This window comes from Cervus canadensis, chromosome 18, assembly GCF_019320065.1.
Source record: "Cervus canadensis isolate Bull #8, Minnesota chromosome 18, ASM1932006v1, whole genome shotgun sequence".
Taxonomy (NCBI): domain Eukaryota; kingdom Metazoa; phylum Chordata; class Mammalia; order Artiodactyla; family Cervidae; genus Cervus; species Cervus canadensis.
The window spans coordinates 46343369-46485574 of record NC_057403.1 but is presented as its reverse complement, the minus strand read 5'-3'; the positions used below and the strand labels follow the sequence as shown (position 1 = coordinate 46485574).

The 142206-nt window shown below is 51.0% G+C and overlaps 1 protein-coding gene across 1 annotated transcript; it reads left to right on the top strand.

Moving 5' to 3' along the window:
- Positions 1-33309: 33309 nt before the first annotated feature.
- On the top strand, positions 33310-122868 carry NKD1 (NKD inhibitor of WNT signaling pathway 1). The gene is made up of 10 exons (XM_043435404.1): positions 33310-33523; positions 33652-33684; positions 34335-34468; positions 91298-91364; positions 106719-106825; positions 110621-110716; positions 116203-116350; positions 116853-116937; positions 118209-118336; positions 119120-122868. The coding sequence occupies exons 1-10, from the start codon at positions 33499-33501 to the stop codon at positions 119710-119712; spliced, it is 1416 nt and encodes a 471-aa protein (XP_043291339.1). The 5' UTR covers positions 33310-33498; the 3' UTR covers positions 119713-122868.
- Positions 122869-142206: the final 19338 nt, after the last annotated feature.

Sequence of the window (142206 nt, the reverse complement as noted above, 5' to 3'; positions counted from 1 at the left end):
GATCTCCTAGAGGAGGGCATGGCAACCCACTCCAGTATTCTTGCCTGGATAATCCCATGGACAGAAGAGCCTGGTGGGCTACAGTCTTTGGGTTCACAAACAGTCTGACACAACTGAAGCCATTCAGCACAGCATATGTAGCATATATGTATATATATATATTTTTTTCAGATACACAAGCATACACACACAGTTGTTCATTTAATTTTTTAATTTTTATTTTTTTAACTTTTCATTTTATATTGGAGTATTGTTTAACAATGCTGTGATAGTTTCAGGTAGGCAGCAGAGACTCAGCCATACATATCCATGTATACGTTCTCCCCCAAACTCCCCTCCAATCCAGGCTGCCACATAGCATTGAGCAGATGTTTCATTTTTAAAGTACCAATTTAAAATTTGATATATGTTCCTATTGGCATTTTCTTAACTGTTTTGGGTTTGTTTTTGTAGGTCTTTCCCTTCTCTTGTGTTTCCTTCCTATAGAAATCCCATTAACATTTGTGGTAAAGATGCTTGCTATGTTGTGCTATGCTGAGTTGCTCAGTAGTGGCCAACTTTTTGCAACCCCATGGATGGTAGCCTGCAGGCTCCTCTGTCCATGGGGATTCTCCAGGCAAGAATACTGGAGCGGGTTGCCATGTCCTCCTCCAGGGGATCTCCCCAACCCAGGGATCAAACCCAGGTCTCCTGCATTGTAGGCAGATTCTTTACCATCTGAGCCACCAGGGAAGTGGTGCTAAATTAACTATTGCTTGTCTGTAAGGATTTTGATTTCTACATCAATTTTGAATGAGTTCCTTGTTAGGTGGAGTAATCTTGGCTCTAGATTTTTCCCTTTCAGTACCTTAAATATATCCCGCTTTTCCCTTCTGGCCTACAGAGTTTCTGCTGAAAGATCAGCTGTTAATTGTATGGGGGTTCCCTTGTACATTGCTTGTTGCTTTTCCCTTGCTAAAGAACCAGTTTAAAAATTATTTAAAAAATTCTGATTATGATGTTGCCTGTTGTTGTTCAGTCACTCAGTTGTATCTGATTCTTTGCGACCCCATGGACTGCAGCATGCCAGGCTTCCCTGTCCTTCACCATCTCCCAGAGTTTGCTCAAACTCACGTCCATTGAGTCAGTAATGCCATCCAAACATCTCATCCTCTGTCACCCCTTTTCCTGAGATTTTCCTTAATTGGTTGGGTCTCACCTGGGCTTCCCTGGTGACTCAGTCAATAAAAGAATCCTCCCGCAATGAGGGAGACCTGGGTTTGATCCCTGGGTCATGAAGATCCCCTGGAGGAGGGCATGGCAACCCATTCCAGTATTCTTGCCTGGAGAATCCCAGGGACAGAGGAGCCTGGCAGGCTGCAGTCCATGGGGTTGCAAAGAGTCAGACATGACTGAGTGACTAAGCATACACCTGGGCTCCAGGTTGATTGGCAGCTGCCCAGGAGATGCCAATGTGTGGCTGAGTTGAGGACAGAACCTAAGGCCCCTGGGCTCCTTCACATCCCCACTGCTACCACAACCAACACTCAGTATTATTTTCATCTTTGCCAATCCTATGGATGAAAAACAGTACCTCCCTGCTGTTTTAATGGGCATTTGTCTGGTTACTTCTGAGTGTCCCCCACTGCCCATGATTTTCTCCCCACCCTCTTGCCCAGCTCATCCCTCCCACAGCAAGAGCCCTTTCATATCCCTGTCTCACGGGGTCTCCTAGGGGATCTGGGGGACAGGCAGCAAGGGGTGGGGTCTATTTCCCATTTTAGGGAAGTGGACGTGAAGACCCGGGAAGGACCCAAGGTCACACAGAGGAGAAATGGTAAAGGTGGGTTCTCATCACTCTTCACACACTGGTCCCTCTCTGCTTCTAAGACGCTGATAGTTCCAAACTATTTTAGGTGAGGAAGGAAGTCTTTTTGGACATCTTCCATGTAACCCTAAGTGAAAACCAGAGAGAAGGGCTGTCACTGGGGAGTAGGGTTTAAAGTCATGCCTCTCTGTCCCTCTGCTCCTTGAGGGCAGGGGCTGGGGCTTCCATGGTCCCCCTTTTGTTCTCCGTGACACCCAGGACAAGCCATGGGCTGGATTCGACTCATGGCACCACTTTGTTTGGCCCACAGAGTGATTTTTATTTAATTTTCCATGTTTTATTAAGGTATATTGTTTAATAAGGTATAATGATTTTATTGTATTAATATAACTTACAGAGAGTAAAATTCACCCTTTTTAGTATGCAGTTCTGTGAATTTTGACAAATTGCTGCCGTAAGCAACGTATAGTTCATCTCTATCACTTCCCCAAATCCCCTGCGTGCTTTTTTTAGTCTATTCCTGCCCCCACCCCCTACCTTGGCAACCACTGATCTGTTTTCTGTCCCTACAGTTTTGTCTTTTCCAAAATGTCATGGAAATGGAATCCTACACTAGCAATCTGTTGAGTCAGAGCTCTTTCACTTGACAGTACGCCTATGAGATTTAGCAATTTTGTTGTGTGTTGGTGAGTCATTCCTTTTCTTGCTGATCAGTATTCCATTACGTAGATATACCATAATTTGCTTATCTATTGCCCAGCTGAAGGAACATTTGGATTGTTTCCAGTTTTGGTGATTACAAATAGGAAAACTGTCATAAATACACACAGAGTCTTGTGTGAACATGAATTTTTATTTCTCTTGGGCAGTGCCTAAGAGTGGGATGACAGGGTTGCATGGTAAGAATATGTTTAACTTTATAAGAAACGGCCAAATTGTTTCCAATGTAGTGGTGCTCTTTTGCATTCCCATTAGCAATGTTAATATTTCTAGTTGTTCTACATATTTGTCAGCACTTGGTATTGTCAGTTTCTTTTTATTTTATTTTAAATTAACTTATTTTAATTGGAGGCTAATTACTTTACAATATTATGCTGGTTTTTGCCATACATCAACATGAATCAGCCACAGTTGTACATGTGTCCCACCATCCTGAACCCTTCTCCCACCTTCCTCCCCACCCCATCCCTCTGGGTTGTCCCAGAGCACTGGGGCCCTGATCTGAGGGCCCTGATTCATGCATCGAGCTTGTTCTGGTCATCTATTTTACATATGGTAATATACATGTTTCAGTGCTATTCTCTCAAATCGTCCCACCCTCGCCTTCTCCCACATAGTTCAAAAGACTGTTTTTTACATCTGTGTCTGTTTTGCTGTCTTGCATATAGGGTCATTGTTACCGTCTTTCATATGTATGTGTTAATATACTGTATTGGTGTTTCTCTTTCTGACTTACTTCACTCTGTATAATAGGCTCCAGTTTCATCCACCTCATTAGAACTGACTCAAATGCATTCTTTTTTATAGCTGAGTAATATTCCATTATGCATATGTACCACAGCTTCCTTATCCATTCATCTGCTGATGCACATCTAAGTTGCTTCCATGTCCTAGCTATTGTAAACAGTGCTGCAATGAACATTGGGGTACATGTGTCTCTTTCAGTTCTGGTGGGTACATAGTGTTATCTTCTTGTGGTTTTAATTTGCATTTCTCCAATGACTAATGATGTGGAACATCTTTTCCCATGCTTCTTTGCCATCCATATATCTTCTTTGGTGAAGTGTTCAAATCTTTTGTTAAATTTGTTTTTAATTAGATTTTGAGAGTAATTTTTATGTTTGGATATGCTATAAAGTGTTTTTAAAAATCAAAATCTGTTCATAATATGTCAAGAGATTTCATGTGAAAGTTGAATCTGGCGAGGTTGAGCCCAGCGTCCCACGCGGCAACAGTGGCTGAGGCTGGGTGGAGCCTGCATCTTTACATGGGCTGCATCCTCCAGCCTCCTGCCTCTTTATTGCCAGCCTGGTTCCTCTAGGTATTTGAGTTTGAGACCTTCTGAATGCTTGCTTCTCTTTGACCGGTAATGTGTGTTGGTCACCTAGACAGCGCCCCCTAGGGCTGAGTTCAGGTTTCGCACTGTTTTTCTTTCCACCTTCCCACTCACCCCTTGCATGGGATGGAATCCCCCAAACCCACTTATTCAAATAATCCCGAGCCCCCTCCTTATGCCCTCTGGTTCCTTGATGTTTCCCACTTGGCCACCATCTTTTGCCATTCAGGTGGCACTTTACATGAATGGCGCCCTCTGGAGTTGTGCAGTTCACAACATACACTGCCATGAGCACTAGCCAAGTCCTCTGTCTCTCCTTAGCTCAGGACTCAGGTGTTTATTGTTCGCTCACCAGGTGAGAGGATGCTGTGTAGCTGAGACCAGAGCCTGAAGTTGTCTCAAGACAACCCCACCTTCTTGGCTTTGATTTTAAATTGATAAATTCATTGTGATGATGATACTGGACCAGTGGTCCTCAAGCTTTAGCATCACTTGGAAGGCTTGTTGAAACACAGATTGCTGAGCTTCACCCCCAGAGCATCTGATTCAGCAGGTCTTGGAGGGGCCTGACAATTTACACTTCTCCAGAGCTCCCAGGTGATACAGATGTTGCTGGCCTAGGACCATGCTTTGAGAACCGCAGTCTTGGGTCTTTCCAGAGTGAAGGAAAGTGATTCTGAATGGGGGAGGTTGATTTGGGGAGAGGAGGTGATGAGAGGAAAATTAAATTCCCTGAGGGAGGAAAGCTTTGAGTTGAATTCTCAAATCCTGAAAATAACAGGATGGGACATGGAGACAGGGTTATGGCAGCCCCTTTGAGAGAAAAGTTCATATCTACGGTGGCTGGATTGAGACCCCAGGCCTAAGCAAGGATCCTATGCCGAGACGTGGCTGGAGGCATCTGAGCTGCAACTTCTGAGCAACGCTGTGTCCAGCTCTGCCTTGGTTTGAGGACTGATCAACAGTGGCCAGGGACAAATTTCTAGTTAGGCTACTGGATGGGTCCTTGGAATCAAGTTTAATTTGATTTTAGAAAAATAAAATAAGAAGTTTTTTTCATATCTAGGATCATTGAGTAAAATTCACACATGCTCTAGAAGATTTAGTTGTAAACTATGATAAACCTAGACAGCATATTAAAAGACAGAGACATCACTTTGCCGACAAAGGTCCCTTAGTCAAAACTATGGTTTTTCCAGTAGGCATGTATGGGTGTGAGAGTTGCACTGTAAAGAAGGCTGAGCACTGAAGAACTGGTGCTTTCAAACTGTGGCCCTGGAGAAGACTCTTGAGAGTCCCTTGAACAGCAAGGAGATCAAACTAGTTAATCCTAAAGGAAATCAACCCTGAATACTCACTGGAAGGACTGATACTGAAGCTGAAGCTCCAAAACTTTGGCTACTTGATGCAAAGAGCCGACTCATTGGAAAAGACCCTGATGCTAGAGAACATTGAGGGCAGGAGGAGAAGAGGGCAGCAGAGGATGAGATGGTTGGATGGCATCACTGACTCAATGGACATGAGTTTGAGCAAACTCCAGGAGATAGTGAAGGACAATGAAGCCTGGCATGCTGCAGTTCATGGGATCTCAAAGAGTTGGACATGACTTAGTGACTGAACAACCTCTGTCTCCACAATTACAGAGTTTGCCACTGATAAATAATTCTGTCTTTCCTAAGCGTGTGCAGAAACTGATGGTGGAAGGACATTAACACATGATAAAAAGTAATTTGTGGATACCCTGCAAAGTAGAATAGTCAAGAGTTGGTTGAAATTACTGCTTGTTCTCCCTGTCACAAAAGTTTTTTAATGTAATATAACAATGATGGTAAAAGCTCTACCCAGGTGCCAGGGCTCTGCTACATTGGGTCCTATCTGCAGGGATCTCCAATTACATTATTTATTTTGAATCTCCCCCAAGCCCCATGAGGTAGGAATTTATTTCTTTCACTTTATGAATAGGAGAAACTATAGTTAATAACTTGTCAAAAAGCACATGGCCAGGGGTAGGGGCAGGATTAACACCCAGCTTTGTCTTACTCTGTTACCTGGGGGATTATATGGCTGTAAGGATAGATAATCTCTCAAATCACCTTGAGTATAAAATGGTGCTCTACAGGAAGGACACAGGGTCATGGTAAAGGCCAAGGGCTGGGATGAGGCTGCAAGACCTGGACCCGGAGGCCTGTGGGGCCACTGGGCCTCAGCATCAGTTTCTCTCTGCTCCATCTTTCTTTCCTTTCAGACACTTCATTATCCTATTTGTCTGGACTGGAGTCCACAACTGAACTTCAATTTCTACTCCCCAGCAGGAAGGATCTGATTGGCCCAGCTTGGGTCAGGTGTCCACTTCTGGTCCAGTTGGCTCTTTCAAGGGAGGGCTTAGTGGGGGCAGGTAAGCAAGGCTGCAGATGCCTTGCAGGTAGGGAGGTCCTCTGAGTAGGTGGCCCCCATGTTGTGTAAGAGAACCAGAAGCTCTAAGATGTAACCGCCCAGCTCATGATGAACCCAGAACAGAACCAACCAGCTAGGCAGACCTGGGTCTAACCTTTGACATCTCTGGGTAGCTTGGGCAAAGTCCTTGAGTTTCAAAGCCTTGGTTTTCTCAGTTGTAAAGTGTAGAAACCATAACCCAGAGCTAGGGATTGTTATAAAGAGTAGATGATGTTTACTCAGCTTCTTACACAGTAATAGATTCCAAGTGTTAACCTCAAGGGTGTCTGTATTAACGAAAGGCACTTTTATTGTGTTTTTCTCTTCCACAGTAGTCATATTGATCATAACATCAAAATAAGAGAGGATAAATAATTGTCAGTTCCCTTTGTCTTGTAATTTCTACCTCCCAAGTCTATCATTAGCCTTTGTGTGACTTCAGGCCACTTATTTGAATGTCATGGGATCTCAGTTTTCCTGTCTGTAAAATGGGCACAACCTTTCCTCCACTGCTTCTTACCATCTCCAGTGACAGGGCTCAGGTTCTGGCCCAGGGAACTTGAGGGGGAAATAATAGTTTAAAAGCAAGTGTTAAAAAGGTACCTGAAATGCCCCATGGATGCCCCTTGGATGAGACAATAAGCTTCAGAAAGCTGGTTAGCTCACTCTCTCTGCAGAGGCCCAGTATTGACAGGTGTTCAAATTTTTAAAGAAAAACTATAAAGGAAATACTTTATTTCTTTAAGAAATATTTAAGCATCTGCTATACTAAAATTTTAAAAAGTATTTAAATAAAACATTTAAATAAAAAGTCACCATAGAGGTCAAATAAGGTGTCTCTCTGGGGAGGGGTGGGGCTTCCCTGGTGGCTCAGTCAGTAAAGAATCTGCCCACAATGCAGGAGACCCTGGTTCAATCCCTGGGTCAAGAAGATCCCCTGGAGAAGGGAATGGTAACCCACTCCAGTATTCTTGCCTGGAGAATTCCGTGGACAGAGGAGCCTGGCAGACTACAGTCCATGGGGTTACAAGAGTCAGTTGCAATTTAGTGACTAAACCATCGTGGGGCCGGTGAGTGGGGGGGCTGCTGACAGTTTGCAAGCCCTCCTCAGAGGCAGGCAGGGAGGTCTGGGGTCTTATTCTGAAGGCTCAGACCAGAGCTCGAGTGGTCCGAGCCTCTGGCCAGGCTACAGCAAGTCCCCCCTTCACAATCTCCTCCCCGCCGGGTGCCAGGGATGACTTCAGCTGGAAGACAAAGGGGCCTTCATGTTCAAAGGCCGGCAAGATGGTTCATCCTCCGTCCTCCACAAACAAACAGGGAGGCTTTGATCTGGGCGGGGGTGGAAGTGGCAGCTCCAATTAGGAGATCAGCCCGTGACTGGGCTAAAGAATGTTTGTAATAAAGTAAAAAGATCTAAGTGGCGGTAATGAAGGGCAATAGAACAATGGTGTCACTCGGGATTCTCCGCGAGCTGTCCCATTTGAAGTGGATTAACCGACTGGTACGGGATAGGACCAGGGGCCAGTCCCCAGAGGCTCTCCCGGGACTCTGCCTCACCCCAACTTGGCACAGGGTGGGCACTCCTAGGTGCACACAGAAGGGCCCCCAGAGGAGCCTATTCTCTGAAGCATGTCCCCGTCCTCATCTCTGTAGACACTGCCCCTTCCACCGGAGTGACCACCCTCCTCAGTCAAAGCCTGGGAGTCCAGGCCTTCCCCAGTGACCCTCCTGTGGGGAAGACACCTCTGCACTCCCAGCCTCATCCCTTTCACCGGCTGTGGGTTGCTTCACTCTCTGGACCCTGACCTATGGAGTTGGGTTCTGCTTTATAGCAGGACTCAGGCTCTTTCCTGCTAGAAGTATTTGTAGGAACCCTCGCAAATGGAAGATGGCCCATCTTCCTCAGCCCTGGCGTCGATTGTACTCATTACAGGGGAAAGTGCACAGGAAAGACTTTGTATTCCAGTCGATGGTTTGGTAGGTAAGCTCACACGGGGGTGGTATGTCCAACGTGCCAACTGCTTGACGTTCATCATCAGGGCTGCTGCAGACGGTTGCTCAGACTGTGCACTGCACAAGCCCAGGGTTGCCATTTACAGTCTAGGGATTGCCTGTTTCCATCATTCCATGTTACTTCATGATAATGCTTCAGAGAACTCGTTTTGGTTCTCAAATGAGGGAACTGAGGGGTTCCTTCAGTTCAGTTCTGAGCTGAAGCTCAGACGGGTTGAATGATATCCTCCAAGCAAGATCACCAAGCTGGGAATGTGGGTCCTCCTGGCCTCTGATGTCCTTATGTTACCACAAAAGGATATGACACTGAGGGTGACAGCCTGGAATTGATATTTATTTAGTAGACACTATGCTAGGGATTGGGGCTTTCCTGGTGGTGTGATGGTAAAGAATCTGCCTGACACTGCAGGAAATGTGGGTATGATTCCTGGGTCAGGAAGATCCCCTGGAGAAAGAAATGGTAACCCACTCCAGTGTTCTTGCCTGGAAAATCCCATGGACAGAAGAGTCTGGTGGGCTACAGTCGATGGGTTTGCAAAATTGCTGGACATGACATAGCAACTGAGCAACAACAATAACAGATTCTAGGGCTCTGTGTACATGAAGCCATTGGATCCTTACCTAGCCTGACGAGGTGGTTACAGTGATTATCATCTTCATTTTACAAAAGAGGAAGCTGAGGAAGGGTGTGGATTTGAAGCCATTTGGACATTTAGCAAACAGAGTTGCAGATATTCGAATGAAAAGACCTGGACCTTTGAGGCCTGTGGTGTTACCCACTCCAGCATCTTGTCATCATGACTACCTCATGTCTGGCTACCTGGTCTGACTTTTTGGTCTTGGTTTTTTTCCCCCTTTAAATTGTTGATTCCATTCATCTGAGAAGGCCTGGGGTGGGGAGAATGTTTCTTCTGGTCCAGACTACATTTATCTCTTCCATGCGCGCAGGGACCCCAGAGCAGGAGTTACCTGGGCACGATGGGGTTTTGCTCCTTCTTGGCACCCAAGCCATGCAGTATACCTCTCCCTGCTCCACATGTCTCCCCCTCGCTCCCTCGGAGGGGTCCTACTTGTGGGGGAAAAGCCCAAGGGTAGTCTGGACTTATGTACAGTATATAAAGTAGAAGGCAATCCTTTCCTGGGCATGGAATCCCTTTTGATTTATTTTTTCTGTTTCTAATTATTAGCTTCAGCTTATTTAGTATGACTTGACATCCATTGCACCTGCATTATCAGTGAGTGGAGGTAATGGGAATGTTAGCTTTGTTCCTGTTTCCTCCATGATATGAAAAGCAGAGCTTTAAGAGTTCAATTCCCCAAGAAGACGGCCGTCTCCCATCTTCCTGGTGGGGGAGCAAGGTGAGGGAGCAAGGTTTCTGGGGTTGTGACTCTCATTTAGCTCTTGAAACAGAGGAGATTTCTGAGCCCACAAGGTCAAGCTAATTCCTCTCTGGGCAAACACAAGCCAATCCAGGAGACCACCCTGAAAGCAGCTTCAGAGACACACAGTTGTGCGTCTCTTATTGCACTCAGAGGCTAGGTCGTGTCTAACTCCTTGCGACCCCATGGACTATAGCCCGCCAGGCACCTTTGTCCATGGACTTCTCCAGGCAAGCATACTGGAGTGGGTTGCCATTTCCTTCTCCGGGGGATCTTCCTCAGCCAGGGATGGAACCCACACCTCCTGCATTGGTAGGTGGATTCTTTATCACTGAGCCACGAGGGAAGCCCATCTCTTCTCACTGGTCACAGATTAAAATCCATCACACTTTTGAGCTAGGTTCACAAAGTCATATCTCTGCCTACCCACAAGCCAACCACATTGCCGAGTGTAAATCCAAGCGGACTCAAAGCACAGTGAAGAGGGTCCCTGCCCTTTCCAGGATTCTGGGTGCTGAAGGCTCCCTTGTCAGCAAATTCCATCTGGCATTCCCACCCACACTGGGGAGGGAAATCTGCATTACTCAGACCCCTGATTCAAATGTTAATCTCATCCAGAAAGTTCCAAACAGACACACCCAGGCTGTGTTTGACCCAGGGTCTTCGCACCCTGGGAGCTTCCCTGGTGGTTCAGATAGTAAAGAATCTACCTGCAATGCAGGAGACCTGGGTTAAACCCCTGGGTCAGAAAGATCCCCTGGAGGAGGAAAGGATAACCCACTCCAGTACTCTTGCCTAGGAAATTTCATGGACAGAGGAGCCTGGCGGGCTACAGTCCATGAGGTTGCAAAGAGTCAGATAGGACTCCAAACACTTTCACTGCGCACCCTGGAGCCCAGTCGAGTGGACACATAAAATTCACCATCACCACCTCCCATAGAATCTGACTATTTGAATAAAGGGATGGATATCTGTCTCTGTGCTTGCTAGCTTGGTGTTGCTGGGGGAAAGTTTTGTGCATAAAGAAAGGCATAAGCCACTCTATGCACCACTGTGCGGACTCTTGAGGGTCAATCTGACTGTCCTGCAATTTCATCATCCACTGAGGAGCCCTTGGCACCCCCTAAACTGCACCCCGAGGCCCCTATTGTGACTCTCCCCACCCCACTCCTCAGACCCATCAACCGCAACCTGTCCCCCTTACCCTCACATCAGTCCTGGGTGCTCCCAGCTGCCTATACTTCCTGCTGACACCCCCTTCCCTCCTGCCTCCCAAGTCCCCTCTCTCCCTATCCCCCTGGGCGGCTGGGGTAGCCTTCCACATGCTCTTCTACCATCGTAGACCCGTGGGGTGTTGAAACTGGCCAGGGTCTTTAGAGATGGACCATCTTCTCCAGTCCTCCTTTCCTTCCTTAGAGCCGGGCAGCTGAGGCCTGGGATGGGGAAGCCACTTGCCTGTTGGCTGCCCTGACCCTCGGGCCTGGGTCTTCTTGTGTGTGCCCAGGGCACGGTGGGAGGGGTGGGCAGTGAGGGGAGGGCCGTGGGCCTGATGGGGAGAGAGGATGTAAAGAATGCAACTGGGGATGGAGGCGGGGCAGGAAGTGTGGGTGTGAGCTGGGGCTAGGTGACAGATATATATGTGCTGTGCTCATGAGTAGGTGTGTGAATCTGTATGGCTCCTATGAAGTGACCCAAGACAGTGGATGGGGGAATGGGGTGGGTGGGTGGGAGGAAGTCGGGCAGAGGCCAAGCAGTGTTGGCCAGTTAATAGCTCAGACTATTTCTCCAGCGTGCTCGCGATGGCTGTGAGCTCTTCACCCACTTCAGACACCACCCACTTCCACACATGCCTCACTGGGGGCTTCCCGGGGGCTGTTCTACTCCTAGATCTTCTGGAAGGGGTAGGGTGGGTGTAAAAGCTTACCTGGGGCCCTCTTGCGAGGGGTGCCTGTCTGGAGGCGAACCCAGGCTCCAGCCATGTCCAACCATGTTCAGCTGTGCCCCAGCTAGCGCTCAGCCCTTCAGGGCTTCATTTCTCTCATCTGTTCAAGCAGGGGTGTGCCAGCCTGGAGGCGGTTTCCAAACACCAGTCTTCTATGCCAACATCTGCCCCCCTGGCCTTGGCAAAACCAGAAAAATAAGGACAATGCAGTGGGTTGTTCGTAAATCTAAACGCATGCAGTTTAATGGGCTGTGCTTTCTTCTGAAATGACGTCCTTCCTCTTTTTGATATTCAAATGCCCTTTTAAAAATCAAATGATAGAAGCTGTGTGTGTGTTGTGTGTGTGTGTGGGAGCATGCACATGCTTGTTTGTATGCTTATAGAAAAAGACAAAGTAGTGAAAGGCAGGGCATATCACAGTGTGGTCTGAGGATGCCTGGGTCGCCGTGAGGGGCTCTACAAGGTCAGAACTATTTTCATAATAGCATGAAATGTTATTTGCCCTTTTCGCTGTGTGGACTGATTTGCACTGATGGGGTGAGAGCAGTATTGGGTAAGTCTGATTGTGCTAGCACGTGAGTCAGGCTGTGATACACTCGTGGTGAAACAAAAAACAGAAAAAGAGATGGCTATCACTCCTGAATGTCCTTGAAGCAGAAGAAATGGATTAATTTGTTAATTTCTTCACCTTTGAGTACCAGCCATTTTCAGGTTCTATGTGGCCAATGCATAAAGCATTTGTCCTGCCCACTGAAGAGTAGTTATCTTGAAGAGAAGAACTCGGGCAATTGTCTGAGTTTCGAGCCGACCTAACTGAGCATCATGTTCACTTGGGGAAAAAGGCTAGGAGAGAAATTATGGTTATTCAGACTTGAGACCTTTTCCCCTAAAGGAGTGAAGCGCGCCTGTTACTTCAGGAGAAAAAATGGACCCTATTTGCCAATGATAAAATTCAAGCTTTCAAGATAATGGATGTCTAGACCAGAGTGGGTGTCTGAAAAAGCTATTCTTCCCTCTCTCCTGCCCTCAGTTCTCTCCATCTTTCCTCTCTTCTTGGTGGATATTAGCTTCTCGCCCCAGCTGGCAAAGTCTCTGAAGATTTGGTGTGAACTGGGGGAGGAGATGTTTGTTAGGGCACATGGTAAGTGGCTTTAAGAACAGTCCTCCCTAGTGGTCCAGTGGCTAAGACTCTGTGCTCCCAATGCAGGGGGCCTGGGTTCAATCCCTGGTCAGGGAACTAGATCCCACATGCAGCAACTAAGACTCAAATACATAAGTATATAAATAAATATTAAAGAAAGAACAGTCCCCCCGGGTATGGCAACTTGAACTAGGTAGAAGGTTTTTTTTTCTCTCAGGTGAAGCTCAAGTTGGGAGATGGTCTGGGAGTGGAGGGCAGTTGGGGCAGGGGTCCAAGCTACTTCCATCTTGTCTTCTGCCCATCCCCATGGTTAAAGCTGGATCTCTACCCCGTGTCAATGCTCCAACCTGCAAAATGAGGGAAGAACAAGGTGAAGGACAAGTAGACAGACCCTCTGCTCATGTGCTGCTCACACAGGGCCCTGCTTAGCTGCAAGGGAGGCGGGAAAATGGAGTCTGTAGCTGGGAGGCCATTCTCTTACTAAAGTCAGGAAGGCAGAGTGGATAGTGGGGCAAAGATAACTCTTTCTGCTACAATGGGAGTGGTGTAGGATTAGGAGAGGAAGATGTGGGAATAGTAAGAATGTGGCATGTATAGGCTTTCAGGTGCAGAGATTCTCAGGGGAGAGCCCAGAGAGGTCTACATAGACATGGCACCCCAGGATTACTACCCGTCTTCACCTTGTCAGGCTCTTCATGTGATCTAGGACAGGTGCCTTCATGTTTACCCCAAACTTATTAGGTTTAGAGGAGACCTCATGCTATCAAAGGGGAGGCTGACCCCAGAAAGGGAAGACCCACAATGACACACAGCAAGTCAGAGGTGTCACTAGAACCAACTGTCCTCCCCCAGCTCACTGCCTTTCTTGCTGAGCCACTCAGCTCTCTCTGCTCCCTCCTGGGCTCATCAGGGGACTCCCCACCTGAGCTGGCCGCCTGATTCCTCATCCGTGGTCACCTTGCAAAGCACTGACTTAGTTAAAATAGGAAAGGAGTGAAGCAAGTCTGAAACCCACAGTCAAAAAGAAGAACAAGCAGAGAGATGTAGCTTAAGGAAGATCATCTACAGAAGGGTTTTCCCAACCTGTTCCCTACATCACTCAGGATCTGTTTGGCTGCACGTGCAAACATTCCACACACACTTGCTTACATAATGAGATAACATATACTCGCCAATTCCATACTTTAAGGTAGGTCACTTTCAACACCCCACTCCTGGTATCAACTGCTATGTCACTTGAGATGTCTTGTTGACAAACTGGAGCAACGAGTTCTGCCTAACCTGAGCCTTTTGGGGGTTTTATCGGAATAACCCTGGGGTAGTATGGAGGACTGAAGATGGCGTTGAACAGCTGGATCTGGAAGTTCTATTTCAGAGGATGTCAGCGAGAGGGGGTCTGTTATCTGATGTTTTTGTGGCAGTCAGCTTCCACCCCTGAGTTCAAGGCCTAGATCTGGGGAAAGGAATCCTGTTGGTGCACCCACCTGGAGCTTCCCAGGTGGCACTAGTGGAAAAGAACCCGCCTGCCAGTGCAGGAGACATAAGAGACACAGGTTCGATCCCTGGGTCAGGAAGATCCCCTGGAGGAGGGTATGGTAATCCACTCCAGTATTCTTGCCTGGAGAATCCCATGGACAGAGGAGCCTGGTGGCTACAGTCCATGGGGTCACAAAGAGTCAGACGTGACTGAAGCGACTTAGCATGCACACAGGCATGCACATGTCTACCCCTACCTTATATCAGAAAAAGATGGGGTGAAGAGAGGGAGCTATGTCTGACAGACAAAAGCAATCACTATCACACTTTCCATCTCTCATGAATGTGCTCTGTCATCCATGTTTATTTCATGGATTGGTTATGGCTTTTCTCTCAAGTTTAACTTATAGACATGTGTCTAAACTCAACTGGCATCTTTCTAATGGAAGGCAGTAAGTACATATCGCAGTTAGAAAACCTTGCTCAACACTTATTAACTGTATAACCTTGGGCAAGTTACTTAACTTCTCTGGGTCTCAATTTCTTCATCTTCATTTTTATTTTCAAAAAATTTATTTTATTGACTGCACTGTGTCTTAATTGCAACACATGGGATCTTTTTGAGCCATGGCATGCAGCATCTTTTTTTGTGGCATGTGGGATCTCGTTCCCAGGTCAGTTCAGTTCAGTCGCTCAGTCGTGTCTGACTGTTTGTGACCCATGGACTGCAGCACGCCAGGCCTCCCTGTTCATCACCAACTCTGGGAGTTTACCCAAACTCATGTGAGTCAGTGATGCCATCCAACCATCTCATCCTCTGCCGTCCCCTTCCCCTCCTGCCCTCAATCTTTCCCAGCATCAGGGTCTTTTCAAATGAGTCAGCTCTTCGCATCAGGTGGCCAAAGTATTGGAGTTTCAGCTTCAGCATCAGTCCTTCCAATGAACACTCAGGACTGATCTTTAGGATGGACTGGTTGGAGACCAGGTATCAAACCCAGGCCCCCTGCATTGGGAGTGCAGAGTCTTAGCCACTGAACTACCAGGGAAGTCCCAAGTTTTTCATCTTGAAAATGGGAATAAATATTCCTTGCAGGACATTTGAGGTAGTTGAAAAGAGATAATTCATGAGAAGATCTTGAAGTAGAGTGAGCATTCAAGGAAAGTCCTCCAGAGGATAATTTCCCAGTTCAGTCCCTTCAGATCCTTTCAAGGCCAGCTCAAAAACCACCCTTCCCTGCGGCCAGTCCCTAAGCTCCAGGTGGGAAGTGGCATCTCTTTCCTCAGCACCCTGACCCACTTGATCTGTCTTTCTCTTCTGATGCTGGGCAGAACCTGCAGTCATCTGTGAACGTGTGAGGCCTGAGGTCTTCCAAGGCACTGAGGCCAGTGCCTGGTGCCTGGTGGGTGCTGAGGAAGTGCTGGGAGAATGCCTGAGCAAGGAGTATTTTGCCAATTGTGAAAGCCCAGCCTGCATCTGAACCCTCAAAATATGAGTAGCAGACACACCACTTGAGCTTGGGCGAATGTATGTGTGCAGCCCAGCCCAGCCCAGGGCTTGCTGGTGAAATGCCACAGGGCAATAGATGTCTGGGTCAAAATCCCTAATCCCACAGACTGGGATGTCAAACCAGTACTCCAGCTGGGCACATGGAGTCTCCTATTTGGAAGTGCTTTGCCACTTGACAGCTCCACGAGGAGAGTCTTGGAACTAGAATGGGCGAGCTCTGACCCAGAGGCAACCAGAGACCTCAGCAACCAACATCCATCAGTGTGGGAGTATCACTACCCCAGCTCACGGAGCTCCTGTGACTCCAGAGCTCCTCTGTGGGAGTGACCCCAAGCTACTCTCTGGAGGACTTTGCTTGACAATACATCCTTGTTTGATAACACATCCTCCCTTGAATATCTGTGCCCTAACTGATACCTTCTCTTTCTGGCCCCCCTACCCAACCCTCTACACATTTTCTTCTTTTGAAATCTGCTTCTGGGAACCCAACCTAAGAGAATAGAGAGGAAGGGAAATTAAAATAAAAAAGACTGAGACCTCCCTTGTGGTCCAGAGGCTAAGACTCCAGGTTCCCAATGCAGTGTGCACGGGTTCAATCCCTGGTCAGGGAACTAGATCCCACATGCTGAAACTAAAATCTGGAGCAATCAAATAAATAAATATTAACAAAAAAATAAAAAAGGCCTTATTTAGTCCATGGCATTGCAATATTTATTTGAGAAATATTCTTATGGCTTCCCTGGTGGCTCAGATGGTGAAGAATATGCTGGCAATGCAGGAGACCTAGGTTTGATCCCTGCGTCAGGAAGATCCCTTGGAGAAGGGAATGGCTACCCACTCCAGTATTCTTGCCTGGAGACTCCCATGGACAGAGGAGCCTGGAGGGCTACAGTCCATGGGGTGGCAAAGAGTCGGACACAACTGAGCAACTAACACTTTTCCCATGGCACTTCCTATTTGCTGGAAACATTCAACAGTTTCACAAATGTGAACTCATTTCTTCGTAGGAAGTATGGAGGTTGCGGGGAGGTTTGTGGGGATTCTGGCTGCCTAGAGTCTGACCCTGTCCTCTTTAGGAGTCCCACCTGTTCTTTCTCTAGTGGTGATTAGAGTGTGACTGTGCCAGTGGGGTGCGTCCGTCTCCAAAGGAGCAGGCGAACACAAGATCCCCTCTCTGCAAGCAGTGGCTTAAAGATCCAGTGCCCAGAGTCCAGGTGACCAACAGTGCTCTCTTTTTCTGACTGTCTCTTCTGACCCTGGTCTCACCTGCCTGACTTTTCTTGCTTTCTGCCCATTTTCTCCGTCTGATTTTACAGTTACTTCCGGGTGCCTTTTATGTTAGGGTTCATCAGGGTTGGATTCTGTTTTAGCACCCAGACTCCTGACTGGTTCAGAAGAGAAAGTTGAAAAAAAATTTAAAAAGGAAGCAAAAAAAAAAAAAAAAAAAAAAAAAAAACAGAAGAGAAAGCTGGGAGATGAGGCCAGAAAGATACCTGGGAGTCAGACTGAAGAAGATCTTGAATGCCAGTCTAAGCATCTGTGACTTTATCCTTTGGGTTCTTTATCAGAGATGTGCTTTGGAATCACTGGATGTACTAGTTGAGATATGGTAGCTCAGATGATTAAGAATCTGCCTGCAATGCTGGAGACCAGGGTTCGATTCCTGGGTCAGGAAGATCCCCTGGAGAAGGGCATGGCAACCCACTCCAGTATTCTTGCCTGGAAAATCCCATGGACAGAGGAGCCTGGTGGGCTACAGTCCATAGGATCTTACTGCAATGATGCTGTGTCATAAATGATCACTAAGGGATAGAACAACAAATTTTTCTCACTACAGTTCTGTAGATCAGTCAGGTCCAGGCTGGGGGTTGGGTTCATTTCTCTCATCTTGGGACCCAGGCTGAAAGGGCAGTGGTCATCTTGGGCACACTCTTTCACAGTGAATGGCAGGCAACAGTGCAAGAAGGAGGAGCAGAAACATGCAATTCCTCTCAAGGTCTTGTCTGGAACTGACAGTGTCGCTTTTGCCCATATTCAACTGGGTGAAATAAATTACACAGCCAAGCCCACTGGTGTGAGAGACTTCCCTCTGCTCATCAGGGCTCGTGGTAGAGGCAGGCAAGGAAGAATCATGGACAAATAATTTAATCTGCCACACCAGCCGTGCCTTTTCTTCATCTGATCCCCTGATTCCAAGTCTTTGCCTGACACATCTGTATTTAATAAAGCTGCCCTGGTAATACACAAGCTAAGTACTATCATCATGGCCAATGAGAAGCCGTTCAAGGTTTCAGAAGAATGATACACTCAGTCCTGGGCTTGGAAAAGAACCCTTGAGAACAGACGAGTGTGGAGGCGTGGAGATAGTTCGTAAATGGCTGCAACAAGGGAGATGAAAGTTTGATTCTGGTGTTCAGGTGTTTATCGCTGTGAAACAAACCACCAGAAAACTCAGTGACTTAACCGTTTCATTACCTCTTGTGATTTTGAGGGTTACACGGACCCAGTGGGGTAGCTCTTCTCCTCCGAGTGATGTTGACTGGGATTGCTGTCAGCTGGGGACTCCTTCCTGCTAGACATCCAAGATGGCGCCCTCCCATGGCTGGCGGTTGTGGCTGGCTGTCCTCTGGAAGCTGAGCTGGGGCTGTTGACTGACACAGATGTATGACCTCTTCATGTGGCTTGGGCTCCCAGCATTGCAGCTGGGCTCTGGGAGTGAATGTTCCAGAAGAGAGCATTCCAAGCGGGAGAAAACCAAGCTGCCCTTCCTCTGAAAGCCTAGGCCAGCACTTGCACAGGCTCGCTTCTCCCTCCCTCTGCTGGTTCAGCAGTCACAGGGCCAGCCGGGACTCAAGGGGGGAAACAAATACCTCTGCTCCATACGGCGATGGACAAACCATGTATGGCCATATTTAACCAATCACACCTGGACAGTGGCAGTGTGGAGGGAGAGAATGCAGATCTAAGGGAGATTTCAGAAGACTGGATGGGACCTGGCACCTTATTGGTTGTGAAAGGACGAATTGGGATGCCCTGAAAGCCTGGAAATGATTTGTTGGCATGCCCTTTTCAAACCCTAGGGTCAGCCTAGGGCAAAAGCCCTCCGTCATGTGTTAAGTGTGTTCTTTGGGAAGGAAAGATGATTGGCACCTTCACCCGGGACACCTACAGTCACCCCAGTGACATTGGGCAGATTAGCTGGGCGTCTTGTACAGTACTGAATGAAGAGACCACAGGACAGGTAGGTTTGGATAGTAAGGAGGTAGGAAACGAAAATTACTGGATGTTCTTGGAAGAAGGGGGTTGCAGAAGCCAGACTAGGATATACTGTGAGCAGGTCAGGAAGAAGGAGAGAGACTGGCCTCTGATTATTCTGAAAAGTAAATTTCTTGCCATCTCATCAGAGAATGAATTATTTGCTCTCAAGGGTGGCACCTGGCCTCCTTCCAGGGGTTTCAGTTGACCCAGGGGATCCATCTTGATGCTGACACCCCCTTCATGGTTTCCCTTCATCCCTGGAGGCCCACAACCATCTGGAGAGGGAGGTGTTATGGTTCTACTCAACAGGAGAGAATCTTAGAATCATTTTCCTCAACATCGAGACCAGGCTTCAGAGAGTAGCCCTGGGCCCGGTATGATATATATTTTTCTATTCTTTTTTCAACTAAAGTATTTTTTCCCCCTCTGGTTCACTCACCAAGCCAGCTTTTCTTTCCTTTTTAGACCAGCTTTCCTTTCTGGTCTCCAAGTCACCTGTGTTTCAAGGTCAAGGATGACTGTTAACCTGCTTCTTAAATTGTTCAGTCCCTCATTCCTGTGTCTCTACTGTCTTCCCTTTTGCTTTCCCAGGGGTCAATTTCAAGAGGTCGAGTTCACCCATTCAAAGACATTTCCAAAGATCAAGCCTGGCTCTGGACGAGCTGGGCTAACCCAAGAAGGTAGCCGAGTTGGGGAAATGTGAGTGCCTGTGTTCAGTCAATCCCTCTCTTCTTTCTGGAGAAAGAAAGGAATTAGATGTGAGAAAAATTATGGAGGCAGATGCTCCGAGACTGAGTCCCAGGGCCCCCACTTATAGATCATGTGACCTTGGGCAAGTCATTTCATAGATTTGAGACTCACCTTCCCCATCCATAAAGGGAAACTAAATACCTCTTTGACAGGCCCTCAGTTCATGTATTGGAACGGTGGAGTTATGAGGACATTCTGCCTTCCTTAGGTAAGAAAATGTTTCCTTTCCCCCCTTACTTTGGGGGACTTGCTCCTTCTTATCGAATATTGTCATTGAGATGGGGCTGCCAATCAACTCTCTCTGGCCATGAGGTTGGGCATCTGACTCAAGCTGGATCCACCAAACTCCTCTAGTCCAGGAATGTGTGCATGACACAAGCTAGACCAATCAGAGTCCTTCCCCAGGATTTTTCTCATCTGGGATGGGGGTGTGAATAATTATTTTTTTCACTGTCAGCACAAGATTGTCAGGTTATAACTTGAAGCTGCCCATGATCTGTCCTCCCAGCATCTGGGTTATGTGAGCCCATAACCTGCCTTTTTGCTTGGATTAGTTTTAGTGGGTTTTTGTCACTGTCACAGCCAGAAAGTCCTAAAGAAAACATTATTTTGGGGTGCTCTTTTAATAATAATGGTAAGCTCCCTTTTACTGTATGTCTGCTATTAGCCAGGCTCTGTGTGAAGCCCTTCCACACCTTAGCTCATGCCTCACCTTCATCAGTGCTGTTGTGAGCTCATCTCCCACAGTTGGGTTTGTCTCAGCACTGACTAGAGCCGTTTGGTGACCGGCCCGCACCGGGTGGAGGGCAGCCTGAAGACAGCCCCTCAATGAATCACCTTGAACTTAACATCCAGTGTGGGGGGGATGGGGTGGTCAGGGTCAACAGCCTCTCACCACGTGGGTTCCACAAGCTGCATGGAGTTGGTCCTCTGGCTGGAGATTGGCTGGGGACTGATTTTCAGAGGGCTGCTGCATAGAAGTGGGGTGGATCCCCACTCCTGCTCATCCTGCAAACCCCAGCCTTGGCTCTGCCTGTTAACAGCTGGTCCAGAATTCCATCTGATGATTGTGAGAGTTAGGGGGATGAGGGACCGTGTTACTAAGCCTCTTGGGTTGAAGGTGAGAACTCTCCAGGGCTCCAGCTGGGGGCTAAAACAGGAAGAGAACAGCTGGCTTGTGGAGGAGGAGGTGACACCCGTGCCGGGGCTGAAGGATGAGCAGGAGGCTGGACTGGGGAGAGCGGGCCGTGGGGCCAAAGCAAGAGGACAGACTCAGGAGGCCCCTCGGGTGTCCGATGAGCTGGCCAGACGCTGGAGCTCGAGGAGGAATAGCATATGAGATAAGAGGGCTCCCCAACACTGCCCTTTGACATGCTGACACCTATTCCTATTTTTGTGTGTGTGGCTGCATCACATAGCTAGAGGGATCTTAGTTGCCAACCAGGGATCGAACCCATGCCCCTACAGTGGAAATGTGGATTCCTAACCACTGGACAACCAGGGAAGACCCCACATATTGTTGTTTTTAAGAACAGAAAAACTGGCAGCTTGATTGGCATTTAAGTCTCTTTGAAATTTGAATGATCTTCATCTGAAGTAAGTAAGTAAGTAAGTAAGTAAGTGAAGTCGCTCAGTCATGTCCAACTCCCTGCGACCCCATGGACTGCAGTCTGCCAGGCTCCTCTGTCCATGGGATTCTCCAGGGAAGAGTACTGGAGTGGGTTGCATTCTAAAGTAAGAGTATCTAGAATGTTACATGTGCATTAAAACATTGCCTTGTATGAAGGGGACATTGGGCTTGAGAGTGACTACAGCTTTCCTCTGATTAAAGCCCTTTAAAGATGTCTCATTGCTGTTTAGTTCCCGTTCTCCGGGATTTTAGTGAGGCCGAGGAGCTTTGTAAAGGTTATTACTAGCCTTCTGTATTTTCCCTTGAACCACCTGGTCCCCCAAGAGCATCCTCCTACAAAGAAGGAGGTTAAGGGTCTAGGGGAGGAGTCGGGAGCAGAGCAGGTGGGGCTCCTAGACCTGTCAGTTCATCCCTCCTCTACCCTTTTTTTTCCCATTCTCTTAAGGCCTGACCTGCCAACCTTGGATAATGAGTTGTGACAAGCCCTCCTCCCCAGTGCCCTCTCTGAAGCGATCCAGGGCAATGGATAGAGGAGCCCTGGCCCCCCTGCTCGGGGGAAGAGCAGCCCAGATGGAAGGCGGCAGGCTGGGCGGGCCCCATTCCACTTCACACTGTCTGGGAGCTCCGTCCCGTTGCTCTTATGTTGCAAACACGAAAGGTCAGCTGGCCTGCGCAGCCCAGTGAGTTCTTGGAAAGGGTTGGCCTGATGCCTGATGGCAGCGGGAACCATGGGAGGCTTTATGCAGGAGGAGGGCACGGCCCTCCGCAGCATAGTTCCAACCATGGAAGGTCACGGAGATGATGAAGATGATGAGAGTTAGGCAACATTAACGACGGCTGAAGCTTACCAAGAGCCCAGGCGGAGCTGGGGGCTGTCTACTGTTTACAGATGGGGGTGAAAGTGAAAGTTGCTCAGTCATGTCCAACTCTTTGGGACCCCATGGACTATACAGTCCATGGAATTCTCCAGGCCAGAATTCTGGAGTGGATAACCTTTCTGTTCTCCAGGGGATCTTCCCAACCCAGGGATTGAACCCAGGTCTCCCGCATTGCAGGCAGATTCTTCACCAGCTGAGCCACAAGGGAAGCCTGAGAAAACTGGAGTGGGTAGATTATCCCTTCTCCAGAGGATCTTCCTGACCCAGGAATCAAACCGGGGTCTCCTGCATTGCAGGCAGATTCTTTATTAGCTGATAGATGGAGGAAGTGAGGGTAAATAGGGGCTCAAGTTTACTCTCCTGGCAGGTGAGGAAGGCAGACCTACCTTGTTTAGCCCAGAATCCCTCTTCACTTGTTTCAGGGATGTTAGAATTACGTCTTAACTACAATCCTCATTTATAGACAAGAAAACTGAGGGCAAATATTGGAGCCAGGAAGTGCTATGTTCAACTCTGCCTCCCTCAGGTACCCATGGGAGGCAGATGGTCTGGTCAAAGAGGAATTTTTTTCTTCTCCAGATGCAAGATTTGTGCTGGGAAGAAGGCACTCAGGAGAGGCCCTGGCCACAACATTCTTGGGCTTTATATGTACCTTGATGAACACTTAATTTATTGTAATTTGTCCTACCACAGGGTTGGCATGTACAGTTGCACAAGTTACACACTGCACAATACCAAGTGTTATGTGGCACAAACCTGGGAGACCTATCTTGCAGCCCATGAAACAGTGAAGAGTAGTGGCGGCATGCAAGAGCTCAGCTAGCAGGCAGTGGGGAATCTAGCCTCTGCCACTGTGTTGGTAAGTTCCATTATTCTCCTTGAGAATCCCTGTGAGGTAACAAAATAGCATACAACCCTTCACACAGAGCCTGGCAATAGTGAGCCCACAGCATAGCCTAGCTCACCACATTTCTGTCTGCTTGTCTGGACTTGAGGGAGTCCCCTTCTGATTTATTCCTGCATCTCCTGCTTCCAGCCTAGTCCTGGCACACTGGAGGGACTTAGTACCCATTTGCTGAGAGACTGGAGGGGTAATGTAATGGCAGGGAGGGCATTTGGGGGACACTGGGGCAGGAGGCATGAGTCTGCTATCATCACCCTGTTTTTCCCTTTTGAAGAGAGCCTGGGTCTGGTCTGAATCATTGCCTTTCCCCCGCCTCGCCTGTCTCCAGTGTACACTTTCTCTGGATGCGTTTACCTAAGCAGAGGGTGAAGCGGGTGCCCAGGGGCAGGATCCCAGCAGGAGTGCATGTTTCATTTGGCCTACATCATAATTTATATGTTTTTTTGAACTAACTGCCAATATTTGAAGATTTGGAGATATCACCTAGAAACATGGATTTGCAGCTACTCCTGAAAAATGGAAAGATCAAGCAACTCAGGGTCCTTGAGTGGAAACTGGCGCTGAGCTGCAGCTGCCCCTTTAGGCTGGGCAGATGCCACCAACGCTGTGGCTCAGATGGTAAAGAATCTGCCTTTAATACAGGAGATGCAGGTTTGACCCCTCCGTAGGGAAGATCCCCTGGAGAAGGAAATGGCAACCCACTCCAGTATTCTGGCCTGGAGAATCCCATGGGCAGAGGAGCCTGGTGGGCTACAGTTCATGGGATTGCAAAGAGTTGGACACGACGGAGTGACTGACACTTTCACTTCTCTCTTCTACCTGTCCAAACCCCTCCTTTGTCTTTTCCCCTGTTCCCCTGGTGAACCCGTGATCACCGGCTCTGTGGGGCTCAGGGGCATCTGGCAAAGCACAGCCGTGCCAGGGTCTTGGTCTGTGTAACCTCACCAGCCAGACTCAGCCGAGGTGCTCTCCAAAGGTGCCAACCAGCAAGCTGATGCTCACTGCCCAGCCTCCACTGTAAGCGTCCTGCCGACTTTCTGGTCCTCCCCCGCCTCCATCCATCCAGCGAGGCGGCTGCATTGTTTTGGAACGCAAACATACACACGTTATTAGAACCCCAGATCAAAGGCGGCGTCCCACGGCCTGCCTCTCAATGGTCCCTTTGTGCAGACGGAAGCCTGTGAGAAAGAGTCAGAACCCAGGGAGGGAGGGAGGGGTTGGGGAGGGGGGCTGAGTACAAAGATACTTGTCACCCAGAGAGGTCCGCAGACGAGGATGTCAAAAGAGGCTCCAGGTGGAGGATGCACCCCAGCTCTCTGCTGGAAGATGCAAATGAAGAATTATCCGTTCTGTGGAGGAGAAAACACTCTGCCCTGTGCTTTCAGAGGGAAGGGACCACAGTAGTAGCTGGGTGTATGAACACCTCCATCTGCCTTCCCGCCCTGGCTGGGGGTAGGTGTGATATGGCCAAAAGCCTCTGGGAGCCATAGGCTGGCAGTGACCTCTCTTGGGCACAGAGTCAGAAGAAACACAAATGACGTGGGAGGGGGGTTTGAAGAACTCTGGGAGATGTCTGAGGAGAGACAACATCATCTCTTCTCAGATGGGCCCCTTTGTCATTCCTGTCCACAACAAACATGTCTAAAGCCCCTACTGTGTGCCAGGCATGGGGTGCTGCGACACGGGCCCAGACACGGCTAACTTGGGGAGGGTGCGAAGCTCTGCCATATCCACTTTGTCAGAGAGAGCTGGCCTCCATGGGTCCCCAGCCGGCCGCCCGGAGCGCTTCACACACATTGTCTCGTTTATCTCCAGGGCTGGTTTGAACAAAGAACTGCTTTGAGACTTCAGATGCTGAGCCAGGAATCCTGCCTGCTGTGGAGTGGGGGCGGGTCGCAGGGGCGGGGTGAGCAGGTAAGAGAAGGATTTACTGAGCAGGGCTTCTCTAGGAGGGGAGCCGCGTAAACGGGATGGAGGTCAAGAGGTTGCGGAGCTGCGGAGATTCCCAGGAGATGGGCAGATACTCGCCATCCCCCAAACTTGCTCTGTCCTTGGCCCTCTTCTGTTCTCTGTCTGCACTCACACCCCAGGGAAGCTCATCCAATGTCGGGCTTTAAATTCCCTCTCGAGGTTTATGACACCCAGGTGTAGCTTTCGGCCTGCAGCTTCTGAACCCTAGGTGAATGGGTCCAACTGCCTACTTGATCTGACTGCTCAGATACTAACAGGCCTCTCCAAAGTACACGTTCAGTCTGAGTCCTGAGCTTCCCTGTTCTGCAGACAGAGCCCACCACAGGTTTCATCATCTCGGTTAGTGGCAGCTTCCTCCTCCCAGCCACTCAGGCCATTTTAGCATTTTCCTTAACTGGACTCGTTCTCTTCCACCCCATGTCCAGTCTATTAGCTAGTCTAGTCGCCGCTAACTTCCAAGTACATTCAGCCCCCGACCACGTACCTCCTTCACTGCCATCACCTTGGTCTAAACCACTCTAGTGTCTCGCCGAGGCTGCTGCCTGCCATCTCCTCTTGGCTGGTCTCCTTGCCCCTGCCCGGTCTCCTCCACCACCCCTGTCTTCCCACTCTGCTCTCAGCTCAGCAGCCTTGTCACTCCGGTTCACAATCCCCTATCAGCAGCCATCTCTCTCCAGTAAAGTTAACGTCCTTGCCAATGCCCACAAGGTTATTATGGTCGAGCCTCGTCACCTTCCAACCTCATCTTCCCCTCCTCCCCACTTTCTCTGCTTCACAGCCACTGGCTTCCTTGTTTGCAAAACATACCTGGCATGTCCCTGCCTCAGGACCTTTGCACCTCCTGTTCCCTCTGCCTGGACCTCCTTTCCCCTGGCATCCTTATGGCTCCCTTCCTAATTTTCACATCTTTGCATAAAGACTTCCTTCTGGTCCCTTTACCTAAAATTGCAACCATCTCCCTCTTTCCTCCTTGATTTTCCCCATAGACATACCATATATTGCACTATGTTTGTCTGCTTTGTTAACATACAGCCTGGTATAAATTAGACCCTCAAAAATCTTTACTGAATGACGTGGTGAAATAGATGATCTTTATTTCTCAGGTGCCTCCCTCCTGATGTCTTTTCCTCCTTCTTCTGCCCAGTACTGCAACTTACTCAGCGAAGAGGCAAGTTCTATAACACTAATGGCTGCTGAGAAGACTTCACTTTCTAGAGTCTTGAATGCAGTCTACCAACTAGCAGCATCAGTCTCATCCTGGAGCTTGTTAGAAATGCAGATTCTCAGGTCCCGTACCAGACTGCATTTTAACATGATCCCAGGGGATTCATGCTGCTGCTGCTGCTCCTGCTAAGTCGCCTTAGTCGTGTCTGACTCTGTGCGACCCCAGAGACGGCAGCCCACCAGGCTCCTCTGTCCCTGGGATTCTCCAGACAAGAATACTGGAGTGGGTTGCCATTTCCTTCTCCAATGCATGCATGCATGCTAAGTCACTTCAGTCATGTCTGACTCTGTTCGACCCTATGGACAGCAGCCTACCAGGCTCCTCTGTCCACAGGATTCTCCAGGCAAGAATACTGGAGTGGGTTGCCATTTCCTCCTCCACCAGGGGATTCATATGCACATTAAATTCCAGGGAACCCTCATCTAGGCTCTTTTACACCAGCCCAAGACAGGGGGACCAAGGGTCTCTCAGTTCTGAATAGAGTACATAGGCAGAACTAACAAGGTTAGGAGTTGGGTACAGGCAGCATCAGGGACCAAGACATTCTGTCTGTCTGTCTGCACATCTTTCTTCACCTGGCTTACTATCTCTCTCTCCAACGGCTCCTACCCCTGCTTCTTTCTGCTTATTCGTCAGCCCACGTGGATGCCTAAACAGCTGCTCCAGTCCCTGGAGCTATGGAAACTACAGAGCCCTTCAGCTTCAGAGATCACAAGCAAGCAGACCCCAGACCCCAGACCCTGGGCCTTGCTAGTCAAATTCTGGAAAGAGATCTTGATTGGTCAAGCTCATGGGTTAGGCATCCAATCAGCTGTGGCCGAGGAGTAAAGCGGCCATGTGTACCAACATGGCAGCATGGCTGCCCTGAAGCTGTGCTCTGTGGGATGGAAGGAAAAGAAGGTGATGGTGGTGGAGGAACAGAACGGGGCGAGGCTAAACTAGAAGAGAAGGTAGGTGAGGCAGGCAAACACTACAAGCTTTGCAACAGTGATGCTTTTCCGTCTTGCCTCGAGCTTTGGCCTTAAGAAGCCCCACATGAAGCCTCATGCATCATAGGTGTCTGATAGTTCAGAGTCCTGGAGGTGGACACATATGTTCTGAAACACATTAAGTGCACACCATTGAACACACGTGACTATACTCTTTCAGGGAACCTCCCCACGCTCGCTCTGCCCCCACTGAACTTTCCTTCCTGCCACTCTTCTCGGCTAGGTCCCTGGACTTAGCACTTGGAATTTCAGATTGGAAGGAACCTTGGAAGACACCAAGTCCAGCATTTTCCAAAGACTGTTCCATGAGTGTTCATTTTCACTTGCATCTCCCAGAGAGGGCTCCCCAGTCCAGTGAGTTTGAAAAACACTGCTTAGGATGCCCTCCTTTTAGAGACTCACAAAGCTGGGGCACTCCCTGAAGGTTCTGACAAGTTCTGCAGAAGACGAACTTCTGTCCTTTTGCTAGGCCAGGGCCCACAGAGCTCTTTCTTTCATGTAAGAAGAGCATCTGACAATTCTGGTGTTCAATGGATATCCTTTTGGGAAAGACTGATCTCTTGGGCCCTCCTGTTTTCTGGATGAGCAGACTGAGTATGGGGATTAGGCCCAGATTGTTACAGAAAAACAAAGTCTTCATAAGATGGGAGTTTTTTCCTCCCTTTTGTGAAAGATGTCTGGAAGTAGACAGAGTGGTGCTGAGGCTGGAAGGGCTTCTCAGAGGGGCCTGGAGAGGAGCAGAGAGGCAGGGCCTGGAGGAGAGCCAGCAATGCTGAGGCTGGGCTGCCCCTCTCCCTCCTCCTAGGTCACCTGGGATGCCTGCATTCTGAGCTTGCTGAAACACCCTTGACCCGGGAGGTGTCGGCAGCACAAAAATTCAATATTTTATCAACATTTAGGCTCCAGTAGCTGTCTTTGGGGTCTCTTTCCTCTAACACCTGGAGAGAGTGGCTTGAGGACTTCACCCCTGGTCCAGACTCCCCTCCGCTCACCTCCAAGGACTGATGCTGGGGCTGGCGTTCCTCCTGGCTCCCTCTTGCTCCCATCTTTCCCTCCTGATGAACATCTCCACTCTGAAGACTGTCTGTGGCCTGTTGCCCCATGGATGCGTGATCTACGTTTGGGCCATCTTTCTACTCCCTTCCTTCTGTCCTGGGCCGTTACCCTGGAGACGTGGTCAGGGTTTTGCCGAGGTGTGGAGGGATGAAGGGCAATTCCAGCACCGAGCAGAGCAGGTGACAACTGCCAATCACATTTCAGCCTTCACTGCCCTGAAAATGGATTGACTGTCCCTACCTCACTGGACTGCCCCTTCGTGGGCCCTTTTATTTGTCATTTTCTTCTTATACTGTTTTCTTTGTCACTCTTTCCTTCTCTTTCCTGGTTGCCGTATTGAAAATTCCTGTGACTTTTTCATGCAGGACAGTTTTTAAAAAATTTTTATTTATTTATTTATTTTTGGCTGTGCTGGGTCTTTGCTGCCGCGTGGGCTTTTCTCTAGCTGTGTGAGCGCGGGCTGCTCTTCGTTGCGGTGTGCAGGCTTCTCAGTGCAGTGGCTTCTCTTGCTGTGAAGCGTGGGCTCTAGGGCTTGTGGGCTTCAGCACGCGGGCTCAGCAGCGGTGGCTCCTGGGCTCTAGAGCACCGGCTCAGCAGTTGTGGCACATGGGCTTAGCTGCCCTGTTGCATGTAGGATCTTCCTGGATCAGGGACTGAACTTGTGTCTTCTGCACTGACAGGCGAATTCTTTACCATTGAGCCACCAGGGAAGCCCCATGCAGGACAGTTTAACTCTCCTATTCTCACCCAAACCAGGCTTTCCTGGTGGCTCAGATGGTAAAGAATCTGCCTACCAATGCAGGAGACCTGGGTTCGATCCCTGGCTTGGGAAGATCCCCTGGAAAAGGAAAGATCCCCTGGAAAAGGAAAGGACAACCCACTCCAGTATTCTTGCCTGGAGAATCCATGGGCAAGAGAAGCCTGGTAGGCTACAGTCCACGGGGTTGCAAAAGAGTTGGACACGACTGAATGACTCTCACACACACACACACACACACACACACACACACACAGTGCCAAAACTTACCAGGCAGCTGTGGCATGAAGCAACTCCAGGGATCTAGGGGGAGCCAGCAAAATTTGGACTTTCATTTTTTTCTGTAGTATATCCCAGCTCATATTCTTGGAAGCCCTCCCACGCTCTTATTGACCACAACATGTCACAGAGTAGAGATGGGACTGGGTGGGCTCCTCTAGTTTCATATAGAGCACCTCCTATAGGCAACGTTGGGTACTGCATAAAGACATGCAAGTCAGGCAAGAACCCAACTTAAGGAGCTCTAACTCCAGAAGGGAAATTTAGCCCCATCCTTAAAAAATAAGCAGTGCTAAGTGGAGAGAGAGAGGGGGGAGGGGAACTTGACTCTTCAGAGTGGTCAGAGTTCTTCAGGCAGGAAGGCCAAGGAGGGCTTCTTCTAGGAAGTGGCATTTGAAGGGGACTAGAGCAGATAATTTAACTTGGGGACAAGCATGGGACAGCCAACCAGGGTGATGAGTGTGTGTGTGTGTGTTTAAACCTCCCAGCTCCATGTCTAACAGATTTCACCTAAACCAGCCTTGCTAAATCTCAAGCCCCAGGAAACCCGTTTCTGTTATAATCTCTCTCTCTTATCTCTTCCTTGCCTTCCTTCCCCATTCTCCTCCCTCAAAGGATGGGAAATCTTCAAAGAAAAAGATGTGTCACTGTAAGTATACAGCCCAAGAAGTGGGCCAGATAAATTATTAAAACACATAAAAAGACAGCGAGTCGCGGGACCAGCAGCTAACAAAGGGCAAATAGCCATCCCAGGTGGATGATGGGCTGGTGGCCTCCAGGGCAGCCCTTCTCGGAGCTCTGGACAGCCTGAGGTTTCAGCATCAGGCCCACCTCTCCTGTGTCTTCCCCTAGGACCAGGCTGGTGGGGGTGGGGATGTCATGGTTCCCATAGCAGTGAAGCCCCAGGCGCCTGCCGGGCTGGGAAGGGCCAGGCTGAAGGTGGAGGGGGAGCTTTGTGTCTGGGCTGGACATTTGGGATTTACTTCCCTCAAGACTCAAAGCTGGTAACTGCAGAGTTTTAGTTCTTGCTTTTATCTCTTTTTGAACTGTAAAAAGGAATTCCCAAGGGGATGAGGGGATACTTTTTTCTCATGCAGGAAGAAAGCCATGACTGGTTTAAGGAAGTAACCAACTTTTCTGAGCATTGTGAGAAAGACTGCTCCTGAGTTTTGCTTTGATTTAGATGCACCCTGGCACCAGTGGGGGGTGGGGGTGAGAGAGACATCCAGCATCCCTCCCCCCCAACCAAATTCCATTTCCTTCGGAGGGGTCTGCAGGAAAGCTCCTTCTGGAATTCAGACACGCAGAGCCCCCGCCTCCCTCCTACTTCTGATCCCTGTCATCCTGCTTTGCTCATTCATTTTCCTGCTGCCCAGAGGGTCTCACCTTGGCAGGATCAACACTGGGGGCTGGATTAGTCTTTCAGGTGGCTGTCCTGTGCATTCTAGGATGTTTAGGAGCAACCCTAGCCTCTACTTCCCAGATGCCTTCAAACAATCCCAAATGCCCCCCAAAGCGCAAAACTGCCCTCAGTTGAGAACCACTGCTATAGCTGGTGATGCCTGCTAACTTAGCATCCTATTTGCCCATTCATTATGTTTATTCTCTGTCTTCCTTCCAGTAGAGCGCAAGTTCCGTGAGAGTGGGGATTTTTTGTTCTGTTCACTGATGTATCTTAAATGCCTGAAACAGTGCTTGGCAGACAGCTGGCACTGAATCAGTGTTTGTTTCCAGGTGGGCGAGTCTGTCTCTAACAGTGGAATGTTAAGTTTGGACAGTGTTGGGACAGCCTGATGTAGTAAAAACAACTTGGGCAATGGAATCAACAGGATTGGGCTCAGTTCCTAACCAGGCCACTGACTAGCTGTGTGACCTTGGGCAAGTGACTTCACCTCTCTGAGCTTAGTAGGTTTCCTCTTTTATAGAACAAGTACGAGCCTGCACCAGACAGTGGTTGTAAGAGTTTTACATGACTTAAGACAATGGCTGACATACAGTAGGTACTGTATTCATGCGTGCTTAGTCGTTTCAGTCATTTCCACTCTCTGTGACCCTGTGGACTGTAGCCCGCCAGGCTCCTCTGTCCATGGGATTCTCCAGCCAAGAATACTGGAGTTGGTTGCCATGCCTTCCTCCAGGAGATCTTCCCGATCCAGGGATTGAACCTGTGTCTCTTATGACTCCTGCACTGGCAGGTGGGTTTTTTACCACTTGTGCCACCTGCGAAGCCCCAGGTACTGTATAGAGAAATGCAATATAAAATGAACAATAGTAACTATTTTTTTGGGGGGGGAGGGCGAGTGGTCCCAGCACTCCTCAAATGGAACCAGCTTGCAGTGAGCATTAATGTACCTGCTTATAAGAGTAGCCTTCATTTCTCTGCAAAAGGGGATGTAAAAAGCAAATTTGAAGGATGGAAGTAAGATACTGTTGGGTGAAGGGATTTATGACTCAAGAGGGCCACGCAGTCCCCAATATCCTTCAGAGACACGTAGATGCTGCAGAGTTGTGATGCCCAAACACCCGTGGCCATTGAGCACTTGCAGTGTGGCTCATCTGGGTTGAGTTATGCTCTAAGTGTAAAATATACCAGATTTTAAACAGTGCAAAACAAAGAATGTATATCTCATTATAAGTTGAAATTGAAATATTTTTGATCTATTGGGTTAAATAAAATACATTAAAATTAGTTAACATTTCTTTTTACTTAAAAAAAATGTGGCTACTAGAAAACTTGAAATTACATATGTCGCTCACATTATCTTTCTATTGGGCAGTGTCCCTCTAAGAAGTTGGCAAGAAGGACAGAACTGAGCCTCCGTTTTACAGACTGTAAAACGGAGGCTCACACAGAGAACTCAGTCCAAGGGACAGCGCTTTTCTTCTCTCCTAGCACACGGTTTTCTTTTCCCACGCCCAGACTGCCCAGTACCAGGCCGAACTTAACAGGCCCCCAGTGTCCCCAGCAGAGCAGGCGTGCTCTCTGAGAACCACAAAGGTGGATTGGAACCCCTTGATGTCGCCCTCCCCTCCGCAGAGACCTCCCCAGACAAAACAAACAAGCCCTTGGGTCTGGCGAACTGCAGCGGGGAGCGGAAACCCAGGAAGATCAAAGACCCAGCGGTTACCCCCTTCCGGGCCGCACAGCTGGCAGCGCGCCCCGACCCCCCGGCGGGCACCCACGGGCCCGGGAGGAGAGAACAGAGCGACTGGCTGGCAATTCGCGGCTTTCGGACACTTGTAGCCGCCGCGAGCTGGCTGGGCCCACAACTGGCCGGAGGCGCAATGGGGGCTTCTCCTAAGCCTAGACAGAGGTTCGGAGGAGAAGCGGGGCGGGCACTGGGCGGGGAATAGCGAACATTTTCTGCCGAAGTCCGACCGTGCCAGACTTGGGAAAGGGTAACGTTGCGGGCGCTCCGAGCAGCCTCTCGTCTCCGACCTCAGTTTCATCACCTGTAAATTGGAGCCGCTGAGTCCAGTCCGCTTCCAGGAAGAATCGAGCGTAGGAAGCACACAGCGCCGTGAGCAGCGTTGTGAGAGGAGCAGTTGTTCTAAAGCGGGCAGGACCCAAGAGGGTGTCTGTCCCGATATTCCTACTGACCAGAGCTCCTCCGCCTCCCCCCACCACCCAGCCTCACCTCTAGTCCCCAGTCCCGGGTCCCCAGCCCCGGGCCCGGGTCAAAGACCGAATCCTGGAGGGGGGCGCTGTGTCCAGCCCTAAGCGCTTCTCCACGCCCCGCCCCCAGCCCGCCGGCCCCGCCCCCAGCCCGGCCCCTCCGCTGCCCGCCTCGCCTTTGATGCGCCGCGCCCGGCCAATGGGCGCGCGGGGAGGCGCGGGCCGCGGCGGCGGGCTGGGGGCTCGGCGCGCCCGGGCGTCAGTCCGGCCGCGGCACCAGCGGCAGGAGCGAGTCCCGGCGCCGCCTCGGGCTCCGCTCAGCTCCGGGGCTGCTCCGGGAGGAGGAGAGCGAGACAAGGCGCGGCGAGCCTTCAGGGCCCGCCGGCCGGGCGCATGGCTTAGGGACGCCCCCTCCCGCCGCGCCCCCAGCATGGGGAAACTTCACTCCAAGCCGGGTCAGTGTCCCCGCCCGCGCGCCGGCCCCCTGGCCCCCGCCGCCCTCGTCCCTGCGATTGCTAACTCTCTGCCTCTCCTTTCTTTCCGGCTCCCGCCGCCGCCGCCGCCGCGCGCGTTGTGCCTGCAGCCGCCGTGTGCAAGCGTAGGGAGAGCCCGGAAGGTAGGGGTGCGCGGGGCACGGACCGGGGTGGGGGTGGTGGGGGCTAGACGGGGAAGCACCGCGGACTGCAGCGGAATGGCCTAACCCGCGGATCTTATTACCAGGGCCGCCCCCACCCGTTACTCCAGCCGCCAGTCCCACAAACCCTCTCCTTGGAGCTCACTTTGTGTCCCCCTCTCTGCCCCAACTACCCCCTCCCCGCTATCCCGTACTTTCTCTTCTGACCTTCAACCCCTCCCCTACGGTACCCGAATTCCGCGCTCACTGCAGCCCCTTCACCAAGAGCCTGCCTCCTCTCTTTTTGGTCCTCGGCCCCCCTCCGAGATCTTGGCTCCTGCGCCCCTTCTCCTGACCCTCAGTTCCCCTCTTCCCCTCAGCCGGTGTCCGTCCCTCCCCTCCGCAGCCCTGGCCTCTGGCGCTCGCTCTCCTGATGCCCAGACGTGTCCCCCTTGGCTCGCCTCGAGATCCCTGCTCTCGGGGCTTCGAGAACCCCCTTCTGATTACCTGCGTCCCTCTCTCAGGATCGTGCGCAGCTCTCAGCACCCTCCTGGTCCCTTGCTGCCTCTGCCTCGCCCACTCTTTCTCTCCTCTCTCGGGTAACTTTCAGCCTAGGGGCCAGACTCAGGGGCTTCATGTCGTCCCCGCCCCAGGTGACAGCTTCGCTGTGAGCGCCGCCTGGGCTCGGAAAGGCATCGAGGAGTGGATTGGGAGGCAGCGCTGCCCGGGTGGCAGCTCGGGACCCCGACAACTGCGGGCGGCGGGCACCGTTGGCAGAGGAACTCGGGTACGATCCCCACTTACCTCCCTTTCAACCTCAGAGATGGGTCTCCATACACCGCCCCCCCCACCACCCCAGACAACTTATAGCACCTCTTGGCACAGCTTGTAAGTCCAGAAATCCCTTAGCCGCTCCTACCCCACCAACATGACCCTGCACACCCCCTGCCTTGGGCAACCTTACTGGTGACACAGATGGAAGGGGCCAGTTGGGGGGTGGAGGGCTGCCTCGGGGAAAGGTCCTAGGTGAGGTGGGCCAGTTGATGGGGAACTTGTCTGTGCTGGAGGGATTCGGGGACTTGCTCTGATTTCTTCCTGGTTTCTGTGGCCAGTATTCAAAGGTGGATTTGGAGTTGGGCTAGGGAAGAGGGAAGGCGGTTGGGGGTGTCTGGGTGAAAGGCAGGACTGTGCTGCCTCCGAATGTGTTCCAATGTCTGTGGCATTCATCAGTGCCAACTGCCTTGGCGTCCCAGTAGAGCAGGCAGTGATCTGGGTGGGGGCAGAACTTGGGGGGTACTGAGATCAGGGAGACCCCTTAACTTGGCACACAAGGAAAGAGGGCCTCTTTGTGCTCCAGCCTGGCCCACCCCCAGCCTTCACCCAGTGAGCCCCTGAGGCTGGAGTTGTTCCTAGGGGAGCAGTAGATGTGACAGGGGAGTGAGTGAGTCCAGCCGCAGCTCCTGGCCTGGGACTGGTGTTCACAGATGTCCTATGGGCTCTGGAACTCTGCACAGGGCTTTCAGATGGTCTGCGTGGAACTCGAGCAAGCCAAGGATCAAAGGATGAATCAACTTTTTGATGTGACATTTAATTTTTTTTCTTAAACTTAGAGGGGAACAGACTGAGTTTCAGGTCTGGTTAGTCCTTTGGTCTTGTTCATAGGCTGGGGAGGGGCCAGTGGAGTTTTCAGATGTGTGTGTGTGTGTGTCTGTGTGTGTGTGTGTGTGTGTGTCTGTGTGTCAGGGTGGTGGGACCTGGACTGAGTGTAGTCCATTACAGGAGGTGAGCCTGTGGGTAGTTGACTCTTGTGCATGTATGAAATAACCTCTGCATCTTGAGGAAGCTCCCATCTCCTCCTACACTGTCATTGCTGAGCAGGGGGCCTTCTCCTCTCCATTTCTCTTCATCTGTTGGCTAGGCTAGAATTGAAGCTACTGTCCCCTAGGAAGGGCCAACGCTGGGTGGGGGGAGGGGCACTGTAGTTAGGGCCCTTTAAAAACAGAAGTACAAACTTCCCTTTCTTCCCCCCACCATTTCTAGTTTTTGATCTCCTTATTTATTTAAAGCCCAATGAAAATGATCCGATTTAGCCATATGAACAAATGCATTTTGCAGCTCAAGACAGAGGCCAACTGAGTGGATTTCCATTAATCAAGTTTTGGGTTTTTTCAGCCTGTTTATTTTTACAAAGTATTCCTGCAGAATGACATTTATTTGCAGTCCCCCCCCCCCCTTTTTTTTTCTTTCCTAAACTGCCAGGCAGCTTGCTCCATGCTTTAGGGGAAACTTGAAATACAGCGAGGGCTTACTTCAATTGACTTTTATCTTCAAAGCCATAACAAATGTTACCCGCATGTTTTTGGTGGGTCTCCTTGGCATCCAATCCTGGAGGATGGGAGGGAGGAGGAAGGAAGGAGAGGAAAACAAAAGTCTGTCGTTTTTAATTAAATAGTAGTGTTCCCAGCAAGAGGGATGTGAGCCAGTAAAAGTTGCCATTGGGGAAAATGGGGGAGGGGGGGAGGGGGCCCCAGCTTAAGTCTGTGGCTTTGGTGAAGTCACGGGAATTTTGTTGCCTGGTTTCTTCCCCCAGCTGAGGACAGCATGGGATGGGGCCTGCCCCCTCCTTTCCCAGCCCCTTCTCGCAAAGAAATGCTGAGGGGTCATTAGTGTTTGTTCAAAGCACTTTTGAAGATGTGAGACCGAGAGCCATCAGTGTGACATATGTTGGGTGGTGAAGGGTGGGCCCTGCCATCCAGGATATTCAGAAGAGAGAAACTGCCTCCTTGGGAGTCGTGCTTGGTGACTGGGACCCGGACGCCTGGCTTCCCCCTACTGCTAGCCTCATTCCTGAGCCTGCAGAGGTGGAGTTGGCCTAGGGAGAAGCCAGGGTGAACCCAAGGTGAGGGGCTGTCCTGTGGGTGCCTGTGAGGTGATTTCAAGTAGCACTTAGAGGAATATTTTCTATCTTAACAGTTACATTTTTTTTTTTAACCAGAAAAAATAAAATAGCTGGGACATCAAACCCTCGATTTCATGGATATTATTGCTTAGAATGAAGCTAAGTTGAAACAGATAGTCTAAAGTTGATTCTGAAAAAACTGTTAAGTACAACTGGTCAAAGTTGTGAATGAGAAAGAATGCCCCCAGTTTAACATTGAGATACTAAACGGGATTGCAGTAGGCAACCCCCGGTCTGTTTAGTTTCCGTGAGTTATAGGGGCACGGAAAGGGTGGCTCTAGGTTCTTCCATTATCTCATCAGGATGTAGGAGGGTGTGGGCTCCAAAGTGTGCCTCGTTCAAGAGCTGGCAGAGCTTCCCCCCACCCCCCTCCCCAGACCTGTCCCTGTCCTGGGATTGGCTTCTGTCTCTACTCCATCACCCAGCCTTTCACCAAGGCAGCTGGGGACACATTCCTGGCTTGTCCAACCAGCAGTATTATTATTGCAAAGATAACTACTATTTATTAAGCACCCATGTGTGTCAAGCATTTTGCTTACATTATCTTAATCCTCCTCATAACCCTGTAAAATTGCCAGCCAGCTGGTGTGGACTCTGGTTTTCTCCCTTTCTGGAGTACTTACTAGTACTTTCCGGCACCAGAGCATCTGCCTGGAGGGGGTCGCACTTACTCATTCCTAAGAGGTGGCACGCTGGCCAGCTGCCGAGCACTTTGGGGTGAGGCAGGCAGAAGCGTGAGGGGCCCCTGCTTGCCCTCTTCCTCCCTGAGGGGGTCTGAGTAGCTTAGTAAATGTTTAAGGTGGGTCTTAGTTTCATGCAAGATCTTGGGAAGTGAGAGGGTGACCTCATCGGCAATTAACCCATGCCTACCCTTCCGAAAAAGAAATGAATAAATGAGGTCAGTCTCGGCCACAATAGTTTGTCACCTTGTATAAACCATTTTTACCTTTGTCTACCTTAATGAGCTCATCTGCAAAATGGGTGTAATAACCTGCTCATCCCTGGGAGAGTTTTGTCAGGTAACTCTTCATAAAGTGTAGAACCTGGGGAAAGCCTGGCAGGTTCCTGAGGCCCTGGGAAGGTGGAGATGGGGGCCCAGATTATGAAACCAGAGGCTTCCTTCCCCCATACTTTATAGCCTCATTTGGAGGGACACAGGTTAAGACATCTGCCCTTTCAGTGGTACATGATGAGCTTCAAGGGAATATGAGCTCAGAGGAGAAAAATAAGGAGACATGCAAGCTGTCCGAGTTGTACAGAAGATGAATGATACGTGAACAATTTGTATGCCAGACAACTGTGTGCTAGATAATTAGACATTAAAGTAAGCATAATAATCTCAGAGATAAAGGATGATATTAGAAGCGTGAAGCAGCCACAGGCATTAACAAAAGAAAAGCAATTGGAAATGTTGGATCTGGAAGATATAATGGGTAAAATTAACAAGTTTAGTAGATGGATGGAGTAAATGGACACAGATATTGATAGGAGAACACTTGGAGAAGCAGAATCTGCATGTCTGTGAACACTCCTGGAGCGTGCACATGCATGTGCATATATGCACGTTGACCTCCGGATTTAAGACCATCCCCTCCCCCAACCCCCCAGTTTGGCCCTTTTGTTCTTTTATGGCAAAGTCGCCTGAAGAAAACAGGCTGAGCACTTTGGTGCAGGCAAGCCGGCCTCTGGATCAAAGGTGGCTGCCAGGCGGTTTGGTAATTTGATTAGGGGCACCTCGTGCATTTTGATATTTGGGGGAGATTGGGAGGGTGCAGGCATGGTGGGAGCCCGCGGGGACGTATGGGGCTGGGTGATGAGATTGGAGGCCGGCCCAGCTGCTGCCTGAGTGCTGGATTCCAGGGGAATTACCCTTGAATGATACCAGTTGGCACAATTAAAAGGCCCCATGTCTTCACCATATGGAAAGTGTTAGGCCTCCTTACGTGGTTTCAAAGCTATGTGCCGGGAGGTGGACTTGACATTTGAGGTAGAGCATAAATTAAATATTTGGTGTTTCACAATTAAAAGATGATTTGCTTTGAGGCTAGAGGAGGCGTTTGGGCTTCCACTCACTGGCTTCTTTGAGTTCTCCACGGAGGGTGCCCTCTGCCTGTGGCACCCAGGCCAGCTTCCTAGCCCCACCTGGCAGCTTTCTGGACCTGTGGGGGATGGGGAGGGGAGCAGGGGTAAGCTGGAGCTGGGCAGGGTGCCAGGGGGGCTTCTGGTTTCCGGTAGGTCTGGGTCCCTCAGGATGGTGGAAAGTGGGCAAGGGTGTCATTCTGGATACGTTAAAGCGTCTCTGTGACGGGGTCTCTGATAGAGGCTTTTAGGAGTGTCTTATCCTCCCTACAAAACTTTTCGTCTTTGAGAAGGACTCTGGTTCCCCGAGTCAGGATGTCATGTGTGTGCTTTCCCTCAAACTCAGGAATAGACACTCTACATTCACACCTTGTGCAGACTGTCGTAAACTCAGTGGGAAGCTAAACCAGGAGACAACCGCAGTATGTCCCACAAACTTCTAGACTTGGGGAATGTTTAATCCCCTCGCCCTGTGGGGGTGTCAGAGTGAGGCGATAATGCGGGTGATGACCAGACAGAGCGTATTTCTCCTCATACCAGGAAGCTTGGGCAACGGGCTCAGGGGCCAGACTGTTCCTCTGAGGCCTTAAAGCAACAAGCCTGAGTGGTCAGCAAAGGAAGAACCACCTCCTGAGCAATCCATCTTCCTTGTGGCAGTCCCAGGGCGTGTGGTGGGCTCTCGTGATAAATTTGCTCAGTGAATGAATGAAGAATGAATGAAGATGGATTAGGTCACCATCCCTGCCTCTTCCTCCCCCGGCCAGGTAAAGCTGGAAGCAGGAATAAATGACAGACTGTGAGTTGGTCTTTTCTTCCAGACTCTTAGCTGTTCATTCACTATGATCAATAACGAATTGCTATTAACTATGAATTCCCTAGCCAAGACAGGCATTGAGGCTACAGTGGCAGATCACAGAGCGGTGATGCCTGTCCTCCTGTGGCTTCCAGTCTAATAAAGGAGATGAAGAATAAGGATGTGCACAGGTGCGTTGGCAGACAGTGACACTCGTGGGAGGCTGGGCCAGTGAGGAAGGAAGTGTGGACAGAGGCGATGGGTTTGTGCAGCGGGAGCTGGGGGAGGCCCCGGTGCATTAGTGTCTGTGGTTGGGTTGAGCCCTCGAGAAGGGACTGTGGGCTTCAAGTGGCTGTGCATCCTTTGGGGCCTGAAACTCTCTGGTGCTCCTTCTTTCTACAAAGCCGTCCCCCCACATTTTAGTGGGTCTTGGTACAGGTGAGCTCCCTGTCCCTCTGGACAGGTGGGTGGGGTGGAGCCCGCCTGGCAGCCAGCCTGCTGTCCAGACGCCAGCACGCTCTGTAGAGTGGATTAGCAGGCGGTGTCATGCCCAGGGACGGGGGGGCATTGCCCCAGCTGTTTGGGTGAGGGCCGGCCCCTGCTGCCCTTTGTGGGAGGAAGGTCAGAGGCCTAGCCGTGGGTGGGATGTGGCGCCTGAGCCATGGGATTGGCAGAGGGAGGCACCCCAAGGGCCAGGGGGTGTAGTGGCATGCCAATCCCAGGGAGAGCCTGTCCTGCCCCAGAATTGCTGTGAGCCTGTGCTGGAGGGAAGAGGGTCTCCTGCCTCAGTTTACCAGATGTGTCTGAGGAAGAGGAGTGCAGTGTGACCCTCTGGGCAAGGGGCAGGGGCCCACAAGGAGATCTGTGGGCCCCCAGGGAGTCAGGGACTCCTCAATCCTCCTTATGGGCTTCCTAGGTGGCGCTAGTGGTAAAGAACACCCGCCTGCCAGTGCAGGAGATATAAAAGACACAGGTTTGATCCCTGGGTCGGGAAGATCCCCTGGAGGAGGGCATGGCAACCCACTCCAGTATGCTTGCCTGGAGAATCCCATGGACAGAGGAGCCTGGCGGGCTACAGTCCATGGAGTCACAAAGAGTCAGACACGACTGAAGCGACTTAGCACACACGCATACACAATCCTTTTTGCTCGAGGTTTCTTGCAACCTCACTCACTGTGACTGTAGGTTCACAACTTTGGAATATTTAGGTCACTTGTTGGATTCCAAAGCAGGCACTTCAGGCTGCCTCCCTGACTTCCTGCTCTCTTTTCTACTCACACATGTTCTTTTTGTGGCTCTTGTCTCTCACAGACATTCTTTCTCTTCCTCTCGCTCTCTCTCCCCCTCCTTTCCCCTCGCCTCCTCCCTCCCCCACTCCCCGAGGAAGGAAAAAATTCAGACTCTCACAAACAAAATATCTGCCATTCCATCCAAGGGAGAACTGAGGCAGGAGCCCAGAATATCCTGGAAGAAACGCCAGCGAGAGCTGAAGGCCTCGGTTGTTTAATCTGGAAGGCAGTCTTTGATGTCACCGTGCTCCGTTTATCCTGGGAAGCTGCCTGCTTCTTTATGGCTTGCTTCAGACTCTGCACATGAAGAATGGCCGAGTTCCTTCAGGAGCTGGAGGAAAAGGCTGATCACTCCCGAAAGGGCAGGCTTGGTGATGCTGCCACTCCTGCCAAGCCCAGGTGGGGTGGAGAACCTTCTCCAAACAAGCATTTGCAGAGACATAAGTAATTCTTTGATAACTTCCCAGGAAAGCAGAGGGGGCTGTTTATCCACGCGGTACCTGTCACAGGGCTTTGCGAGGGAAGCCTCAGGTCCCTCTGCTGAAGTCATCCTTTGCCCCAGAAAGGCAGCACGCAGGAGGTCTTACCAGGTGACTCTGCCCCCCGGGGTGTGTCCCGGATGTGTGTTTGTTTCGAGGGCTCCAAGGAATTGCTCTGGGCTTCACTTTCCTTACCTATTGAGCCGTGTGGGCCTATGTGTGGCTGACACCTTTCAGAGGAGCCCAGGGTAATGGGTGGGCTTCACAGTGAGTGGTGTGTGGCATCAGCTGAAGGATCCTTCCCTTCTCTGGGCCTGTAATCTTCTAGCTGAAAAGTAAGATAAAATGTATTACATTTATTGCAATTTAGAAACTGTGTATTGAATGCATTCTATTCAAGTCATTTATGCATCTGTGCAATAGAAATTCAGTACTTACTTTATGCCAGGTATACATCTGCTCTGTCAGTAGAGCATGGTCCTTGTTTTCATGGACCTTACCTCTAGTCAGAAAAGATAAGTGCTTTTAAAAACAAATTACACAATCTAAGTTGTGATTTATGCCTCAAAGGAGAGGTTCTGGGTGCTTTGAGAACACTTAATAGGAATCAGACCTAATCTGGGTGGCTGTTCATTCCACAGATTTTAGAGTGTGGTTAGGATGTTCTGGAAATTATGGGAATAGAACATACTTCCTACCTCTTAGAACTTAGAGTTTAGTGACTCTAAACTTTCATCTTTGCCTCTCATCTATTTTTCTTATCTTATTGCTTTGGTTAGAATATCCTTGACTGATTAATAACTATTAAGTATGATGTTCATTGTTTAACTAGTTAAGAAAGCTTTCTTTATCTCCTGACTTGCTAAGATTTTTTAAACTAGGAATAATTATTGAATTTTATCAAATGCTGTTGGGGTATTGATGGAGCTGATGGTTCTTTGCTAACATAATGTGTGATTTATATGAATGATTTACATTGCCAGATTTCCTAGAGTTTAAGTTTCTTTGCATTCCTAAACTAAATCCTTCTTTGCCGTGCTAGACTGATACTTCAAAAGATTACTATATTTTATTTACTAGGCTTCCCAGGTGGCGCTAGTGGTAAAGAACCCACCTGCCAATGCAGGGGACATAAGAGACGTGGGTTCGATCCCTAGGTCAGGAAGATCCCCTAGAGGAGGTCACGGCAACCCACTCCAGTATTCTTGCCTAGAGAATCCCATGGACAGAGAGGAGCCTGGCAGTCCAGAAGGTCACAAAGAGTCGGACATGACTGAAGCGACTTAGCACATATTTGACTTGCTAAAACTTTACTTTGGATTGATATTCATGTTTGATTGGCCCATGTTTGAAAAGTTATCTCCTGAATAATGACAATATTTAGGGAATGTTAGAGAATGCTCCGGGCACTCTGAAAGTCTAGAGCAGGGAGTGCCAACTGGTCCAGGGTCACAGGTGGTCTCAGAGGAGCTGTGATTTGAGCCCAAAGTTGCATAGGGAGAGGCGTAGTGGTGAGCGAGGCAACGAGAGACAACATGTAACAGCCATATGGGTGTTTGCTGGACAGACCCACCGCATGTGAGAAAGCCCTGCAGTGAAGAGGGCAGTTTGTTTGCGATGCCGACTGAAGTTCAGTTGGCTGAAGAGGGGTCACGGCCTGGGCCTGGGGGCCTTCTCAGCCATGCCAAGGAGCTTAGTCTTTGTCCAGAGGAGAGACAAGTGTGTGAGGGGCCCTGTGTGAGGGGCCAGCAGGACAGAGGTGAGCCCTTTGATCTAGGGGAAGAAGGAATGTGGGGAAGGATGGGCTCTGCCTTGTAAAAATACTTTGGAGGATAAAGAGGAATCAAGTGACTGATTCTGTGGGCTGAGGGAGAGATTCCGGAAGGTCTGCCTCGATCCAGGCACAGTGCTTAGTTCTCGAGGGCCACCCAGGGGACTCTTGAGGGGGCTACAGGTGGGTGAAGGACCAGGAGAAGTAGAATAGACCTCCAGGCGGTGTAAGGGGGTGGTTAAAGAGCGAGGGCTCTGCGGCCCAATGTCCTGGGTTCAGATCCTGCTGCACCGTTTTCTGCCTGTGGGACCTTGGGCACAGTGTTGAACCTCTGTCAGCCAGGGACCTAGCGGGAAACAGCCACTCCAGAGAGTCTAAATGAAATTAGCTTCCAGAGGTATGGGCAGCGTTCAGGGAGCCTTCATGGGGTCTTGAGGTACCCAGGGTCTGGTGGGCCCCTGGCAATAGGAGGGAGCTGTTACCACCGCCCGTGGCCCCCGGGCAGAAAGGGCCAGGAAGGATGTGTTGGATATTTTGGATTGGATCCATGTAGGAATCACAGCTGAGGATGGGTGGAGACCAGGCAGAAGCTATAAAGATGGAGGATTAACTGCAGTCAGAGATATGGTACAGAAGTAGGGAGGAGGTGCAGAAGAAACACACCACCCCCATCTCCTGGCATCCTCCAGTTTCTTGCCGGGGCCTCCCATTGGCAGCTGAATTCAGAAGCCAGAGCCTGGGAAGCCCTGGTGAATGGGTCCACGGGGTAATCTTCCTGAGGGCACAGAGCAACACCGGATGGGAGGTGGGGGGTGGGGATGGGGAGGGCGGGTAATGGGTGAGGGTGGGGATGAAATAGACTAATCAGCTCTGTGCTTGAGTTTCCTCATCTGTAGAGTGAGGATGATAATAGTGTCTGCTTCACAGGGCGGCTGTGAGGACTCTAACTGTAAAATGGTTGTAATATGGGACGGGTCGTAAGTGTAAGTTCACTCTTACCGTTACAAAACCAGGAAGAGACACAGGGTTACAGAGATTGGAGGAGGTGTTTTTGAAAGACGTGGCTTGTCAATACAGCTCCAAGGATGGTAAGACTGAAACCAGGGGTCAGGATCTAAAGGACCTGCAGGGACCAGAGAAGTCATATTCACCAGTGCATCAGGCTGGCTGGGAGACGCCCGGGAGGTGGGGAGGACTCGGATGCCCTGGGGAGCACATGTGCTGTGTCTGGGGAGCAGCGCCCCTCAGCCCCAGCCAGCTGTTGCCATGTGGGAATGTGGCCTGGTGTTGCCACATCTTTTGATCGTTAAGAGAATCCAGCCGTCTGGATTTTTATGTGAAATTTTTCTAATTTAAAAAATTATCGTCAACTACATAAAAATTTTCAAAAACACTCTTTTGGGTGGACCCAGACAGCTGGATATGGCCTGGCTTGTGACTGTCGATTTAAACCTACAAGATTTTGGTGGGGTATGACTGTGTGAGGGATAATAGCACATACAAGTGAATATTAAAGTGCCTAATACTGTACATGCATTCTTCACATGTATTATTCCCCTGTGTACAGCTGAGAAGACGGGCTCAGCAAGTTAAACTCCTGAGCCCAGCTGGGGAGGGTGGGCTGCCTCCAAGGCAGAGGGTACAGCCCAAGCCAAGGCTGGGAGCTTGGGAGTCATGGATAGTATGTTTCAGTTGGTAGAGAGAAGGACGGGAGGGCAGGTGGGGTCAGTACAGTGTAGATGTGGTTTGTGGCCCCTTTTATATCAAAGCCCAGAGTGTGCCCGTAGTAGGTGTCAGGGGTGTGTTTAGAGCTTTCCGAATCAGACTTCCCAACTCTCCCAGCCAGGTGGCCCTGGGTTACCTGATAGCTTACCGCAGATCCTCAGCTTTCCCATCTGTGGAATGGGCGGTCATAGTTTCCTGCCTTGTGGAGTCATTCAGAGAGTGAAATGCACTCACTCTGGCAAATCAGAGCGAACACAGCGGACATCGCCCCTCCTCTTGCAGCTGTCTGGTGTGGTTAGTGGATGCTCACCCAGATGTGCACTGCATGTGATGAAGGGAAAGAACAGGGCGTGGTAAGAGGGAACGAGGAGGGGTTCTCCTTTGGTTTAGGGAACTAAGTTGTTGAGTCCCAAAAGGATAAATAGCCAGGTGATGAAAGGTTTGCTAAAAACAGCTCAGACAAAGGGTTTGGGAAGTGCAAAGGCCACAAGGCTTGACTGCTGAGTAGGGACTCTAACCCACTTCTGGTGTCCGACTTAGGACAGTCCAGTCCCTGAGATGTTCAAGTAGAAATGCAAGGTCCAGTGCCAGGGGTGGGTAGCGCTTGGGGGTTGCGGGGCGGGATGCTATATGTTCCAACTTGTTTTGAGCCCTTGTCCACCTGCTGCAAATCTTCTTCCACAGTTTTATTTATTTTTTTATTGATGTCTGATCCCTCCAGATTGTCTTCCTTCTGGCTGAGTGGGAGATGGGGGAGAACCTCGGGTCCCATGAAAGCTTGGAGCTGATTGGCTGCTCTGCTGTGTGCTGCCCAAGCCCCCAGCCTTGAGCTTGAGGACAGAGCTGGAGCCCTGGGGAGGGTGGGGCAGAGCGTAAAAGGTGCCTGTCAGCAGGATGGGCCTGGCCACCCTCAGGCCACAAGTAAGGCTGGGGAAGACCCCAACCTCCCAAGTGTGTCTCTTACTCCAGAGGTCTGCACAGGCTGGGGGTGGGAGGGCTCTCACGGAGGCTTTGGCTCATGGCAGCTCCATTGAGTAGGTTTGAGGGTGCTACTTTGGGGTACCTTGTTACAGGCCAGCTTTTGACCTTGACCTTGTTTCAGCCTTCTTTCCCCCAGGGATCTGGATAGACTTCAAAGGCACAACGATGATGTCAGAAAAGTACTACAAACCAGGAAGGAAGTTGCCTTTTAAGTGGGTGCTGGGGGCACTTTTCTTGCTCCCCTGTCCTGGAGATCTCAAGGAACCCACTGCCCCAGGCAGTCTTGGGCACCTGCCTCCTTACTGGGTGTTCTGCGGCTGCAGCTTCGGTGTGGCTGCTAAGTGCCTCCTGTATGCCGAGCTTGTGCTGAACTGTCGGTCCAGCATTGAGCGTCTGCTGTATGCCAGGCCCTGGGCCAAGAGCTGTCCCTGCTGCTCAGTTCTCCCAGCCCCACTCTGAGGCAGGCACTGTCGTTACCCCATCTTACTGCTGGGGACACTGAGATTTTAAGGAAATCTGCCTTCTTGCCCAAAGTCCCTTGACTTGGAAGTGGCATCTTGCTCTAGCAAGATGCAAATTCAGAGCAGTCTGATTTTAGAGCTGTCTTAACTCACTATAGGTGAGTTTTGTTTTTTTTTCTTAAACTGTGTCTTCTAAGCCCATTCATGGCTCTTGAAATCTATGTAGTGACCAGTATTTAAAAAAAATGAAATAGACAAAAACAAAAATAGGAGAGAACATCCTGTGTAGTAATAGTGAATGTTGCTTTGTGTCACTTTCTGTTTAGTTTATAGTCATGGACAGGCATGTCTATAGATGATAGATATGGATATACAGACATGGAAATCCATGCCAATAAACAGATAAATAGATTTAGATATGTCTATAAAAAGAAAGAAAGTGAAGTCGCTCAGTTGTGTCTGACTCTTTGCGACCCCATGGACTGTAGCCTACCAGGCTCCTCTGTCCATGGAATTTTCCAGGCAAGAGTAGTGGAGTGGGTTGCCATTTCCTTCTCCAGGGGATCTTCCCAACACAGGGATTGAACCCGGGTCTCCTGCATTGCAGGCAGATGCTTTACCATCTGAGCCACCAGGGAAGCCCAGATATGTTTATATCTAAATACATATCTATACCCTATACTGAGGCCCATTATAAAACACAGTTCTTATTGTGGGTCACTATAAGTGTTAGGAAACACTGGTGTTTGGTCACTGGTCTAGACTCTGAATTTGAATGCCTGGTTTCAGGACCTAGCCCTGCTTCTCACTGGCTGTTGAGCAAGTTCCCTAACCTCTCTGTGCCAAAGTTTTCTTTCTTGACATCAGGGCTTTTTGGTTTGTTGACAGTTTGGTCAGAACAAATTTTCCCAGGATTGCCATAGTTGCTGTCTTGTTCACCCACTCCCTTTGCTTAGGGCATGAAGAGGGCCCTTGGGGGCCCCATGTCATCTCACCTTAGAAACCAGCCTCTGAGCATGACAAGCAGCAGCTGCATCCTGCAAACTCAATCCTTCTGGACAGAACACTGTTTGGGGAATCCTGAGCCCAGCTTAGCCATTAGGTGTCTACTGTGACCTCTCCTGGCCTTTGCTTCCTCCTCTCAGAATGTTCTGAAGAAAAGATGGATGTCTAGGATTTTTTGTGTGTGTAACAAATTAGTCCAAAACTTAGTGACTTAATCATTTTGTGATCTGCTTAAGATTATGCAGCTTGAGCAGGGCTTGGCAGGGGCACCTTATCTCCAGCTCCATGTGGCCTAGTTGGGTTGGCTCCAACAGCAAGGGGCCAGCTGCCACAGGTCCACTTGGCTCGTATGTCTGGGGCTTCAGTTCTCTTCCAGATGGCCTCACCTCAGGGTTAGCTCGGGCTTCCTCATAGTATGGCAGTCTCAGGGTAATCAGACTTCTTATATGATGGCCAACTTCCTACAAGTGCAAAAGTGGAAACTGCCAGACCTTTTTAGGATTTAGACCTAGAGTTGGCAGTGTTACATTCTCTTTGTTAAAGCTAGTCACAGGTTCAGCCCAGGTTCAGGGGAAGGGACTACACAGGGGCATAAATACTGGGAGGTGTGATAGAATGAAAGGAAAGTCCAAGTGAAAGTGTTAGTCACTCAGTCGTGTCCGACTCTTTGAGACCCCAAGGACTGTAGCCCACTGGGCTGTTCTGTCCATGGGATTGTCCAGGCAAGAATACCACAGTGGGTTGCTATTTCCTTCTACAGGGGAATCTCCCGACCCAGGGATCCAACCCTGGTCTCCTGCATCGCAGGCAAATGCTTTACCATCTGCCACCAGGGGAGCTCCAGCTGTGATGGATTGGGGGCCATCAGAGTGGTCTACCAGGAGGGAGGATATGGTCTCCTGGAGAGATACTGCTGAGAGCCTAAGAAAAGGTGTCCATTGGATTTTGGGTCCTGGTGGTCACAGTCCGGTTTGGCAGGAGCTGTCTTGGTGGAATGATAGCACGGGTGAGACTGGCATGGATCCTGATGGGATGAGGAATGCTTGCACGGGAGCAGAAGGACATACATGTGTGAACATCCATGGCTACATTTGAAAGAAGGAAAACTTGTAGTAACTCAAATATCCATCACCAGGAGATAGGCCATTAAGCAGTGGTGTAGCCATTCCATTTTAGGATCTCTCTGCAACTGGTAAAACCAGGTTGGGTGAGGGCCATAGGCTGACAGGAAGGAGGCCCTGAGATGTTTTTGAATGAGCAAAGCAAGAACAAAACATCAGTATAGGGTGGACCCGTTTTTTGCACTATACAAGAGTCTGTTCAGGCCTGTGTCTCTATATATTTGCTGATTCACATGGAAAGATCTGGAATAATACACTGTCAAAGTCTGTTTCCCTGAGGTGTGCAGTGGTGGGAGATGGTGAGGAGAGAAGGAATTCACTTTTTAACATTATACATTTTTACACTGTTTGATTTTTTTCCCCCAGTGAGCACGTACCACTTTTGTATTTTTCTCATTTAGGAGAAATGAGAAAATAGCACACCTAGACAGCTCCAGGGACACGCTTTTCTGGACGAGATGGGGAGAGATGCCAATAGCTGGAAGGGGATGTGCAGCTGGGATGGACTCAGGGTAGTGCCCTTAGGGGTCCCTCCCCCACCAAGCCCTCTATTTCTTTTCTGGCAAAGCTGGAGTTTCCCACCCCCACCAAGCCAGGGTCTTCAAAATTCATGACGGCAGCAGCTTCAGAGGGGTTTGTGGCTAAGTAAGTGTGACCTTTCTCTGTGTGGATGAGTCAGGACCTTTTGAATTTGAAGCCCATCTCAGCTGTTTCCTACAGAGGCCTGTTATTGACCTGTGTAGTGGGGAGGTCGGAAGGGTGAATTGAATTCGATCAACTGTGTCCGACTCTTTGTGACCCCATGGACTCAGTCCTCTGTCCATGGGATTCTCCAGACAAGAGTACTGGAGTGGGTTGCCATGCCCTCCTCCAGGGCATCTTCCTGATCCAGGGAGCAAACCCAGGTCTCCCACATTGCAGGCAGATTCTTTACCATCTGAGCCACTAGGGAAACCTAAATTCAGGAAAGCTGGGTCCTAGAGCTCCATCCAGCTCTGTCCCAGGGTGGCAGCTCCTGCTATCAGCTCTGGTTTCTTTTGGGTCAGCTTCTTTCTTGGGCTCACTCTCCGCAGGTAGTGGAAATTTGGCTCCTAGCAGTCTGGGCTTCCATCTCCAACTAGAAGATAGTTTCGACCAAAGCTTAGGCTGGGATCCTGTAATTTTGACTTGATCCTGTGGCCATCCCAGAGCCAAACCCTCTGCTTCTGCCAGTTCTGGGTCACATGGCCACCCTGGAGTGGGGGCTGGGATCAGAGCCCCGCCCCCGCAAACCTCAAGGGCTGGGACATTGGGGGTGGGTGGTTCCCTAAAGGAAAACCACCTGTGAGAAGAAGGCTGCAGAATGCAGGGTGGATGGAACGAACATCTGTGCTGCATGTAAAACTCACTGACCGCAGCTCTAGTTGCAGCTGGAAGGCGTGGGTGGGGATGAGGCAGCCTGACAATTAGCTAGCTATCTGGGGAGGACCATTGCTTGCCATTGGATCTTGGAAGAGCATAAGTGATTTGCCATGCAAATCTTGAAGGGGGCCTCCTCCATGCAGCCCCCATGAGTCATAGCTTTCCTTTCAAGCTCCTAGCCTCTCTGTGATGAGCATAGTTAGGCGATGCTTAACCCTCAGGAAATAGGTAATAAGACCCTTCTGGGAATCTGCTGTATCAGATGGTGTCTTTCTCCTTAAGTAAGTGCTCTTACACCTTGACCCCTAATTTCAGGGTACCTATAGTCCTCAGGTTAAGAATCGCTGCCTCAGTTTGTATGAATATATTAAAAACCTCATTATTTAACTTTTTTTTTTTTTTCTTATATGGATCTTCTCTACTCCAGGGGGGCACACAGCTTTGGACCTGGACTTCAGATCTGGGTTTGTACTGAACTGTATTCACTTTAGGCTTTAATTTCCTTACCTGTAAAATGAAGGGAAAAAGTATTCATCTCTTGGAGTCATTTCAAGGATTAAATGAAATAACTCATGTTGTGATTTAAGGCTTTGCGTGCAGTAAGCACTCAGTAAACATACTCAATAGTCCGATAAGACCTCTGGAGCTGCTGATTCCCAGTGAACCCACACCATCTCTCTGGGACCCAAGGCAGCGTCTGGAAGGGGCTTGGTTGCTATTTGATGGATGAAGAGGTTCAGAGAGAACATCTTTGTTCACTCAAGAGTTCCCTGGAGTGATTCTTTTCCATTTCCAGATGGGCAGACTAAGGCCAAGGAGGTTTCAGTGACTTATCCAGCCATCTTGGGGTGAGTTTAAGCGGTTTTCCATTCTGATCTCAGGACCCCTCTCACTTATTTTATGAACTGTGCCTCCTGCGTGGCCATGGACAGGCCACAGGTGACAGCTCACCTGTGCATGAGGCCTGCTTGGAGGAGGCCCCCAGTCTCAGCAGAGTCCTTTCTGGCTCCTGAGCCCCAGCCAGTGGTTCTGCTGCCCACCTGGCTGACACTGGGTCTCAGGTGGTGGGTATTGTTCTGCAGAAATGCAAACTTGTGCTTTGCTTTGAGAGCATTAAGACACGAAACCCCTGTGGTTAACAGCAAATTAATCACAGGGTTAAGGAGGAAATTTCTGGGGAGACATGACTTCATGAGCTTGTCATAAAGTCTGTCCCTGCCTTGTTTCACTCTCCAAGATTTTTGACTTTCAGAAAAGGAACTGCAGATAGAGTTACCAAGTTTTACAGAAATATTTTTACTGGGCAGAAGATTGCTTTATGGTGAGAGCCAGTTATTTCAGGAGACAAGCAAAGAGCCCTTTATTCTCACGTTCTGTGGGAGGAAAATATTATGCTAGGAAGCCCGCGTCTTGGATGGGCCGTTTGAGAGGCTGGGCTGCATTTCTGGAGCTGGGAGTAGGTGACATGAGATGACGCAGGAGCCTAGGGGGCGGGGGGGCTCCTGGGCGTGCACCCACCTTCTCTTAACCCTCCCTGGGGATTTGGGGCTTGTTAGGTGGGCAGAAGGGAGCCTAAGCTATAAAGGAGGGAAGGGGGATGGCAGAGAAAGGAAGAAACAGGGTTGCACACCAGTGTGGGAAGGCCCCCAGCTGGAGAGCAAGCCTGGGGTCAGCTGGCTGTCCCATTTACTGGCTCTGTGACTCTGGGTCTTTGCACCCGAGCCTCCACTTCCATTTGTAAGTTGGGGATAACAGAGTTATCCACCTCATGGGCACGTGTGAGTATTAAACGAGGTTGTCTCTGTCAAGTACTTACTCGTTTGCTCAATCCATGATGTCCAATGGTGATTGCTAGAGGCCGGGAGATGGGCCTTCCTTACACATATTCCAGAACCAACTTATCCTGCAGCTTCCCTTGCCTTGGAGTGCAGTGGGCATATTTCCTGAGTCCCAAATGAGACTCCTGGTTGGGTTCCATGGTGGAGGATTGGGAATCTGGGTCACGCCAGCAAATTGGAGATTTACGAGCTTCATTTCTTGAACCCCAGTCTGTACCTCAGCTCATGGAAGGGACTGTTCTTTCCTGGAAATTAGGGAAAAACAGTATTGGATTGATTGTACTTGAGGATGGGTTTGACCTTTGCGGATTAAGACTTCGTTCCCCCCTCCCCCCACGATGGGGAAGAAGGAGGCCTGCCAAGAGTTCTGTTTGTGTCTGGAGCAGCCATGTGCCTGATAAGGAGACGGCATCCCTGCCTCTTCTTGCTTCTGAGTATAATCCCTTTTAAGTTGGGCAGTTGGAGAGGGTTGATTTATTTCGTTCTCTTCCTCACCTCCCTGTCGTTATTTAGAATGTGAGGGAGAGTTTATCTTGCTCTCCAGGAGATCTATCGTTTCAGCTTTGGAATGGTACCCAAGTTTACAGAATGGAGTCTGGTGCCCAGAGCCTTCTGGTAAATATTTTGGGAAGTTGGATTCCTCTGGCATTATGGCCCGTGGGTTGGGCAATGGGTGCTTTTCGATAACTTGATAATGGAACGTGGACTTTCCTCATACAGTACCCTGCACATGGGCTACTTGCTAAGGCATCCTAGCACCCAGATGCACTTTTTGTCTCTTAAGAGTTCCCTTGGCTGTGCCTTCTACCAGAAATCCATGCATTGCTTGTTCATTCCTTGCAAATGCCCCTTCTTCATCCTCAGAAGCCTGGCTTCCTTCTTCCTTCTCGTGCCATCTCCATCACACATTTATAAACCCCCCGAACCCTTCCCTCAAGTCCACCCTCCTTGTTCCTAGAAGCCTTTGCATTGCTGCGCTGATGCCTACTGTGTTCTGCTCCGGGTTGGCCAGGTCAGAGAGGTGGGCCCTGGACAAGATCCATGTTTTCTCAGTCTCAATTTTCTCATCAGTAAAATGGGGTGGTACTGTCGAGCCCCTCCTCCTTCTAGGCTGAGTGGAAGGGTAAAAAGATAATAGGTGGGAAGGCTTAGGGCCTGGAGGGCAGTATGGTTTGGTAACTATTTCATACCCACCCCCGTCAGTTGCTCGACAATCTTAGTCTCCAAATCTCCTTGAGAAACATATTAGCATGGTGGCTTGTCCATAGGAGGCCTAACAACACAAAAGTGGGACCTGCTGGTTAGGAATGGTGGTGACTCTCCAAAGGGTTCTTCGATTGAAAAAAGTCTCTCAGAGCATCATTTTCAAGGCTTTTGGGAAGGTAAACAATATTACTTTAGCAGAGTGGTTACAGCACAGGGGACACCGTCCAGTTTGTGGCCACTAGCCTTACACATCTATTGAGGATTTGAAATAGGGCTGGGCTGGGTTGTAAACATTCAGCACATTTCAAAGCCTTCGTGGGAAAACAGAATGTAAATTTTTCCTTAATAATTTTTATATTGATAACAAATAATATTTTGAAATGGCAAGATTTTTGATATTTTGGCTTAAATAACATTATTAAAATTAATTTCACTCATATTTAAAAAGACAAATATGTGGCTACTAGAAAATTTAAAGTTAAACATATGGCTTGCATTCTGTTCCTATTGGGTCGCCCTGGTCCAGATTCCAGACCATTCTTAATGATGATGACATTGCCCCCATATACACACATACATATGTACACATATATACACATAGACAAAAAGTATACCTGCAGTATACCTAAATTTCATGTTGAAGTGATTAGGAAAAAAAGTGTAACTAGGCTAAGTATGGAGTTGTTATTCAGTTGCTCAGTCATGTCTGAATCTTTGTGACCCCGTGGACTGCAGCACACCAGGCTTCCATGTCCTTCACTATCTCCCAGAGTTTGCTCAAACTCATGTCCATTGAGTCGGGGATGCTATCCAACCATCTCATCCTCTGTCATCACTTTCTCCTCCTGCCTTCAGTCTTTCCCAGCATCAGGGTCTTTTCCAGTGAGTTGGCTCTTCCCATCAGGTGGCCAAAGTATTGGAGCTTCAGCTTCAGCATCAGTCCTTCCAATAAATATTCAGTGTTGATTTCCCTTTGGATTGACTGGTTTGATGGGTAGGGACAGATAATAAAGAATAAGAAGTGCTCCAGAGACAGCCAGACCTGATGCAGGCGCTGACTTTGCCACTTAGTAGCTGTGTGACCCGGAGCAAGTTCCTTAACCTCTCTGTGCCTCTGTTTCCTAACCGGTAAAACGGGAGGAGAAATGGCACGTACGCCACGGAGCTGTTGTACAGGTTGAGGACTTGAAACTCTTAGCTCAGGGCCTGACACACACAGAGCAGTTAACAGGCAGTTAGCACCATTGTTCATGTTGATATGTAATAAGTGAGGCTTCTGGATGCAGAACGCAGTCGGACATCCACTTCCAGAACTTACAGGGTGACCATAATGTCTGTCAGCCTCGGTTTTTCCACCTGGAAAATGTGTTGCTGGGGGGACTGTAATATCTGTGCAGTACTTCGTGCTGAGCAAGCCACATGGCTAGGGGTACGCCCCCCACCTGCAGCCATGCCAGTGCTATGCAAGGCACAGAGGGGTTTGACACCAAGGGCCAGGGACCGGTGGTCTTCTCCAGATGCCTGGCAGGCCCTCCTGGCTGTGCAGGCGTGCAGCTGTCAGGGCTGGACCAGGGCTGCGCTGGGCAGCTCTTCCCTGGGGCTGCCTTCAAAAGGAAAGCCAGGAGGAAGGTGGAGGGGGAAGGAGGGGCTGCCCATTAACTGCCTGCCACAGACAATTGGATTAAAGGTCCCTTTCAAGGCCTTGGAAATTGTCAGTGACATGGGCGCTGGCTTGGGGACTTGCAGACGGCAGCCTTCCAATAACTAGAGCAAATTCCCTCTTCTGAGATCATGATGTGAGAGACACAGATGCTGAGGCTGTGCCTTCTGTGGGAGGAGGTGATGGAGAAAGGCCCATCAGCAGAGCAGCTAGGATGAGGATGACCAGCTGGCCACACAGCTGGGTAGACCTGGGGTGTATGTACATGGCAGCCTGGGAGGCTTGTGTGGAGGCCTTGGGAGTTTCAGGGCAACTGGAGACCTGGGTACCACTGCTTGGCACTGTCTCTCCATGTTGCTCAAGCATCCATATATAAACTGTCTGAAAACTACCCTCTTCATCTTCCTAGGAACTGCGAGGGCTCCAGGCCTCCCTGGCCTGGTGACCGGCCCTCTGTTCACCTATTGTTCAGGTCAGAACCTGGAGGTTGTTCCCAATTCTTCCTTCCCTCCCTAAACTGAACAACTGGACAACTTTTGTCAACTCTTCTCACTGTCCCCATCTTGGTGTAAGCCATCATCATATCACTCCCAGAGGATTCTACCAGCTTCTGATTTTATCTTCTGTGTTTCAGCCAGGCTGATCTTACAAAACACAGTGGGATTTTACAGAATCACGCTCCTGTATAACTCCCCTGCTGTGACTTCCCAGGAGCTTGAGTGGAACGTTGAAACCCTTCCCATAGACTGTAATACTCCCCACGATTTGCCCCCTTCCCACCTCTCATCCCCTGCTGCCTTCCCCTGAGCTCCCTCTGTCCCCGCTACTTTGGTCCTTTTTGGAACTCATCTATCATGCTTCTGCCTCAGGGCCTTTGCACAGGCTGGTCCCACTGCTTGGGGTGCTCTTCTCCACACTCTTAGCCTGGTTCTCCCCTACCCACCTTTCAAGACTCAACTTCCACATCACGGCCTCAGAGCAGCCTTCCCTGAGGCCCCACTTAGGACCAGCTCCTTTGTCACTGCTGTTCCTATGGGAGGGGTCCCCCCAACCCCCAGGCTGTGGACTAGTACTGGTCCTTGGCACCTCCTGGGCCGCACAGCGGGAAGTGAGTGGTGGCCTGGCGAGTGAGCCAGGTTGCATCTGCCACTCCCTATCACTCCCTATAGCTTGCATTACCACCTAAACCATCTCCCCCACACCCCACCTCCTGCCATCTGTGGAAAAATTGTCTTCCACAAAACTGGTCTCTGGTGCCAAAAATGTTGGGGTCCGGCGCCTTGTACCACCCTGCTCCTTCCACTTCCTCGGGGTGCTCATCACCACTGGTCATTGAGTTACTGCTCAGCTCCTATAGGAATCAACTCTGCTGTCAGGGGACAGTCTTTATTATTAACTCTCAGCTCTCCATTCCTAGCACGGTGCCTGGCACATAGAAGGGATCCATCCATCAATACCTGCAGAAAGAAATTGCTTTGCTTATGCCTTGCCCACGTTCCTTCCCTTCTCAGGGCTTCAGCTATCCTATCCATAAGTAGGTTTGGGGAGGTTGCATGAAGTTGCTTCAATCTTGAACTTTTAGTTTTTGAAATTAACCAGTACTTTTTCTTCCACCCCACATGTTATTCGGGAAAGGCTGGAGGTTGGGTGTTCCAAGGTCATGAGCTCCAGCCCCTTCTTAGTGCGCTAGCTGGGCAGTGGCTCAGAGCATCTGCTGGGGGACTGTGGGAAACAAATTCTCTGCACAAGGAGCCCATCCCTAAAAATGGGTGCACACCACCCCCTCAGTTCCTCTTAACCAGCTTAGTGGCAGCGTGGCATCAGGGCTTGAGTGTGCCTCTGGGTCAGGCGGAGCTGGATCCAAAGCCAGTCTCTGCTGAGCCCAGAGAATGTGGAGGATGGAAGGGGTACTACCATGCCCATCAGAAGACAGCAGGAGAGTGGACTCCAGAACTGGATGAATTTGGATCTGGGGTCAGGAGCCTGGTGGGCTACAGTCCATAGGGTCACAAAGAGTCAGACATGACTGAGCAACCACACACACACACACACACACACACACACACACACACACACACCCCTACCCACCCACCTACACACACACACACCTACACACACACCTACACACACACACACACACACACACACACACACACACACACCCCTACCCACCCACCTACACTTCTACTGATTGTGTTATCTTAGGTAACTTCCCTCATCTCTCTGAGGCTTTAGCCTTCCTACCTGTAAAACGGGACTACTGGTTGACCCTCCTTTCTGGGATTGGTTTATGAAATCAGTAAGGTCGTGAACCCCGTGGTCTGGCATAGATGGTGCTTGGTAAAGCTGCTCCTATTATAACTACTAACTATTCCCTGCAAGATGTCTTCTTATGAGGGAGAGGAGATAGAAGAAGGAAAAATCTTGCTGGAAGATTTTTTCCCCCTTCTGGACAGATGTTTGTTATTTCCCTCCTTTCTGGAAAAGCCCCAGCCCCATCCTTCAGTACCACCCTACCCCTGCCTGCCACCGCCCCCTGCACCCTACCTGGTCACCAGGTAACTCGTCAGTTTCTCCAGATGCAGGGTTGCTATGGAGACCTCCTGATGCTGCAGTTGCCCTGTGGCAAGTGGGTGTCCCAGGTTTCCCCCTCAGGCCTCTGGGACTATGGTCAGATGTTACAGGAACAAGAGGCAGGCTCAATGTGGAGACTCTGGGCGTCCATTCTCCCCTTGATCTGCTCTGCAGGGGGCAAGGAGGATCATGGTGGAAAAAGCCAGAGAATACTTTCCAGGGTCAGGTCAGAACTCCACCTGGTCTCTGCCCCGCAGGAGTGCCTCTCGGGGACTCTCATCTTGTTTCAGGTCTGGGAGAGGGTCCCATCTGGACAGCCCTTTGGAATCTGAGACCCTCTGCAGATGTGAGCTTCCTGGGGGGATTAACACCCTCTGTGAGCACAGCCTCTGGGCCCTCTCGAGTTTTTCTGGCAGCTGTTCCTAAGACCGTCTCTTGTGCACCTGGGGAAATTAAACAAAGAGTTACTTCTGCGTTCAGCCCCTGGTGATTCTGATTCAGTAGGTGTCTGGAAATCGGTCAGGCTCACAACCACAGGGACCGAGGGCAGGCAGCAGCTCAAGGCGGGTCAGGGTGCTGTTACCCTAGGTGTGGGAGGGGTATACGGTCATAGAAATGACTGCTGTCAACGATCTGTGTCTGGGGTGCAGCTCAAGAGTCACCTTTAAATGTATAGCTGCGTGCGTGTGTGTGTATTAGGTTGGCCAAAAAGTTCTTTCAAAACTCAAACCAGTGTATACAGATACCAACCCAATATATACAGATACCTTTCCAACTTTTACTGGTGCCTTATCACAACTTTTTGAGGGAAGCATCCTCACTCCCATTTTGCTGATGGTGAAACTGAGGCTCTGAGTAACAAGGTGCCTTCTTCCAGGTCACACGGGTATTGTGTCCTGGGACTCCCTACTGGATCCAGATTTAGGACTGCCCGTGTTCATTCTGTCTCACCAGAGGGACTCAGTGTTCCTGCCTGTCAAATGGGTATCCTACACTGACCTTGACCACCTCCCAGGCAGGGGGTGCTTGGGGAGTGGGGCTGGGGATTGGAACCTGATGTGTGTGAGTCAGCCCTCCCGACTGAGGGTGAGCTCCTTGCAGTCAGAGCTGGGGGCTGTGTCCTGGGAGGGCCTGTTTGGTTTGGTTGACATTTCTGAGGGATGCGGTCCTCACTGGTGCTCTGGCTGAGCAGACACAGCCGTCTCCCCCCAGGGACTAAAATTAGGATTCCTCGGCTCTTGGCCGGGCCTCCTCTTGTTTTTGGAAAGGCTCCATTTTGTTCCTCCTGCTGCCGGCGGCGGCCGAAGCTCAGCCACAGCCAAATGACTGTCCTGCGCGGTCTCCACTCACACGCTCCGGCCTGCATTGATCTTGTCGGAGTTAATTAGTGGCTGGCCCCACAGGCCTGGCCTCCAGCGGGCAGGAGGAGCCGGCCGGGGTGTGCCAGGACCCAGGGGTCCCCTGCCCACACCCCTGCCTCGCGGCTGCCTCAGGCAGAGAGGCCCTCCGAGGGAGGCTCCGGGGTTTTCTTTGGCACTCAGGGAACTAATGGCTCCCTCTCCCTTTTCTTTGGAGCCCTGTAAAAATAAAAAGTTAAAAGACCCTCAAGTTTGAACAGGAAAACCAAATACATGAAACCAAGCTGTTTCCATGTGGGGGCCATGGACTGTGAACACCCAAGTTTGAAACTTCCTCTCGTCGGAATTTATGGAAGCCTTGGAAACTTTTCCTTTTCCCTTTAAACATCAGAATTGGCTCAGGGCATTCTTTAAAAGCATAACCCCGGTGCTGCTCACAGCTTGATTTAATACAGCTTGAATACAATAGTAACTTCTGAACCCGCTCTCTTCAGAGAGAGCTGGAAAGTTGTTTCATGACACCAGTAAGTAGGTTTTTTTTTTTTTCTTCTCTCTCTCTTTTAGCCAAAAAGTATATTCTAAGATTTATTAGATTCTCTCCTGCCCTCCCCCTAGTAACCCAGATTTTCACTCGAAGTAAAGGAAACTTGCTTAGAACAAGTTCTGTAACTAGGGGCTGGGGGATACGGAGCCCAGTCCTCTAGGGCAGTGTTGGCACTAAAAGATTCACTGGTGCCCAGAGGCTGGTTGTTGTAGGTGGGTGGTTCGTAAGTATCTGCTTGGTAGACCAGAACCACACAGGGCCTGGGCTCCAGAAACATCGGCAGGAGAGTAACTGTATTTTGGGGAGAGGCGGTTAAGTGGGGGCAGGGCTGTGAATGAGGAGATTCAGTTTTCCTGCAGAGGGAATCTGTTCTGGGGATGGGTTTGTCTGCCTGTGTTCCTGGGAAAGAGTGTTTGCAAAGCCCCTGAGGTGGTGACGGTATTCCCCCAGAAATAACTCAGATTCCTTGTCTGTCTCCACCTTTGCTGTGTGAGCCTTGCCCAGGGCTCTTCCAGGCTGTGGGGGGTCTGAGCTTGGTCTCTAGGGAGCTCAGGGCCTCTAACATTGGGAGGTGGGTTTTGTCCTTTCTCTTCTTCCTTCTGGATGTAGCAGAGGTTCAGCTGGTAACCGGCACGTAAGTGTTTTGGGCTCTCATCGCCTAAGCAGATTATTTTTAATTAATTGGTTGCCAAAATTTAAAAATTGGGACATTTCACACACAAAAATCCAGATATGAGAAGATGGAAGATCTGAGCGCACCAGGCCTAAGTTTTGGCACACTGGTCGCACCCTAATTTAGAGCAGGGTTTCTCAGTGGGATAAGGGGACATTTGGCAATGTGTGGAGACATTCTTGGTTGTCACCAGTTCGGTGGGTGTTGCTACTGGCATCTGATCTGTAGAGGCTAGTTGTTTTTTTCATTGTTGTTCAGTCACTCAGTCATGTCCAACTCTTTTCAACCCCATGGATTGCAGCACGCTAGGCTTCCCTGTCCTTCATTATCTCCTGGAGTTTGCTCAAACTCATATCCATTGAATCGATGATGCCATCCAACTGTCTTCATCCTCTGTCACCCCCTTCTCCTTCTGCCCTCAATCTTTCCCAGCATCAGGGTCTTTTCCAACGAGTCGGCTCTTTGCATCAGGTGGCCAAAGTATTGGAGGCCAGGGGTGCTGCTAAACCTTCTACAAGGCATAGGACAGCCCCAACAAAGAATGAACTGGCCTCCATAGCTCCATCTTGCTGTAGGGGGCCATGTTTTGCTCCCACCAAACCCACCTCTGGCTTCTAGAGGATTCTTAGCTCCCTGAGATTGGTCACTAGCTTCTTGGCTTATTCTTGCCTTTTGCTCAAAGCTGGAACTGTGTGGTAATTTGCCCTCACTTCCCTCAGAGCCCTGGATAATGGATGCTTGGTGACTGGCAGATGTGTGTACTGCTAAGCATGCCCCAGAACCACTAGGAGGAGCAACTTTCTCCATGCTCCAACATCAGATCATGTAATGGCATCTGATCACTCACCCCTTTCCCCTCTTCTAGGTTGCAAAGGCGATGCAGACTCCCAGTGATAGTAATGCCTGGTGTAAACATCGACAGCTAGTGACTAGTAAGATTGTAGGAGAGCTGGGTTAGAGAGCTAGTTTTGGATGGGAGCCTCCCAGGTAGGCTGCCTCCCAGGGAAATTCCATGGAGAGAGGAACCTGGCAGGCTACAGTCCGTGATGTCGTGAAGAGCTGGCCATGACTTAGTGCCTAAGCAGCAGCAGCGGCAGCGGCAGCAGCCCCCAGGCAGGCTCAGGAAACAGCAGAATTTGGCCTGAGAGAAGCTGTGGGTTGGCACAAGACCCTCTGCATTGGCTGTTGAGTCTGCCCCCCACCCCTGGCCTCGGCACCCTCTTTAGGAGGTACCCAGTGTGGTGGGTGGTGCAGAAAGTGATTTGTGGAAAAAGGTGTGAAATACCCCAGTGCAGGAGGGGTTGATGGAAGGGATAGGAGCTTAGATCAAAATCTGGCTCTGCCTCTCCCAGCTGCTGGAGAGTCCCTGCATCTCTGGACCCCGTGGTCCTCACTTGTCAATGGAGACGGTAGGAATACCCTTCAGCAGGCTATTGGGTGGGTGGGCAGACTATACTTGGAAAATAGCTATTTTTTTTTCCCCAAAATAACTTTTCATAAGGTATTCTTGATCAAGGTAGTAGGCATAATTAATCCTTTAAGACCCAGGGGTCTTAAAGTTCTTCTCTGTTTAGGGGCTTTCAGGAGGGCTGCATGTAGGAGGCAGTGGCTGGTCTGACTTAGCAAGGTGAGTTTTCCCTGTATCACGGTGGCCTTGAGCTGCTTACCTTGGTGAGGATCTCCTCTGTCAATCCATGGCATTTTCCTTTCTTTTCTTCTCCTGGTTTAGACGGGGTCACCCTAGTTGTTGCAGCAAAGATGTAAGTGACTTAACAGTAAGAATTTAAGAATTTTCTTTATGACTCATGTACCAGTCAAAAACAGATATCTTTAGTTGGAAGTTGACTGTCACCCACGTGGTGGTGATTTGGTGGCCCAGGCTCCTTCCATCTTGTGGCTCATTCATCTGCTTCTCTGAGTCCTTTCTCCCACCGAGTGACAGAAAGAGAACTGGAAAACTCTGTGCATTACTTAAGATCCCTGGCAGTGAGATAGCTTGTCGTCATGTGGTCCCATGATGCAAGGGGTGCTGGGAAACGTAGTCCTGTCTGGGGCAGTCACCTCCCAGTGACAGCCCCAAACTGTGGAGGGGGGAGCCGGAACCTGTGAGCACGGCTGACCATTTCTATCGCCGCCCCAGCTTGAGTCCTGTGCCCTTTGCAGGGGCTGTTGGTGCCTGGGCTTCTTTTTCTGCTGACTCCCTCACCTGGCTGTCTAGCTCCTGCTCTGGAAGTGTCTGCCTCTTTCCCCGTGTGAGTGGTGATGCCCCTGGGGGCTGCTAGCCCTTTGTTGAGCAATTGACACTCAGGTTCCAATTGGATGCCCACTCTGCCACCTCTGTGGTTGTCCATCTGACTTTGAGGAATGCATGAGACTAATCTGGGCGTCACCAATGGCTCAGTGGTAAAGAATCTGCCTGCCACGCAGGAGACATGGGTTCAGTCCTTCGGCTGCAAAGATCCGCTGAAGGAGGGCATGGCAACGCACACTAGTATTCTTGCCTGGAGAGTTCCAAGGACGGAGAAGCCTGGCGGGCTATAGTCAATAGGGTCTCAAAGAGTTGGACACGACTGAAGCGACTGAGATGCACGCCAGGAGATGAATATACCTTCCCTCCTGGTTCAGAAAATGCCCTGGAGGCCTGAGTCCTCCTGGGCAACTTGGGAGCCAGACTGGCTGCAGCACAGGCTGCGTCTCGTCACTGCTTTCCTGACATCTCCTCCCGTCAGGAATGCAAGACTTGCTATGTCCTTAGAGGAAAGTCGGTTTACATCCGTGGGCCTCATCTGTGAAAACAAATAAACACTCAAAGGAAGCCCTGGCTGTGTTATCACGTGGGCCGTTCCAAGGATCCAGCGAGCCTGTGATTGTGCACATGCTCCTGTAGCCTGGCCTGCCGCACCCAGGTTTTCTGTCTGTCCCCTTCCTTTGTAAGCCTTTCCAGGTGGCCTTTTTGTTTTTATTTTTCATTTGAGAGCAGATCCCGTTTCTGGAAGTAACCTTAGCATTACGATGCCATGAAGGGTCCCCTTGATGGCCCGGCCACCTTGAGCCCCCACTGTGTGCAGGGCTCATAGCTCACCTCTTGTCACATGTGCCAAGGTGAGGAGAGGATTCAGGAGCCTTTGCGATGGCAAAGCCCACATCTTTGGAAAGCCTTCACTGCATCTGGCTTAAGAGCAGGTACACACAGGGAATGCAGTATATGTGTTGGGTGAATGCAAGGGACAGCACCCAAAATGGTGAGCGTACTCAACCCTACGGCCCTGCTTCCCAAGGGTGCCCTGGCCAGAGAAGCTTGGAAAATAGGAGACAGCCCCAGGTTAATGACCATCCTACTCTCGTCCTTTTGGCAGAGATTACAAGTTGATGGGCCGTATCTGGCCCCAAGAAATGTTGTATTTGACTCAACTGGAAAAAAAAAAAAAGGATTCCCTGGTGTTTCAGTGGTTAAAATTTCACTGTCCAGTGCAGGGGTGTGTGGGTTTGATCCCTGGTTGGGAAACTAAGATCCCATATGCCTTGCAAAAAAAAAAAGAAGCCCCAAAACATAAAACAGAAGCAATATTGTAACAAATTCAATAAAGACTTTTAAAAAATCCACCTCAAAAAATAATCTAAAAAAAAAAAAAATAGAACCAACACTTAAAAAATGGGGAATTTCACTTAGAAGTCCAGATTTCTGACTTCTTGTTATTTTTTTCCCTTTTTAAAAATTGAGGTATAGTTGACAGACAGTATTACCTGAGTTACAGGCGTACAGCTTTGTGCTGTGGACACTGGCATCAGTTCAATTGGAGCTAAGTGTGGCCAGGGCTCTGGGGGGGCACACGCCAGAACCTCTCAGCACCCACCAATCCTGTTTCTCTCTCTCTCCTGGCCTTCATCACTGCCATTGCATATATTTCTCCTGTGTTTCTTTTCAATAAATGTTTCAATTTCGCTCTCTCAAAAAAAAAAAAGATTTCTCTCAGAGATGGGGGAAAAGATGAGGCAAGATGGTTCTTTGTTTTAAGAAAATTGAGTGTATTTCTGGGTGGAGATGAAAGTTTCTGCATGTTTACTATACAAATATGAAACCTGGCCCACTTCACTTATTTGGATAATTGAGTTCCTATAGGATTGTGGTTATGACGTCTGCCCTTTGCTGATGTCCTATTCTTCCTGTAGGGACAGTATTTCCCAAATATAGTATCCTACGAGCGTTTCTAGGGAATAAAAGATCCTGTGCTGAAAGAAGTTTGGGAAAAAAATGATACAACCACCAGTTAACCATGTTTCTTTCCTGCAGGACTTTTCAGAGCTTTTGTTTTGCTCAGGTGCCTTGTGAATCTCAAATATGGGGGTTTTAGTATAACTCAGTGTTCCTTCATTCTGGGGACCAGTTTCCCAAGCTCTCCGCTGACATTCTGAGTTCCCCTTGCTGTGTGGGGTGCCAGCCGCTTGCTCAGAAGCAACTTGGATTGAGCAAGTTGGCTACAGCCAGTGCCTGCCCTCTATGGTGGGTCTATGGCTCCGGGTACTTTGTGGGCTTCCACAGAATGGGTGACTTTGTTTTTCCGATCCAGGGTGATGTTGGGCAATTTTGCAACAGCTCTTGGTTGCTATGAGCCTCCAGGGCTGGAGCAGTGGTTCTGGGGAGGGTGAATCGTGAGGGTCGGAAGATGGCCTGATTGACCTCCCTGAGCTGTGCGTGCTGCAAGCTGTGTTTCTTGCCCAGGAACACGTTTGTCTCTTTGCCTAGCCATAGGAAGGCAACTCATGGACCAGATGCCAGCCTTGATCTGCTGAGTTCCCTGGGATGTTTCAGAGAAGGCCAGAGTGCGTTGCCCGCCCAAGTATGTCTCAATTAATTAGTCCATTTGAGCCGATGGGCCTCAGATCGTGAATTTGGAGCTGTCTGCTAATTATGCCTCAAATGTGATTTTAGTTAAACGATTAAGGGCTCTCCCGGGGCTGCCCTCCCTCTAGCAGTCCCTCAGGTTTCTGCTTAGGGCTCTTGCCAAGACGAGATTCTTTTCTGTCCTAGGGCCCGAGGGAGACCAGGTTGTGCTGGTGCCCATTTCCAGACTGAGGTCTTTGCAAAGAGCGTGGTGACCTCACACCTTCCAGACATCCCTGTGTGTGTCCAGGGATGGGAACAGTGCCATTCATGGGTCATCTCATACATTCACTCTGAACGGGACCTCAGGAGTCTCCAGTGACCTGGCAGGGATTCTGGGGTCCACAGCCCACTGCCTTTGCCTTGGTATTCTTTCCAGACCTGCCTGTGGTTCTGGTGGAAGTGCCCATTTGCTTATTCAGTGTATATGCTGTAGAACCATCCTAGGCCTGCTGCTTAGTATGGATTAAGGTATAGGGTGGGTGATCCCTCCACCTCAGGATGTGGGCTGATGTTGACCTGGGTGGTTCAGCCGAGTGGGACACATGTAGGAGGTAGGAGGTTGTGATGAATTAAAGTGGCTGCAACATTTTGTCACTGTGCTCCCAACACCATTAAGAAGTGGAATTTATCCCCCTACCTGGAACTGTACAGACCCTGTAACTGCTTTCCTCAGAAAGCAGTGGAAGAAGCACCAAGAAGGCCTGGTTGCTTCTGCTCTTGTGCTTTTGAGAGCCCCAGGCTGCCCTGTGAGGAGTCCAGCGACCTGGGTGGAGAAGCCATGTGGCGAGGTCACATGGAGAGAGTGAGGCTCAGAGTCAGAATGAAGCAAGAGAGAAGCCCAGCTGTCCGTGTCTCAGCTGGGAGACCCTGAGCCTGATGCTCCAGCCACGCCTGCCAAGGGGCCAGACGCGGAGTGAACTGTTTTGCGTGCTCCAGCCCAGCTGAGCCCCTGATGACGGCAGCCCAGCCTCCATCTGCCGGCAGTCACAGGAGAGACTCAGATACGACCAGCAGAGTCACCCAGCTGAGCCCTGTCAACCCACAGCATCATGAGAGATAGGGAAGGAAGTGGCAGTTTTAAGCCACAGAGTTTGGGGCAGTTTTTTATACCACAGATATCCAAAATAGAGTCATAACTTAACGTCAGCTTACATGGGAGGAAACTGATGCATCCCCTGGCACGTGGTAGAGCGTTGTCTGATGAGTGTGGAAGAGAGTGGGGTAGGGGGTGATAAATGGTTCCACTTAGGGGATACTGTGCACAGGTGTGTCGGAGTGATGAGGGTCACAGCTGCAGATGTGGCCTGATCTCTTCATGGGTGTTTTCAAGAGTTCTAGGTTTCAGAGACTCATCTAAATACAGAAACTCTTTGGTGATCCCTCATTACCACCAACCCCTCAATTTAAATAGAGTTTTCATTCACAGTAGCATCACTTCATTTTGTTAATCCCAGGAGGTTTTTTTCCCTATGTCAAAAGAGAATAGACAGTAAGAGAAAAATCTGTGTTTATGTGTGTGTGTGTGTATAGATTGAGCTACTGCTGTGTAGCAAATCACCCTAAGACTTAGGGACTTAAAACAACCATTAGGTGTCACTTCTGTGGATTGGTTGAAGGAGTTTTATTGATCTGCGCTGGGCTGGGCTGATCTGGGTTGGGCTTACTTGTGCTTCTGAGGACAGTTGGCCCAGTAGATTGGCAGCTGCCTGCTCTAGAAAAGAACTACCTGACATAGGCTGACTGTCCTTTGAGTGCGTGTCACTTTCCTCCAGCAGGCAAGCTCCAACCTTTCTCATTACAATGCTTGGCATTCCAGAGAGGAAGTGGAAACCCCAAGTGCCTTATCAAGTTTCTGGTTGCATCACGTTTGCTACAGTCCCATTGGCCAGAGCAAGTCACATGGCTAAGCTCAGAGTCAGTGTGGATGAACACTGCCCGAGCGGGTACGTGCAGGGGGCGTGAACCGATCGAGGCCATTAATGCACTCAGCTTGCCACAGCTGGGCTGAGGGTGTTTTTCCCTGCCCGTAAGCCCTGGAGTTGCCGCTTTCTAAATGTATGTGTAACCTTTGTCATTATTCAGCCTGTTTCAGTTTTCTCATTCATAAAATGGACATAATAACAGAAGGGATGTTGCAAGGGTTTAGAAAGAAGATAAGTATAAAGTATATGACATAATATCTAGTGCACAAAGTGAACGTCAGCGATTATTGTAATTAGAAGTGACCCTGGGTTACAGGTACATGGTAATTGATAGTGACTGGAACTGGTTGGTTTCTCGTCTTTGGCCTCCATGAATGAGCAAGGGGTCTCTTCCATCTAGGGTGGCCCCTGCTGAGCTTGTCTGTACCTGACTGTGGATGGCAGAGGCCTTGTGACACCCTAACTCCCAACCTGCAGCGGCTGTGCCCCTGAGGGCTCTGGGCTGCCATCTGTAGATGGGAACAAGCCCCAGACACCCAGACTGAGGTCCCAGACATGGGGTGGGGTGCACATGAGCCTCCTGATGAAGGGACCCGTGATGAGGCCAGGTGGTGGCAGTTTCCCTGGCTCCCTTGAAGAACCACGGACAGTGCTAGATTCAGGATGCGCTGCTCTGGAGAACAAGAGCGGGTCCTTTTCATTTCTTTTTTCCTTCAAACTTGGCCTTTCATGGGATTTTTTGTTCCAGGGTGGGGGAAATCTGTCTTTAGATTCCGATTTTGACCCCGCAGTGTCAGCCACTATTAGACACCAAAGGACAAGGAGAGGCGGCCAAGGCCCTCCACTGGAATTTGTACCAAACATGTGGCTGAAGCGGGATCTGGGGACACTGGCAATTCCAGTTCGTCCACTTCGGAGCTGGCAGGACCTGGGTGGGAGGGCAGGAGAAGGCGCCCCAGCAGCTGGGCTGTGTCAGCCGCGCGGAGATGAGGTCCTTGCCGGCCAAGGAATTCTGGGCCCAAGTCTGCGATGAGGCTGCCTTGGAAGCACGTCCTGGGCCCTGGAAGAATCTGAGTGCCCTGGGCAGCTGGCCCGAGTGGGGACTTGGGGCCGGAATGCCGGGAACTGAAAGCTGGCCTGACTTCTGAGGCCTAAGGAGCTGGCTCTGTGGAGGCCTCGCCGCCTCCAAGATCCAGCCGCCCAGCTCTTACCCGGGCAGGGCCTTCCCCTCCTCCCCGCGCTGCCCGCCTCAGCCATCAGGGTCTCCCATCCCTTCCCCTCTGTATCCCGACCCCTTGGGCTGGACCCTGTGGTCTGTGTCAGTTTCCTTCTCTTCTCTCCTTAGAATCTGATCATTGTAATAAAAAGGATAGCGGCAGAATCCACAGTGCTAACAGCCACCATTTATCCGAGACTTCTGTGTGCCTGCCACACCAGGTGTTTTGTTCATTATTTCATTGAGTGCACTAGCTCATGAACATACTCAGCAAAGCTTTGTTTTAGGAGGGTGTTTTGGTCCACTTTTTTGGTGTATGTTTCCATGCAGTGCTTACTGCGTGCGTCGGACGGTTCTAAGTGTGCTTCGTGAGATAGATGCTGTTACTGTCCTCGTGTTCCAGACAAGAATCTGAGGCACAGAGCAGTCTGTTCACACGGGGAGCTGTCATTCCAGCTCCAGCGATCAGGTTCTGAGCCTCGATTGAGCTGCCTCCAGGCCAGGACTGTGTCCCTCTGAAAGAGCTCCATGGGCTGACATATTAGAAGACGAGTTCTCATCAGGGTTTGATGTTTTCACTGTGTTCTGTGAGCTAAGCCCAAGTTGTGGGTACTTGAAGATGCCAGTGAGTGGTATCTGCTTAGCGAAAGCCACGGCCTATGGGTGAGGTGAATGGGAGCTTCTTTGCCTGTGTGAAAGTGCAAATCTCTGAGCCACAGAGGTAATGCCTTGCTTCAGAGTAGGTGAGGGGAGTCCCCTCCTGTCCCCAGTCAAGGGTCAGTTAGCTCTACCTCCAGTCTGAGGACCACCAGTGCCACATGTCTAGGATTCAGGATGAGGAAGGTGCTTGGGCTAGAGGGGTAACAAAAGTTTCCAGCATCTGGTTGGACTCATAAGGCCACAGAGACTTCCTAGGCTCCCATGGACCATCATTATTCACAGGAAACCCTTGATGGGGAAGGAGGGCATTCTTATCTTCTAGTCTTCCAGCAGATGTAGGAAACATCTTGCTGGCCTTGGGATTAAAGAGGAAAGTCCAAGCCATCAAGCTTGACTCCTTCATGAAGTAGGTATCATCTACAGTACATTTTGTATAGAAGGCCACCCAGCTTTTGCTTGAAAACCTCCCTGTGATGGGGAGCTCACCACCTGGAGTGGCCTTTTGTTGTTGTTGGATGGCTCCAGCTCCTACAAGGATAGAGTTTTTGAGCCCTTTCTTTAAGATGCACCCAGAATTGACCTTCTCACTTTGCAGAAAGGAAAAAGCCAGGCTCCCCCACCCTCCCCTGCAGGTCATCTGGGGTCTTCAGCTTGAGTTTCTACCTCTTCACCATTCTGTTGTCAGCTCTACCTCTATGAAGCTGTGAGCTCTGCAGTAGCTTACTTAGTCTTTCTGAATCTTAGTTTCTTTATCTGTAAAATGGGGATTGTGATAGTCCCTACCTCATTCTTGCGAGGCTTATGTGAGTAATTAAAGTATTTAAAACAGGGCTTGGTACCTGCTAAGTAAATGAATATCAGCTCTAACTATGCAGTCAGAGACAGTACTTTGCCGACAAAGGTCCATCTAGTCAAGGCTATGGTTTTTCCAGTAGTCATGTATGGATGTAGAGAGTTGGACTATAAAGACAGCTGAGTGCAGAAGAATTGAGGCTTTTGAACTGTGGTGTTGGAGAAGATTCTTGAGAGTCCCTTGGACAGCAAGGAGATCCAACCAGTCCATCCTAAAGGAGATCAGTCCTGGGTGTTCATTGGAAGGACTGATGCTGAAGCTGAAACTCCAATACTTTGGCTACCCGATGCGAAGAGCTGACTCATTTGGAAAGAGCCTGGTGCTGGGAAAGATTGAAAGCAAGAGGAGAAGGGGACGACAGAAGATGAGATGGTTGGATGGCATCACTGACTCAATGGACATGAGTTTGGGTAAACTCCGGGAGTTGGTGATGGACGGGAGGCCTGGCAGTGCTGCAGTGCATGGAGTCACAAAGAGTTGGACACGACTGAGTGACTGAACTGAACTGAACTATGCAGTCATCATTCTGGTTATCATTAGACTAGGCTTCCTGAACTTGAATGTGCATATGAATTATGTAAGAATCATGTAAAAATGCAGATACTGATTTAGTAGATGAGGTGGGGCGTGAGACTCTGCATGTCTAACAACTTCCCAGACTATATAGAGACTGCTGCCCCTCAGCCCACATTTTAAATAGCAAGGCGAGTGTACCCATTTGTTTACATACAAAACTCATGTTCCAGGTGGGGTATATCCTATTCTGATGATAGTAGGATCATCTACAATGACATAGATGTAATTCTTCTGTTAATCCAACCTAAGTTTGTATTACATAGGAGGGAAAAGTATTATCTTGAACATCAAGATAGCTTCAATCCTCTGAAGTCACTAGTCTGAACTAGTGATTTATGGAAAAGTTGTCCTGCAGTTTGCATATAGCTTGATGGATCTGAAAGACCCTGAGGATCTCTGAGACATGACTTGCTTCTGGATGTCCGTCTGCCCCTGGGATGTGTCACGTGACTATGCCCAGAGCTGAATCAGCAGAGGGCATCCCAGAGGGTCCTATACATCAGAATTGCTCAGGGCAAAGGTGGCTAACTCAGGCTGGTGGTGAGTGAAGCAGGCCGGATGTGGGTGATGGGTCAGCGCCGCGGAGCTGTTGGGATTCCCTGACGTCCAGGTGACTTTCGCCTATTTGTACCTTCACGGCTCAGTTCATTCAACTTACATGTCTATCTGAGGAGCCAATTTTTCTTAAAGCTTTAAATGCTAATTTCAAGTTGAATTCCCATAAATACATGGGACTGCGAGTATGCATTTAGAATGACACATCAAATAACCTAGTGGTGGGTACCATAGTTACCAACTTTTTACTGCACTTGTAATGAAATCTGTTCCAAAGCTATGGTGATGCTACAGCTTAACCCATTGTTTCGTTGTTTTTATATCTGATCTTGCTGGACCGTGACCTGCTCTGGGCTGACACAGAACGGCACTTCAGCATGGTGGTGAGATCACAGCCTAGAGCATGGCCTGGGTTTGAATCCCACGGCTGACACTTCTTAGCCACTTGGTCAAGTTTCTTAACTGCTTCAGGCCTCAGTTTCCACACCTGTAGAATGGGGAAATAGCAATGAGACCCTTATGGTTGTTGTGATGGTGTAATGAGTCAATAATCGCAAAGCTCTTGGGACAGTGGCTAGCTCAGTCAGTGCCACGCAGCATCTAGCCCCTCCTTTTTGCTGTGATCTTGCTGTGCCTAAAAGAAATCTAGCACCTTCTCAGAAGACAGCCTCACAGTATCTTGGTTGTTGACTAGCTGATGCCTGGTGAGCCTTGGACCTGACTGCTTCTCCCAGAATTATTCAAAGTCCTGCTGTTAGTTTTCAGGCTAAGCTGCCCTTCCTCCCAACCCCTTAAAAAGTAGTCATGATAGCAAATTTCAATCACACACAAAAGTAGAACATAGAAATGAGTCCCCATGAACCAGTCACTCAGCTCCACCAACCAACCAACCTTATTTAAATGGTAAAGTTTACTTATGACTTAATAGGGCTTTTAAGGCCTGTTTTGTCCTTATGAGTTTTCTTCTTCATTGACTTATGCTTTTTAAAAAAATATTTATTTTTATTTATTTGACTGCACCGGGTCTTAGTTGAGACACGCAGGATCTTTAATCTCATTGATGCATGTGCAATCTTTAATTGCTGCATGTGAACTCTTAGTTGCTGCAGGTGAGATCTAGTTCCCCAACCAGGGATTGAATCCAGGCCCCCTGAATTAGGAGCACAGAGTTTTACCCCTGGACCACCAGGGAAGTCCCTACTTACTTATGCTTAAAAACTTTATTTTTATTTTATTGTGGTAAGAACATTTAACATGAGAATAACTGAACAAATTAAATTAACTTAGCAAATTATTAAGTGTCCAAGAATATGTTTTATTTGACTATTGGTATGGTGTTGTATGGCACCAGTATGGTGGCTGGCTCAGATGGTAAAGAGCATCTGCCTACAATGCAGGAGACCCAGGTTCAGTCCCTGGGTGGGGAAGATCCTCTGGAGAAGGAAGTGGCAACCCACTCCAGTATTCTTGCCTGGAAAATCCCATGGACGGAAGAGCATGATAAGCTACAATCCAAGGGATTGCAAAGAGCAACTTCACTTCACGGTGTTGTATAGCTGTTCTCTAGAGCTTATTTATCTTGCTTTTCTGAAACTTTATGCCTGTTGACTAGCAACTCCCCATTTCTACCCTTCCCCAGTCCCTGGGAACACCACTCCACTCTTTGAGCCTATGAATCTGCTTTTAAGTTCCTCATATAAGTGGAAGCATGCATTATTTGTCCTTCTGTGACTGATTTATTTCACTTAGCATAATATTCATCTATGCAGCTGGTCTATGTTTTTACATATTATAGAATTTCCTTCTTTTTAAAGGCTGAGTAGTATTCAATTATATATATATACTGCATTTTCTTTTTTTTTTTTTTTTGCATTTTCTTTATCTAGTCATCTACTGAAGGAAACATTGTTTCTTCATCCTGGCTATTGTGAATAATCCTGTCGCAAACGTGGGAACGCTAATATATTTTTGAAGTCTTGCTATTTTAAAAGTACTGAAAGAAAAATAAAAACCTGCCAACCAAGAATACCTGGCAAAACTTCTTCAGAAATGATAGAGAAATAAAATTATTCCCAGGCAAATAATAGCTGAGGGAGGCCAGTAGACCTGCCTTACTAGAAACACTAAACAGAGTCCAACAGTGACACGATAATGTAAGAAATTATAAAACTCATTGGTAAAGCTAAGTACATAGACAAATACAGAATACTGTAATAACAGTGGGTAAGTCACTTTTAGGGGCTTTCCTGGTGGCTCAAAAGGTGCAGAATCTGCCTGCCATGCGGGAGCTGCAGGACACACAGGTTCGATCCCTGGGTCGGAAAGATCCCCTGGAGGAGGGCATGGCAACCCACTCCAGTATTCTTGCTTGAAGAGGACGGGGGAGCCTGGTGGGCTATAGTCCATGGGGTCGCAAAGAGTCAGACACAATTGGTGCGACTTAGCACGCATGCACACAAGTCACTTTTAACTCCAGTACAAAAGTTATAAGACAAAGTATTAAAAATGCCTGTCACTAGAAAATGTGTTAATAAATGCACAATATAAATAGATGTAAATTGTGACAACAACAATGTGAAATGTGGTAGGGGGAGAAGTAAGTGTTGAGTTTTTCTATGTTTGAGTTTTTGAACCTAAGTTTTCAGCAACTTAAAATAGACTCTAATAACTGAGATATTCTATGTAAGCCCCATGGTAACCAAAAAGAAAATACGCAGAGAAGCTACACAAAAGAAAAAAAGAGAGGAGTAAAAGCATGCCAGTAAAAAATCCAATAAAACAGGAAAGAGGACAGCAAGAGGGCAAAAGAATTAAGACTAACAGAAGGCATGAACAAAATGGCAATAGTGAATCCTCCCCTTTCCATAGTTACTTTAAATGTAAATGGATTTAAGTCTCCAGTTAAAAGACATGGAGTGACTGAATAGATTAAAAAAATAACAAAGGAGAAAGCAACAACCGTGTGCTGTCTACAAGGAACTCGTGGGGTTTTGTTTGGTTTTGCGTTTCTGTAGTCCAGCGTTTCAACAGCCAGCAAGTGGCCAGTGCTCACAGTCCTCTCCCCTGGCCTTGTGAAGTACTAGCTGCAACAGGGACACAATGAAGGTAGGGCTGTGCCTTGCTAGCAGCGTCCTTAATTAGTGGGGCCACCCTGAGGATTCATCTCCTGGGGCGTGGTGGCTCCAGTCTGGGCCATTCTTGCTCCTTTCTAAAGGAAATGGGCAGGCAAATCATGTGGAATCCCTCTTTTGACCTTGGCATTGTAAGTAACCTCTCTAGCCAGTCCAGCCTTTGTTTCTGGAAGAGGCCCAGCCTTTTCCAGGACTCTCTGGCCCAACTTCGTCTCCCCATATTGATCCTTCTGTGCTTATAGGATAATACAAGAACATATCAGTAACCTCAAATAAGACTGGCATATCTCCCGTGGAAAAAGCAAAATTTATACCTTCCTATATGTAAAAGCCAATGAAAGCTAAAGGTATCCAGTCATCCTTTCTGGTGAGGAGGGGAATCATTCTTCTTTTCTATGAGTACCTCTTTATGTACTTTATATTAACCTTTAGTTTTTTTTGTTGAGCCAATGTTTATATAGAGCTTCTTATGAGCTAGACACTGTTCTAAGCTAGACACTTCATTATCTAATTTAACCATCACAACGACTCCACGAGGTAGGTATTATTATTTCCCCATGATACAAAGGAGGAAACTGAGGCACAGAGAAATTAACAACTTGCCCAGCATCTCACAGATGGTCGGTGACAGAGCAAAGACCCGAACCCAGGGCTGAATCTGGGCCCCGCCTCACTTTGCGATTCTCTTGGCCCCTGTGGCATCATCTGAGCTCATGGCCATTAGGACTCAACCTATCATGAAGTTAACCTTGATAAGTGTTATTTTCTGAGGTACACGTAAGCTGAGCTGCTGGGGTCCTGCCTGAAGTGTTTTAGTGCATTAGGTGTTCGCCGTTTCTCATTTGTCTCACTCCTGGGGCGGGAAGTATGGGGCCAGGGGAGCTACGTGCTGGGCTGATCCAGAATCTGATTGAGGGACGCATTCAGATCCTACACATCTCCTTTGTTCTCCTCAAGGCGCCTTTGCTCTTGAGAGCAGCAGTCTTGAGAGATGACCAGTGGCTTTGTAAGTGGGCAGGAGCCCTTCAGGGTAGCCTGAAGAGCAGAAGGACGGAGGTCAGGACCTGGCTGTTTGGCTTTATTGTGAGCCATGGAATCGTGGACTGTTGGAGCGCTGTGTCCTCCCTTTGCACAAGTAGTGAAAATGAGACAGAGTGTATGGCTCCCAGGCTAGTATTCCTCCACCCCATAACCTCTTGTCTCCTGATGACAGGACTGGGAAGGAAGGGCAAGGCTACAGAGCGATTTGAGGTCAGGAATAGGGAGCCATTGAGGCCTATAGAGCAGAGGAGGAAGCCTGTGGAAATAAGTAGTGCTGTGCCATCCGGACTGGGGTGTGAGTCAAGGAGCTGGTCTGGCAAAGTGTCCTCCAGGGAGCTGACCTCAGGCTGGGAGCCTGTCTGGACCAAGAACTCAAGCAGCAAGACCTCCCTGGTTAAGCCAGGATTGCTGTGTGGGAAGGGCATCCCAAAGGGACGCCACGTCTGCTCGTGGGTGGAACAGTTGGGGCTGCGTGTGGGGTGTCATGGCCTTGGTCTCAGGTTGGACAGGCCCCTTTGCACCTGCCCGATTTGTGTTCTGGGCAGTGACTTGGCTGTGGCTGCCGAGGACAAAGCTGGCTGGGGCTGCGGGGAGACGCCGTGCCTGTGTTTTGAGCAGGAGCCAGGGCTGGATTCTGGAATAGGCAGCCGGCCTGGGTCCAGTCCCCGCTGGCCCCAGATCAATGAAAGCTGTCGTGGGGCCAGTGCGTTGCCGCCGCCGCCTAGGGACTGCCGAGCTGGGCGAGGCCTCCTGGGGCTGCCGTCCCCAGAGTCGCTGGCTCTGAGACCATGATTAGTGTGTCCTGGCCGGCTGGGGGCAGGCCGTACCCCTGCCCCACACCCTCCCCTCTCTGTGATCCGAGTCCCATTTGGCCCTGCTTGACAGCTCACCCAAGCTGGGTTTATCAACATGAAGAAAATACGGGATTTGCAGAGAGGAGGAAAAGGAGAGTTAGCTGTTTACTTTTTTGGCTGCCCTTTTCTGTATTCCAGGCACTGGGCCAGGTCTGTAGGGCCTTCAGGAATGAAGAAGAAATGTACAGTCCCTGTCCTCGATGAGTTAGCCATGCAGGAGACTGGCCAGCCGCAAGGAGTAGTTATAAAGACCCCTGAGGGCAAGAAGGGTGTCACCGGTGGCCAGGGTGCAGACTGGGGACCATACTGAGTCTGAGTGCCACAGGAGAGCGCCTCCAAGAGGGGACATTAAAGCTGAGATGGAAGTAGCTAGAAGGAGAGAGTGGGGGGAGTGTCCTGGGCAGAGGGGAGGGTGGACAGGATGGTACACCCTGACCGTGGCTCAGGAGGAGATGGGCAAGGTCAGCTGGAGGTCCATGCTACCGCTGGCCTGCTTACCCAAGACAGTTCCAGCTGCTCCTGTTGTCTAAGCCTGGTTCTTATAATTGCCCCCTTTTACTCTCAGAAGGGTCCTGGTTTGGGCAGTGAAATTATATGGGCAGGCCAGGTCTAGGTACTAGGATCTTTGTTTTACCAATGAGGAAACTGAGGCTCGTGAGAGTTGAGTTATTCATGCAAGGTCCTGGAAGAAGGATGGGACAGAGCTGGGATGGGAACAGCCTGCCTGACTCGAAAGCCCAGGCTTTCCCATAATCCCACATGACCTTGCACAGTGAGGTATAAAGTTACAGACATATGCAGCTGAAATACTCTCTGAGCGTGGGTTCTGGGCCCACTGTTGTCCCAGGGGTGGGTGGGGTGAGAGGAGGCTGAATTGAGCAGAACTCGTTCATGACAGAGAACAAGCTCAAACTGGCTTAAGTGAGAAGGGGAAATTTAGTGGTTCATATAACTGAAAAGTCTAGGAGAAGCTCTAGCTTCAGGCATAGTATGATCCAGATGCACTGTGTTGTCACTGCGTATTTTCTTTTGTTTTACCTCCTGGTTCTCTTTCCCTCTGTGATGGCTTTTTTTCTTAGATAGACTTTCCTTGTAAGGAGGTAAAATGTCTTCCTCAGTGTCAGATCCCTACCCTCACATCTCATTAATGTCACCAAAAAGAGAGCAGATGTCCTTGGGATTGCATCTCTTTGACCTTGGGCCATGTGCCCATACTTGGCCAATCCCTGTGACCAGGGATGTACAGAGTTCTCGTTGGTCAGACCTGGGGACATGAGTCCTTCCTTGTCGGGCTAGGGGGAGAAATCAGCCCTGTCTGCACCTCTTGGATGAAAATGGTGGAGGGGAAGATTTCTATATAAAATATACAGTGCCTAGTTCAATTTGAATTTCAAATAAAGTATATATTTTTAAATCTATGCAATGCTATGGACTGTAGCCTGCTAGGCTCCTCTGTCCATGGGACAGGTTAAGAATACTGGAGTGGGTTGCAATGCTGTCCTCCAGGGGATCTTCCAGACCCAGGGATCAAACCTGCATCTCTTATGTCTTCTGCATTGGTAGATAAGTTCTTTACCACTAATGCCATCTGGGAATCCCTCTTTTAAAATATGATTATATCCCAAGTACTGCATTGGCATAGGCTTATACTAAACAATGATTGAATCTGAGATTCATGCTTCACTCAGTGTCCTGTGGTTTTTATTTGTAAACTCTGGCAAGCCTGTGAAGGGGTGGCTTTCTTAGGAATATTACATGGCTGCCAGAAGACGGAGGAGTGGATGCTGAGGGAAGAGGGGGCGTTGTCCAAGTCACAGGTGCCCACTGCAGAGGTGCTGAAAGGGACCAAGGGCTTTACTTCAGCCTTGGACACCCCCCGAAGACACAGTCTGTGAAGGCAGTCTGAGAGCTGTGGATAATAGCGAGGGAAGTCTGGTGGGGGGCGGGGGGTGGTGGGGTGGGCCGGTTGAGGTGCTCAGAGAGGCCTTCCTGTACTTGAATTAGGCCTCAAAGAAGAGGAGGCTTTCTCAAAGATAGGGTGGGTGGTAGGTGGGAGGAAATGTCCATCCTTAAGACTTCCCTTGTAGTCTGGTGGCTAAGCCTTTGCCTTCCAATGCATGGGGTGTGGGCTCAGTCCCTGGTCAGGGAGCTAATCTCCCACATGCCTGGCAGCCAAAACACCAAGAACTGTAAAACAGAAACAATATTGTAACAAGCTCAACAGAGACTTTAGAAATGGTCCACATTAAAAAAAAAAAAATCTGACAAAAAAATGTCAATGCTCACCTGCCTGCCACTCAGGTCCAAGCCCTGGCATTATGACCCTCGGTCCTTGACCTCACTGGCCTGGCCATGGAGTGATGCCTTTGTCTGAGACTAATCAGCCTGTCTGTTCCCTGTGAATTCGCCAAATGTATCAGGATTCCTCCAGCTACCAGACTGTTCAGTGGAGAGATAGCTTAGGTTCACAGGAACAGAAGCAGAGCCTGAGACAAGGATTGTGTGTCAGTGGTTTGCGGAGGTTGCTCTCCCAGAACCGGCCAGCACTGGGGCGGGAGTGGGGAGAGGGAGGCCGGGCAGAGAGGGGGAAGGAGCGGGCAAGGTGCAATTTCAGGCAGAGTCTTGGTTTTGCCTGACCCTGTGGGGAGCTCTGGACTGTAAGTTGTGGCTCAGAGTCAGTCCCCACAGGAGGCCCAGAAGCTGGGCTTTAATTCTCCTGCCCCAGGCAGTCACTGGCCTGGGGCCAGCTGGAGGAGGGTGGGGTGGGAGGGAGATTTGGGGTTCTCTGACTCTCCCATCAAAGCCCTAGGGGTTGTTCTCTGAAGAAACCTCACTGGTTTGGGCTGATAGCAGGGACTGCATGCTGAATGGGGGCTGGGGAGATGCGGAAATGGTAAATGAGACAGAGGGGTGAGTCTATATCTAAGAATCTGGAGAAGATGGGGAAATCCCTCATGTTGTGGACACCTCAGGGGTTCCTAATGAGAACAGTCTATAAAGGCTTGAGAAGTCCCACAGCAGAACCCCGGACCTTCCCCAGACTGCATGGACCACTGGTCCTGGCAGCTGGAGAGGCTGGGAGTGCTCGGGTAGAGCTGAGAGACTCTGGTTTTTATTTCAGCCCCTGTGAGGCCTCATCTTTTGTTGCCTGCTTTGGATGCTCTGGGGTCTGATCATGGCCCTGCTGCTCTTCAGCTCTGTGACTCTGAGCAGATCCTGTTGGTTTTTGAGGACTCAGGTTCTCCCTCTGTACTCTGAGAGTCCTTAACCTAAAGTTCGAGAAAAGGCTCACCATGCAATTTATCTGTATGGCATTTTTCCAGGGGGACATTCTTAGGGGGGTTTGGACCTTTCTGAACCAGGGTTCTGGTCTGGCCCCAATGCCTGTGGTCTGGGAGGCTGGATGTGCATGTGCCACAGGCCTGTCTTCCCCTGCCACATGGCCACACAGCAGGTATCCTGTCCCGCCGAAAACCTTCCTCCCATGAGGCCCTCCCATGAGGTCCCTCCCAACTGCACCACGTTCTTGCCTCCTCTTTCGGAGCCTCAGTCTTTTCATCTGTAAAAGGGGATGATAGCTGACCTTGGTGAGCTCCCAGGGTTGTTGAGTGAGTCAGAAGACCCAAGGACTGTGATTGAACAAAGTCTAGGTGTGATGGATGGAGTCACTGTTGGGGATGCTGTCTTGCCCCCAGGCTCCAGAACATCCTCAGACCTTGGATGCTGACCACACAGCATCTCCCAGACCAAATAGCGGCTGCCTTCCTGATCCCCAATACCTTTTTTTTTTGTCTCTCCCTCCCTTCTTTTTTCCCTTCCTTCCTTCCTTGCCTGTGAATGGAAACAGCAGAATTTGGTGTGCAGTGGGTTTGGGGAAGGGGGGGCAGCTGCCACCCTCCCCCACTCCCAGTGACAGCCCAGTTTGACATGCTCAGCTGGCCTCGTGCCATTTCTGGAATCAAAACCTTGTCTGCATTGCACGAACCACAAAGAGGGGTCTTGCCAGCCCCTGACTTCCTATGTGTGTGCAGCCAAAGGCAGTGAGAAGCCATGGGTTTCCAGCAGTGGTCTTTTCATGGTCTGCGAGCTCAGCATGGCTGTGGGAGGGAGCAGTGGGATCTGAGGTGCCGAGAAGCCCAGGACTTCCAGCCTTTCTCTCCCAGCAAGGACTGGAAAAGCCCCCACGTCACTGGAGAGTTGTAAACCTCACCACCCATTGGAGCCAGGACCCTGTGGGCAGTCTCCCACATACCATTCCTTCTAGAACCAGCTCAGGTGCCCATTTTTGTTTTCTTCCCCATGCCTGACTACTGCTTCTGACTGTAGAAATCCTCCTGCACATTCATGGCAAACAGCTGCAGACCTTGAATCCAGTGCCCGGAGACAAACCTCTGGGAACGTTCTGGTGTGGTGCTGGTCCCTCCACATGGGCCTCTCAGACTACACTGCATGGAAACACACACAGACGATTTTAGCAGATGCAACCGGATTCCCTCTGCTCTTTGGCAACTGCTTTTCTCTTTGATGAAAACGCAGGCTATGTCTTCCTGAGTCAGTAATTGTAGAGCTGCGTTTAGTCGTCAACACGTATTCATGGCCTGCCCCCTCTGTCAGGCTCTGTCAGGCTCTGTCTGCTATGAGTGTCAGAGGGTGGTAAGTGCCCCAGAGAAAGGTGAGGTGGGGAAGAGGGTGAGGGGGTACAGGCGGTGCTGCAAGTTTAAATAGGGGTGATCTCAGCCAGGTGATGAGGTGACCAAAACCTGGAGGAGTGGGAGGAGGGGGTGTTTGAAGAAAGAATCCCATGCAGAGGAAGCAGAGAGGACAAAGGCCCCGAGGTGGTGCCAAGTGTGTTTGAGCAATAGCAAGGGGCCTGGCTCGGGCAGAGTGACAGAGAAATAACAGAGGAAGGCAGGGAGGTGTTGTAACAGATTGGGTGGGGCTTTGTGGGGCGTTAGGAGGACTTGGAGAAGGGGCTGGGAGGTGGGTGCGGAGAATAGAAAAGGGTTGTCGCTGTCCTGCTGCATGGCCTGGAGCGCTCGGTGCATGCGGGGGAGGGAAGACGTGGTCTCAGGGTACCTTTTGAAGGCAGAGCCAACAGGATGCACTGTGGATTGAACAGAAGGGTTGAAGACACGTGGCAGGATGACTCCTGGGTTTCTGGCCTGAACAAGAAGGAGGAGGGAGCTGCCCCAGTTGGACACAGGAAAGAAATCGGGAGCAGGGCTGGGACAGTGTGGTCTGAGACGCCAGCCCAGGGGCTTGATGGAACCTTTGGGTAAGCAGGGAGCTGTGTCGTTCTTCTTCATGGAACAAAGTTTAATTTCTTTTTAGTGTAAAAACACTACATATTCTTGATTTAAAAAAGAGAAAGAAGAGAGACAACAGAGAACCCAGGCAGTCTACAGACCTGGAAAATGGGAAGGACAGCACCTCAACTCCCCAAGAATAGCTATTGTGTATCCTTCCAGAAGTATTCCAGAGAATGTGACTCTACTTTATAAACAAAACGGGATCGGCTGTCCCGCACCTGCCTGCCCAGCCGACGGCACTCACTCCCAGGCAGTGTCTTTAACTCTTCTGTTCTTTCACGGCCACCTCATATGTGACTCTCAGGGCACTCCTGAGTCACAGGCCCATTTTACAGATGTGGACACTGAGGTACAGATCAGGTGACACAGCATTAGCTAAGATCCTGAGCTGTGTCCTCTGGGAGCCCAGAGGGGCGACCCTTGACTCTGTTCCAGTTTGGTGGTTGGTGGTGGGGGGGCGTGTTGGGAGTCAGCAGTCACACTGGAGCGGAGCAGGGGTAAGACTTCATCCAGCCGTCAAGGGGAGGGGGCTCTCCCAGTGGAGAAAAGAGCACAGGTGGGATTTGGAGACCCTGAGGCCGGCAGTCCAGCTGAGGAGAAGGTCTCAAAGCTGGGTTATGGGGTTAGGGGCAGGGGGCAGGGAGAGAGGAAGGCAGGCCTAGTGTCAGCTAGGATCAGAGGGGCAGGAAGATGACTCCTGCAAGAGCTTCAAGGCCAGAGGCTGTGTGTGTGTGTGTGTGTGTGTGTGTGTGTGTGTGTGTGTGTAGCAGAAGGGTCTTAGAGTCTAGAGTCTAGCCGAAACCGTTGTTCTCTGGTTCTCTCATGAAACTGATGAGGATTCTTGGGATATTCAAAACAGAGTAGCGTACTCCATCTGTTTATTTACATTAGCAGAAGCCAGAAGCCTAAACCTCTTACTCTCAAGGCTGAGAGAAATACCACACTTCCCAGGGTCCCCTGGCCGCTCGGGGCCCCTGACTGGGCTGGTCCTGGCCCTGGGCAGGGGTGTACATCCTTTCCACACAAAGAGGTAGCCTGTGGTCTGTGGGGGCCGTGTTCTCTGGTCCGCAGACGCCTGTGCATCTATCGTAAGCAGCCTGGATCACCGCCACCCTGCTCGGCCGGGCACACGCGCTGGGCCCTGGCAGCCGACCTGGGGCCTGTCCCAAGGCCAGGAGCTGCTGGCAGCGGCCGCCCCAGCTGTCCGGTGATCAGAGGTGCCCCCCGGCCCCTCCGGCCCGTCCTGTTATCAGCACCCGGCTGAGGGGCGTGGCGGGCCAGCAGCGTGGCACGTCGGTGGCATGGCTGGTCTGCAGCGTGGCAGGCCAGGGGCGTGGCACGCTGGCCGTGTGGCAGGGTCAGCCGGCGGCGGCATGACTGGCCAGTGGCCAGGCAGGAGGCAGAGACGCTAAGAGGTGCTGAGTGCAGGCAGCCTGCCGGGCCTGCCGCTCAAGGCCTCGTGGGGCGGGCTGAGGCCTCGCTGGGTCCGGCTTTGATCAGCTGTACAACGTCCCGAAGACAGCGGGGCTGGAAGAGAGGCTGGGAGGGCAGAGAATGAAAGAGGGGGCCCAGAGGGAGAGAAGGCACAGCTGTGTTGATGACGTGCCGACTGCCTGGCGTGTGCTGCACGCTTCCACCTGCCCTATTTCCTCCCTGCAGCCGCCCCACCCGGTGGGGGCGGTCATCTCCGTGTTCAGATGAGGAAACTGAGGCACAGGCAGGTGACGTCATCTGTACAAGGTCACACAATATAAAGCAGAGGTGCGCGCTGTGCTAAGTCATTTTTCAGTCGTGTCTGACTCTGTGCGACCCTACGGACTGTAGCCGGCCAGGCTCCTCTGTCCGTGGGATTCTCTAAGCAAGAATACTGGAGTGGGTTGCCATGCCCTTCTCCAGGGGATATTCCCAACTTAGGGGTCAAACTCAGGTCTCTTATGTCTCCTACATTGGCAGGCAGGTTCTTTACCACTAGTGCCACTGGGGAAGCCCCAAAAGCAGAGTAGCCAGGGTCAAAATCAGACGGTCACTTCACCTCTCTAAGCCTCAGTTTCCTGGTGGCTGAAATGGGGTGAGAACAGCACCCAACCCATAGGGCTGTTTGGAGCATTTAGCAGTGCATCTAATGTGCTGAGCAGAGCTCTGGCATAGGCCAGCCCTTACCAAAGAAACGCTGGGTATGATGATCACTGAGTCCTTTATACTCATGACCTCAGTTACTCCCACGCCCCAACAAGCCCATCAGATCCTGGTTTCCACTGTAGAAACTCCTTTGAACACTGACTTGTAGGAAAATTCCAGTCACGCAGCAGCAGCGCCGCACCCCACCCGGCCCCGGACCATCTGCCTTGCGCCGGGTCATCTCCTCAGAAGAGCCTGAAATCCCCGAGGTTGGGGGTTAGGGCGCATTCTGGGTCATGCTGAGTTTTGCCATTTTCTGTTGGCATCAGCCATGTTCTCCATGTCCAGAGTCACATTCCAGAAGCGTGAGCCCTAGAGGGAGGGCCTGTGGTTCCAGGAAAAGGAGGATCCTTAGGCCGTGAGAACCTTCTTTCATCTGACCTCACCAGGTACTTGCCTCGCTCCCTGCCTCCCCACTTCCTCCCCCAACTCCTCCCCTCCTGTCAGAACCAGCCTGATGGCTCAGGGTGGAGGCGGGGGGCAGAGCCTTCAACTTTGGGCTCCTTAAACCTTGTCCTTTCCAGAGCACGTTCCACATTCTACCGGGGCGATGGGACTTGAGGTCGGGGTGGACATCTTGTATTTTGACAGTTCCGCCTTGGTTTCATATGCATCATATTTTTTTAAAACCTCAGCTTCAACTAGGACATCACACCCATGATTTTATTGATCTTGCTTATGGCAAGACTTTCAGGATTTTTTAAATAAATCTTTATTGGAATAGAGTTGCTTTACGGTATTATCTTAGTTTCTACTGCACAGCAAAGTGAATCAGCTATGTGTATACATATATACCCCCTCTTTTTTGGATTTCCTTCCCGTTTAGGTCACCACAGAACACTGAGTTGAGTTCCCTGTGCGATACAGTTGTTTACTTGCTAACTTGTGTCCAAGTCTCTTGGGATTCCATCAATTGTAGCCTGCCAGGTTCCTTTGTCCATGGGATTTGCCAGGCAAGAATACTGGAGTGGGTTGTCATTTCCTTCTCTAGGTTTTTTTTTTTTTTAAGAGGACAGAGAGAGCCAATTTAAAGAAAAGTATTAAGTACTCACGATGGCTCAGGTGGGACCCAGTTCCGGGGGAGGTTGGTATGATGGCTTATGGGTGCCCACAGCTTGCTGGATTGACAGCCCAGGATGTGGGCTTGGCTCCTTGCTGTCTGTGGCCAGCTGTGTCTCCAGGATGGGACAAATCCGTCTTTGGGGCTGATTTGTACCCTGTAGGGTCTAGGACCTGGGGGTCAGAGGAAGGGGACATGGTGGCCCAAGAGTCAGGCCCCAAGGGTTAGAAGTCCTCCCCTCCCACGCCCTGCTCACCGTCCACCTTCCTGAGAAGCAGTCCTTCAAGTCCAGGAAGAAAGCTCAGGCTGGAGTCCCCGCGACATGGGCCCAGGGATTACATCTCGAGCAGATTAAAAACAGGGAGAAATCTGAGGAATTTTAATGACTGCCACACATCCCTGGAGTGCTGGTCCTTGTAGACCGAACACGCAGGCCAGCGCTGCGGGCCACAGCCCTTGGGGCCCACCTTCCCGTCCCCCACCCAGCTCGCTGGGCTCCCGCAGTGGGGTAGGGCTTGGGGACATTCGTGGAGGTGTTGCAGCGAAGCCACTGGTGGCGGCTTCCTCCCTCTGGCCTCCAAGGTTTCCTGGGAATCCTGGGCTTGGTGCTGGGGTCTTTGGAGGTCAGAGTTTTCAGTTGTAAGTAACCTGAATTGGTGTGAACAAAGAAGGCAGTGTAGTGGCTTCTGTGGCAATTTAGCTGTTCGGTCCCCAGGAAAGGCCAGTGAGAGTGGGTCTGACTCAGAATACATCCAACAGATATTTGAGTGTCTTCTGTGCAGCAAGCCCTGTCCTGGAGCAAAATGGACCCAGATCCCTGCCCTCGGGGATCCTCCTTGTTAGAGAAGGCTGGACCTGAGGCCGTGGACGAGCATCCTCTCCCGCATGGGCCTCTCTCTGTCCCCGTGGGTGGTGGGGGCAGGGGGTGTTCTTTCCTGGGTGGACCTTCTCCAGCAGCTGGAGAGGAGATGAGGCGCAGCCTCGACACCAGAGAAGACGTCTTTTCCACCAGCTCCCGTGAGAAGGACCCCGGGGGACAACTCCACCTGGCTTCGCTGCAGCCGGAGGACACGTGCTGGGCAGGTAGACCTAGAGCTCCCACAGGTGACCTGTGACCCCTCGAGGCTGCAGTGTCCTCGAGGGAGTGGCCAAGGGCTCTGCCCCTGTTTGCTCCTTTGAGAGGAGGTGCCATTTCTCTTGGGAAGCTGCGCCTTGAGGTCTGCTGCATTCTGCTGGAATCTGGCTTGGGAGGAGTGAGTCTGCTTCTCTGTCATCTCTGGGGAGGAGGGAATCCCCAGCCCCTGACTCTGGAGTCCGGGCCCCCAGAAGCCCTCTCTAGTGCTATTGCCGGCACCCTCTACCTATTCCCTGGCCCGTGTGCATAGAGCACACTTGGGGGGCCAGAGAATGCTTTCAGGAGGCAGAAATAACAAAGGTTAGAGGCGCATGTTGGAATCGGGGACATTACAACTCAGAAAATAGCCCTCTCACTCTTGATTCCTGAGTGAAGCCCAAGAGAAGGGGTCTCCCTGCTGCTGGGTGGGGGGCTGGAGCCCCAGAAAGCCTGTGCTCGAGGCCCCATGAGCGTCATGGTGGCCTTCTGCCCCATTTTCCAGACAAGCAGCCCGGGGCCGCGGAGCCCTAGCCCTTCCCTGTCACTTTCTTGTCTTAAGTGACCTTGAACCAGCCACTTGGTCTCCTGGCTGAGCCTCAGGCCCCTCTCTTGTCAAGCGGGTTCTTGTGTGTGATTTTGCTAAAACAGTGTTTTAATGACCCAAGTGGCACAGGAGGATGCTTGCCTTAAAAACTGGAACCATTCTGATGAAGTTTGTGACTCCTGTGTCCCTCCATCTGATCTCCCTCCCCTCCTTGGGAGTAACCGTGGATATTGTGTACCTGTCCCCGAGTGTGTTTGGCGTTTTCTTGAGTTTACAAGTAGAATCGTATCCTGTGTGTCTTGCCTGTGGCGTGGCTTCTGTGTGTCAGTGTGTGCAGATCTACCTGGCTCTTTTGAGCCTCTGTGTGGTTTTCCACACATAGATTAGTTCACTTTCCTTTGCTGGGTGTCCAGCATGTTTCTGACTATGGGCAAATAGAAACAGCCTTGCCCCCCACCTCACTGAACCTGAACATGTCTCTCTGGTGCATACGCACGAGTGTTGTGCACCAGGGTGGACACTGAGGCATTGAATCACTGGGTGTTAGGGTTTTGCAAGGATAAAAATGTGAGAATGTGCCAAGCACATGGCAGGAATAGGGTGCAGCAGAAGGAGAAGTTCACGATTGTGTTCCCCTCCCCCATTTGCATTAGACACTGTCCTAGGTATCTGGTCTGCATTTTCTTACTGACTCCTCTTTGACAACGAAATCCCCATTTTATAGAGGAGCAAAAAGGGGCCCAGAGGGGTTAAGTAAGGCATCTGCTATCACTCAACTCCCAAGGGGTGGGCAGGCGCCTGACTCCCATGTCCAGCTGGGTTCTGGGAGTGAAGCATCCCTGCCCTGCACGTCCAGAGCTTGCTCTCCGAGGGGCCTGCATGCAGCAGCGCTGGTTCCCCAGGAACGCCCCGAGTGCAGGAACGCCGCCTCTGTGGAGTGTGCTGGGAAGAGGGAGCTCGCCAGGAATTTCCTGGATCAGCTCCAGGGCAGGCTGCTTGGATCTCAGGGTTACAGGGTGGCTGGGTCCTGCCTCCCACCCTTCTCTTCCCGTGGCTTGTCCCAGCCGCGTGCATTCTTGGAATCTGTAAGTTGTGCCGTGTTCTGTGGGCACCAGGAGTTGCCTTTGAAACCCCGTGGCACCAACATCTGTTAGCTCTTAGAGAACAGAAAGATTGACAAAGAACTGCTGGGGCAGGCGGTGGGGAAAGATATTAAGCTCAGGAGTACGAAGTCTCAAAGACAAAGAGGAAAAACCCTAACTGAACTCCAGCCCGCTCCCCAAGGCCCTGCTTTGATGTGGGTTCCCATCCCTGGAGGCCTTATAAGGCATTGTGCCTGCAATTCTGGGCTCTGGGCTGGTGCTGGCTGCACATTCAGCGCCCGGAGGAGCTGGCCTCTCGTCCTGGGGCCCGGTGTGGGGCAGAGGAGGGGCAGTGCTGGGACTTGGGAGGGAGGCAGGTCTGGGCCCTGTGGCCACTCAGCCTGGCCCCTGGGCAGGAGGCAGCCTGGCAGCAGGTTGGGTGGGGCTGGAGGTGTATGGATCCAGGAAGGTCTTTGATCAGAACTTGGAGCAGAGGCTCAGTCTGACTGTCCTAGAGACCAGAAGAGAGGGGGCCGTGATGGCTGAGTGGATGAAGAGAGCTGTAAGGGAGGTCACTGCATACCGTACCCCACTCTTGGGCTTCTTCCAGGGCAGTGTGGTGAAGAGTATGGGCTCTGGAGCCATGCAGCCTGCTTTCAATCCTGGCTCTGACACTTACTAGCTGTGTGACCTTGGGCAAGTCACTAAACCTCTCTGTGTCTCAGTTTTCTCATCTGTAAAGTGGGGATGATAATGGTTATTACCTCAAAGGACTGCCATGGGGGTTAAATGCAAAGCACCAGAAATATGCACCAGACAGGGGAAGAGCATGTTTCTCTGTGTCTATGGGGGCACCTCGGGTCTGGTGAGCCATTCAGCTTTGCCCAGCAATGTTCTGGTAGCCATTTGACAGTAAGAGTGCAAGTAATAAATGGTAACCACTGTCTGTCAAGCCCAGTCATGGTATCAGATGTAATGCTAAGTACTTTCTGTGTGATGGCTGACACCTGCCCTGAGACAGAGTGACTGCTCTCATCCCTATGCAGAGATGGGGAGACTGAGGAACACTGGAGATAAACCTCCTTCACCCACGTAGAGCAGGGATTTGAACCAAGGTCTGAGCAGCACCAGTTCCGTGCCCTGCATTCTCTGGGCTGGGGCTCCCCTGGGACTCATGGCCAGGAGCCCTGCATGCAGGGTTTGGGGCCTGGCCCTTAGGACCATCCTGCAGGAAGGCTCCTGGCTGAGGCTTGGCCCTGTCCCAAACCTAGTGAGGAGGAGTCGCGGGGCCTTCGAGTCCTGCGGGACAGAGGGGAGTGTTTGGTCTCTGATACACTGGAGCTGCTGGCTGGGCTGATTTTCTGCACTTCTTTAAGCATGATTCTTGGTCCCCAGAAAGTGCCAGGATTCTTGGCCACCTCCATCCCATGCCCTAATTCCACTGTACAAGGTCGCGTCAGGCCCCTGAAGGAGCTAGCTCAAGTCTTGGCTCTGCTGATGATCCACAGCAGGGTCTCCTGGCCTCTTGGAGGCTCCTCCTCATTTAAACCCACAGAACTATTGGGAACCCCGTTCTCTGGAGGTTCTGGTGAAGATCCCAATTGATCAGTACCTCATATATATCATGAGGGCTTGGGGATGCAAGTGACTGTCATTGGCATTATTTTCCTATCTCATTCCTTGAGGGTTGAGGCACTTTATAGGAAAAAACAGTAACAATTATACCTTTCACTTTAAATTTTACACATCATTTTTATGAGCATTTGTTCTTCAAGAGATGGAAAGAGCAGGGCTGTTACGATGATAAAGGGAGATATTATAAAGTGCCTGGCACATTGGAAATGCACAGTAAGTGTCAGCTGACTTTTTAATGGTTTATCACTGTGCCCATTTTACAGATAAGTAGTTTGAGATTTCCCAGAAGGCAGTGGCTGGCCCCATATCCAGGGCGAGGGAGGCCACGGAGGCAGGATGTGATCCTGTGTCTGACTCAACATTTTATGTGGCCTCTGGCTTGGTGATTCAAAGCTGGAGGACCACAGACACCGCACTCCCCAGGCCCTAGGCTGTCTGGGTCAGTGGAGGAAATGAATGTTTGCCATAGTTGAGCAGCCGCATAGCCCTGGGTGTCAGCAGACCACAGTGCTGAGGAGCTGTCGATGTCTTACACAGAGCAGGGTGAGGTTTAGTGGGAAGAGACCGACCCCAGAACTTGCCAGAACTCTGCTTTCATATGTAGAGACGTATCTTTAATATGTCAAGAGAGCCGGGCCCGTTCAGCAGACAGTTCTTCTCACGGAGTGTTGAAGCCGTCATCCGAGTGATGATTGTGGGTGCGAGGCATCGTTATGGGGCTTCTTCCAGAAGGCTGCTTTGTTGCTGGTGACGTGTGGAGTCGTTAGACTCCTCTGAGTGTGCCAGTAAAAAAGATGCCAGTGCCCAGAAGTTTCCATCTCACGGGTCCTGTTGGCTTTGCCAGGAGCGGTCAGGGTGGCTCAGAGGTCAGCTCCGGCTCCCAGCCTCCACTGGGCCTCCGCACACGCGGGTCTGTCGCTTCCCTTGAAGACGGTCACCCGCTCCTGTGAGGACGCGCTGCCTGCCAGCCTTTCTGGAGAAGCGGCACCCGTCTCTCTCCGGCATGAAAGATCGGCTTTAATTGGCTGCCGGGGCGTCCCAGCCATCTAATGATGCCAGCCGAGCGCGGCCCTTTCCTGTCACCATCTCCCAGTTCCCCTGTCAGCTCCAGTTCTGTTAACACAAACAGCCAGTTTACAAGCCCAGGAAGTGTTCAGTGATTATAATAATTGGCGGAGGAGGAGAGAGAGAAGACATCCTGACTCGAAGAATAATGCAGCCTGGTTTTGAAGTCCATGGGACACCAGCGGTCTGAATGACCACATTTGAACAACGTCTAAGAAAGGGTGTGTAATGCCCTAGAATGATTTGAAAGAAGAAAGAGAACAGAGAACACCACCTCTAATCCATAAAACATTAGCTGTTCATCTTTAAAAACACACACATGAGATTTATCTCCAGCTGTGTCCGATTGATAAGATCAGCTATACAAAGCATTGTTTTTCTTTTGTTAATCGAGGTGAGCTCTTGGTTTTTCTCTCAAGCATCTCCAGTGCAGGATTTTTTTTTTCCTTCTAATTTTTGAAGAGTGTGTTTTTTCTTTTTCTTTATACTTTTTTTTCCAAAAGGAGAAGTTGGCGAGGGCTGCCAAGTTGAGGCTTTTTTGTTGCTCCTCTTTTTGTGGTTCACGAAGCACTGCCATGGCATCACTGTGGGCATTAAGAGAGAGAAAGCAGTGTGACCCTTCCCCCCACACCCAAACCTCATCTCTCCCCCAAAAGAGGAACATTTCCCAATGTGGGTTCCTCAGAACATAAATCCCATGTGATGCTTTTGAAAAAAGTTTCCTGGTCTAAATAGGTTTGAGGGGTGCAGCATGAGCTACTACTTAGGTATCTGCAGTCTGTTACCATAGTAAGCTTTGCATTAAAGGGTCTTGTTTGCATGCATGCATGCTAAGTCGCTTCAGTCGTGTCTGACTCTGCAACCCCATGGACTGTGGCCCACCAGGCTCCTCTGTCCATGGGATTCTCCAGGCAAGAATACTGGAGTGGGTTGCCACGCCCTCCTCCAGGGGATCTTCCCGACCCAGGGATTGAACCTGTGTCTCTTACATCACCTGCATTGGCAGGTGGGTTCTTCACCACTGGGGCCACCTGGGAAGCCCAAAGGGTCTTGTTTAACTTCGTTTAAAATCATCTTTTTGGATCTCATGACTCCTCTTGGCAGAATACCAGTAAATACAGAAGCTGTTTGACAAGCGCTAGTCTGGTCCCCTCTGTATCTAGAGTCATCCTCCTGGAGCAGGATCAGATAGATGGGACCTTTATTGACATCCCAGAAGTTTTCCAGCCTGTGGACCTAACTAACTTCCCTTGCCAACCTGACAACACGTGGGTGGCAGCCTGGGCTGCCAGGCTGACTGGGCGCAGCTCTGCTCCATGGCATGAGTTACTAGACATTTTAAACTCATGCCTGCAAGGCATGTGCAAGGATCAGGCCAGCTGCTGGAAGGGGGCGATGTGGGAGGCGTGACTGAAGGTCAGCTAAAGGCAGAGCCTATAGCTTCCGAGATGTTGTGCTGAAGAGTTTGGGTTTATGTTAAGGGATTATGTCAAGTTTGGGTATATGTTAACAGCTGGGTTTATGCTGAGGGAGTGCTCCCTTCAGCAAACCAGGCCCTCTTTGTAAACTCATCGAGACACCTGCCTGGGACTGTCTCATAGAGGAAGGATCCAAACTGAGGTCTCCTCTAGGGACCCACAGGGGTGGCTCTGGTCCTGGGTCTATCGAGTTGGCCCAGAAGGGTAGAGAAGGGACATTTTCTGAGCTTGTCTTTGTCTTTTTCCTGGGTGGAGGGTGGATCTCCCTTTCCAAGTGGGAAGTGTGAGCCTGTGTGATGTTTCGTGGCAGGCTGTAGGCTGAGAAAAACTTACTTTCTAGAAAGCAGCGCAGTAATGAACTTTACAAGTGTCATAGGCTCTCCCTACTTGACCTAAATTTCCATCAGAAGAATGAGAACAGGGTCCCTGCTTCTTTATGACCAGCCACACACACCTTCACAATGCCACCTTGACCATAAGGATGCCAGGTTCCTACCTGACTCCAATACTTCTTTAATATTCCTGCTTTGTCTTCCTCTAGGAGCTTGTGGGTGAAGTTTTCAGAGAAACGCTCAGCGAGGAGGAAGAGGAAGACTTTCGGCTAGAAGGTATCAGAGCCTATTACTTTCTTCCTAAGGACAGTGAGGTGGGGAAGGGCCATCTGGTCTACCTTATGCCTTGCATACCCTCCAGAAAATCTGCAGACCAGGAGGAGGAGGACAGGACTCTCTGTGGGCATGCACTGAGGGTGGATGGGGTGAGGAACAAGAGGGAAGTGGAGCGCCTCATAGGTCCTCACTGGGAGTGGATTCAGGCCACCCAGGCTCAACATCCTGCTCTGTGTTAACCACGGGGTCTTGAACAAGTTGTTTGACCTCAGCTTCCCCACTAGGGGGGAAGTGGCCACTCATAGGCTTCTCAAGTAGGGTTAGGCATGTAGTACGCACTGTATGAAGCAACCCTTGTGTTTCACCTGGAGCACAGGTATGCACACACATGAACCGAGCCCCAAGCCCTCACTGCTTTCCTCTGTAGCTCCCACTCCTTTCTTTCTTCAAGGAAACAGTGCATTGTAGAAAGAATTAGGACACTCGAGTAGGGGGTTGGTGGCCACTGGTGTACTAATTTGACTTTAGGAAGCCACGTCCCCTTTCTGAGCCTGTTTCCATACTTATAGAATGGGGATGAGGGCCTCTTCCGACTCAATTCCCTAAGTTGATACAATGACTGGACAGCATATGAACGTATTTGCTAAAAGGGGATAGCATTTCCCTTTTTCACTCAGAATCAGAGGAGAGAATTGCTGAACTGGCGTAGCCTTTGGGCAGTAAATGTGCTTTCCTGAAGGCTCAGACTATGAAGAATCCACCTGCAATGCTAGAGACCTGGGTTTGATCCCTGGGTGGGGAAGATCTCCTGGAGAAGGGGATGGCAACCCACTCCAGTATTCTTGCCTGGAGAATTCCATGGACAGAGGAGCCTGGTGAGTTACAGTCCATGGGGTCGCAAAGAGTCAGACAGGACTGAGTGACTAACACTTTTTACAGTAAAGCCCTCCCTGGGACTGGGACAGGGGGCTGACAGGGGTCTCTGAGGGGAAATATAGGTCTTAGAAGGGCTGTAGGGCCCTGAGAGGAGAGTAGACCATGCCAGGAAGTTCTGGAGGGGAGCCTTGGCCAGACCCAAGAACTGTGACCACATCGGGCCTGAGAGCTGTGATAAATGTAGACTCCTCAGCTCCACCCAGGCTGCTGAATCTGGTCTGCTCTGTAACAGGCTCCTCACATGACTTGTGTGCATGCTGTACTTTGAGAAGCACTATTTTGAGAGATTCACTCTGTGGCCCAGGATTTGGAGGGTGCCTGGGACCCGAGTACCTCTCAGACTTTGCTCAAAGGTCCCAAATAGAAGGAGGAGAAGGCACATGGACAGACATCTGTGTCAGGACTCTGGGGTGTTTCTCTTGAGCATACTTGCCTGTGGATCTGGTGGCCACACTCAGGCTCAGCGACTTTGACTGTCATTGTTCCCTGGGCTTCCCCAAGCCTCAGCTGTCATCCTTGGCTCCATGGAGAGGTGCCAGCGCCTGGTGCCTAGAGTTGATCTCGGGAGTCAGGTAAAGGCCTGCAGGATATAGGATCTGGGGGCTAAGGTGACCCCAGACATGGATTACATGGGCTTTAGCACTCATTCCATTTTCTATTCGTTTGCTTAATCACCTGGTAACTTAGCAAGTTCATCCTCTTATTCATTCATCCTTCCATCTATTCCATCCATCACTCGCCATACAAGTACCCACCTGTCCACTTATCTATCCATTCATCCACCTATCACTCACTCATCATCCACCCAGTGATCCATGACCCACCCATGCAACGCTCCTCCATCCATCTTTTGCTCCATCCTTCACCCACCCATCCTTCCATCACTGCCTATATTCATTCATCTACCTACTCTTTTGTCACCCATCCGACCAGTCCTTATCTACCACCCAGGCATCCATAATCCATACTTCACCCCTCTCTTCATCATCTATCACTCATTTCTTGACCCATTTAACCATCTTCCAGTTGTCATTCACTCATCTCACCATCTGTCTATATTTTCATCATCTATTGAGTCCCTGGTTACTGCCCCAAATGGGGCACTTCTCTGGCCATTGAGGCTCAGCCTAAAATCATGTAATTGGTTTCACATGAGGTATCTTTCCCTGCAGACATGAAATAGAATGCCCATGGAATCCTCCTCTTCGGAAAGGGAGGGTGCTTTGTTCAACCTCTGTTCAGAGTATGGGCCCTACTGGATGAAGTAGGAGGAGCACTTGGCTGAGGAACTTGTAGACCTAGCTCCAAGTCCCCCCTCCCCTCCTGCTCCCACAGTGACTTGCTGTGGCTCTTGGCCAGGTCCCTCCCTCTCTATCACATGATACATGGGGATGTGGACTCCATGGGTGCTCAGAGAATGTGGGCACCTTGTAGAGAGGATAAACTGCTGTGGGGTGGCTCTTACAAACATTGATTGATGGATGGGAGGTAAACAGGTGGTGCCCGAGAGTCCCAGCTCCTGTCAGGGAAAGGGTAGGGATACTGGTGGCCCTTGGTCCATCCCTGTGGTCCACCAGCTGCAGGTCAGGCCTCGAGGACAGCTTCGAAGGTGCCTTGACTGGGTACCTTGCCAGTCATTGACGGCGTCCAAGTATATTAGTACCACCACTGGCAGGGGCGGGGAGGAGGAGTTGGGAGTCACAAGTCTGACTCAGTTTCCAACTAGGGATTAGACTAGGTTGTTGGTGGTCAAATTTCCAGCCCCTTTTCTTCAAACAAAAGCTTACACAGAGCACAGAATGTAAGACAGACTAGGTTGCAGAAAGACACAGTGTGTTATAGACAGTATGTTAATTACCTTTTATGTAACAAAGGGTACCAGACCGTACTCTCTATTTCCTTGTATGCATGAATGTGGACCACATTCATGTGTAGCTAGAAGCCTAGACAGACAGAAAGAGTAGTTCTTTCTGAACAGGGGAGGAGGAGATTAAAATCGGAAAGCGTGGTCAGAGGATTGTAGTATTAGCTGTAATTAATGTTTCAACTTTTACAAGAAGAATGTGATCATGTATTCCTTTGAAGCGAAAGACTAATAACAGAATTGAAAAGTGAAAACAATAAGTAAATAAGGCAGTAGGGCTGGGCTGCTCTGGGCCTGCCTGTGTGGCCCCTGAGGCTTCTTGGAAGGGATGCTGGCCCCAGCGGCCGCCTGTGGTTCTTGGGCCGCTGCTGGCGCCAGGCCCGAGGCAGCACTCCCAGGATGATGGACGTGGCTGTGGATGGCTAGGCCTGGTGGGCGCTGCCGCGTCCTGGCCACGACGAAGCAGCCACCTGGCCTGGAGCTGGGGCTGCGGGCATCCCTCCATGCCTCGGGCCAAGGGAGAGCAAGCCGAATCCTGAATCTCCTCTTTGTCTTCCTGTTGGCCAAGTTCATTGCCTCTTGGCCGGCTGGAGGGCTGTTAAGGGAGAAAAAAGGCCATCTGAGGCGTGAAGATAAAAAGAAGTCTTTTAGCCATCCCAGGAGAGGATGGCTTTAGCTCCTGCGTTGTTATGTAAAGCCGGCCCTAATCCAGCGTCTTAACTGCCTTAACTGGCCAGCTGGGAGCTCGAGGGATGGGAGATTAAGGCTGGGCCCGGAGCGAGGGCTGGGGCTGCGAGCTCCTTTTGAACTGTGGCGAGAACAAAGTAAGCATGAAAAGTCCTGCGCTCCAGAGCGGTCCTGGCGTAGCGGACGGGACCTGAGGCTTGTGGGGGGAGGGGAAAGGGACCCCGCCTTTCTGCTGACCCAGCAGGGCACTGAGGACCGGGGAGGGTCACCCCACCCTTCACTCCGGTGCCGACCTGAGGTCCCCACCTCCCCAGTTGGGCAGGACGACAGGTGGTGGCAGCCTGTGGCTTGTGGCCTGAGGTGGGCCTTGGTGTCAGGGGCTCTAGGAAGCTCTGTGTCTGGGGCTGTCCTCTCGGCCCGGCGTAGACTGAACTCTGGCTCTGTGCCCATCAGGGGAGAAGGGCCTGTGGATGGTCGCGGGCCCCTTCTCTCCCCGCGTCCCCTCTCTCTCCCCCACCTAGTGCTGGCCACATCCCTGCCCAGCATCTTGGCTCACTCCCACCTCTCACCCTTGGCCTCTGACCACTGACCCTCACCATCGTGACTGTTTCTTGTCTTTTTACCTCCTTGTTTGGAGGTAAAAGTGGGCAGAGTGCATTAGCTCGGCATCTTCCATAGAAAGTTGAGTCCACAGAACCCCACCTGCTGGTCGTGCATTTATTAAGGACCAAAAGTGAGTCAGGCAGCCCCTCCCTCTGGGGCCTGGCACCCCCTGTAGGCCCCCAGGGCTGCTTTGCTTTGGTCTAGCCCAGGTGTCGCCTGGCAGAGTCTGCGGGGGTCTTGGCTTCTCTGGCCCAAGAGTGGAGGTGCCTGGAGTCCTGTGGAGCAGAGCAGTGGTGTTGGGACTGACATCCAAGGGCAAAGCAGCCCCACGGCGAGCTCAGGGCCTGTCCCAGTTGGCATGGCCCGAACTTGGTCTTCCTGCCACCCCATGGGAGTACATGAGAAGCACCCTTCACCCTTTATTCTGGAGTCAGACCCCAGATCCAGCCTGGCTGTACTGTAGCTCACTGTGTGATCTTAGGAGAGTCACTTAACTTCTCTGTGCTTCAGTTTCTTGTTGGGGGCAAACCTAGCACGTCTTCCTCTGAGGGCCTGTTAACAGCGAGGTTATTTATATAAGCCCAGAGCCCAGCGCTGGTTCAGAGTATGCCAGTGTCTGTGAGCTGTCCTGACTCTTGTTTCGTGGGCTCTGCTTTCTTGAAGAGGAGCCAACTGGTGTTTGTAATTATTTACTAGTCCAGATCAAAGACGGCCTATTTTCAAAGCTTCTTTAATCCTATTAGAATCTCTGAATATCTCCTTCCACTCCCAGTGCGTGACATAGTCTGGCATGCCATAAGTGCTCAATAAAAACAGATCTTCCTTGACTTAGGATGGGGTTGTGCGTGCGTGCTAAGTTGCTTCAGTCCTGTCCAACTCTCTGTGACCGTATGGACTGTAGCCCGCCTGGCTCCCCTGTCCATGGGATTCTCCAGACAAGAATACTGGAGTGGGTTGCCATGCCCTCCTCCAGGGGATCTTCCCAAGCCAGGGATCAAATCCATGTCTCTTATGTCTCCTGCGTTGGCAGGTGGATTCTTTACCACTAGCGCCATCTGGGAAGCCCTAGGATGGGGTCATGTCCCAATAAACCCAATGTAAGTTGAAAATATCATTAGTTGAAAGTGCGTTCATACATCTGACTTTCTGAACATCATAGCTTAGCTTTGCCCACCTTACATTAGCCTACACTTGGGTGAAATCATCTAACACAAAGCCTATTTATAATAAAGTATTGAATAGCTCATGTCATCTATCGAATACTGTGCTGGAAGTGAAAAAAAGCTTGGCTGTCTGAGTTCAGGATGGTTGTAAGTGTATGGGTTCTTGACCCTTGTGATTATGTAGCTGACTGGGGGCTGGGACCCTCTGCCCAGCATCACAAGAGGGTTTGTACCACATATCATCAGCCTGGGAAAAGATCCAGATTTGAGATTCCAAGTACAGTTGTGTATCACTTTTGTACCATTGTAAAGTCAAAAAATTGTTAGTCAGGGACCAACTGAGCTCTCTAGAAGAATGAAACCAGCACCATGAAGTTACTGGGTCTAGCCCCCAGGAAAGCCCCGTGTGCCCCGCTCCAGTCCATTGAGGCTCCCAGGTGGGAAATGTCAACCCTTCACACGGTGGAGGAGCCCTTGGGAGGCCTTTAGTCCCCTTCATTTGTAGTAAGAAATCTGAGGCCCAGAGAGGGGCATGACCTGTCTAAGGTCACACAGCACACATGAGAACAATCTATTCTTCACTCAACACGTTTTAATATTTGCTGAGCTGCAAATACCTACTGCAGCTGTGGGGCCCTGTTAGGCCTTGGTTCCAACCATGGACAAGGTAGGCGGGCCTTACTGTGAGGGTGTTGGCACGAGGGAGGCAGGTAGTAAATTGATAATCTGGTTCACACAAGGTTCTGGGAGGGGTGCTCTGTGAAGAGGTAAAACCCAGGGAAGGTGGAGGGTGATGGGGCTCTCTGAGGAGGTGACATTTCAGCTGAGATGCAGGTGCCAGGAAGGAGCCGCCATGGGCAGATGTGAGGGGTGAGCGGTCAAGAGTGAGGGGAGCCCCAGGGTGGGAGGGTTGTGGGGTTTGGGGGAGCACAGAAGGGAGGCCCGAGTGGCAGCCAGAGACCAGGGGGATGGGGGTGGGGCCCCGGGCTGGGATTTCACACTGCTTTTGAAGAGAGACTGTTGGCAAGTTTGAGGTAGGTGAGTGCCAGATTCTGACTTCCCTTTTCAGCAGAGAATTGTGGCTTCTGTGAAGGATGGCTCATTCTGAGGTGGGAGGGAAGCAATGAGAACAGGAGGCGATTACGATGGTGCAGGGGAGAGGTGATGGCCTCGGCCTAGTGGGGCTGAGGGGCTGGAGACACGTCGAGGGGCCTGGGGGCCGGGTGGTAGGGCTGGGAGACGGGGGATGAGGGAAAGAGAGGGATCCCAGGGACACCTTAGAGACTGGGCTTCGGGAACTAAGCGTTCACTTCTGAGGTGGCGGTTTTAGCGGGTGATGATGTCTTTTGTTTTTGGATGTGCTGGCTTCAGGATGCCTGTGTGACATGCAGGTAGGGCTGTGGAGGAGACAGAAGGACAGGGGCAGCTGGGGATGAGAGAGAAAGACAGACAGGGAGGGGACTTCTCAGAAAGAGGCCACCGACAGCTCCACCAGAGCCCTGGAGTCCCCGGCGAGGCTCTCAATCGATGGGGCAGCCGGTGGTTCCCGCCAGTCTGGGAGGAAGGGGAGTTCACTGCCGAGCAGCGAGGACCCCCAGATGGAGGGGGCAGGCAGGCCACACCCCGCTGGCTCCTCTCCCTCAGTTCAGAGCCTGTCCTGCCGGCGAGTGTCAGTCGCCCCGACTCCAGTCCACTGCAGTCCCCCCAGAAGCCCGGGCGGCAGCCGTGACAGCAGTTTCTCTTAAGTCTGTTCTTCATAAAAGCCCAGCTTGAACAGTGGAAATTCTGACTTGTGTCAGATACCGAGGAGGCTTTCATAGCTTCAAGTAGCTCGGGGTTAGATTTTAAAAGTTGAATTTCATCACATGTTTTAACTTGGGCGGGGATGGGGGGAGAGTGGCAGGGACATGATATTTTTAGCGCAAAGAAGGCTTTTTTCCCTTTCCCTCTCCCTCTCCTGGCGTTTTCCCCTCCCTCCCCCAACAGATGTTTCGTCTCAATCCTATTCAAACCTCAAAGCAGAGTGGCCATCAACCTTATGCTCTGATGAGAAAAAAAGGCCAGAATGCTATTTGTTGGGAAGGGTTTTTTTTTCCCCCCCTTTCTTCTTTCCCCTCAATCACAACTGGCCCTTAAATAAAATCTACTTACAGAAAAATGTAACCTGGGGAAGTAGGAGTGAGGAGAAAAAGACCCTGGAAGGGATAGACAGCCACTGGCAGAAACTGCTGGAAGCTAGCTTCGAGAGTACTGCATAGGGTCAACTAACTATGTGTTGGTGGTGGTTTTGTTTTTCCTGAAAAGCAAGGGCTCCAAGTGATGGAGAGTTAAGTCAGGATTCTTTGGGGTCTTTTGGATACTCAACCTGAACTGGCTTAAGATCTGGTTCATAGGTACTTCCCTGGTGGTCCAGTGACTGGGATTCCACGCTCCCAATGCCGGGGGTCTCAGGTTTGATTGCTGGTCAGGGAACTAGATCCAACATGCCACAACTTAAGACCCAGTGCAGCCAAATAAATAAATAAATATTTTTTAAACAATCTGGCTCATAGAATTGAAAAATCCTAGGGCAGATCTTGCCAAAGAAGGGCTGGTTGATCCAGGAGCTCAAACCATGTCATTAACTCACACACACACACACACACACACACAAACACATACATTCATTCATTTTCTCTCTCTCTGTCTCCATCATCTCTCCCTCTGCCCTCTGTTAGTCTCTCCCAGTAAGGTGGCCAAGATGACTATCCGGTTCTGGGTCCTCATATCCTATGAGTTGAGCCATCACAGGTGAAAGATAGCACCCAAGTCCATTATTTCTTGCAAAAGTTTGATTCTTACTTTACTGGCCAGGGCAGGTCTAGATTTTTGTGGGACCCAAGTTAATCCAGTTTGGGGGTTGTCTTTTTTAAGAGAAAGAATACATGATTCTCTTTCATAACTGTGGACCATTTATATATAAATATATATATTTACATATTTCTATTTACTATATATTTGTTTCCCACTAAACCTAAATAAATATATTCCCAATTCAAGTTCCCCTTAGCTCGATTCCAGAAATGCTTGTGTTCACTCCAATACCACATGACACAAGGGGACGGACGGAAGTCAGAATGGGAAAGACAGCATTCTTCACCAAGCGAGGATAAAATACCTAATTTTGAAAGCATCACAAAAACAACCAACCACGTCCACACATTCCAACTTGGAAGGAGCCCGTGCAAGTCAGAGGCCCAGCAACTTTAACCTCGTCAGCTTCACGAACAACTGTCCTAGGCATTAGAGCGAGGACACAGGGCCACAAGGATAAGATAAGCGGGTCGGGTCTGGGTGCTTCCAGGAAGCTTGCCGTGGGATCCACGCCCCCATACACCACACGGATTGAGCTGGGGGAGGAGCGGCCCACTGGAGAAAACCCAGATGCTATTATCAGAAAGCGGAGCATGGTTGTGGGACAGGCAGGAACAGGTGTTAACCATTGTCCTGCGACAGAGTGGAGAGACCAGTGGCTGGGGAGGCAGGAAACAGGGATTTTCGTTCTGTTTCTATATCTTCTGTGTTCACCTCCTGATGCTGCTACTGCTGGTTGCTGCGTGTTGATGATGATGATGGTATACTTCTATGTAGGGTGACAGGCTGGGGCTGCAGCAGAAAGATCCCGTCACACGAGTGCTGACGATAGCAGTGTGATCCAGGCAGGGAAACCTAACCCAGCCCCTGAGCACATGAGGGCACACTTCTCAGAAGATAGGGACATTTAACCTGGAGGCCTGAAGGAGCAGCAGGTGTTGAAAGAGAGAGTGTGCTTGGCAGGGAAAACTGGCTCTGTGGAGAGACGGGGCTGGGAAATGGTTCCATCAAGTTGGCTTCTTCCACTTAATTTCCTCTTGTAAAATGCAGATGGTACCACACCGTGCATGGTGATACTAAGAGGACAGAATGGAATAGTGTGTATACCCACTAACTTCACCAGCACCCCTGTACAACCCACGGCTCTGTGCAAGGACACACACATTCGTGTGTCTCTAGGACGCTCATGCCCCGAGGAGAGCCTCATGCAGATAACGCAAGAAACCATTTGGTCTGGAATGCACATACGATATCTTTCTCTTTTTACTGGCAGCAGATTTACCCTCCTAATTATATTTGGCATAGGCTAATATTAAAATTCATCTGCATTCCCTCTAACAGCTGCTCTTGAAGGGTTGGGGAGTCAGAGACATCCTGGCAAGCCACCCTGAGCCTAAAATATTTGTGGCAGATAATGTGGACCTGGACAATTGAGAAAGGCCTGTGGGTATGTTAAGGCCAGTGTCCAAACTCCAACCAGGAAGCTCTGGCTTGTGTTATATCTTACTTTATATCGGCTGAGAAGAACCTGCCAGGTAACCAGGCTAAAAGAGGTGTCCATCAGGCCTTCCGGCATTAGTCATTTCTGGTCTTTGGTGGGGCTGACTTAATCATACCATGTTTCAAATTTGTCTCTTCTTCCAAAGTTTAATATCTACCAGGCCCTTCTGGATTGTGTTAAAATAAGCTGGCATTTACTGATATCATCCAGGGTTTGGATTTTAGCCGATGTCTGGGATTCAGAATAGACCCACCCCTTTTAAACTGCCCTCTTTCCCACTTCAGCTCCCAACCACACCAGAATTCATGGTGTTTGTTACGCAGCCTGCGTTTTGTCCACCTGGGGGATTTGGTGCAGTGGGTCATTCTGGGATGGAATATTTGCTCTGTGTAGGTATGGTACACTGTTGGCAGCCGCGAGGCAGTAGCCAGCAGGGCCAGCTCTTGAGAAACTTGCATTCTGGCCGCGTGGACGTGGTAGGCTCCCATCGTTATCAGAAAATCCCAGAGGGGACTGCAGACTGAATGAGTTTAGACAGCCCTCTGCTAGCAACGAATGTGTTTGTGCAAATTGGAAAAGGGGGCCCCTCCTCAAGACACCTTTCTGCCATCTGTCCAAAAACTGTCATGAACAATACACAAATCGAAGACGTCCGGCATGTGAAAGGCGCCCCCTGAGTTGTACCGTGCACAGTTGTCGGCTTCTCAGAGCCAGTCTCCCAATGACCCCAAGTGACCCTGACCCCAAACCCAAGGGAGGAGTCCTGGGGCACTTATCCTACTCAGGAGGGTGGGGTCTCGGGTGGGTGGATCTGTTTCATTTCACAGCCCTTCTTCTTCTCACACTGCTTGGGCGGCGCCAGCTGTCAGCAGCTCTGGCTGGGTTGGCTGTGCCATCCTGTTCCCGGGATCACTGCTAAACAGTCCCAGGAAAGTCACCATGGCTCTCACTGCGTGAGGTTCCAAGAGAGGATGCCTCCCATTAGGCTCATGGGGGGCCCGTGATCAGAGTTGCCCCCATTTAGGTTATTTCCTACTCTCCCCGGAGGTACTCAACACTCTCTTCTTTCTCCCTCTCTTTCTCCCCACCCCCACCCCCTTTTTAAACTGGGGGAGGGGAGAGGGAAGAGACTGTCTTTGATCTCAGCGGAGGAAAAAAGTCTGTTCTGTTCAGGCTTTTGGCTAACACAACAAACAGTGTTTAAAATTTAACTTTGCTTAATTAATTAGTAATTCTGTTTAATGCTGTCTGATCTCCCTCCAAAAGGTATTTTGAAGCTTGAGAAGGGAACATCAAAGGGAGCCGGGTGAAGATGGTCAAGTAATGCATTTAATCTGGCAGTTGCTGGGGGTGGAGAGATGCCAGGTTGGGAGCTAATGTGGGACAGAGCCATCATCTGGTAAACACAGCCGGCCGGCTGGCTCCTCATGGCCATGGCTGTGGTGAGAGGAGGGACAGGGGACTGTTTCCACAGAGAAAGAGCTCTGCACGCTGCCCCAGACTCTTTGGAGTTGAGACTTGGTTTTAAGAAAGCAGAATTGACATTTTCTTTCTTCTATGGCTGCTGTGTATGGTTGGGCAGGTTGTGGACTGCACAAGGATTTCCAGTCAAGCAGGTGAACGGCAGGTGAAATTCAGCCTGCACCCTGCCCATCAAGGCTGTATCCTCATGAGTGTGCAAAACTGCACAGTCTGCAACGTTTACTTAAAGGGCCAGGAAGAGCACATATTTTAGGCTTTGTGGGCATTAGAGTGACTCTTGTAGCTACTTAACTCTCTTTCGCCATAGACATTGGATGTGGGTGTCTCTGTGTCCCAGTAAAAGGTTATTTACAAAAATAGGTGGTGGGCTGGCTTTGGCTCATGGGCTGTAGTTTGCCAGCCCCTGCTCTAGATCATGAAAGGCTTTCCTTCCTCCTCACTCTGTCCCTTCCTTTCCTTTTTCTCCTCCTCCTTTCACTGCTTTCCAACTAACAGTGTTGTTACTATTGCAACTGAAGAGTGACCAGAGCCCTCCTGAAACTGTGCTCCCTGAAAGATCACCTCTGGGGAAAAAAAAAATTGGTGGGCTGAACAGGTGTAGGAGATGAGGAATGAATGGGGTCAGGCTCTAGTGCAAAAACCCATACTGACAAGAACACTGTTCTTCTCTGGTTGGTGGGACCTGGGCAGCCTGCAGTGAGCCCCATTCACCCTTCTCCCATCTGCCCATGAGCCCGAGGTTGGACGGGTGGAGAGAGGGGGTTGTGTTCTGCGCAGGGCTGACTGGGGTGGGCAGTGGTTTGATGTCATTTAGTTTCAGGGGGCTCACTCACATGTGGATATGGAAGCAGGGCCCCTGAGTCCCAGCCCGGGCGTCTGGCACCGGGGTTTGCACAGCTTTCTGATTGATCATCTGCCACCTCTTCTGGCCCCTGGGCAGGGGACAGTGAAAGGGAGAAAGGCTTTCTTTGGTGGGAACAACAGGGTGCTGACTGTCCTTGTTCCTGGGCCCAGGCCCCAGGGCAGATGGCTCCCAGTAATACTACCCACCTGTGCCTGTCCTCATGCTGGGAAGGGGGCCCCTGGGGGGTGTCCGGGTGGTCTTCTGAGCTAGGATGGGCTGAGGGGTGGGACCCACTGGTGAAGACAGGACAAAACCCTGATCTTTGGAGAAGACCTATGAAGGGGATATGGGATCGAGGGGGAGGTTCCCCTCCTCCCTGGGAGAGGAGACAGGAAGGCAGGCGGGGGACGACCTAAGGGAGGATGGGCTGTCTGGGTGTCAGAGGTAGGGGTGACCTGGAGAAGCAGGGAGCAGGGACAGAGGTTTCTTTTCTTTGGGTTTTATCAAGTGGAACTTGAAAGGCAACACTGAACCTGAAGGTGGTTTTCTGATAACTTCCCTTTGAACTTGAAGTTTGGTTTCGATAAGCCTCGCCGGCTTGCATCTCCAGCCAGGACCTTGGCAGAGGGAGGCAGCAGCTTTGAAGATGGAGCTGCCCTTCGTTTCTCTTTCTTCTTTTTCTTTTTCTTCTTCCCACGATGGCAGCAGCTCTGGCCCAGCGGTGTGCCGGCAGATTTGAGATGGAGGGGTCAGGGTGCTGCAGGCTGTGTGCTTGGCTGTCCTTGGGTCACTGGCCAGTCTCCCACCTGACTTCTCCGGGGCTCGGTGTCACACCAGACCTCTTGGCCATTGAGGTGTTTGCTTTGGAGGAACAGGGAGGGCTGGACTTGGCTTCATCCCCTACCCCTGGAGCGGGCAGCATCCTGACCTTCCTCTTGTCAACCACCCCAGCCATGAGGATGCCAGGTGCCCCCACCTGGATCTTTTAGGTTTATTCCCAGTGGCCTCATTCTATGAAACCACCGGGGAGGAGCCAGGGTCTGTGACTGAGACGGGGCCTCTAGCTGGAGCCCTTGACAGCTTTAGGGAGTTGTTGCCATACTGTAGGGGCATGGAGATCTAGGGGCGCCTTGCACCCCGCTGAGCCCTGGCCCCCAGGCTCAGTCAAAAGGGAGCTGTGATGGAGCCAGGACATCACTGGCCATGGAGGCCTTCCGGTCCCCACCTGGTCAGGTCTAGCCTGGTGACTGGAGCATCCTTATCTTTATGTCCTCCCTCCCTGTCCTGCTTCCTACCCAGGCTGATATGACACCTTTGGGTCTGTTTGCATCCAAAAGCCTCAGCTTTTAGAAAACTTCGCTACTCACTTCCTGATTCCTAAAAGATAAAATGTGTAGGGACATCACGTGTGTGTGCTATTGCTTCAGTCGTGTCCGATTCTGTGTGACCCCGTGGTCACACAGGTTCCTCTGTCCATGGGGATTCTTCAGGCAAGAAAACTGGAATGGGTTGCCATGCCAGCCTCCAGGGGCTCTTCCCGACCAGGGATTGAACCTGTATCTCCTGCAGCTCCAGCATTGCAGGTGCAATCTTTACCACTGAGCCAGCGGGGGAGACCCAGGGACATCATTAGCCAGACTGTCACTACTAATGGCTGGACCCCGTGTGCTGACCCCGGGCTCTTAGCCCTTTCAGTTGCAACTCCTTGAATCCACACAAGGATCCTCTGGGGAAGGGACTATTATCATCCCCACTGTACAGTTGGGGAAACAGATATCCAGAGAAGTTATGTGACCTGCCTGGAACCACACACAGTGTAGGGAGGATCAGAGCCCAAGCAGAGATTACCCTATTCCAGGGCTGGCTCCGAGTCTGCTGAACCAAGCCAAGAACAGCACGGAGGGGTCAACAGCACAAGCCAGGCTGCTTGGGTTCAAATCCCAGCCCTGCCATTTACTAGCAAAGCACTTTACCTCTCTGTACCTCAGTTTTCCCAGCTGCAAAGTGGACCTGATCCTAGTACCTGCCTCCGGGGGTTGCTGTGAGGACCGAGTGAGTTAATGAGCAGTGTAGTCAGCCACGAAGCTCTGAGGCTTCCCCAGGAAGGGCTTTGAATAACTGCTGGGCCCGCAGGGCAGGGGGCAAGTGGGAGATCTGGGGCACTCCCCAGCAGCCACTCCTGGGTCCCAGCCTGCAAAGTTGGGGTGTGTGAGTGTGGTGGGGGGACAGGGTCAAAGGTGAGGCAAGGCCCCCCGACCTGGTTTCCTGCCCTGGTAGACATATATCTCCAGGCTCCTGACTTCCCAAGAAAGTCCAGCCCTGGCTGGGGCCACTGCCCAGGCATCTCAGCTGCTCACAGGGCCCTCCTGGGCCACCCCTAGTTGGACACAGGGGGACAGTTCCTCAAGTGAGACCCAGGCTCCGTTTGCTCCCCTGTAAAACAGGGCAACAGAATCACTGTCCCAGGGAAGCTGAGGGACTCGAGAGAGAGGAGCTGTGAGGTTCTAGAAAGCACATTCTTGAGCAAACCTGAGTCCCCTTTATCAGGCAGAGATCAGAGGGGCTGGAGGGGTCTCGTGGGACATTCAAGATCTGATGGAGCTGTGGGTTCAGGGGTGATGGCTGCCCCCAGCCCTGTCCCCTGGCACCCCTTGAGGGTGTTCATGGGAAAGTGATGTCCACAGACCACCAGCTCGCATGCCCACCTTTCCACTGCTCCTGGGCGGGCACGGAAGGACCAGAGAGCCCTCTAGTCAACACTTTGGGCACAGGGAGGCCCTTCTAGGTGAGCAGAGGCAGAATGGAAAACCCAGGGTGAGCTGGTTCCTGAAGATACCAAGGTGTGCATGCGTGTGTGTGTGTGCACACACGTATGTGTATATGCTTATGTATGTGTGCTTCCCCTACCTCAGTGAACTCCATTTCTGTCCCTCCCCATTTCTGTTCCCCTTCCTGACCATCCCAGTGTGTGACATGCTGAGCCCAGGCAGGTGGCATCATTGAGGTCACTGCAGTGTTCTCAGGGAAGGCAGGGAGACTGCAGAAAGCGGCCGTGGTCCAGAGTTCCCTCTGGGGCCTCCAGAAGCTCCTCTCTGTCCTCATTCACCTGCTCTTTGGCCTCAAAGATGCCGTGGGTGGCCTCGGGCTGCTTCTCTGGGCCACAGACAACAGAGGCCTGCAAGGCCCACTGGGCAATCTGAGCAGCTGGCGAAGGGGCACCCGGGAGGGTCCTCCCCTGGGACAACCCTGGGCATTAACAGGGCCGGAGGACAGAGGGATTTGACTCTAGCAAAGCGGCCAGGCAGAGTGGGCCCACCGCACCATGGTAAGGACGGCCTCCAGACAGAGCCACAGGGTCTGGCCCTGGGGCGGCTTGGGGCCCTCCAACTCACGCCTGCTCCCTTATTCCTTCCCCCCGCAGTGGCCCTGCCTCCTGAGAAGACAGACGGACTGGCCAGCGGAGATGAGAAGAGGATGGAGAAGTCAGGCGAGCCCTGCCCGGGCTCCAAGAAACAGCTGAAATTCGAAGTAAGTTTCCTTCCCTGGTGCTGAGCCCTGGGCGGAAGGGTTTTCCCTGCCCAGTGCTGCTTTTTGATGGGGGGGATGCTGAGGCCCTTCCAGATGTGATGGCCCCTCTCCTCCCCCATGAACAACTGCTCCTCCTGCCACATCTGGGGCTACCCCAGCTCGGCACAGGCCCTGGGGACTCCCCGCGGCCCTCCCCTCTCAGCTCAGGCCCCTGGCCTCTCACCGTGGGGTGGTGGCCAGAGGCTGTGGCTGCTGGTCTGGGGGAAGGACAGTAGAGTGGACAGGCGAGACGGCGCTCTGGCCCTGGTGCTGCTGTGCCTGCCTGCACTTCCTCTCTGGTCCTCCGTTTCCTCGTGGGTGAAGGAAATCTCTGCTACCAGCTCCCTCCCGAGGCTGTCCAGGGGAACACGATGGGGCTTTCAGGTAGGACAGGTGACCAGGAAGCCTTGAGCAGGTCCCTCAGTCTGGGACTCAGGTGCGTGTGTGCTAAGTCGCTTCGGCTGTGTCCGACTCTTATGGTCACTCTTGTGACCCTATGGACCATAGCCCGCCGGGCTCCTCTGTCCATGGGATTCTCCAGGCAAGAATACTGGAGTAGGTTGCTAAGCCCTCTTGCAGAGGATCTTCCTGACTCAGGGATCGAACCTGCGTTTCTTACATCTCCTGCATTGGCAGGCAGGTTCTTTACCACTAGCACCACGTGGGAAGTCCAGGTGGGACTCAGATGGTCAACAGCAAAAGAGACATGCTCACCCAGAGCCCGCAATCTGTCTGTCCTGCATCCCTAGACGGTATATTAAGTTCCTTGTATGTACCAAGCACAGGGCCAAGTGAGAGCTTGGCCAAACTTGGTCTTCTGGAGGTGCTTGGCAAAACCAAGTGGGAGACCCAGGCTGCCTGCGGGGAGCTTACTGGCCTCTCCCCACCCTCCTTTCACCCTCCCTCCTTCCTGCTCTGTCTCCCCAACAAGATCACTAGGGCAGAGCCCTGGAACCCACAGATGGAGGTTTAGTTCCCACCTCTGCCACTGCCTCACTCGCCTGCTCTGTAAAATGGTGATAGTCATTTTATCCAGGGGTTCACGTTCTCTGGGATCTACTGCCAGATGACCTGAGGTGGGGCTGATGTAATAAAAAATAAGACATGAAGTACATCATAAGTGTAATGCATTTGAATCATCCTGAAACCATTCCCTACCCCCTGGTCCATGGAAAATTTTCTTCCTTGCAACTGGTTCCTGGTGCCAAAAAGGCTGGCGACTGCTGACAATATCTATCTGCTGGGATGTTGGATACATGATGAATTAAGGCATCTCAAGTGCTTTAAAGGGTGTCCAGTGCAGAATAAGTACTTTCCTTCTTCCTTCCAATGGGGATTGACACCCGCTGGTTCCAGGGAACCCGGCAGTGTACTGGGCTTGGTTCCTGCCTCACGGAGCACAGTGTGGTTAGGGGTACAGATGAGTGACCCAGGCCCAGTAACTGCATGGTCAGTGTTGTGATGGGGATCTGGGAGTGTGGAGAGGGGACAGGGAGGTCCCCTAAGTCAGCCCAGAGGGTGCAGAGTGATGGGCATTTTGACAATCCCAAACTCTGCACAGTGCCCTGAGGAGGGAGCCAGGGCTGCAGGCAGAGGTTGGGGAGGGCAAGTGTCTGCGTTGAGCCTCTGAGCATAGAGACAGGAGCTGTGAGAGGTGATGCACAGGGGAGCCTTTGGGATCAGGAGGACACTCCCTGCCAAGAGAAGAGCAGAAGCAAAGGCCTGGAGACTCGCCAGTGCTGGCCGGCTGTGTGGGAATAGCATAGGGGAGATGACGCAGAAGAGGGGGTGAGACAGGTCATCGAGGGCCCTGTGTCCTCCTGATGCAGGAGCTGAGGGAGCAGGCGGCATCTCATTGAGGAGCTGGGGTTGCTAACTTCTTCCTGAGCCCCCCACCCCGGGTCCCTGCGGGTCTTCTGGGGGTGCTTGGCAAAGCCAACACTGAGGCCAGGACAGAGGAAAGGCCCAGACTTGGACGTCTTTCCTGGAAGCCCATGTGGGTCTGCTTCCAGACGGGGGCCAGCGGATGCCTGTGACTCACCCGTGGTCCCCGAGGAGTACTCACCCGAGATGCCGGGGCTGGGGGGACAAGAAGATGCGTGTGACAGAGGTCACAGGAGGTGGGGGTAGTTGCTTGACCCAAGTTTCTGAATTTCTAACCCAAGCTGTCTTTGGAGCCAAGTGGAGGGGCTGGGAGAGGGTATCAGGTGTGCTTGTGTGTATGAATGTGTATTGCAGATGTATGCATTGGATACATATGTATGTGTGAGTGCGTGCTCATATGTACATGTGTGTGCACGTGTGCCCACAGGCACACACTCTTGTACACGCTTGTGTGCCGGGCAAGTGCTGCAGGACGCAGTGCTGGAGAGCAGAGTGGGCACTTGGCAGGTATCAGACAGGCGTGTCACAACTGAGGGAAGGCCGACTTTGAACTCAGCGTGGGCCGCCAGAGAATTGCTAGAGGGAGCTGGCTGTGAGCTGCAGCAGCCTGGGGCAGGGCCGTCGTGCTGGGGCTCACTCCCGCCAGCCTTGGGAGGCCAGGCACCGCCCCTCTCTGGGGGCGCTGAGTCTGTCCTCCTGCAGAAGGAAACGTGGGCCAAGGCAAGACATGGAACCGGGTGGTATGGGGGTGTCTTCACTTGTTTTCATAGGATATGTGGATCTAAAAGGCTGTCTGTGGATTCTCTTTCCCCAAACGGCTGTCCTCTCTGGACCTCTCTGTCTGGTGTTCAGCCAGCCCCTGCATGTGGGCGGCCGGTGACGGAGCTCCCCGATTCCCTGCTCCTGGTCCCTGCGGTTGGACACCTCGGGTTGTGGGAGCCCCGGTGATGACATCATTGCTGTATTAGTCATTCCAGCAAAGACAATAGCCACTACCACCGTTAATTGGGCTTTTCTCTGAGCCAAGCGGCCTAAGTACATGTTTCCCATTCTCTCCAAGGAGACCCTGAGACAGGACTTGGGAGGTGATTCCAGGGAGCAGGGAAGGAGGGGTGCCTGTCACTGGGGGTGGTCTCGGGCAGTGGGGCTCTGTCCGCTGGGGCTCCCCAGAGAGCCATGCTAAAAGTGCTCAGATGTGTCCCCCAGTTTGGCCCCTTCCTTGTTCCGGTTCTCGGGGAATCTTCAGTCCCTGACTCCTCAGACAGGGAAGCGGGACGCTTGAGGTGGGAGGTGGGGAGCGGCCCACCACAGTTACAGGGGAACATGGAGGGGGCGCAGGGGACATGGGCCGGGGCAGTTATGCTCCCAACAACCTTCTGAGGTCTACACCATCATCTTCCGTAGTCTGTATGAGGGGAAACTGAGGTACCGAGAAGAGAAAGACCATGTCCAAGGTCACGTCACTGCAGAGGGCCAGGCCCAGACTGGCACCTGGGGCTGAGCCTTCGGCTCTTAACACTCGTCCCGTCCTGCCTTCCAGGTTAGCCCATGGCTAAGTTACCCCATCTGTCTTCCAGTAGCTTCCACCCCCGGCTCCAAGTTCATTCTTCCTGAGGCCACACGCCTCCTCCCAGAGCCCTGCTTTGTGTTTCCTCAGCCTTTGAAGACCCGAGAGTGTCTGGTACCCGACAGGCCCCTCTCCCCAGGCCCAAGCTCCCCGGCCCAGCTTGGCCTCTCTCCCAGGCCTGGCATGTCTTGGTCATCACAGTCTCCTTCACACAGGGTCTGGGGAGGGCAGCGGGGAGACCGGCGGCCCCGTGACCCAGCCTCCGGGTGACCGGCCACACGTGCCTGTTGTGTGTTCACATCCAGGAGTTACAGTGTGACGTGTCTGTGGAGGAGGACAGCCGGCAGGAGTGGACCTTCACCCTGTATGACTTTGACAACAACGGCAAGGTCACCCGAGAGGTGAGTGTACCTGCCTGGCCTCCTGCCTGGCCACACCCCCGGCGCAGGACTCTTCATCATGTGCCCACCCCCATTGCCTCTTCCCCTTCTCCTTAGGGCAGGTGGGGAGGGCAGGAGTGAGGCCCCTGGGAGCTTCATGGAAACCGGTGAGAAGGAAGAGGTGACAGAGAGGAAGGGCCGCCAGGCGGCTCTGGCACGAGCAGCGTTCGGGCTGGGGAGGGGCAAGAGGCAGGCGCAGGGCCCCAGACCTCCCTGGAGGGGGACCCGGTCCCCAGCAGAGTCCTGTCCTGCCTCCTCTCTCTGGTCCCGGAGCTCCGAGATCGCCCCAGGCCACTTCCCACGTCTGCCAGTCTGCCCAGGAGCTGGGGTGGGCTGGGCACCTAGTGCCTCTCTCCACTGATGCAGGAATGAGCAGCCCAGCCCCCAGGGTGCTGCCAGTGGCTCTGTTACAAGCCTGTCCACCCCCACCTCACCCCCCACCTCGCTGCAGGCCTGTATCTCTCTCTCCCCTCAAACCTCTCCCACATCTCTTTCCTCCCTGGGCCCCTCTCACCCTTCCTCTATACCTGGGTCTGTGCATGGCGCACCTATGGCGGGCATCTCCTATGCATTGGGTGCGCTGTGAGGAAACAGCACAGATGCAATTCCTAGCCATGTAGCTCTCACAGCCCGCTGAGAGAAGCAGAGCCTGAATGATCATAGGATCATCGTAAGCTGTGATTTGTTCAGTGACAGAAATAAACGGAGGGGTGTGACTGAGAAGGGCTCCCCAGGGGGCGCTAGTGGTAAAGAACCTGCCTGCCAAAGCAGGAGACATAAGAGACACGGGTTCGATCCTTGAGTCGGGAAGATCCCCTGGAGGAGGGCATGGCAACCCACCCCAGTATTCTTGCCTGGAGAATCCCATGGACAGAGGAGCCTGGCGGGCTACAGTGCATAGGGCTGCAAAGAGCTGGATAAAACTGAAGCGATGTAGCACACGCACACGACTGAGATGGGCTGGAGGGACCAGAGAAGCCTCCTGGAGGAGGTGACATGGGCGCTGAGCCCTGCAGACGCCAAGCTGGGGGAGAGCCCTGGGCTGGGGAGAATGAGAGCATCGGGGAGTTTAAGGACCCAGAGGAGACTGGTGTGATGGCTGCTCATCTGGAAAGACAGGGCTGCAGCCAGGAGCCAGCAGGACGTGTCGTGTGGGGCCTCGGAGGTTGCCCACAGCTGGCAACCTGACTTCGATTCAGGTGTTAAGGGAAGCCAGGGAAGGGCTTGTTTAGGCTGGCGCATGATCTCGTCTGAGTTACTACTGATGATTGCTGCCTCTCGTTTGCCTGGGCCTTGGTGCCCTCCTTTCTGCCTGCTTGTTGCCTTTTCAGTCCTGTCTCTCTCTGACATCCACTCCCTCCCCAGGAGGCCCAGGTGTGTGGTCTGTAACAGATCCGCAGAGGCCTGAGAGGAGCCTGGCTGGCTCCACGCCCGCCTCTCGCCCAGCACGTGAGGGCCTCAGGGTGCTCCCAGGGAGAAACGAAACTTTGCTATCTTATCTCCCTGTCCCGGTTCAGGGCTCTGTATTTCCTTCTCTGTAGATAGCGTAGGAGAAGCTGCCAGAGGAGAGACCCAGGTGAAAAAAGGCCACCTCTTCCTCAGGCTGTGGTTTAGGGGATGTTAGAACAGATTGGAGGAAGAAGCTGTGAGTGAATTTCAATCATTCAGGATTCTTTGGGTGTCAGTGACAGAATCCCAGCACAAACTACTGTAAGTTTAAAAAAAAAAAAAAAAAAAAAGATGGAGAGAGAGAGAGAGGCCCATACTGGCTCATGTAACTGAAAATTCAGTCCATGGGCACTGACTTCAGGCATGGCTGGATCCAGAGGCTCAGTGACTTCAAGACTAGCTGTTCTTCATGGTTTTCTCCTCTGTTCCTTCATTATCAATGGTCTCTCCCTTTGGCAAGATAATGACTGATAGTTTCAGTCTATACCCCATCCCGTTTGCAGCTCTCCCAAGTTCAGAACGTCACGTGGAGCTCCACAACTGAACGTGACCGGCTTTGCTTGAGTGACATGACTGGTCCAGAACCATTTTGGCCATAAGTTTGTGATGCTTTTAATGGCTGATTCTGAGTCCATGTGCTCGTTCTGGAGTCAAGGGAAGGTTGACACGTGAGTCCCATAGAATGAAAAATGGAATGGATTTGGATCACAAAATAAAATCAAGGGTCTGTTGTTAGGAGGAGGGAATGGATTCTGAGCAGGCAAAGCCCCCAGGGAGACCTGAGTATTTGGGAAGCAGCAGAGACCATTCCCGGTTAGGGACCCCTGGGAGATGGGGGATGATTTAGGTGATACCACACCCCCCCACACCCACACCAAGTGCCCTCCAGCTGTCATGCTGTCTGAGTGGGGTCATTGTTTTTTCAGATTGGGAAGCCCCTGTTCCTCCCTCTGCGCCTCTAGCCTGCCCCGGGCCAGGCTGTTTGCGAATGGAGTTATTATCTTTATAGGAGAACGCATCCCAGGCTTGAAGCCTGGGTAAACAGAACTGCATGGAGGTGGCGATTCAAGGGGAGGCCAGACTGGGCTTCTCAGGGGTGTAGTGGCCTCTCCCCTCTCCTAACAAGTGTGGTGGCCCCTGGTAGCCACCCTCTTCCTTTCTGGCTCAGAAGAGACTGAGGGAGTCTCAGGACCTCACCATAAAAGGGTTTGCCCCCCACCTCGGAGGCCTCACGAAACCTTGCAGGCAGACACTGCTTTCTCATTTTTCATTCTGCTTTCCCTCACCCCCTGCGAACATGAGGAATAGCAAGGAGGTGAAGATTTCCAAGGAGGGTGCCCCAGCTCAGTCGCAGGGAGGGCCTTCACTGGTGTCTGTCTCCTGCCAAGCAACAAGGAGGTTGGCTCCCAGTCCAGGGAGGACCCAGCCTGGTGTTTCCCCCGATCTATTTTTAGCCCCAAAGCCACTCCTCAATTCTGGCTATAAATACCGCTCCCCTCCACGCTCTCTGGCCGTCAGCATGCACATCCCTGTGCGCTGGGGCATTCAGGCTCCCACCTCACTGCAACCACAGTCTCCAGCTGGCATCTGGGCCAGCTTCCCAACTCAGAAGAAAGTACCTGTTCATCCTTCAGGTGTTCATTTATACAGTAGTCACAGGCACCTACTCTTCTGTGCTGGACTCTGTGTAATCAGCAGGGCTGATTTTCCAGCTGGGACTGCCAAAGCACACTTGTTCTGCACCTTGAATCATCTGGGACCCTCGGGTTGGCATCCCAGGGCCCCAGGCCTGGTATGTGATGCTTTAGGCAATGCTGTTGATGGACCTCACTTTCCTCATCTGTAAAATAGAGATAATGATGCCACCTTCATGGGCTTCCTAAGATGATGAGAGAGAGTGGGCAATTGTGGTGGTGCAGAGCAGCTCAAGGGAAAGAGGAGAAGAAACAGGGGGTCCTCTGTGGGCCTTGCTAGAATTGCTGGGATCCCCGGTGAGCCAGCAAGTGAGAGGCTGGAGCCCAGCTCTCAAACTGGCAGTCCCCAACAACCCCAATCTAGCCCCCAGGTGTTCTAGCCCAGCACAAGTAACAAAAGCAAAAATAGATGAATTGGATCACATCAAAACTAAACACTTCTGTGCATCAAAGGACACAATCAGCAGAATGAAAGGCAACCTACAGAATAGGGGAAAATATCTGCAAATCAAGTGTCCAAGAAGGAATTAATATCCAGAATATATAAAGACCTCCTACAATGCAACAACAAGTAACTTAATTAAAAAATGGGCAGAGACTAACTAGACATTTCTCCAAACAAGATATACAAATAGCTGATAAGTGTATGAAAAGATATTCAACATCACTAATCATGAGGGAAATACAAGTCAAAACCACAATGAGATATTACCTCACAGTCAGAATGGCTGTTATCAAAAGGACAAAAAATAACAAGTGTTGGTGAGAATGTGGAGAAGAGAGACCCCTGTGCACTATTGGTGGGATTGTAAATTGGTTCAGCACTATGGAAAATAGTGTAGAGTTTTCTCAAAAGAATTAAACATAGAATCACCATATAACCCAGAAATTGCACTTTTGGGTATATACCCCAAAGACGTGAAAGCAAATTCTCTAAGAGATACTTGCACATATCCATGTTTGTGGCAGCATTATTCACAATAGCCAAAAGGTGGGCACAAACTCCCATGTCCATTGATGAATGAATGGATAGACAAAATGTGACATATCCATACAATAGAATATTATTCAGCCTTAAAAAGGAAGGAAATTCTGACCCATGCTATAATGTGGATGAGGACATTATGCTTAGTGAAAGAAGCCAATCACAAAAAGACAAATACTCCATGAGTCCACGTGTATGAGGTATCTAGAGTAGTCAAATTCATAGAGACAGAAATAAAATGGGGGTTGCCAGGGGCTGGGGGCAGAGGGAAACTGAGTTGAAAAAAAAATTAGTTGCCAGTATCAAAGATTGTGAAAACGTAACAGGAGATTCTGGATTTCTGGCTTCTCTGGAATGACCCTCAGCCAACATTGTCACCTTACAAGCAGCTGAGTTGGGTGGTTGCCACCTCCTGTGGGTGGGGACAGTGCCCAGCTGATCCCACCACCTCTGGTCATCTATCCACCTACTGCAGAGCCACGCAGTGCTTGGTGTAACCTCTGCCTAAAGGCTTATAGGTGAGGGGGCAACAGAGGGCTGAGTCCATCTGTATTCATGAAGAGTCTCTGGGCAGAAGAGTCTGTGAGCCTGGCCTATAGAGGGTTTCTAGAGGTTTCCAACATCACTTAAAGCATGAAGCCTCCCCTCAGACCAAGGACCTTAGGCAGATGTGGCAGGTGGGACCTACAGAGGGGGACCTGGTCCCACCTCCATCCCCCAACCCAAAGGATTGGATAGCCCTGTTCTGGTTGAGGGGGTAACTGAGGTCTAGAGAGAAGAGGAGTTTTGGTCAAGTTCTCACAAAAGAGTTTATCGTTAGGGACGCATCCACTTTTCTATTTTTCATTGAGAAGGTGCTCATCAGACAGGAAGCAGATGCTGCTGATGCTCACACCCACAGTATCTGAGCCCCTCCTCTAAGTTTACCTGTTAAATAGTGCCCAGCGGAAGAGCTTTCCCTGGTGCCTGGGAGATCACTTAGCATTGGCAGGACATCCCGGAAGTCTGGGGGATGTAGAATTCCTGGGGCAACTCTGCACCCGCGAGGCATGAGCTTTCTGAAGTGGCTTCCGTTCAGTGCCTCCGTGGGCCCAGATGCCACTGAGTCTCGCTGCCCACCGCCCTTCCTGTGAGTTCAGGTCATTCACCCGCCCTCTCCCTCAGTCTTGCTTCTGGATCCAGTGAACCTCTGACATCCTGGTGTTTGCCTGAGGCTGGGCTTTGGGGGAACCAGGGAGGTTTCCGCCTTTCAGACTCCACCACCCCTCCGAGTCCTCTGTTTTAAATGCACGTGGGTCTCTGCTTCCCTCCCTATCCAGGACATCACCAGCCTGCTGCACACCATCTACGAGGTGGTCGATTCCTCCGTCAACCACTCCCCAACGTCGAGCAAGACGCTGCGGGTCAAGCTCACGGTGGCCCCTGATGGGAGCCAGAGCAAGAAGAGCATCGTCCTCAATCACCCCGGTGAGGGCTGACGGGCCATGCTAGCCACGGGGTCGGTTCACTCCCAGCTCTCAGGGAGGATCAGAGCCCATGTGGGAGGAGGGTGGGGGTTTGGGGGTGGGGAGCCTAGGGCTTTTCCTGTGAGCTGCTCTGTGGACAAGTGGGGTTTGAGCAGGTCCTTGAAGGACCAGGGTTTGGATAGGGAAGGAGTTCTAGAGGTGGAAGGCCCTGGGTGAGCAAAGCGCTGGAGGTGGGCCTGGGTATGGGGAGAGTGGGCGAGTGCGCGGAGCCTCGAAGGTGGCTAAGGAGTCTGGGAGGAGGTGAGTCTGGGGGAGGAGTTAAGCCGGGCACAAAGCTGCAAGACCCCTCTAGTCCTGGCTCAGAGAACCCTCCCCACAGTGCTATTGTGACGCTGCCATGGGCCAGTTTTAAGGACTGTGTGCTAGGCAGCCTGGGAAGGGCCGGGAGGTGGGTGGGCGCAGGAGCGAGCTGCTCACCCATCTGTTTTTCGGGTGGGACTCAGATCTGCAGAGTGCCAGGCCCAGAGCTGAGACCAAGCCTGCCGAGGAGCTGCGAAGCTGGGAGAAGAAGCAGCGGGCCCTCCTTAGGTAAGGTGGTCCCAAGCATGGGTTGAGCACCATCGTTGTACCAGCTTCTAAGGGATTTCAAGCAGGAGGCTGCAGTCTGCATCCTCCTGGGGCAGGAAGTGGGGGCAGGGGGAGCGCATGTGTGACTTAAGAGGATACGTTCACAAATCAAGCTCAGTTTTCCAAAATACCTAAATGTAGGTCTGTGTTGCTTCATCCAAAATACTGTGGGCCAAATTTGTTTTGGAATTTGGCATTTGTTGAGTTTTAGAAAGGTGCTCCCACTGTATTTCTGCTTGAGGTCTGAGCAGCAACCCAGGATTTAGCACAGAAGTATTTCTGCAGGGACATGTATAAATATTCACGCTAAGTGAGATAAAGACTATAGCTACCTTCACATCTGTTTAGAGCAAGCTTGGCTGCCCAACGAGTTATGGAAAATCTTTGTTTTCAGGCGTTTTGGATTTCAGAAATGTGGATAAAGGATTGTAGGACTGCAATTAGCTTTCACCTGTTGTTTTTCTTTAACTGCAAGGAAGGAAGTAAAGGGAGGGAGGGATGAAAAGAGAGAGACTGAGTAAAGAAAAGTGCTGAGTTAAACAGTAATATAATGTAACAGTAACATGGGAGGCATGAAGATGCATCAGTAACTCCTGTGTATGTGGAAAGGAAATGACGGGGATTTGAGAAATAGTAGCACAGGGGGAAGAGAGAAGGTGGAGTCCTTGCAGGGACACAGCATGGTGTGAGGAGAGGGCTAGGAATCAGGGGTGCCCAGGTTGGCTACAGATGTGGGGGGCTGTCCGAAAGGGAGCAGCGAGGAGGCAAGCTAGCATGGGCAGATCACAGAGACCCTTGGAGAGGGGCAGGGAGCCCAGAATCCTGCAGGGGGGAAAACGTCACCCCCCCCACCCCCCCACCCCCCCCGCCCACACACACACCTTACACATACACACTGGGAAGGCCCATGCTGGATTTTGGGCAGGTGATGGAGTTTGCTGACCTCAGCTCCAATGGCCTGGGGGCTTCTGTTCTCCCCACCCCCTGGGGAGCCAGGCAGACATTGGGGACACACGGTTTGAAGCCTGGCTCTGGACCATCTTTTTGATCAGTTACTCTCTCCTTTGCTTTGGCCCAGGGAGGCCAGGCCGGAGAGGAAAAGCAGGGCCAGAGTACTGAAGTGGTCACTCCCTCCCCCTGCTCCCAAGACCCAGAGAGAAATGCCCAGGAGCTGTGTGGGACTCTCCCACTGTGAGGCCAGGGCCCACCCTCTCGCTTGCCTTCCCCGAAAGGTTCCAGGGTGACAGCCATCTGGAGCAGTCCGGCTGCCACCACCATTGCGTGGATGAGAACATTGAGAGGAGAAACCACTACTTAGATCTCGCCGGGATAGAAAACTACACGTCCCAGTTTGGGCCTGGTAAGGGAGCGCCTTTACTGGAGTGGGTGGCCCGGGGAGGGCGTGGCCGGGCGGGCAGGTGGGCGGGGCGGAGGTGTTCACTGGCCCCCTAGGCTGGGGGGAGGCGGAGCTTTTACTAGAGTGATTCGAGTCTTCTTCGAGGAGATCTTGAAAACTTTTGAAAGATGTAGGAAGTTGAACAAAATCAAATATTATCCAAGGGTTTCTAATTCAGTGAAAACAGCAGTTCAGTGCTGCACGCTGACCCACCCCCACCCAGTTCGCCTCTCCTGCAATGAGGACCCCGCGCCTGGTTAAGCAAAACACCGCTCTGTCTTTATGAGCCCTTGACATCTTGGCTCTTGCTATGATAAATGAAGACGCAGCCCACTTAATTTCACTCCCCTCAGCGCCCTTCTCCCCCTCCTCCTGTGTTTAATTCCTCTCTGGGTTACCTCTGTAAGTGAAGGAACATGCTCATAGATTTTCTTCGTGCCCCGGTGGCCTTAGACAGTTAACAGTGTCTCTGTCTCCTCTCCTTTCAAACTCTCAGAAGGAGAATTAATTATTTTTAAAGACCCAACAAAGAAACAGTTTTTTCCCACTTAGCAGATGGCAAAGATCCATCCTAGAAAACTCTCCAAGACAGGGAGGAGCCGGCAGTGGGTGGGGAGGGGGAGCTCTGATAAGGAACAGCTGCCTGTCTCCATCTGGGAGAGCTGGGGGTGCGGGTGATTTCTGGGGCACCCTGCAACACCAGCACACAGTAGGTGCTCACTAAACGTCTGTTGCGTTGACTCCTAGGCTCCCCGTCAGTGGCCCAGAAGTCAGAACTGCCCCCTCGCGCCTCCAACCCTACTCGATCTCGCTCCCATGAGCCGGAAGCCATCCACGTCCCACACCGCAAGCCCCCGGGCGCGGACCCCGGCTCCTTCCACTTTCTTGACGCCCCCTTCGCCAAGGCCTCGGAGGTCCAGCAGCGGCTCCGGGGCGGCACCCAGGACGGGAGCAAGCACTTTGTGAGGTCCCCCAAGGCCCAGGGCAAGAGCGTGGGTGTGGGCCACGTGGCCAGAGGGGCGCGCAGCAAGCCCCCCGGGGGACCCGCGGTCCCTGCGGTGGCCCCCTCGGCCCACCTGGCCGCCAGCCCGGCCCTCCTCCCCACCCTGGCGCCCCTCGGGCACCGGAAGCACAAGAACCGCGCCAAGGAGAGCCAGCAAGGGTGCCGGGGCCTGCAGGCGCCGCTGGCCGTGGGTGGCACCGTCGTGGGGCGGGACCACCTGAGGGAGCTGCCCGCTGTGGTGGTGTACGAGAGCCAGGCCGGCCAGGCGGTCCAGAGACACGAACATCACCACCACCACGAACACCATCACCATTACCATCACTTCTACCAGACATAGAGACATAGAGCCCCGCCCCCCGCCCCGCCCCCACCATATGAAGGACCCCCTCCCCCAGGCCCCCAAGGCATTATTATTCTATTAATTATTGTTATTATGACGATTATTGTTTATTAATAATTATTGTTACTCCACTAATATTCAGCTAGCCTCCATGTAGAAGATATATGGAAACACAGAACTAAACTTTTATTTATATGTTGTGGGGACTGCATAACTTACCCAAGAAGTGACTGTGGGTTTGGAAGTGGCCTGCAGTGGCAGAGGCTTCCTGGGGCTCCGGAGTTGCCAGTGTCCACGCGGGGCCATCCCACACCCTTCCCTTCCCCCACCCCCCACCCCCAGCCCCACCCTCACCCCGGAGCCCTCGGCCAGAATCCTGCCCCACTCCAGAACACCCTTACCTGGCCGGGCTTCCAGAGACCCTCGAAATCTCCGAGAAGATAAACAGCTGCTACCTCTTAGTATGATTCTGATTTTATTTTGCCCTTAACTGATTGTAATGTGCTACAAGGGATTTCAGCGGACTGCGCGACCTTCCCGGCTGTTGTGTTTTGATGTCCCAACCTAGAAACCTTAGCTGTCCTTTCTGGAGTTAACCTTTCACACCTTTCCAGTGGGATCACACCCCCTGCCCCAAACCAGCCCCATCTTTCCTGCCTTGTGCAACGTGAAAATACATTTCTCCCTTTTCTCTCCTCCTCCTCTCTTCTTTAGAAAGATACACACACATATTTAAAGACTGCCCCTGAAACCAGCCTTCTCACTTTGGAAACCTCTGGAGAGGGAACTAACCACATAAACAAGTGTGGTTTTCCAAGATCAGGCAATTGTGTGTTGTTGGTTGTGAATGAATATGTGGAAACCTCATGTCCTGCCATTGGCAAATATATACATACTTATGTGATTCTCTAACAGAGCTTCCTGTATCTGTAGATAGATGCCATCTGTCCATTTCTATGTATCTTTCTATAAATATACACTCTCAGGTACCTTTTCTGGTGTGCAGAAATTGGTGCTTTGCTTCTCAAGACACATCCAAAGTCCAGAAGTGACCCTGTGTCTGCCTCCCTTTGAGGCTGCTGTTCATTAAAGGCCACTTGCCTCTCATCAGGGGGTCCTTTCTCAAGGTTTAGGATCTGATAGGTTTTGGAGAGGACTGTGGGATTATGGAAGTGTGGAGGGAAATGGGAACAGTGGCCAGAGCTGGGACCCTGGAGCAGTGTCCTCTGTAGAAAAGAATTTTGATTGCGACCCGGGGAGGCCAGGAAAAGGACCCCTGTCAACTAGTGAGGGACCCTGTGAAAACCGGTGACACACACATTTTAATTGGATAATGGAGTGAGTTTAATCTGAAGGAGGGCATGGCAACCCACTCCAGTATTCTTGCCTGGAGAATCCCATGGACAGAGGATTCTGGCAGGCTACAGTCCATGGGGTGGCAAAGAGTCAGACACGACTGAAGCGACCGATCATGAGCACGTGAGCTTGATAAAGGGAATGTCTACATAGTGTGGGAAAGCCTCTTCAAAGAGTAAAAGACCCTATGCTCGCACTCTGGATGCCACTCCTACCCCTGGAGTGGAGGGCCTGGGGGTGGGGGGGGGTCATCGTCAGCAGACAGAGGAGTGGGGGCACCTGAAGGAGCCATGGCCTTTTCTGGAAGGATGCAGCCAGCCTGTGGGGACCCTCCAGGGAAATGACTTCTGGACCTTTCTCTGCTGTCCTCCTGTGTCCTGCTGAGGCCTCCTCGGCGGAAGCCATCAGGAACCAGAGAGAGCGAGGGAGTTACTGATGGGGGTCACATGGGCATTCTTCCAGGAAAGAGCAGAGTGGAGGGTGAATCTGGAGGGACACAGGAGGAAAAAGTGGCTCCAGCTGCCTGCCTTTCTACTCCAGCAGGGACCCCCCTTTCCAGAGCCTCTGGTGTTGGTTTACTGGTGTTGGTAAGGAGTAATTTTTGAAGATAGTGTGTGGAGTTGTTGTCACCGTATTAATTTCATTACTTACTGGCATACCTGGAACTGGATTAGTATAGTTAATCCTTGAGACAACCGTGAGTTTTGAGGCGGCCAGGAGAAGCTCAGGGAGCACAGCAGGCTCAGAGAGGTTGAGTAACTCTCTTGAGAACACACAGCAAGCGGCAGAGGCGGGATCCTAGTCTTTCTCAGGACCCCTTAACCAGTGGATCTGGGTTTCTCGTGTCTGGGGCTGTGGGCTGCTGTCAGGCAGGAACCAACTCAAACTGATAGGAAGGTAACCAAACCAGGGAAGGCACGGAGGGAGCTGGCTTTGAGATGACTGGATATGAATGCAGCTGAGACTCCCTGGTTCTTCTTGCTCCCTTTCTGGATGTATACTTCTACTGACATGCTTTGCCACAGCGTGGGTGCTGTTGGCACTCTGGGCAGCACAACCCGATGGAAAAAGATTTTCCACTAGGACGAGCCCAGGGAAGATTCTGATTGGCTGGGTTTGGATCCGGTACCCATCCCCGGACCAATCACTGTGGCCCACCTGGAGTCATATGTCTAACCTGTGGAGGGGGGCGGGGTCTGTGCCAGAAGAAGGAAGAAGAGGGATACTGAGCAGACGGAGCGGATCGCACCCCAGGCCCAGAATTGCTGCAGCCATGGAAACGAGCCAGGCGCTGGGTCCACGCAGGGAGTCTCTCTGTGGCCTGGTGCGCTTAGAGTGTCTCCTCAGCCTCTGAGAGGAGGTCTGTGCCGTCTCCCCCAGCCCCACACCTGTCAGGGTTCTATTATTTCTTGGTACCAGGAATTTAACTAACTTCAAAAAAAACACAACAGTAACGTGCACATGTAGAATATTCAACCAGTACACAACAGTGCACATGAAGAAGCACACAGCCCTCTGACTTCCCGGATCCCAGCTTCCTGGTGCCTTTTGAGTGTGACCTGGTGGTGTGAGCACAGATGTTGGTGCCCAGCTGCCTGGGTTCAAATCCCGACTCCCTGCCTTAGTAGTTATGTGTGTTTCTCAAGCCTCAGCTTCCCATTTATGAAGGGGAAATCATAAGAGACCTACACCACAGATTTATTGTGAGAATTCATCGATTTAAAACAGCTCCTGGCCCACAGGAACACTATGAAAGTGTCACTGACAGTTTTTATAAAAATAAATACATTTAAATGAGATATCTCCCCATTTAAATTCTGTTTTATTGTTAAGACTATTTTTTCAAGACTATTTTTTCAGAGCCGTTTTAGATTTACAACAGAATTGAGAGGAAAGTTCTGAGACGTCCTGTATACCCTGCCTCTGCTTCATGTATCACCTTCCCCATTGTCAACATCACTCAACAGATGGTACTTGTTTTTTTTTTTAACCACAGATGAACATATATTGACACATCATAATCCACAGTTTATGTTGGGGCTCACTCTTGGTGTTGTGCATTCAATGGGTTTGAACAAATGTATAATGATGTGTGAGCTTCCCAGGTGGCGCTAGTGGTAAAGAACTTGCCTGCCAATGCCAGAGACTAAGAGATGCAGGTTCGACTCCTGGGTCGGGAAGATCCCCTGGAGGAGTGCATGGCAACCATTCCAGTTTCCTGCCTAGAGAATCCCATGGACAGAGGAGCCTGATGGGCTACAGTCCAAAGGGGTTGCACAGAGTTGGACACTACTGAAGCAACTTAGCACGCATGCACACACATAATGATGTGTTTCCATCACTATAATATCGTACAGAGTATTTTCACTACCCTTTAAATGCTCCATGCTCTGCTTATTCATCTCTCCCCTACCCTCCCATCTTGCTATTTTAAAAAATATTTCTAACAAACTTTGAAACAGAAAACTGTGTAACAGTAACTGTGAGGCTCACTACCTAGATTTTACAAATGCTGACATTTTGCAATATTTATTTCAGATCTATTTTCAAGAAAGAAAACACTGCAGTTACCACTTAATCCTCTTCCCACCACACCCTTTTATTTTTACCCAAGGAGTAGCATAGTATTCATACTTAGGGCCTTTTCCTCCCTGACCTAGTGTATTTGGAGAGCTCCCCACGTCCATCACAGAGTTCTGCCCCCTCCTCTCTAACAGCTGCTCAAAACTTCTCCTGCTCTGAGGCGCTGTCATCCCCGTCAAGGCTTGCCTTTCCCCTCCTGCAGACATGTGGGTCTCATCCTAGGCCATGCCACATCCTGTTCCTGGCTTTTCTGGTGCCCGCCAGCTGGAGTGCTGGCACCTGGAACACCAGTGTGGATCCGCTGAGTTCAAGAGCCTGTGCGATTCAAGGTTGATCAACTGAATGAGCTCTAAAAGAAGTGGTACCCAGTCATGGGCAGCTAAAGGAAGAAGAGAGAGGGAGGAAAGAGAGGGAAGGAGAGACGGGAAGGAAGGAATGAAAGGATGAACGCGCTGTCAACCATGCTTCTTGGGGAGGTTGTGAGTGTTCTCCCACAGGCTGGTGGGGGTGAGTTTTGTCCTGCGGGCAAATCTGACACCCACTGCAGAGGAGTTGCTCTAGCTCCCCAGGCCCTGAGCTTTGAGCACCGGACCTTCCCTGGGATCTAGAGACCTGACTTAAGGGTCTGCCGCCGCCCGTACACATGTGCAAAGCACTGGGCGCTCAGTCGCTAGCGTGCCCGATTCTGCTGATCTGCCCCTGACAGCAGGGATGTCTGGCTCAGGCAGCCAACTGAGCTGAGGCTCTAGTCACCCAGGAAGCACGGGGGGTGGGGGAGCCCAGCGTGTGTGTGGGGGTGGGGGTGGGCAGAGGCTGGAGGGGCCCTGCACTTCACACCCAGCAGTGCCAATTACACTTTCTGGCAAAGGAAACAGCCAGGAGCAGTTGCATTGACTCTCCCCCACCCCCATTCCCATCCCACCTTTTCCTCAGTGTTCAGATGTCAAATCATTACAGGGCCAGAGGGAAGGCAACCTTGGAGGTCGCAGGAGGAGGGGAAGGCTTCCTTCACTAATAACCAGCTTCTGTGAGGCCTGTCAGCACTCTTGGGAATGAAAGGGGACCCCTGAGCTGTGCTCCGTGCCTGTGGGCTGTGGCACCCCACCCTCACCGCCCTCACCTCCTCACAGAAGACAGGAATTCACCAGCACATACTAGGGACTGCAGGCCCCAAGGACCCCAAGGCGGCCTTGCCTCTTGTCCAATCCAGCCCCAGTACCCACCCTCCCAGCTCCTGCCTTTGCTCCCCCAGGTATGGGACCAGCCTCAATATCACCCCTTCTCCCCATGTGTACATGGCTGTGTTTTGCAGAACCAATACAGGTAGTTCAGACAAACGCTTTATTGACTCCTAAAAGCTATGTGTTAGCTTACCAGCAGGCTCAGACAGTAAGGAATCTGCTTGCCGTGCAGGAGACCTGGGTTCGATCCCTGGGTCGGGAAGATCCCCTGGAGAAGGGAATGGCAACCCACTCCAGTGTTCTTGCCTAGAGAATTCTATGGACGGAGGATCCTGGCAGGCTACAGTCCTTGGGGTCACAAAGAGTCGGATACGACTGAGCGACTAACACACACAAGCAAGTATTCCATTATTGCATTATATTGTTTCAAAAGCTGGGTATTGACTCCCAAATGCTGTATAAGGGCACCCTTCTCCAACCACTGAAGCTTTATCACTTCTTACCATCATGTCTCTTGTTTGGGGCTCTGATCTTATTCTTGGCCTAGTCACCTTCTTGCAAAGCAGCAGACCTTTGAGCCTGACCCCTCTCCCATGGGGCTCATGCCCTTGGATGATTCTGATTAATGTATGTCCCTGCCAAGGGCTTTGTGCACCCCCACCTTGCTTTAGTGTGAGAAGAGGGAATGGGAGTGAGGTCCATCTCCTAGTAGCAGAAGGTGACCTCAGAGGTGGAGCAAATGGCAGAGGCCTGCCTAGACTCCCCATCTCCCCCCTGACTGCCCCAGGGCTTTCCTCTCCCATTTTCCCTCCATAAAGTAGGAGCATTGTGGTGCATCCAGTTCAGGTGCCTGGTGGAGACAAGAGGGTCTCTACCTCGACAGGAGACCCTCCAGACTTGACTTTGACAGGCCTAGACCAGCCTGTGGGTGGGGGCTGGGAACAGGCAGGGATGGAACGCTCACAACCAGAAATTCTCATCCTATGAGTCCTTCAGAATCACCTGGGGAGATTTTGGAACTCTGGTGCCCGGACCCCACCTCTGATGGTGTAGATTCCTTGGCCTGGGTACCAAGGTGTTCCAAGTTCTTGGGCAGACAGGCTGAGAACCCAGGTGACCTTCTTTGAGAGCCATACCTAACTTCAGGGGCCATAAGAATCTCTCAGGGAGTGTGTTAAATGCAGAGGCTCAGGCCCACCCCCCGAGACTGTGATTCCGTGGGCCTGGGGCTGAGAGCGGGGATCAGTGCTTTTAACAAGCACTCACCCCAGGACATGATGTGGCAGCTGGGCCCGCAGACTACAGTGTGAGGAGCCCAGGGCCTTGGCACAAGCAGGGTGGAACTCTAGTGGCCAAGCCTTAAGGAGTGTGTGCCCTGAGGTGTAAGGGAGACAGAGAGAGCACCCCATACACCTGCCCTACCCAAAACCTCTGAAAAGCCTCATGATGTTGGAGCAAGTGGCCGTGACCGTGCCAGAGGACACAAATGGAGAATTTAATAACTCTCCCGTAGGTGTGAGTTGAGTTCCTTTCCTATCTGCTTTGCCCCTCAGGCCATCAGTAACCTACCACCTTCCCCCTCATAAAACTTCAGGCACCAGAGAACTGGATTTGGCAGGAGTCAAGGCATGTGCTCCAATGAGGGTGTGTCCACAGTAACCCCCAGTGTGGGGATCCCGTGTTCCCCTTCCTCCCTTGGCTCTTTATGGAGATGCTCGTGGGCCCTTCCCAGTCTTCCTGCTGGGCTTTGAGGCCCTGGCTCTCTGGAGAGGCACTTGTGCAGGTGGTCAAAGCCAGCCTTGGGGACGGGGAGGCTCCATGTGACCATCTAGCTGTGCCGCTTTGCCACGCTGCAGACCGGGGCTTGGTTCCCAAGCATACAGGTGCCCTATTGTACCTCTACCGGCCAGCTTTGGCTTGGTGGATGGAGTTGAGGAGGTGACTGGGTTTAGTAGCCAGACCACAGAACGCACGTTTGGGGCCTCGGCTCAGATGGGCAGGACAGCCCAGGGTGGAGGGTGTGAATATTGGAGTCAGGCAGACCGGAACTGAGTCCTGGTCCTGCTACTTCCCAGCCGTGCCACCTTGGACAAGTGGCATGGCCTCTCTGTGCCTCGGTTTCCCTCTGTGAAAGGGAAAGTGTTTGTCCCTTAGTCATGTCCAACTCTGCAAACACATGGGCTGTATAGCCCATCAGGCTCCTCTGTTGATGGGATTTTCCAGGCAAGAATACTGGAGTGAGAAGCCATTCCCTCCTCCAGGGCATCTTCCTGACCTGGAGATTGAACCCAGGTCTCCAGCATTGCAGGCAGGTTCTTTACTGACTGAACCACCAGGGAAGCCATTCTGTAACACGGGGCTAATCAGCGTACCCAGCTCACTGGGCTGTGGTGAGAATCAGATTAAACGACCTGATGGGCCTGAAGCATTCAGCTCAGAGGTGGGCACAGAGCAGGCCCTCAGGAAATGGCAGCTACTCTTCTGAGAATCTGACCCCATAGGGCTTATGGGGACGGAGGTGCAGTCCTGACTGGTGACAGGTACCCCACTCCCACCCCAGCTGCGGAGCCCCTGGGTGTCAGCGGCAGCAGTGTGCCACCTCCCACCTGCCTAGTTAATTTTCCCTTCCACCTTCAGTGAATTCACTCCTTTCCCTCCAGATCCAATGTGCAGTGTGACCTTGGGCAAGCCCAGCCCACTGTGGGTCAGCAATCCCAAATGTGCGTGAGATTGCCCATATGGCTCTGATAAACTGGACCTGGGGGTGGCAGCTCTGCCCTCCCAAAAGGATGGGGCAGTGGTTGGGACTGGCAGCCTGAAAGTCATGCCCAGCAGCTCCTTGCCCCTGGTGAGGAGCGAGGGAGCCGCCTCCTTGGCTGCCCTGCATCTGGGTCTCTCCTTGTCCCTCCAGGAATCTGGTCCAGCCCCTGAGTCCTAGGATTACGAGGTGGCTCAATGGCCATATCAGTCAATTATGGAGCACTTATTGTATGCTCAACCTACGTTTGCTGACGTCCTTAGAAAAGTCTTGTGTGGAAGCCAAGGAGGAAACCAAGTTACATTTCAGCCAAGTGACTTGGCAGGGTCACAGTTAGTGTGTGGCAGGGTTAAACATAGCATGACACCTGTCCATGGGGACAAGCTGTTTGTTATTCAACCCTCCCTTGCCAGGAGCCTGTGGGCATGGACAAAAATTAGCAAAGACCAGTCCTCCCACTCCTCTGCCCTCAGCCCAGCCAAGTCCAGGGAAATGTGAGTGAAAGGAAGTTCTGGGAGGTGGGGCTGCTGGCCTGGCCCGAGCTCTCAGCTGCATCAGGATGGTACCCATGCTCTCTGGGTGCCCCACCAGTCCCTTCATTCATAGCACTGATCACATTTGTATTTGCAGCTGGGTCTCATAACTTGTGGCATTTTACTCTCAGTAAAGTCATTGCAAACACTGATTTAGCCAATACTGAACCACTGATCTTGGGGAAATAGCGGGTTCGGTTCCTGCGAGCCTCTGATCACAACATTTCCATCAACTCTGTTTTGTATGTGCTTCTGTTTAAAAACACCAGGTTTATTCTACCACGTTGATTTGTTACCACTGAACTCAGGGCCCACAGCCACCATAACCCATGTCTGAATGAAGCTTGTCTAGCACATATATTTTCTTTTTAAGATTTTTTTGATGTGGATTGTTTTTAAAGTCTTTATTGAATTTGTGACACCATTGCTTCTGTTGTTTACGTTTTGGTTTTTTGGCTGCAAGGCATGTGAGATCTTAGCTCCCTGACTAGAGATTGAACCCGCACCCCCTGCATTGGAAGGTGAAGTCTTAACCAGTGGACCACCTGGGAAGTCCGTAGCACACGTGTTTTCTCCTTAAGGCACTTCACAACCTTCTTGCTCACTGGACCACTAGTCAGCCCTTCAGCCATCACTAACACAAAGCACAAAAATGCAAAAAGTGCAGTGCTGAACAGGCCATGGAGAGAACACGTGTATAATATGAGAGCCGAAACGGAAAGGCAGAGTGTTGCCTTGTTTGATGTCAGGTGACAACATGCACATCTAATGGCTCAGATTTTTCACTGCTCCGCGCAAGAGCACGGATGACCATGAAAGCACCGTGGGTATTGATTTTGAGGATCCAAATGAATTTTAGTGAGCAGGCGAATTCATGAAGAATCTGTGAATAATCAGGATTGACTGTAGAAGCTTGTTTGTGCCTCTGATTATTTGGTTAACATCTGTTTTCACTAAAGCACTATCTTGTTCACCAAAGATTATTTTGTAATCCCAAAGGCCCAGCAAAGATAGGTGCTCGTTAAATATCTGCAGAGTGCCTGAACCATAGCACGTTCCTGGCCTGCCCACCCGGCCCCAAGCCAGACCTTGCATGTGGCCTGTTCTTGGCACTCAACACGTCTCTGTAGATTGGATTCATAAAGACAATCAGGCGGGGGACACCCACTCACAGGTCCTGCTCAAGCTCCTTGACATACTGATTCTGCCTCCAGGAAGGGGTAGCAGCCTCTGGACAGACTGGAACCCAGGGATGTGCAGGGGATGTTCTGGGTGCTGGGGAGCAGAGAGGCAGCACCACTGGGCTTGGCCTATGGGCTCCCAGCACAGACCAGGGACGGGAGTCCTGGGTGACTTTGAGTGGGTCCGTCCCCTGGCCAGATCCTCTTCTGATGGGGCGGGCGCTTGGCCATCTTAACAGAGGTCGCCCAGTTCCATTTCCTCTGGCTCTGTTCTTAAAAAGCAGCATCTGATTGTGATTTGTTCAGAAATTCCTAGCCAGAATACCAGAATATTCTAGTGTGGTCCACATGACCTTTTCCCCTTCCTCCTCCCTCCTTCATTCCTTCTTTCATTGTAGAGAAAGAATCTATCATTTGAGGACCTCACTGGGTCTTGCTGTGAAGTTTAGTTACTGCAAGTCAGTCTCTGGGGTCAGACCACCCCCTGGTGATAAGGGAGCTGCCAAAATCAAACCTGGTCCGAGCAAAGAGTGACCCAAACCTGGTACTCACTGCTTAGAGACGTCCTTCTCAGGCCCAGCTGGCCTTTCCCTAGACCACACCTGTCTCAAGTTCATCTCCAGTTTCCTTGATCCATTTATACTCTCAAATACTCACTGGTCAACCGCTATATGTCAGGAACCATGCTCAGCAGGAAATAAATCAGGCCTCCCTCCCTCCCTCCAGAGAGCTTTCAGTCTGGTAAGGAGAAAGCTGTCACACCAAAATCACATTGTTATTAACTGTGATAACTTCTGGGGAGGCAGGTGAGGGGATAACAGAGGGGACCTGATTGAGAATGGGGCTTGGAGAGGAAGGCCTCTGCAGGAAGCCACATTTAGGTGGGGACTCAAGGAAGAGGAGGAATTGGCCAGGTGAAAGCAAGAGGAAACAGCTCGAGCAAAGGCCCTGAGGTGAGGGAGAGGGCAGGCCATTGGAGCTGTCTGAGGAGCTGAGCACAGAGCAGACGGGAGGGGACCGCAGAATGTGACCCTCTCTCCACTTAGTGGAGAAGTTACCGGAAACAGTAGCCTAGAGAGGAAGCGCTTGTCGGAGGAGACAAGGGCCTGTTGGATGCAAGTGGCTTATGACAGTATCACCCGTGAAAGTGCCATGGATCCATTTCTTTGTCTACACCCGGGCTCAGCAACACCTTCCCTGATGCTGAACAACATCTTAAATGCGAGAAGGAACAGAAGTTGGAGGGCAGAGACAGAGAGACAGAGGTCTCACTTTCCTCTTTCTGGTAATTGCTGAATTGGCGCTCATGAAGGCAGAAAAGGAATGGCTGACTTATGTCCCTCTGCCAGGAGAGGGGAAAGAAGGGAGGCATGATATTGACTTAAACGTGGGGGATTTAAAAGGCCCCTATGTTCCCACTTTGTGCTTTGCTGCTAACAGACAGCCTGGGACCTTTGAAGTCGGTCTGGCCCAGTGGGGAGCGGGCTTCTGTGGAGACTAGATGCTAACAGGGGCGGGGGAAGGGGGCCAGGGGGCGGCCGAAACTCTATTAGGCATGCTCTAGCAAAAAGAAAGGCAAATCCAATGATAATGTACATCTGTTTCAGGGAATTTATAAGCTTTGAACATTTTTTATGGGCAGATAAGTGGGTCCTTTTCTTACCATAACTTAGAACTTCAAAGCTGGGTGTGTGGATAATGCAAATTGCTGAAATATGAGATTTTCCCTACAAAGAGGTTTCCAAAAAAGACGAGGAAGAGAAAAAAAGAGACAGAGAGAGAGAGAGAACGAAGGCTAATTGATGCCACAGTCTTTTATGTAGATGGCAAAAACGGGACAAAAATTGATTTTTATGAAATAAGAAATTGATGGGAGAGATAGGGAGAGGGGGAGGAGGCCACGAGGCCGGTAAGGGGGCTGAGGTGGGATCAGGCAGGTTGGCCTAGGCTCCGGGTCAGACTTGGGGACACAACCCCTCCCTCTAGGAGCCCTCATTCTTAGTGGGGAAGATGAGACAAATGGACACAAAGGCACTTCAGAGCCATCTAAGGTAGTGTCAGCCCAGGGCCTGCCTGATCCCTCCAAAGTCCAAGGGGGCTCAGGACATAGTCGAGACTGGAGGCCTGGAAATCAGGGAAGGCTTCCTGGAAGAGTGATTCAGTGGGGCCCTAAACCTAACCCTCTGGGGGCAGGGGGAGTGAGATTCTAGATGGCAAAACAGCTGAATCAGGGCATCCCTGGATTATGCCTCTGCTGCTCAGCCCCCGCCATACTCAGAGATCTCTACTCTACATACTCGCCTTTCTTGTCTCCCTAGCCCCCACCCCCAGCAAGTAGCCCGTGGGCTTTTTGAAGGCAAGGGCAAAACAAACAATAAATGCTTGTTGAGTGAACACAATCAGTGAATGAATGGCATTCAGAGTCAACCAGCTCCATCTTTTCAGTATGTTGCGTCTATGGTGGAAGACTCAGACGGGAAGGGAAGAAGGGGGTGCTTTGGGCCTTAGAGTTGACCCCAATATCCTTTCTGTCTCTTGGTGATTAGTCTAAGCTAGTCTTTTTTTATTTTATTTTATTTTTTACTACACTTTGGTTTTAATATGCACAACATAACCAAAAACTTTTTGAGCTTGTAAGGTTGTTCTTTAAGCATTATACCTTTGGGCTCTTTTTCTTTTCTTGCTTCATCTTCTTTTCTTCTCCTTCTACTACCCCACCGCCATTCCTCGTCTTCCTCTTCCCCCTCCTCCATCTTTTTCAACAAGTTCACAGAAGTAGGAGTTCTTCTCTATTAACTGTATTGGTCTCAGCAAGTCTTGGTAAAGCCATTATCCCCTTTGCCAGTGATTGGTTCAGGAGAGGTCACATGACCCTATTCTGGCCAATGAGACCTGAAGGGAAATCCTTTGAGGGGCTGTAAGATGTCTGGGTGGTAGCCATCTTGCCACCAGCTTGAGGATCACAGAGCAGACATGGGGGAGAACCCGGGCCCTAGAGGATGTCACTGAACTGCCACTTGTAGGGGACCCAGTGGCTACTTACCATTTGTACTCTGGATGTTTGGCTTTTCTCAGGAGAAGATCTTGAGGTGAAGATCTGAGGGCAAGTTGTTTATTTTGAGGCAATCTGGAAAGTGCTGGAGGGGAGTGAGGAGGGAGACAGGGAAGGGAAGTTAACTGGAACTTGATTCTGCTGGGAACCCAAGCTGAATGCCCCTCAGAGTTATGCCCACCCACAGAGCCAGGAAGCCTGGGCATTTGTCACCCATTCCTTCAATCATTAGTCGAGGGCTGCTCCCACTACAGGCAGGACAAGCTCCAGTGGCCAGGCAGAGCTTTCCATAAAGTGTCACAAGCACTGGGAGTTGGGAAATGCACTAGCAGGCACAGAAATGCTTCATCCAGGGGACTCAGGGCCACACACTGGCATCGTCCGTTCCTTGGGGTTTCTGTTGCTGACAGCATCTTAATCTATGCCAGGTGATCATGGAGAACCTCAAAGGAAAAGGTGATAGGTTGGAACGTTTTCCTAGGAATCCATGAACAACTCTTCAGGGGCAACTGTTTGGGCAGTGTCATGATGACCATGATAATTTTAAAAAGTTGGAGGAGAGGTTGGCCCGGGTTTTCCCCAGAAAGCTGGGCATCCACCTTTACCTGACATCCAGCCAGCATCTTAGGGAACTTCAGCACTCATCTGGATCCGATCTCTAAATTTTGTAAACCAACCCCTTCCCAGAAACAACCCCTTTTCCTCTTGGCTTCAGCCACCCACTCCTGATCCTACTGTGGACCCAGAAGTGCCCCACCCTGGAAACCACAAAGACTGTTACCTCCCTCTGTCCTCACTCCTGTCCTTCTGATAATCCCTTGTGGTTCTCCCCAACGCATTAGCTCCCTTTCACTCTCTCATCTTTACTTCCTGCTTTTTCTACTGTAGTAGGTGATCTGGATTTCTACCATTCTCAACTCCATCACTTCTATCCTTTTGCCCCATCCACCTGACAAATGCCAACTTTGGAAAAGTAAAGTACTAGGATGAAGGGCTTTGGGATGGACAATGATCATTATCCCTACTAAGTTGCCACTTTTTTTGGTCCCAAAATCCAGTGGGAATTTCAGTAGCTACATATCTTGACTTCTTGGCTATATTTCATGATGGTGATCATATCCTTCCTTTCAGAACACTCTCCACCATTGGATTCTGTGCATAGGCTGCTAGTTACTCCCCTGTATCCATTCTCTTTTTCTTCTTGGTAATTAGGATCTCTGGTTTTTTAGTTCAAAAATAAAGACTACAGTTCTCAGACTACTTTGCAACTAAGTTTTGTGACTGAACTGTAGTCAGTATTATGTGCTATGTGACAGTTTCTGGAAATCCACCTTAAGAGGTTGCTTATTTATTCTTATTCTCCCTTTTATTCTCCATCCCTTCTTCCATTCTGCTGCCTGGAAAGCAGATGTGATGGCTGGTGTTCTAGTCACCATTTTGGACCATGAGGACAAGAATAACACCCCAGAGATGGTGCAGTGACTGGCAGAAGCCTGTGTCCCTGAGGGTTTAGAGAAACAGGGTTTCTATTCCAGAACTGGACACCAACATTTAGACTATTAAATGAGGGAGAAATCATCTTCTCACTTGTTTAAACCACTCTCCCTTGTAGCCAAATTAAATCCTAAGTGAAACTGCTTTCCTGACAGCAAGCCCTGTTGGATTTTCTCCAGCCTCTCTGAGCTGCTACTAAGCAGTCAGCTTTGCCTAATCCTGCTTTAAAAATTGCAGCATTGAAACTGGGTACATGGGAACTCTCTGTACTATCTGCAGAATCTGTAAGTATTTCAAAACAAAAAGTTTAAAAAATAGCGGCATTGCTTCAATCTCAGTTTTGGCTTCCCTGTCTTCTCCATGGACTCACTTTCTGGGACCTCACCCACTTCCATGGCCATGATGACCACCTCAAGGCTGTTGATAAGGAGTTTCAACTACATGCCCCCAAAGGGAACATGTCATCCCACCTCACAACTTGTTCTAAGCTCAGTAAATGGCAAGTAATCCACCAGGTAACCCAAGCCAGAAGCCTGGGTGTCCTTCCCTACTTCCCCTCTCTCTCCCCTAGTCCAGTCACTGAAAACTTTTGGTTCTGCATCCTCCAGAGATTCCACCTCTCCCCAACCCCTCCATCCCAGCCACCATGACCCTAGGTGACTGGGCCCACCAGGAGCCTGTCAGCTGTCCCCAGCCTGATCACCTCCTCTTCCAGTCTTGTTCCCTCTGTGAGTCCTCACAGTGCAGACAGAAAGTGCTTTTTCAAACACCAGTCTGACCGTGACACTTCCCTACTGCAAACCCAACCTGCTGCCCTCAGGACAAGGGCCCAGTCTCAGGCCAGCAGACCAGGCCGTCTGTGAGCTATTCCTGCCTGCTTCCTGCTTTGCTCCATCCTGCTACACTGAACCTCCGGTGGTCCTTGAACAATAGAGACCTCTGCTTCCCCTAGAAGATGCTGCTCCTCCTCCCTGCAAGGCCTACTCTTGCCACTGGTCTTAGCCTGGGTTCCCAAGGCAGAGCCTGAGATAAGGGCATGAGAGCAGATCACATCTGGGTAGAGTGATGCCCGGAAGAGGATCAGGGGAGCAGGAGAGTGAGATAGAAGATGACAAGATCAATTCAGGATGTGTTGCCAAGGTTGCCCCTGGAGGCGGTGGACGTCTGGGAGGACGAAAGGCTGGGGCATGTGTTCTCTAGTCCCACCCCGTGCCTTGGGTGAGGCCTCCTTACCTCCAGGCTGTGTCTTGCAGGCAGGTTCCTGGATGACTGCAGAAGGTCCCCGGGACTTTGCACGGATGCACTCCTGCCAGGGCAGTGTGAATCTGTGCTCGCTGGGCTGTCCCTGGCAGTCGCAGCTGAAATTACAGGTGGCCTTGGGTCTGTGGGAATCTGCCCCACTCCTCTTTTGAGACCTGGCTCCCCTAGCAAGCCCCTGACCCCCAGGCTGGGACATGTGCCTCTCCTGAGCCTCCCACACCGCGCCCCCCCTCCCTGTATCACAGCTGCTGTGTGTAAACTACTTTAAGGCATAGATGAGATAAAACGATAGATCTTAAGGCTCTGAAAACGAGGTTGGAGCAGAGGGCATTGTAGAAATCCTTTTAATTTATATTTAATTTATATATATATATTTTATATATAATTTAAATATATTTAATTTCTATTATACAGCTGTAATAGGGCTTTAATAAAAGATTGAAGGTGGGAGGAGAAGGGGAGAACAAAGGATGAGATGGTTGGATGGCATCACTGACGCAGTGGACATGAGTATGTGTAAGCTCCAGGAGTTGGTGATGGACAGGGAGGCCTGGTGTGCTGCAGTCCATGGGGTCACAAAGAGTTGGACATGACTGAGCAACTGAACTGAACTGAATTGAGAGAGGGGACAGGCTCGTGAGCCATGGGGGGGTGGTGAGGGTGAGCCGCTTCGTCTAGGCTCTGAGATGCCATGCTGTCCCAGTCCCACTGGTGGCAAAGCAACCCTTTAGGCAAAGCACTGCCCATTTAATCTTCACTTTGTGAGGTACATTTTCTATTCCACCCATTTTACAGATGGGGAAGGTAAAGTTGGTAGGTTATACAATTCTCTAAGGCATTTGGCCCAATCAGGCTGCAAAGCTCATGCTCTGTGACATGTCTCCCTTTCCTCCCCCTCCCCACCCTCCTGCCTCCCTTCTTTCCCTGAGCATCTCCTGACCATCAGAGACGCAGGGGCTGTGGTGGGCATCACATCTGCTCCCATCCCATTGGCCAAAGCAGGTCGCATGGCCAAGTCCAGAGGCAAAGGGGCAGGAGAGCACCCGTCACACTGTGGGCGGAGGGACAGGGAAATGTTCAGCCCAGCAGTGCTGGCGCTACATGTACAAACAGGATGAGACAATCCGTGTCTGAGTTCCAGGCGGGCGGCCGACTTGCTCTGCAAGTTTGGGGAAATCATTTCCCTTCTGTGAGCTTTAGTTTTCCCATCCGTGCAATGGGTTAGTAATACTGTAAGTGGCTGGCTACTGTGGCTGGGAGGGTGGGCTCCAACAGTGAAGATGAGAACTATGTACAGTCAGAAGATGATGAACCCAGTTTCTTCTCCACGTCGCCCCTCTACACAATGATTTATTTATTTTTCACATTGCATATATTTTTAAAAATTTTTAATTGGAGGATAATTGCTTTACAATGTTGTGTTAGTTTCTGTCACACAACAGTGCAAGTCAGCCATAAGTGTATATATATATATATACATATATATATATATATATCCCTTCCCTCTTGAGTCTCCACCTCACCCTGCACCCCTGTGCTGGTTTAAATCCAGTTTGACCCAACCCGGGGTCCAGGTTGACCAGGTTCCCGGGATGGCAGCTGCCCCAGCCTCACTTCCATCCTCTGGACCGCACGCCTGCTCAGACAACCTGTAGGAAGGCTCTGGAGGCCCGCAGGAGCTCCCCATCTCTAGGCTGGGGGCGAAGCTGGGGTGGGCAGGGTGGAGATGGCCAGGAGCCCCGGCAGGAAGGCTGTCCCATAAACAGCCAGCCGAGCATCACATGCCGCGCCAACGGGTGGCTTCAGATGTGGGGATTATGAAAAGAGAGGATACAATTTCCTAATAAAAAAGACGAGGCGATTAAGTTAATGAAGGATCATTTTGCTGGTTTGAAAACTATAATTAATAGGCATTAATTGTATATTTAGAAGTTTAGCGTGGCATGGGCGCGGGAGCCGGCGTCAAACACAATGACACCGTCAGTGCTGCATAATGAAGACCGGCCCCAGATGGTCCTCAAAGCCCCTAACGAGAGCTTTGCGAGGGGTTGCTGTAATGATAAAAGATGCCACTTGCTGTTCTGCTCTTCCTTTAACGACATCCTTTCCGAGATGATGCTTATCATTTGTCCTTTCATCTTCAGTTAAATAGCATATGGCCCCAGCTGATTAAAACCCCCTCCTGGTTTTAATCAGCTGCTCGGGATCAGGTTTCTAATGGTGGTAGTGGTGGCCTTGCTGGTCCCGTGGTAAGCTTTTCAACCACATCTAAGTCTGGCGAAAGAGAGGTGGGGGGTGAGGGGCTTGGAGCTGACTCTGTCTGTGGCCCCGGGGGTGGGGTAGGTTGGGAGACCCTTCTGGAATGACCAGAACCAGCAGCTGGCTCCAGAGATGGCTTGGAGGTCAGGTCCCTAAGTTGTCTTCAGGGGACCAAGTTGGCTCAAGGCCAGACACAGCAAACCTTGGCTTTGGCCAGGAGGCTGGGCTGTCAGATCTCCCCACTGCAGAGTTTGAAAAGGTTGCAGAGAACTCAGCAGAGGCCACTCACCCAGGGAGATCTGAAAAGACCAGAGCCACTGAAGGGACTCGAGCCAAGGAATCAGACCGGTGAATCCCGGTTCCACTGCCCAGGGCTGTGAGGCTTCCTCAGTCTGTGGCTGACTTGTGCTATGCTGTGCTTAGTCGCTCAGTCGTGTCCGACTCTTTGCAATCCCATGGACTGTAGCCCGCCAGGCTCCTCTGTCCATCAGGATTCTTCAGGCAAGTATACTGGAGTGGGTTGCCATGCCCTCCTCTAGGGGATCTTCCCAGCCCAGGGATCGAATCCAGGTCTTCCTCATTGCAGGTGGATTCTTTACCATCTGAGCCCAAGTGACTGACTTATCTCATTTTAATCAGATGATGTCTGTTGCCCTCATTATCCCCATTATACAGATGAGAAAACTGAGGCTCAGCCAAGGAATGAAAGCTGACTAATCTTAGTTGGTGTGTCAGGAAGGACGGTGATGCTGTAACCAAGGGGGACACAGAAATGGGGGCCTGAGAAACTGATGAGGGTCTGCTTGATCTTCCCATCCCACTCCCATGAACTCCTTAAGGCTGGGACCAAGTCTGTCCCCTTCATGGTGGGGGATCCCATGCTGCCCATGGGGAAGGCTCCAAGTTATCCCTCAATAGGTGTTTGGTGAAGGAATGAGTGATCCCAGGAAGGCGGCAGAGTGGACCACAGCCAGGGGTGTCTGACAGGTTTCCCCATGTGTCCCAGCCCCTTTGCAGCTACCTAGGGCCATAGGCCAGTTCTGGCTGGTGGACTGCAAATGGAAGTGACCCAGGTGGAAGGATTCAAGAGCTTATGCCCATCCCTCCCTGTTCTCCCTGCCCCTAAAGCCTGGTATTGAAAGGGCAGAGCTGCAAGAGGAAAACAGTCTGGTTTGCTAAGATGATGTTGCAGGAAGAAAGCTATCCTTGAGAGTCATACACTTGCTCTGGACTTTTTGAGAGCAAGAAAGTATTATGTGATGTACAAAGCCACTGAGAGGTCAGGATAATGTGTTACTGCTAGGTCAACGCAGCCTCATCCTGACTATTATGAGGCAGAGTTACGGAAATGGATCTGGGGACAGATGAAGGGCTGCAGTCAGGGATCTGGCTGGTATCTGCTTCTATTCCTGGTCAGGCTATAGGTCATCTGGTCAACCCCAGCCCAATGCTTACACCTTCAGTGCTATGTTCTCCTCTCCGTATGCAGGCCTGGCAGTTGCTTCCTGGATTTTCCTCAGTTCAGGAGGGTCCTCAAGAGGAGGCTGAGGCAAATGGGCTTGGAGGGGCTTTTAGGCGGTGGCCATCCCTTGCCTTGCCACCTTGCTTGGCATGAGCCTGTGGGAGAGGCATAGGGCTACTGTACTGGCCTATATATCTGCTGAGGGTCCCCGAGTTCCTTGTGAAGAGGAAATCTCCATAGCTGGGCTCTGGGATCCCCTATCTCTTCTCAATAATAAATAATTTGCTTTCTTCACTAAGCACATTGAATTTATTTAAACATCTAAATCAGTAGTGCGCAAGCTTTTCTCAGCATGAGAACCCCCTGGAAGTCTTATTAAAACACAGATTGCTGGTGTCAAACCCAGTTTCTGATTTAGTAGGTCTGAGGTGGAGCCTGAGAATGTGTACTTCTATCAAGGTCCCAAGTGATGCTAATACTGCTGATCCAGAGACCCCACTTTGAGAACCATTGATCTGGGGCATCTATGGCCCCAGTTCTTGGAAGACAAGCCCCTGTCTCAGGAGCACCTGGTCCTGGCACTTGTGGTCTCCTATGCATCCAAGTCATCACGTCCCCACACTGCCAGCCTTCCCTCCCACTGCTTCCAGGGACTCTTTCCCTCTTAGATAACTAGGGAGGCCCATGAAATGTGAGCTTCCTGTGACAGGTCTACCTCCTGACCTCTGGGGCTGGCTGGATAGAGCTGTTCTCTTTCTCCCACGACACACAGACCCTTGAAGACTTGAAAGCAGCTGTATAATCAGGACTCTTTTGGTGGCAAGTGACAGAATGCCAGTGTAACCTGTCTTAGCCTAAAAAAAGGACTTATGGGTCTTTGAAAGATCCAAGAGGTAGATCTAGGGTCTTCAGGCATGGCTGAATTCAGGAGCACAAGCAATGTTTTCAGCTTTCATCCTTCCTCTCCCCTAGCTGCAGAGTGGGGGGTTAAGTGCTAAGTGCATGTCAAGATGAAGAGCTGAGAGTGGGAGTGTCAGGTGTCACTGGCCCCAGATGCTTCAGTCTTGAACCTGGAAAATGGGACCATCATGTTCAAGGAGTCCCTGGACTAGGGAGAATGTTTGATCCATTCTTCTGGGCTGTCTCTTGTGTGGGAAGATACCCGGGCAGAGACCACCCCAGAGGTGTGACCCTGGACCTCTCCATATTGTACCCACCTGAGTGTGCCTCAGTTTCCACAGTCGGGCTCGTGTCCTCTAACAGAGAGCCTTCCAGTGTTGGTGTGTCTTGAGACTGGAAGGGGCTGAAATTGTGCCCAGAAATGTGGAGAATGGAAGAAATTGTATTTATATCCTTGGGCATAGGGAGGGGTCACTGTAGGGAGTGAGGTTCCTGAAGACACATGTTCAGATAATAAAAGATGATCATGAAATGGTCATCTTTGTCATGATGAAAGAAAAACCTCAACAGATTAAGCAAAAGGGAGTTTACTGCTTTTATATCCAGATGTGGTTTGATCGGCGTTTAAGATCATCAAGACTCAGTGTCTGTCCATTTCTTTCTCCATTTGGGGGCTCCATTTCATTAGGCCCTCTTGTGCAAACTTCCTGGCAGCTACAGGCTTGCATCCTTATCTCCCCAGCTGGAAGAGCTGTCTTCTCTGTCAATAGTCAAACAAATTGGAACTCCAAGGTTGCTTCTCCATGGTTCTGATGGGCTGACATGTCCACCACAATCTCCAGGGCCAGAATACAAGGTCTGAATCAGGCACACAGCCCATAGCTGAGGCTGGAGCCAACACCTCCTGAAACAGATGAGGGTGGAGGAAGGATGGTTATCCTAAAGCAAAATTGAGATGCTCTGCCCAGGAGAAGTGCATGCTGGGAGTATCCACCCAACTGATGTCATCCTCTAGAACCAAATTATCAGCCTGCCAGAGGTCCCTTCCTCCATCCCTGCCTGTAGCCTCTACCCTTCTCTCTGTGCTCACCCCCAAATCCTAAAGGCCACCCAGCCCACGATGCCCTGTGAGCCTTCTTCCCCGGGGAGAAAGGAAGAGGGAGGCCACCACATTCCCTCATTAGTCTCCCTGACATCTTTTGTCACCTATCAGGGGAACAAGCAAGTCCTTTGATCACAGCGAAAGGAGAAAAAGTATTTAAAACACGGCCTGTGAAGATTTGCTGAGCAGAAGGTGGGAAAGGCAGTCGGTGGCAGTTTTCAAAGCAAAAACATGATTTCCAGTCTTGCTTGTCTGGGGATTGTTAAGGAGGACTCGCCTGCGGCTTGGGTTATTAAATGGGCCAGGAACTCTGAGCTTGCGGGGGTGGGGGTCCCCACGGGACTTGGTGGAGTGAAGTTTCTGGGAAGACAGTGGCAGCCCAGTTTTGAGGTATCATGAATCACAGACTGTTGAGGCTGACTGGTCAGCTGGAGAAGAGCATTGGGGCGGGGAGTCCAGAGAACTGGCCTTACCACCAGCCCTGCGTGGGACTCTAGACACGTCCTGTCCCCCGTCTGAGCCTCTGTGTCCATTCTGCATCAGGGTCTGGACCAGCATTCAGGATTCCCTTCTTTTCCTCAGGAACTCCTGCAACTTCTGCCATATCCACCATCACCGGCCAACATTCACAAGATTCCCTTTTCCTAACTTAAATGCATTTAATTTAATAAGGAGCATTTATGTCACCAACATGAAGGGGGGAGAATTGAAAATGGGGAGACAAAATCTTTTGTAAGGGGAAGAGAAATAGCTAACATTTACTATGTGCCAGGTGTCATTCTGTTTAATCCAGTTCGGTCTGTAATAAAACTTAGATAGGATTCCTATTTTCTAACACATAAGTAAATAGGTAGAATTAGGTTTTGACATGTTACATAAAAGGGTTTCCCTGATGGCTCAAGCAGTAAAGAATCTGCCTGCAATGCAGGAGACACAGGAAACGCAGGTTAGATCCTTGGGTTGGGAAGATCCCCTGGGAGAGGAAATGGCAACCCACTCCAATATTCTTGCCTGGAAAATCCCATGGACAGAGGAGCCTGATAGGCTACAGTCCATAGGGTCACAGAGAGTCAGACACAACTGATGACCCAAGTGCACATCGGTCCATTATAAGAAAAATAACCGTAAAAATAAATACAGTGAAAAACGAAGTCATTAAATTTGAGCTCTTGTCCACTAGAAGCAGCAAGAGGAGAGTGCCCCCCCTCTTTGCTAAAAGCAGAGTTTGACAAGAGTGGGGAGGTGTCAGGGAGGCTCGCTCCTGGCCACAGTTGAAGGAAGAGAAAGGAGATTGGTGTCTGACTCTGGGGTTCAGGTCGTTTAAGTCATGGGGTCACTGTATGGCTATCCTCCGCTCTGGGAGAGACTGG

Coding starts and splice junctions, on each gene's coding strand:
- NKD1 (XM_043435404.1), top strand. CDS start 33,499: ATGGGGAAACTTCACTCCAAGCCGG. Junction 34,469..91,297: donor CCGTTGGCAGAGGAACTCGG/GTACGATCCCCA, acceptor GTCTTCCTCTAG/GAGCTTGTGGGTGAAGTTTT. Junction 110,717..116,202: donor ACGGCAAGGTCACCCGAGAG/GTGAGTGTACCT, acceptor CTCCCTATCCAG/GACATCACCAGCCTGCTGCA.